At 42.6% G+C, this 120,941-nt stretch overlaps 1 protein-coding gene across 2 annotated transcripts; it reads left to right on the forward strand.

The window, feature by feature from the left end:
* The first annotated feature begins 11,309 nt into the window (after window positions 1–11,309).
* Window positions 11,310–113,761, forward strand: Mark1 (microtubule affinity regulating kinase 1). Of its 2 annotated transcripts, none has more exons than XM_087906051.1 (18): window positions 11,310–11,728; window positions 55,909–56,112; window positions 56,692–56,745; window positions 70,882–70,930; window positions 72,485–72,550; window positions 76,539–76,609; window positions 81,708–81,764; window positions 86,441–86,677; window positions 86,764–86,883; window positions 91,647–91,746; window positions 92,797–92,909; window positions 95,427–95,580; window positions 95,926–96,119; window positions 100,463–100,563; window positions 104,817–104,981; window positions 106,918–107,172; window positions 109,861–109,905; window positions 111,715–113,761. In XM_087906051.1, the coding sequence occupies exons 1-18, from the start codon at window positions 11,678–11,680 to the stop codon at window positions 112,067–112,069; spliced, it is 2,391 nt and encodes a 796-aa protein (XP_087762177.1). In that variant the 5' UTR covers window positions 11,310–11,677; the 3' UTR covers window positions 112,070–113,761. The 2 variants fall into 2 exon arrangements, with proteins under 2 accessions (XP_087762177.1, XP_087762178.1); XM_087906052.1 differs by having other exon boundaries at window positions 106,921–107,172.
* Window positions 113,762–120,941: the final 7,180 nt, after the last annotated feature.

Consider the following 120,941-nt stretch of genomic DNA (forward strand, 5'->3'; position numbering starts at 1 on the left):
TGGAGTCAGACCACCCTGCTCACAATTTTCCTCAATGCGCTGGCCTTCCCATTTTCTCAAACTACCACACATGTGAATTGCAAAGCAAGTCCAGGCAGGAGTTCAGACCTCATGCCTTTGCAGTGACAGCTGGCCATTCCTAAGCATCCACTTGGTTGTATACACACTAGTGTCATTTCCAAAATGACAATTGCTCCTCAGAAAATTAGACCTCTCTCCATTAAAAAAGAAGAAAAAAAGAGAGAAAGAAAGAAAGAAAGAAAACAATAAAGAAGAAAGCACCCTAATGCCTCTTGCAGTATGATGGATCCACAAGCCGCATCTCAGCCATCAATTAGGAATGTTATTTCCGTTCCTCCGTGTAACTACCCTCCTCTCTCACCCTCCGTTTTGACATATACCCTCTAGGCTGTAAATTACGTATTTTGCTATTTCTTTTCTAGTTATTGTTTGCTATTGGTTTTGATTCTAATCTGATTTCATCCACATAAAAATATCAGGCAAACTACATAATGTAGTTTGGCTTAGATCCTGCCTCTAGGGCCGGATTTGGTTTTATTTCATTTATAGCAGAATAAGTTCAGTCATTCACAAGGTTTTTCCATGCCTTTAGTGTTCTCTGTTACACTTCTATTTACATATGAAGAGAGAAGACCAGAAATAAGAGGAGAGAGAGAGAAGGAAAGAGAGGGAGAGAGAGAGAGAGAGAGAGAGAGAGAGAGAGAGAGAGAACACTTTGGGGAGGGATGAAAACTGAGAATCAGCCATCATTAAGCAGGTACCTGTATGAACACAGGAAGTGAATGGGAAGAGACCTGGGATCATGCCCTTGTCCTGGTATCTGTGGTACTAGACAAACCACTTCACCTTTGCACCTTTGTTTCTTCTTTGAGGAAGGAACTAAGAATATTTCTTTGAGGTGTGCGGAGTGGCTGGCACACGCCTTTAATCCCAGCACAAGGAAGCCAAAGGTAGTCGGATCTATGAGTTGGAAGCATATTTATTTGTAAGATTTTTTTCCTGGATCAGTGAAGCTACCATACCAAAAGGCTTTACAGAACCCACATAAACATTACTCTCAATGAAGAAATGAAGGTGCGTTTTGCTGCTGTTGCATGAAGCTCACCCCCATCCCCCACAGATACTTAGCATTTAACACTGGTGCTTGTCCTTTCGTTGGTGTGGGAAGTCCTTATGTATATGTGTTGCTTTTATTGGTTAATGAATAAAGCTGTTTCAGCCAGTGGCTTAGCAGTATAGAGAAAGGTGGGAATTCCAAGAAGGTAGAGGAGGAAAGAAGGCAGAGTCAGAGAGACGTTATAAAGCCACTGGAGGAGAAAAATGCTAGCCACCAACCAGAACATTGCATAAAATAATAAAAATGGGTTAATTTAAGATATAAGAGCTAGCTAGTGATATACCTAAGTGATTGGACAAACAGTGTGTTAATTAATAAAGTTTCTGGGTGGTTATTTCAGGTCTGGGCAGGTAAACAACGAACAAGCAGCCTCCGACAACATTTCATTTTAGTATCCATGAGCTGGATGAACTGTAAAGCAGCTTGCAGAACTGTCTATAGAGAAATGAGTGTCTTTCTCTAAGTAGTCACTTTTGAAGGTGCCCGGCTTGAAAGGAGCCTGTCTTTCAGTATTTTGTTTTAATTAATTGAGATGATGTAGCCCACTCTGCAGCCCAGGCTGACCTGGGATTCACAGGCATCCTCCTGCCTCTGCTTGATATGAGCCACCATGTCCAACTTTCTGCAGAGTTTTAAATTCTTCTTTAAGAAAATCACCCAGCTTTGGGAATACAAGAAAATAGTATTTGTATCCTCTGTTTTTGTTAGAACAACTGCGGAAGTATCCAGTTTAAGCATTCATGTTGCTCATCACAGAATGTATCTGAATGATTATCTCTCTTCTAAGGAAACCATCAAAAGATGAAGCTTTTTCTACCACATAGAAAACAAAGCAGACTGTGCTACCAGCCACAAGGTACTTACAAAAAGAAGGTTCCCAAGGCACCCCCTCACTGGACTAAATACACATTTTCTTAGAGGGATCACTTTAAAGGCCCAGCCCAATCTGTGTTATGTCTTCTGAAATTTATGAAAAATTTAATTGCGGCTCGTTAGCATCACATATCGTATCTAACCCCTCTTAGTGTTGACCAGAGCACATTGTAGGTGTTCACTGGGAGGCAATTGTCGCTTAGTATTAAGCTTTTGGTAGGTTAAATAGACAAAGAGTGGCTAAAATAACATGGAGGAGATACTTTACCCCCACATTTGAACCTGGACTCTAGCATGGCAACCTTATGAAACGCACATTTTACTATTCTAATGTTTTCAACAAAGAGACCTTTATAGTTTCAGTATTTCAGACACTCATTTTTTAAACTAGAAAAGAAAGACATTGGCAAATAGAGGACAAGTGAATCTGGCTGTCTTGACCAATGAGCTCTTGAGCACTGGATACCCAATAAATGACTACGGAGGGCTAGTTTGTAAAGTTTAAGGGTTCTTCACATGCAAGCGGCTAGATCCTAAAGTCCTTGGACAGAAACACAGGATCTGAAAATGTATGTTCAACTTCAGATAACCAATTAAATTGGCTAGTCTTTCCTCTAGCCAAGGGACCAAGGATCTCCCGTGTGGCAAACACTGTGCTAAACACTGGACTAGTGCTCACCATGCCTCTAGGATGGTCATCGTCACAAGAACTCTGGGGAAAAGCAGAGTGTGTGTTTTATGGTCGAGTGCTATAATAAGCTATATACAATCATAGGAGACAACTTCCACAGGGAAGTCCTCTCTAGAACTTTTCCTTTGGGGAAAAATATAGTGCCGCTGTATGGTCAGAAATACCATTTCTTATTTAGCATATGGTTTGTGTTGAACTAATAATAAAATCTTACCAGTTTATCTAGAAATCAGGAGAGCACTAGCGACGGACGATAAAAGCAGTTCATAAGGAAGAAACGTGAGACTGCTGTCAGTATAGTACAGCCCAGGTAAGATTACAGGAGCCACCCGCTCAGCAAGGCATCTTTATTATGGCTTTAAAGTGCCCAGGCTACTGGTAGAACCAGTTAAAGCTGTTAAACAAATGCTTCTTGGAGAAAGGCCAGAATATTAGGAGAGAAAGCAATCGCAGGTATGTTTAGATTGGGGCAAAGACTTAGCTGATACAATTCACACACACACACACACACACACACACACATATATATATATATATATACTAGAACTGTCACCTGGGTACTGCGTTAGTTAAAAAAGGAAATGATCAGGGCATAGCAGGCAATGGCATTCCGCGAGCCTTAGAATTCAAACTGTCTGGACACAGAAAGTGCCTTCCAAATGTCATCTTGTATGTGGGCGGGGATTTTTGTCCGTCCTCCATTGCTTTGTCAGAGGTGCTCAGAATAGCACCTTGCCTTAGCAGGGCTCAGGATTTTTAAGTGAACGATTGACATAAAAGCAAAACGACAAACGGTGCTGATATTTTATATATAGGGAAGTAAGAAAACCACCTAAATGGAAGCGGTGAGACATTTGAAGTGGAAAAAAATAATTTGAATTAAGTTTATGGAAGGAAACTACAAAGCTGGTGTGTGTGTGTGTGTGTGTGTGTGTGTGTGCGCGTGTGCGTGTATGCGCATGCTCATGTGTGTCTGTGTGCTCATGCATGTGTGTGGGTGCATGTATATGTGGCTATAAATGCCTGTGTGTGAGCACAAGCCAGAACTAAAAGCCAGGCTGGCAGCCATCAAGCTCCAGCGATCCTCCTGTCTTCAGCTCCCACAGCACTGGGGTGGTAAGCATGGGCCTGTGTGTGTGTGTGTGTGTGTGTGTGTGTGTGTGTGTGTGTGGCTACTGGGGATTCGAACTCAGGTACTCACACCAGTCAAGCAAGTGTTCTTATCCACTTAGCCATCTCCACAATCCTCAAAGCTAATATTTTATAGTAACGAAATTAGTATAAAACACAGGGGAATAATTCACTTAGTATGTTGTCTGTAAAATCAAGTATTGAAATTGCAAGGCTATTAAAAAGGAAATTATGTTCCATTATGTTCCATTTGTAGTCACAGATGCCAAGTGAGAGATAACCAGTTTCTTACTTTAGGGTGGCTGCCATGAGGCCATCAGAGAGGTTTGGAAGCTGTCTGTCCTGTGGTGGGTGTCTCCACATCTGGACTTTGATGAATCTATATGCAATAGCTGTCCCTTTATTTAAAGATCATGCTACCCAGGTTGAGTTTTCACCTGCATTGTCCTACACTGCTGAAGACCAGTGCAGAACTCCCCACCAAATGCATGTCCATATGCCGCACCCTGTTTTTCTGTCCCAAGTTTTCACTGCCATGTGGCTCTGTGGTGCTCAGGATGTTGAATGAATTTTAAGTAGAGGACACATGAGCTCACTGTATTAATATTTATTTATTTAGGTTTTTCAAGACAGGGTTTCTCTGTAGCTATGGAGTCTGTCCTAAAACTAGCTCTTGTAGACCAGACTGGCCTTGAACTCCCAGAGATCCGTCTGCCTCTGCCTCCTGAGTGTGCCATCACCACTGCCTGGTCCTCACTGTGTTAATTTTACCTGCAGCACCGAGTAAAAAATTCAGGATCTTGTGCGTCTAGACCAGCACTTACCACTGAGCCACTCAGTTTTTGAAGACTGTTCTCTGAGGTTGATCTGTCAGCCCTCTGGCTTCTACTATACCTCATCATATAATTCCATTTTAACTCATACAGCCTCCTTTCCTGTCCAAGTGCTTGGTGTTAGTATATAGCTTGGTTTATGTAGGAACTCATGTGAAAGGGTGTTCTGTTGAAAAGCAGTTTCTCACTATGAATAGAATGATTGCAGAAAAACCTCAGACAGTAAGACTTCCAGCGTTATGTTAAAGCAACCCATCTATTGGAGATGGCAGAGTCAGTTTTAGAGCCAGTCAATAGCATTTATTGGGAGGATATTCTGTACAGTGTGTGAAGTCTTATCTATTCCTATGGTCCTGAGCGTAATCTTTAATAATTGCTTTAGAACATATTTACAATTCCTTTGTGATGCTTCCTCAAAACTCAAGAGAACCTGGAAGTGGAAGAGAGAATCTCCAAACATGGAGCCTTTAGGACACTGGCATATACTAAATTCTAGGCACCATACTAGACTTTGGGGGAGGGGGAAGAACTTTGAAGATGATATTGCTTAGCACCCAGCTAGGTAGGGACAGTGAGAGACCCAGAGCAAGGCAACAGCAGGGAAAGAATGTCCAGCGTGCAAAGCTAACACAGGTGTGGTGACCGATCAGCTGTGGGCATGAGGAGGAGTGTCCACCCCAAGACTGTCAGGTAGAGCGATGTGATGGACATTTCAGGAAGGGAAAACTGATGGCCCAGACTTGGAGGAGTCAAGCAGTCCAGAGTGGCCGGGGAATTCCAGACAGCCCAACTATGCTGATCCCAGAGCATTTGTGGGGAACGGAAGGAGAGCTCGTATCACTGAGATATTTTGAATGTGGAGGATGAGGATGGCAATACTGGGGTGACTCTTGGGCTGGTCCATGTTGGTGTGCACTGAGGCCATGAGGGCAAGAGCTGTCTAAATAGTCAAAGGACGTCACAGTCTTTCTGTGTCCGTATATGCACTTGTTTTTATGTGTATAAATGTTTTGCCAGCATGTATGTATACCACATGTGTGCAGTGTCCAGGGAGGTCAGAAGAGGGTGTTGGATCCCTATAGATGGTTGTGAGCCACCATGTGGGTGCTAGGAACGGAACCCAGGTCCTCCAGAGAAACAGACAGTGCTCTTAATTGCTGAGCCTTCTCCTGCTGAGTTTTTAATTTTGCTTTTATGTGCACATGCCTGTGGGTACACATGCAAGTGTGTGCATGTGATATATGTGTGTATAGGTCAGAGGTCAGCATGCAGTATCTTCTACAATTGCTTCTTTGGCCTATTTTTTGAGTCGGAGTCTGATTGAACCTGGAGTTCACTGATTGATTGGCCTGGTTGGTCGCCTACCCTGGAGATCCTGATGTCACCTCTTTAGCACCGGGAATGTGGGAGCACTCAGGTCTTTAGTTTTGTATAGCAAGCACTTTGCTGACTGAGTCACCTTCCCAATCTTAACATTAGAGGTTTTTAATGTTAATGTGGTGTGTGGGGGAATGTGTGTGTGTGGTGTGAGGGGTGTATATTTGTGTATGTGTGCATGAGATGTGTGTATATGTGTGTGGTGTGTGAGGTGTATGTGTATATGTGTGTGGTGTGTGTACATGTGGTGTGTGTGTTTGCTGTATGTGTGGTGTGTGTGTGTTTGCTGTATGTGGTGTGTGTGTGTGTTTGGTGTATGTGTGTGTGTGTGTGTATGTTTGGTGTGTGTGTTTGTGTGTGTTTGCTGTATGTGGGGTGTGTGTGTATATATGTCTGGTGTGTGTGTGTGTATGTCTGGTGTGTGTGTTTGTGTGTGTTTGCTGTATGTGGTGTGTGTGTGTGTGTGTGTGTGTGTGTGTGTGTGTGTGTTTGGTGTATGTGTGAAGGCCAGAGGTCATCTTCAGATGTTACTCCTCTGGAGCCATCCATTCTGTTCTCCAACATCCTTTTTAAAAAGCGATCTCTCACTAGGACCTGGAGCTAGCCAGCTAGGTTAGGCTGGCCAGCATGCCCAGTGACGGGGACTATAGATGCTCATCGTCATGCCCCAACTTTTGTCTGGGTTCTGGGAATTGAACTTGGACCCTCATGTTTGCAAGGCAAGTACTCTGACCAACTGAGTCACCTCCCCAAGTCAGCCTTATGGTTTTCTGTTTGGTTGGTTGGTTTTTTTGAGACAGAGTTTCTCTGTGTATCCCTGACTGTCCTGGAACTTGCTCTGTAGACCAAATTGGCCTCGAACTCACAGAGATCTGCCTGCCTCCGCTTCCCGAGTGCCGAGATTAAAGGTGTGCACCACCACCACCCTGCTGTCTTGTAGTTTTTAAAATGCAATATAACTTTTCTCTTGAAACCTTTATCCATCTCACAATTTGAGTGATGAATGTTGACACACAATGACAATATGACTTTCTAACCATTGGAATGTAATCAGGACCCAGATGATTTATGAAATGATGATTCTTTCTTGGTGGGCACTAGCTCACCCCACCCCCTTTTCGAAATTATTCTTTATCACCTTACAGAACTCTCTATCCTGTCATTTTCTTGAGTGGTTAGATGAAAAGGTGTAAGTTTCCCATAGAATCTTAAATGAAGCATTTGCTCCCAATAAATAATTATTGTCCAGCCATATCTGTTAAACATTAGTTATATTTAAATTTTAATTAACTTATTGTGTGAGAGGCTAGTTGGGAGGGGCCATGAGTGCCACAGTACATGAGTGGAGGCAGAGGTGACCCTGTGGAGCCAGTTCTCTCTTTGCACCTTGACTTGGGTCCTGGGAATAGAACTTAGGGTGCGTGCCTTGCACCGTAACAGTGTTTACACCGAGTCATTCTGCTGGCCTTGGGCGTTAGATGTTTTTAATGCACTTGCTATAATAAATCTGTAACTTTATGAATTTACTATTAGTGCTGCTGTCACATTTGATCGATAAAACGGCTATCGTCTGCTCATGCTTGCTTGTATGTTTTCAACACACTGCCAGCTAAATGCCTTAAAAAGATTACGATGTGTCCTGCTAGTAATCGTTGGGTGAAGAATTGCCTGCTTGAACAGTGTCTGCTGGGCACATGCTACTCGATAATGTGTGCTGGGCACCACTCTCCACAGAATAAATAATTAATAGCTTCGAATCAAGGCCTTTGACTTTTCTGCATTTAAACCTCTTTGCTTTCAATTTGAACTCATTGAGAGTGGTTGTGCAGTAGACATGTAATGTAAGCCCCTTATATAAGTGTGCAGTCCCCAGTATCGGCACTTGAAAAGTGAAAACAATGCTGAAGTTAATTCTAATAATATATCCTCATTAGCTTAATATGCCAAAATATTTGCATTTTAATATGCCATCCGTGTCCGTTGATGAGGTGCCTTACATCTTTTATTCGCCTACTCTTTAAAACATATGCACTTGATACTTATAGTGCAGCCTAATTCAGGGGCTACTTTGTGTGTGTGTGTGTGTGTGTGTGTGTGTGTGTGTGTGTGAGAGAGAGAGAGAGAGAGAGAGAGAGAGAGAGAGAGAGAGAGAATGTGTGTGGTATGTATATGGTACTTGTGTTATGTGTCTTATTCCTTTGATACAGTGTCTTTCAGTGAACTTGCCCCTAAGCCAGCCTTCTCCCCTTCCCCCCGCCCCCAGAGTAGGGGGTTACAGTCAGAGTGGCCATATCTGGCTTATTACATGATGCTTGGGCTTCAAACTCAAGTCTTTGTGTTTGCCTAGCAAGAGCTCTTATCTGCTGACTTTAGGTGACACATCTTCATGGGAAATTCTTGATCTATGTTTAGATCGCAGAAAATTGGGAGTTGAAAAAAGTAGATTCTAAAAGTTATATTCTTTCTAAGTAGCTTAAACATGTCCAAATACTGAATCGAATTGATTTCTGAATTTAAATTATTTATGATAAAAATCAATAAAGACTAAATTGACTTCCCAAGTGCTCAGGAGCCAAGTGCAGCTAGTGCCCATAGTGCTGGCCAGTGCGGTCATTAGAAAGCTTCTTCCCTGGGACCTGTGGTCAACAGCACCCTTTAGCCATCAGCCATGTGAGTTTAGAACCTTGTCTATCCTCGTGTCTCTTGTACTGGCAACTTTAACTTTCCTCTGAAGCTTTCACCCCTGCCGCAGACAGTCTAATCCGTGCATCCCCTCCACTCGCTGTCTGTCTAATGCGTGCATCCCTTCCACTCGCTGTCTGTCTAATCTGTGCATGCCACGTTTTGTGAATAGACTGGAAGAGAATCACTTAAGACATTCCTTTGCCATTTCTGTCTAGTTACAGCTGTAAGAAATTAGATAGAAAATTTTGCTGATGGGTATTTTCATTATTGAGGACTAAGGTTAAACAATTTTGTTCCTGTCCTAACCCTTTACGCCATTTGAGAGACAAGATCACACCAGGCATGTAAAACAGAGGTTTTATGTTTGTTAAAAAACGATTCCCTGCTGGGCGGTGGTGGCGCATGCCTTTAATCCCAGCACTCGGGAGGCAGAGGCAGGCGGATCTCTGTGAGTTCGAGGCCAGCCTGGTCTACAAGAGCTAGTTCCAGGATAGGCTCCAAAGCCACAGAGAAACTCTGTCTCGAAAAACCAACAAAACAAAACAAAACAAAACAAACAAAAAAAACTCCATTCCCTTTGAATGTAGTTCCACCACTACAAAAAAGGGTTGACATAAAAAAGCAAATGACCTTCAGTATTATTCAGTAAATAATAGCCACTTAAATTTCAATATTTGAGCAAAGAATAGCAGATGTAGCTAGATAAGTTTTCAGTACGAAAGCCACCAGGCCTGGATCCTGGGCTCTCCTTTGAGCTCAGTCTCTAATTAGCCTTATCCCTTACAGGGGTGAGCTCATAGGTCTTGTGATGGGTGCAAGATTGAACCTTCCTGTACTTCCCGGTTATCTCACTCTGGGTCTCACTAACCTGATGTGGCAATGATCACGAATAAGCCAATTCAGTGGAAGTCTGTAAAAGGGAAACACATGTGCCTGTGGGGGCCACCACAAGACTGAGGACACAGGCAGCGTGTGCATTCCATCCAACCAGCGAAACCCAAGCGCCCGATGGAAGAAGTGACTGATGCCCATCCCTGTGGGGCAGAGCATCTTCTCAGAGAGAGTCGGAACACAAGGGACTTCTGTGTTAGCCGTGTCCAGTGGGGCTGCTGTGTGAGTGGCCTTCAGCCGATCAGAAAGTACAAACTCACACCTCGGTACATCTTGGTGAACCCAGATTTTCAAAGTGCGGCATTTCCAGGGACACACCATGATCCAGGCTGTTGCAAGTCTGAGTGCTATTTGAGCAATCGAGACCACCAAAGAGGGCTTGTGATTTGCATTTGCTTTGTGGCACTGAGAAATGTTTACAACATAGGAAGCTAGAGAAATAAATACACAGCTGGTGTTCTACCAGTGACTACACTGATATATATATATATATGTATATATATATATTCCCTTGAGATATGTGTTTGCTATTTTTAGGTTCTTCTGGCCCATGTTTTAAGGGTCAAGTGTTAAGTTTTCAGAAACAACTTTTAATGAGTCAGGATAAAAACCATCTGGTGCAGGAATTCTTCCTTCAAACGGATGCATTCAAGAAAGAAGAATTTCCCATCACCCCACGATTCCCATTCGAGGTTGAAGAAAGCTGTTCAACAAAATCCATCAATCTTGTCCTGTCTCTCCTGTGTCTTCCTGCCCATCCACAAAGGAACTAAGGGGGGGAAAAGAAAAGACATTGGAAAGAAAAGGAATAGGAAGATGGCAAGGTTTGTATGTTTGTTTTTATCTTAGAGGCCAAGTGTGCAAAAACATCAGAATAAGGACACATTGCGTCGGGACAAAGTACAAGACACTCGATGTGCACAGGACCTAAAAAGAGGCAGGTGGATGGACGGGCAAGAAAGCCATCTAGAAGGAAGAGTTCCAGGCCACAGTCAGAGACAGCCTTCTACTCTCCCCAATAAACTGGCCTAAGTGACACTTCCTTGTATCCCAGGAAGTGACGATGAGCCAGTGTAGACATCGTGATTCCCAAGTCTCACCCACTCCGGGGATGCTGTGGGGTGCGGGGAGCCCTCTTCCCCAGCGCTTTCTGGGCCAGCTCCTTACGGGGGTCTGTTGTGCCTTTTGTCCAGTTCTGACCCTGAACACACCAGCTCAGGGCAGAAGGGGACTGAGAGAAGTCTCCAGGGACGCTAGGCATGAAAGGAGCAGAGAGTTTAAGGCTGGTACCCAAGACTCTCTCCAGTGACACAAACAAAATGCATAAAAAGGGTGTGTGTGTGGGGGGAGGGGATTCTGACTCAGTCGATTCCACACACCGTGCCCCCCGTGCTGCTTTCAAAGCCACACAAGAATCAAAATCAAATCGCGAGACTCCGGAGGTTCTGAGGGGACAGGCAGACCAGCGGGTGGGGCGAGGAGTCCCTAATGAAATCCGGCCCGGGCGGGCGGAGGCGGCCCCGCATCCCTAATGAGGGAATGAATGGAGAGGCCCCTCGGCTGGCGCCCGCCCACCCGGCGGCGGCGGCCAAGAGCCTCGGGGGCGCTGCGTGCCGCGCCCGCCGCTCCGCGCGCACCGGCTCGGGCCGCCGAGGGCTCCGGCTGAGCTCGGCGGGGACGGCGCGGATGCGGCGGCGGCGGCGGCGGCGGCGCTCACCTGAGGCGGCGCGCGGGTGGCGCTGTCAGGGCCGCGCTCGCCCGGCGCCGGCTCCGCACTGAGGCTGCTCCCGGGCGCCCGCCCGCTCTCCGGTCCGCCCGTCCGCCCGCCCGCCCGCCTGGCGTCCCCGCAGCCCGGCCCCCCGCGTCCTCGCCCGCCTTCCCGCTCCGCGGCCTGCGGGAGCCGCGCGCTCCCCGGTGAGGCCTGCTCGCTCTCTCGCTCGCTCGTTCGCTCGCTCGTTCCCTCGCTCTCTCGCGCGCGCCCGCCAGCCCGCCCTCGCCGAAGCCCTCCGCGGCCCGCCACCCGCCGGACCCCCGGCTCGACCCCGCCGCCCGCGCAAGATGTCGGCGCGGACGCCATTGCCCACGGTGAACGAGCGGGACACAGAGAACGTGAGTTCCCCCCACCCCACTCCGAACCTCCAGCGCAGCCACCTGGACGAGCCCGGCCTGACCCCTACCCCGTCCTTCCCATCCATCCCCACCACCGGGAGGCCGGGGCCGCCCTTTGCTCTGAGGTGGTCCTGCCGGAGGGAAGGGGGAGATGATGGAAGGGCAGAGGGTGGGCAGACAGGATGGATTCGTGACGACCCCAGCCTTCTGTACTCCCCCACACCCGAGTGAATGGATGCTTGGCGACAGCCCACGAGCCAGCCGGACCTCTTAGACCGTGGCTGTCCTGGGATCTTCCAGCCCTTGGCTTTTTCTGGATCTTTTGAGTCCTTTGCAAACAAACATACAACCCACCCCACCCCCAGCACTGCCCCATGACTTTGCTTTTTGGAAAATCAGGTCCACATGGGGGGGGGGGCATTGGACACCTTAGGGATAATGAAGGCAATGAAGTAGAGGGTGTGTGTGTGTGTGTGTGTGTGTGTGTCTTTCTATCACTGTAATACTCCCAGTAGTGAGGAGTGGAAGAATTTCACTTTGAGCTTCTCTAGCCCCAGGGTGAGAGAGAAAATGTTTTAAAGCCCCAGGAAGCCAACTGGCTTCTTTTCCTCAATCCACTGTTGATGAGTCAGGGACAGGTTTTAAGTACCTCTCCCTTGGAGTGTCACCAGATGCCTTTCTTTGAAGGGAGGATTTCCTCGTGTCTGATCAAATTGCCCTTAGGAGCTTCTTGTTGTTGTTTTTTAATTTTTTTTTTTAAATCAAGATTGAGATGCTCTTGGTATTTGAACTCTTAAAAACTCAGAGAACAAGGCGTTTTCACCTTCTGAAAAGTATGATGGTCTGTGCTCACGAGTGTGCAAGTTGCTTTGCAGGAAAGGTGTCTTTCTGTCAGGGTTTTAAAGTCCCCACGACATGTGAAGGGAACCCCCGAGGCTCCAGAGGGTCTGGTCTGATTGCCCAACAAGTTTTAAGGCGCCAGGGGGTTCTAGGTTTTGGTTGGCTGACCAGAGTTGTCTGGATGTCTGCTCACCTCATCAGTCCTCCAGTGCCTAATGTACCAGTGACTTCATAGGGGTGGCAAACTAAAAATCCTGAAGTGCTTTGGTGTTCTGAGACAAAAGGTAGGGGAGGAGAGAACAAGCCTACTTTCTGAAGTGCTGGATGAGACATAAACACGCTTAATGGAGAGTCGAGGATCACAGGAATTAATCTAATTATCTGAAGGGAAAAGAGTTAATTCTACGAGGAGCATTCATTGTGAGAAGAGCTAGGAAAACGTTGGGTGTGCTTTGTCCTCTCCTGTGCCATACATTTAAAGCGATAAAGACACCAAGGCTGTCACCACCATACATTATAGCTTAATTTGCATCAGAGCGGTTGCTTTAGAAATTAAATTGCATAATTTTCATTGGGAGGTTAAAGGAGGTTGAAGAAAAAAGGTAAAGAATTAGGTGGAATCGATTTTGAAAGCCAAAGAATTAATTTTTTTTTTTTTAAAAAGTCCTGTCATCCAAGAGTGAGGACGAGAAGTCAGACGATGACCTTTGTTTTTATGGACAGAATTCTCTGGGTGTTAAGCTGCAGTGAAAAGCACGTCGTTTGGTTTGGTCTTGGGCTTTTGACTGCTACACCTCGTTTTAGGCTTGTAGGGTAGTGTTCTTTATCCAGACATGAGATGGCATTATAGAAGCATGAAGCAAGGAGTCGTACTCCACACGGCTTCCCATGTAAGAACAAAAGAGCAGCGAGGGCACTCCAGAGCTAAGTGGTGATAGCGTGAATTGTGTGGCGCCTTCTGTGCATGGCTGTGCCCTGTAAACTCACCTGCTTTGTTCCTGAACCTATTTTCTCGGAGGCCCCGCAAATCTTGTTTCCACTCTGGTACATACCCGTCTCTCTGTGTAGCTTACTTTATTTACATCCTAATTATCTCTTGATTGCCGTGGAAAATATCTACTCTGCTGTGGCTGTTAATTAATCAGTGAGTGTGCACTTAACTCTGTTTGGAGCTGAAAGGGAATGCAGAAGGGCTCAAGGCAAGGCCTCTCCCCACTAAGAGCTGACAGAAGAGATAAATGCAATCCCAAACAGTGTACAGTAGAAGACTGTGTGTAGCCAGGGCTAAATTGGCTTGTAAGTGTTCTAGGTGTTTATCAAAGAGGTCACCGCTGGAGGCTGTTAAATGACCACTGAAATCATAAATGGCACTATCCATGTTCCTTCCCTCCCATCAGTGGAATACAGTGAAAAACTTGCTTGTCAGTGCGTGTATTAATGTCAGCATGGTGACCAAAATATACGTTCGCTTGTACTCATGCATACTCTTAAGTATATCCATATATGATATATTTTTAAAAAATCTATAAAAATGTTTATTTGCATGAATTATTAATGCCTTCTAGGTCTTTGGAATATTAAAGACAGTAGCCAAGACACTATTGCCCTTAGAAATTAAAATAAAAAATACAATAATTTTTTAAAAATCACTATTGCAGATAACAAACATTTCTTAAGCATGTGTATGTATATATATACATACATACATATCTATAGCTAGCATGCATATGACGTATTTTGTGTCTTTGGGTATATATACTATTTAATCTTTTCCAATGTCATGGATGCATAGTCAAGATTTAAAATTCCAAGAGGGAGTGTGTGACCCTGCTGTCTAGCTTCCTACCGTGTGCAGCAGAGAAAGAATTATTCTTGGGGAATATTCATGTGAACTTCTAGCGGTCTTCTTAGATGACAGTTTGTGTGCGCCTTGCTGTGGGCCTCTCCTGGCTAAATACCACAGGAAACAGTGAGTGGCTTTTAAGGCAGTAAACAGTCTGTAGTGAAGCAGGAAAGACGTGTTACAAAGTATAGGATCTCTGCAAAATGTGTTTGATTTTAGCTTGTAAAGAACAAGTCTAGAAAAATGGAAACATGTTTGAAAAACTTGTTTATCTTTTCTTCTTTTTTTTTTTTTTTACTGTCAGGTCATTCTTGCATAACTCCAGTGTGGATTTAGGAACTATATTAAAATATGTTAATAAATATGTTTCTCTCTTCAATGAAACAAATTTCTAAGTGTTCTGGAGAACCTCTGATGACATTCATGTTGGTGGGTCAGCAATGCCCTGGCTGATGTTCTGTGCTGAAAACAGTGCTGTGTTCCTTATTAGATATCAGTGTGAAGAGCGCCAATGTGATTATTTCTTGGAATGTCTTAAAATTATAAGTTTGGATAAGTTTAAAAGCCATGAATAAACCTTTTTTTCCCCTGGTGTATCTTTTGATGCCTGGAAATTCATGTGGCAACTGTAACTGGCTGTTTCGGTAACTACGGTGGCCAGCAGCAGGTTGGTCAGGGGCCATGGTTGTGCCTGGATGGAAAGACAAGTGGATTGTGCACATTTACAGCACCCTTGGCTCTGCTCGGGGCTCTCTGCATGAGTCCCAGACCTGTCCTGTCGCAGTGCACTTGCTGCCTGGCTTGTCTCCTCTGTGCTGTCCTTGCCTGGCTCAGTGACTAATGTGTGTACGAAATCAGTGCTGTAACATTCCCTTTTGAATCAGTTCGTTTATCATCAAAACGAAGGGTAGACATTACAATACACCGCCCAAGACCTTCAGAGAGGCAAGTGACCTGCCCAAGGTCATGATAGATCTCTGACCTCTTAAACTGTTGCTTGGCTCTGGCTATTGCTACTGGGAGGTGGCTTGTTTAGTTTTGGCTTAGAGATTTAAAAAGAGCACACATGTCCCATACGGGAGGAAGAACAGGATGTGCTTTTCTTAGCGACTTCTGGTCCTTTACTACTTATCACCTGCAGTGTCCTGCCCTGTCCCCCTTGTTACACACTTATAAATCCTTTGTGGCTTGGCACAGCATTCGGCAGGACTCCTGAGATCAATGCAGCCATGCTTGCTTGCTTTTGTAGCTCCCACTGGTGAACTGTACGAAGTCCAGGTTCGTTCTCCAGAGTGGGCGTCCAGACAGTTCACTGGGGAAGGAAAGACTGTCTTTTTCTCGATCTTGATGCTATTATTCAATCTCCTTATTTTGTTGCCTCTTTTTTTTTTTTTTTTTTTTTTTTTGGAGTGTTTGTAGGTGGGTACCATTGCATGAGGATGGAGGATGGAGGTCAGAGGATAACTTTGAGGAATTGCTTCTCTCCTTCCACTGTATGAGTTGCCAGGCTTACATTGTCATATTGGTGGCAAGCCTAGCCATCTCGTTAGCCTTCTTTGTTTCCTGGAAGCCTACAATGTGCACAATTAGCTATTTTGCTTTTTTTTTTTTCAGATAACAATCCTCATTACTTGTGTCTATCTGAGGCTTTCCTCTGGAGCTCGTTTTCCTTTTCCTGATGAACATTTGAAAGTTCTTTTGGTGAACCTGGGCATGGTGGCATATGCTTGTAAACTCAGCACTCAGTAGGCTGAGGCAGGAGGATCCCAAGTTTGAGATCAACCCGGGCTATAGAGTAAAACCCTGTCTCAAAGGAGAAAAAAAAAGTTGTTTTGGTTAATGGTAGCCATTTTTAATTTTGTTTGTCTGATCAAGACAAGGTCTCACTATGTAGCCCTAGCTGTCTTAGGACTCACTATGTAGACCAAAGTGGTCTCGAATTCCTGCCTCTGTCTCCCTAGTGCTGGTATTAAAGGCGTGTGCCACTATGCTCAGGTTGTAAATTATTTTTTAAAATCTGAAAATAGTTTGCCTTTTTAAAATTGAAAAACAGCTTTTCTTAGTCTATATCTCTGGATTATTGGTTTAATTTCTTTTAAGGGGTCAGAAAATATTTCCCATTGTCTATTCTTTACATTCTAGAAGTTGTCTCATAACTGACAAGCTGTCTTCTTTTCTTTTTTTAATCTTTATTTATTTTTATTTGATTTGTGTTGATGTTCTGCCTTGTCTGTCTGTCTGAAAGCATCAGATCCCCTGGAACTGGAGTTATAGACAGTTGTGAACTGTCATATGAATGCCGGGAATTGAACCTGGATCATTTGGAAGAGCAGTCAATATTCTTAACCACTGAGCCATCTCTCCAATTGCTTTCTTTCTTCTTTTAATTAACATATAATTAGATCATATCTCCTCTTCCCTTTCCTTCCTCGAACTCCCCCTCAAATTCATGGTGTCTTTTGTGTTATAGAAATATATATACATGTGCGTATTGTTACTTACACTTACATACACGTGTATGTATGCATGTATGTGTATGTGAGTGTGCCCAAATATAAATACAACATGTTCGGTCCATTTTGTGTTACTTGTATGTGTCTGATTTCTGTTCTGGCCTTTTACTACTGACTGCCAATTGGGGGACTCTTCCCTGGGGAAGACTACTTCCCCTCTCTCCCGGTGTTCCCTAGTTGCCTTCGACCTTTGTTTAGGGTTAGGGTCCTGTGAGATTTCTCTTCTTCCCTTTGGCATGTCTATTGGCGTCTGTCTCGTTAGGGTTCTCTGTTTTTGATGTTGGGGTTTTGCTGTAGTGTGTTTAGATGTAGGTTTGTTTTCATCCTGTTTGCATATTGTCATAATTTCTGGGTGCCTCTCAACTATAATTTTTTTCTCATCACTGTCTTTCTTCCCCTCACCCCGTGTCTTCCTTCTTTATACTCAGATTGGTTTCCCAGATGGCTTACCATCTTCATTTTTTTCTACTAGTTCGAACCTCTGCCTTCTGTAGATTTTTGACTTTCATCAGTTTAGAAATGTGTCCACCATGGTTGCTTTGTGCCTTGGCTTAGCTCTGTTCCCTCTTTCATCTCTGATACTCTGTTAGCTCTGCTGAACTTTCATTCTGTCCTCTTCTGTCTTAACCCTGATTCATGCTTTTTTCCTGTCTCATCACTTCTTTCTAGTACAATCTGTAGTGCAATCTGTAGTCATTTACTCCGTGCAGTGTTTAGATATGTCTGTTTTCAATTGTGTTTCGGTGTCTCCCAACCCGTCTGTTGATGTTTATTTTAACTGTGTTTAAAACATCTTTGACGGGAGAGACCTGCTTTTGTGAGTCTTTAGGTATGGAGTATAGTTCTTACTACTTGTAAACAGTGAGTTAGCCAAATATCTAGTAATTTTGTGTTGCAGGGCTGAAATTTTGCACCTCCTGGACCGTGATTCTCTCTCTCTCTTTCCTCCAGCCCCTGGCAAACACCAACATTGCTTTGATGATTTTCATTACTTTACTCGTAAAAATGGAGTCACGTAGTATTTATCTTTTTGTGATTGATCTGTTTCATTTTCCATAGTGTCCATAAGGTTCATGTGTGTTTATGACAAAATGTTTTTCTTTTTATGAATGAATAATATTCTGTAGTGAACATATAGTACAGTCTTCGGTGAATGGATATTTAGTTTGTTTCTACTTCTAGGGTAAATATTTCAAGAAACATTGGAATGAAAATATCTCTTGAAGATCCTGATTTCAGTTCTTTTGCATAATTACCAAGAAGTGGAGTTGATTGGTTACATGTTGTTATAGTCTTAATTTGCCAAGGAATTTCCACATTGTTTTTCATAGACACTCCTACTTTTTACATCTTCAACAATAGTGCATAAGTTCTGGTTTCTCTACTTCAACTCAAAATTCTGGCAACTCTTGCTATTTCAGTTTTGACCATAACAGTCCTGGATAGTGAGGCTGCTCAGTGCACTTGCTTAACATGTGCAGGGCCCTGGGTTCAGTTCTCAGAACCATAGACAAAGCAAAACCCTGCTTGATAGCAGACACCCTAACAAGTGGTACTTTTGTAACATGAGGGCCGTTTGTTGGGGTATCTGTTCCCGCCCGGTACCCCACAACCAGCAAGTCCCAGAGAAAATCAATCACACAGAGATCTCTATAAGTTATAAAGCTGATTGGCCCATTAGGTCAGGCTACTTATTAGTCCTTGTAACTTATGTTACCCCATTATCCTTATCTGCGTTAACCGCATGGCTCAGTACCTTTTCCAGCGGGTCAGCTTACATCTTTCCTCTCCGGTGGTCTGGGCAGAACTGGAGAGGGAGCTTCCTGCTTCCTAGAATACTCCCGTTCTCTTTGCTACACCTCTACTTCCAGTCTGGTTCACCCACCTATACTTCCTGCCGGCCAATCAGCGTTTTATTAAAATACATGATTGACAGAATACAGATAATTATCCCGCACCATACTTTGTTGTGTCTCTGGCGGTTCCTTCATGGTCAGCAACATTGAGCCTGTTTTCTTACACCTGTTGGTCGTTTGTTTGCTGCCTTTGGGAAATGTCTAGTCAAGTCCTGTGCTTATTCTAAAATTAGGTTATTTAACCTATTTGCTACTGAAGTGTAAGGGGTTCCTTGTATATTTTGGATAGTAGCTCCACATGAATGCACGGCTTGCAGATATTTTCTCCCTCTCTGTGGGGCCTCTCCCCTCCATTTTCCCTGTAGTCTTTGCTCCAGTCTTCCTCACCTAAGACTTACATTACGAAGCTTTTTTTTATGACATTTTCTTTTATCTCTTCTATAGCTCAAGCATTACAGTTAAATCCTTAATCTGTTTTGAGCCTATTTTATGTATTTTATAGGTTGAGGGTCCAATTTCATTCCTTTGTCGTTGATTGTTTGGGATATTTAGAGTCCTTTGTGTTTCTTTATGACTCCTAGGATGGTGTCTTAGTTCCTGTTGCTGTGAAAAGGCACCATGACCACAGCAACTCTTAGAAAAGAAGAACATTTCATTGGGGTGGCTCCCATTTTCAGGGGTTTAGTCCATAACCATCAGGCAGACATGGTCCTTATGTCTTAAGTCGCAGGCAGCAGTCTCACTGGGTGGGGCTTTAACAGAGATGAGACCTCAAAGCTGGCCTCCACAGTGACACACTTCCTCCAGTAAGACCATACTTTCTCCAGTAAGGTCACACCTCCTAACAGTGCAGCTCCCTATGAGATTATGGGGGCCAATTACCACAGATGTTTTTCTATTTCTCCAGAAACTTGCAATTGAATTTTGATAGGGATTATAATGAATCTATAGATTGGTTTAGGTAGTGTGGACATTCTGACAGTATTCATTTTTCTAATCTATGAACATGGGCTCTCTTTCCATTTTTCGTCTTTAATTTCTTTCAATAATATTTTGCTTCTTTGATTAAATTTATTCCAAAATATTTTATTCTTTTTTGGTATTTTCTTTTTCCAGATAGTTCCTTATTAGTGATAGACACACATCTAACTGCATGCGTGTGTGTGTGTGTGTGTGTGTGTGTGTTTATTTATTTTGGATCCCGAAAGGTTTTTGGATTTGTATATTATATTTAACAGGTTATGGTGGGATGTATGTGGGGGTTACTTATAAAACTGTCTCATCTACAAACGGATATTTTTACTCCTTCCTTCCTAATTTGAATACCTTTTCTATTTCTTATTGAATTGTTTGGGCTAAGTTCCGGAAGTAGGTTGAGTAGAAGTGGTGAGGATGGTCATTTGCCATTGTTTCTGATCTTAGAAGAAAATTGTTCTGTCCTTCCACTAAGTGTTATGTGAGCCGTGCGCTTTTCATGTGTGATCTTTATTGCCTTTCATCCCGTTTGTTGAGTATTGCACTGGATCTTGCCTAACGTAAATGCCTACATTTAAAATCTGTATCGTATGGAAATTGTTATAGAATTTTAATTTTCCTTGTGTTGATAAGATGTATATCACATTGATTTTGTATATTGAACCCTCTTTGTGTTTCAGGTGTCACTATGACATATGCTTCTTTTAACATGCTGTTGATTGTGTTTGCTCATTTTTGCTGCTTGAGAACTTTTGAGCCTGTTTATGGTCAGTAGTCATGTTGGCCCACGGCTTTCTTTCCTTATAATGTTTTCTTAGTCTTTGGTGTCAGCGTAATGGCGGATTCATAAATGAGTAGATAGTATTTTTTCCTCAGTTTTTGGGAGAGCTTGGAAAGATGGGTGTCAGTTCTTTAAATGTTTGCTGACTTCATCAGTGAAGGTGTCAGTTCTTTAAATGTTTGCTGACTTCATCAGTGAAGCCATCTGCTCTCAGCCTTTCTTTACTATTAGCTTTCTGATCGCTGATCCACTCTTTGCTAGTCACGGACCTGCTTGGGTTTTCTGTGGCCTCTGAATAGAGTATTTGTAGGTCTATTAGGATTCTCCAGAGGAATATATTTAATTTCAACAAATTTGTCTATTTTTCAGTTCTTCTGTCTTTTATATCTAGTTTTACACCATTAGAATTGAAAAAATAAATGGTATGATATCAACTTTAAATTCGTGCTTTGTTTTTTATTTTATTTGTGTGTGTGTAATGTTACTTATCATGGAGAATGTTGTGTATACTTGAAAACAATGTATACTGTGCTACTCTTGGGTATGTGGAATGTTTTCCCCTTTTTCTTATTGGTTTTTTGAAACTGTCTCACCAAGTAGCCCAGGCTGCTCTCAAACTTGAAAGCCTCTAGCTTTGCCTCCCAAGTGTTAGGATTATAGATGTGTCCCACCATGTCAGTGTGGACTGCTTTAGGTGTGTCCATTTTGTCTGTTTTGTTGTTCAAGGCCTCATTTTTTTATTGATCTTCTGTCTGGATGTTGTATCCATTACTGCATGTAGAATATTGGAATCCATTACTGTGTTGCTGTTTGTTTTTGCCTCTGGCTCTGCCAATGTTTGTTTTACACATTTTGGTCTTCTGATGTTGGCACATATCTTTTTATGATTGTTATATCTTCTTTATTTGATTGTTCTGTCATCATGTGATGTCCTTCTTTGTCTTTTATGGCAATTTCTTAAATTCTATTTTATTCTATTTATTTATATGGCCATCCCTACTCTCTTTCAGTTACTGTTTAAGTGGAGTATCTTTTTCTATCCTTTGGCTTTCGACCTACATGTGTCCTTAAATATAAAGCAGGGCTCATATCGACAGCATCTAGCTGGATTTTTTTCTTTTATGAAAGTGATCCTTTGCATAATGTAATAAAGACTAGTACTGTTTTAAGTATTCTGTCAGGCCTGTTTGGCTGTCTTGCTCTCTGATACTCTCTTCCTGTGTGTTTCTTTAGTTTTCACAGTGACATTTATAGTGTGCCACTGTTAGCCTCTAAGCCCAGGCCGTAGGCAGTCCCCTTGTTGGAGGGTTAACCTCCAGCCCAGTCTTCCCCTGCCATGTCTGTCTAACTTTAATTTCATTGGTTCTGTTTGTAATTTGGAAAGGTCTAAGATTTTCTTCGCAGCATCTCTGTCTTTGAAATAGTCTTCTAGTCCTTGTTAAACTTTTGTGATTTCATTTTCTTAAACATGTTCTTAAACACCCAAGAGCATCAGATGACAGAATGTTTGTACCCATGAATATCTGTCATGTGGTGTTTTTGTTTCTGGTTTGTTGTTGTTGTTTTTCCTTCTTTATTTTTGATAGCAAATTTCTGTTTACCTAATTTTATCTGTATGAAACTTGGGGTTCGAGAATGACTTACTACAGAGAGGGGCAGTTTTTGCTCCCGTGGGACCCTGTTGACCTGGGACACTCTTGGCAGTCAGGAAATTAGAATTCTGTGGCTTTAGCTCTTAACCTTGCAGTGTGTCCAAGACTTAGAATTTGACCACAGGGCAATTCTGTCTTTTGTGGTCACTTTCTACTGGTTTGTCTGTCTTTCTTTCTTTTTTAAATGTTTGTTTGTTTTTGTTTTGCCTTTGGATGTTTCTCTTTCTTCCGGTTTCACAATGCATTAAAAGAATGTGTTTCCTGTTCCCCCAGGAGCCATCACAGTGTCTTGCCTCTTCTACTGAGAAAGGAGCCTGAAATGAAGTTTTTGGAAAAGCTTCTTGTAATTTTGTGAACCTAAAAATGGGTCATTTGTGAGACTCTTCTACATGCACACTTAAAAATGTCTACAGTTTTTGTTTTCAAGTCTTTCATTTCAAAGTTTTAAATTAATTAAAATTGCTCTTTGACAATCTCATGCATGCATATAATGCATTCCCATTGCTCTCCCTTTTTGCCCTCTCTAGTCTGCCTCCCCCTGCTCAACTCCCCTTCTCCTTATAGAACCTTTGCCCATATTTATGTCCTTTTGTGTGGCAGCTCATTGAGGACTGCGTATCCATCAGCGCTTATGGGCTCATCTGTGGATGGATAGACAACTGAAGACAGTGACTTTCCCCTCCTCCAGAGTCTGCCAGTAGTTCAGCAGAGAAAGGTGGGGCCCGGCGAGCCCATCCTCTCCCCATAACTGACTGTTGAGAGGGTCAGCCTTGTATAGGCTCAGCACAGGTAACAGTTGAGGGGATTGCAATAGCTGTGTCTAGAACGTGGCATTTCACAGCCCTTCTCCCTATCTTCTGCTTCTTAAATTCTTTGTTTCTCCTTCCCCTATCCTCCTCAGACCTTAGAGGGAGTGGTGTGTCAGTTCCAAAATCGTAATTGATTTTTGAAAACCATTTGTTGTAGGTTTTAAATGACTGAATTTCAGAAATCACCACTTGTCGTCAAGGAGGGTAGAAGTTTGCTAGTAGAACATTCTTAGACATTTTCACAGATTCATAAATGGATTAAAGTCTGAATAGCATAATGAAATTAATGTTAATTAAACACACGTCTGTGAAATCAGGTTTCACTGTAAGATGTGCTTACAGCTCTCTGTCCTTCGGTTTCCGTATCGTGTGACTGCGCCTGGATTTCACGCTGAGAGCCGTCTTCACTGTGTGCTGTCACCAGTTGTTGGCTAACCGCAGAAAGGCTTGTGCTGTTAGATCAGTACATCCCGAGTTTTCCTCTTCATTTTATTCCTGTTTTCTGTGGGCATAACTGTAAGTCCTTCATATGTAGTTTGTAACTCGTTGTTAGATTAGGTCCTTGGGCTCTGTTTCGAAGTGATGCTGTGACCGTTAGCAGAGTTTAGCCTTGGTCTAGACTTGTCTGTGGTCAAAACTCTTTCTTTGTAATTAAAGTGGGGCTGTACACCAGTGTTGCTTCTGTATATTTCCCCAATCAGTGTTTCCTATATTCTTCTACTAATGGCTTAATGAACCAAAGTCTACTTTCGTTTATTGTCAATATAATGAGATTATAAGGGGCAGATTTTTCCCAGATCACATTTCCTAATCTCTCAGCACCATCATGTGTTCTCAGCTTTGTAGATGAAGGCCCGGGAATACTTTCCCCCAAACCTCCTGCTGCAGGAGTCTGCTGAACAGCACTGATTCAAGTGACGATGGTGGACACACACGTGCCTCTTTTCCGCAGAGGCTTATGGTTAGTGGCTTCAGAAAGTAGAGTGGCAAAAATGATGGCTCTGTCCTTTCTTCAGCAATAGAAAACCCCAGGATTGTCTGTGTGGAGGTAACACGGGAGATGCATGAGGCACCTGAAGCTCTGAGATCGCAGCGGTTAAGGAAGAAGCCATGTTCTTCCCTCCCGTTTCCCGGCTTTAAGTGCTGAGCCATTATGAGACTGGACGTGCCAGGGAAAGAGAAAAACAGAACCCCCTCCCCGCCAGACAATAGGAGAGGCCACACAGTGCCCTTGGTTTTGACTGATACCGTTCCAATCATCTTATCAATTGGTTTAAGGAGTAAACAAGCCTAGGCACTGTCCAGAATCTTCATGACCTGCTGCTAAGGGGTACGGTGACAGGGTTAGCATAGCTGTCTTCTTCCTGGGGTCAGAGGTACAGCTTTCACTGCCTGAAAGAGGTTTTCTGTTCTTTCCTTTTCTATGTGCCTCATAATTGAAAGCAGTTGGGAGACAAAAGCAATGAAACCTGAACCGAGCTCTGGAGGGACTGGGCCCAAAGGGAGCAGGACCCAGAGGCAAACAGGTGCAGTAGAAAGTTACAGTGCCCTGTCGTCCGACTGGGAATAGGAAACAAAGGCTGCTGGGATGCGCTGGCCTCTCTTGCCAAGCTGCTCTCTGTGGAGGTCACACTGGTGGGAAGCAGGGGACTGGGCAGGTGGGATGCAGAGCCCTATGTCCTCAGAGAGGGAGAGGACTAGGGGGAGAGTAGAGGGCCCCTTAGCAAGAGCTAGTCCAGGGTCAAATTGAAGGTTAGCTTGATTAGGCTTACAGACTTGTAGCCTCTGAGCTTTACAAACACTCCAGCCCAGCAGACTGCTTTGTCATGATCCATGGAGAGCTTTTACTATCCTGGTTACAGACACCCTTGACATACTAGGAAGTCTGACATACTAAGAAGCAGACTTGGGGAAGTGCCAGTGTCCGTGACAGAACCGTGGGCACTGTAGTTGGTCCTCTCCAAGCTGTCTCAGCTAGGCCTTCTGTGTCTGCCCTCTACCTGCTGACCAGTCCCAGCCAAGGGTCTCACTAGGACATTAGTGAGACCCTGTGCTCAGTATCTGATGGATTAGTGCTGTCTCCTCTTCGTCAGCTTCCATCCCCTCACCCCTCACGCTCCTGCTGAGCATGGCCTCTCTTCCCTATTTCAGTATTACATTAATCTTTGAGTAAAGTCTTCCTTGCTGTTTCTTTTTTTCTTTTTAAAAAATTATTTATTATTATAATAAAATTACACCATTTTCCCTTCCCTGTCCTCCCATATGCCCCTTGTTGCTCTCTTTCAAATTCATGGACTCTTTTTTATAAATTGTTATTATATGCATATATGTGTATACATATATATTCCTAAATATGGCCTGTATAAATGTGTGTTTTCAGGGTTGGCCATTTGATATTGGATAAGCGATTGGTGTGCTTTTCCCTGGGGAAATCTGTTTTGAGAAACATCAAAATAGAACAAGCTTTTCTTTGCCATCAGTTAAGAGAAGATTCCCATTTCATACTGAAATTCCAAATCGGTGTCACTGTGATGCTGTGTATTAGGAGTGAGGTTAGAGACACCCATAGCAACCGTCAGTTACTTAGTGCCCAGAAGTCAGTTTCTCTGGGCTTAAGGGCGAAGGGAAACTGATGCAGAGGAACGAGGAGAAGGGTTCACATGTGCAGAAGTTGGGGACACATTGTCAGTCTTTCTGGTTTTAGCCAGTGTTGAGTACAGTCAACCTACAGAGGAAGATTATTTGCCTACTGCTTTTTTTTTTTTTCCTGAGTTGGATTTGTGATTATAGCACCATCTCCTACCTTCAGGCACTCAAAGAGCAACATCATTGCTTTCAAGGAGAGTTTCCCAATCTGTTTGTAACCGAGTCTAGAGAAAGAAATCAGAAGCTGCAAATGAACTGCCGGCTAGTCTAAATCCAGTAAGTCACTTGCCCTTTCCTCTTTAGGCTTCTGCTGGCCCCTCATTTTGGAACATACTTAGGAGCTATCTTGCACGCTTCACAGAAACGCCACACAACTGAATAGCAGCCCTAATACATGCCGTTGGTCCAACTGGACTGCTTGAACATCACAAATGAGGAAGAAGCGTGTGTACTAGTGGCCACTTGTTTAAACTGAAGAATCTGTGTTGGCGATGGAACCCAGGGCCTCAGACGGCATCAGTACTCCTCTCTACTGAGCTACACCAGAGCCTTCTAATAGGTTCTGAACTACCAGTGCCCAAAATACATCCCAAGAAGGAATGTCAGGAATACAGGAAGCTGCTTCACCTTCCCACCTACCCTCCTCTCCAAGAGGAGAAAAAAAGAAAAGAAAAGAGAGAGAGAGAGATTGGGGAGGTTACTTACCTTGCTGATTCTGCCGTGGATGTAATCTGTGACAGACTTTCAAACCAAACTGTAATTTTTATAAGCCTGTTCCACATATATTGCTGTACTGTTTGAGGTCAAGATGTCAGGATTGCCACATCCATCAAGTAGTGTTGACCACAGTTTGCAGAACTGCCCTTGCTATCTTATAGATCCCAGCATACACCGGGAGAAACCTTCTCCTTTTCATACATGCATGTATGCTGTGTACAGCACAGCTGTGCTGGAAATGCGCACAGTTAATATATAACTATTTTCTAGAAATAACAAAGGATTTAAAAATCTGAGGTCGTGTTGGATAGATAATTTTTTTAAAAAATTGTAATACAAGGGGGCATTGCAGCACTGCTCATGCTGCAGCACGTATATGGAGGTCAGAGGACAGTGTGGGCGTTGGGCCTTCCCACCATTGGGTCCTGGGTTACACTCAGGTTATCAGGTTTGGCAGGAGGTAGGTGCCTTCACTTGCTGAGCCATCTTCACAGCCCTAGACACAAGCCTTACTCTTCAAGTGGTGCCGGTCATGTTTTGTGAACTTCCAAGGCATGCTGGATAGAGACCTCACCCACTGTGTTCTTGTATGTAGTTAAAATCACCAACTAAAATTCCAGGTAATTAAAAATGATGTTCATATTTAAGTTGACATAACTTGTAACTTAGGGAATAACTGGATTTCCTAGATTTACTTAATGTAACTGAATTAAAGGTCAGAAAATCAAGTTTTGATTGCTGTAGTGTTAATCAGATGTAATAATTTAAAGAAAAAACACCTTGCAGTTTCTGACATGAATCTACTGTAACACTTTGGTGCTTGTGGGAATAAAAGCACTAGGAAGTTTGCAAAGGAATTTTACACCATATTTTTAGAATTAACTTAGGCAGATGTGTTCATTTATTCTCTGGAGACTCAGTTGTATAAACATCACTGTCTCCTGGCAGGCTGTGGTGAGTGAAGGCCTCCCAGAGTAATGATTGGTGAGAGGGGAATAACTGAGAGAGAAGAGTCTCCCAGAGGAATGATTGGTGAGAAGGGAGTAGCTGGGAGAGGAGAGCCTCTAACATGAAAACTCACCTTATATTCCTTTTGTTTCCTGGTGTCTGCCTGTAGGCTGTTGTGTGACAAGGACCAGGGCTAACATGTTTTGGTATTTGGTCTGTAAAAGCTGGTTCCCAGCTCTGCCTTTTGTGAGCTGTAACATGGTGAAGTACTTTCTTCTTCTTCTTCTTCTTCTTCTTCTTCTTCTTCTTCTTCTTCTTCTTCTTCTTCTTCTTCTTCTTCTTCTCCTTCTCCTTCTCCTTCTCCTTCTCCTCCTTCTCCTCCTCCTCCTCCTCCTCCTCCTCCTCCTCCTCCTCCTCCTCCTCCTCCTCCTCTTCTTCCTTTTTTTTGCCACAGGCTTACGGGGAATCAGAGGGCCTGCCTCCTGGAGTATTGTGAACTGTGACGACTGAGCACATACACTGTTCTTTGGACAGCGCTTGGCACCTTATAGAAACCCTACAAGCCGTTAGCTGCTGCCGATTGTGTTAGAGTTACCACCCTGAGAGAAAGGCTGGAAAGTGTGGCTGTTTCAGGATTTCACTGTCCTCTCTCCGGGTTACTAGATTATACATGATCTTCAATTTTTTCAATTCCTGTTTTGCATGCATCTTGAGTTAATATTACTTTTTATACCAAAAAAAGCATTAAATTTATAGTGTGAACTGTAACTTTCTGGTTTGCTGCTGCTTCAGTTTGAATATAAGAGAGCCAAAGTGGAAGTTCAGCTGCCTGCAGGTGGATGGAGCAGGGAATTCAAGCTCTGTACAGAGGGGGAGAGTTGTCAAGTGACAAGGACGTCGTGGGTGAGAATGTGTGTTTCTGTGGTATCATGTGACATTTAAAAGCCCACACTTCTGTCTATTGCCATCTGACCCAGTTCTAAGGAGTGTTACTTTGGGCATACATTTCTTTCTCTGAGGACAAGGCACATCTACCTGGATGCGGTTCAAGAGGTCCATATAACATACTTTTCAATAGTAAATACTCAGTCCAGGAACCAAAGGACCAGAGCCAAGGTGCAGAAATTCAGTTACTGGTCAGAATACCTTCCCTCTGCCCCCAAATCCGTGCTTTCTCCACACTTGTCATTCTCTACGTGTTCTTCATCCAGATCATGTTCTTGGGGCTGTGTGCAAATGTGTTTGTATTGATTACTGCTTTAAACATGCTTGTAGAGTCTCTCTTGGGACTTCATTGATCTCCCTGGACCTGGATATAAAGAAAGACAGGGAATTTACAGGCTAAAGTTAGTTTTCAGGGTGTCACATGTGTACTAGACACTGATGTTCTTCTCCTGCTACGCGTTCTGAGTCATCGTGTTTACATTTTTACCCCTTAGGAATTATTGGTAATAGCTTGGTGAGCTATTGGGGGCTGTTTTAAGAAACTGTTTATATTTCGTGTGTGTCTTGCTTCTTCTTAAGGCAAGATATTTCTCCTCTATTTTCTAAAAATAATGCTTGAAGAATTTTTTAAGTAGGAAAGATTTATCTCATCTTAGTTAAGCTTATATAATAGCATAATAGTGACTTAAATTAGAAGTATAACCCTACCTGATCGACATAGTGAGTTCCAGGATAGCCAGGGCTATGTAGAAAGACTCTGTCTCAAAAGTATAGTTACCTCCCATGTTTGGCTACCTCCTCAAAGTAAGCACATGGAAGTTTAACATATATTAATTTAGAATTTAGGGAAGTGGGGGTCCTACGAGCAATATAAAGTAAGTTTCTGCTGTGGGACTGTGCATACATGACTATGGCAGTTGATTAAGCATTCTCTGTATAGTTGCCGCTTCCCAGTCAGGAATTAGGTGGCTAAAGCCCACAGGGCCAGGAGTCAGAAAGGGAAGATGAACAATGTGAGGAGCAATTAGTACAGATGGGGCTCTGCAGGGACACAGTGCAGCCCAGGTCTGCCCATTGCTTTCTGTACCCTAACACTGAGACAAACGATGAGAAGGAGCTGGGCCGCCGTGCGACCTTGGTCACTGCTCCGTGCTTCTGACAAGCCTGCACATCAGCTGTGTCTGCCTCTGCAGTGACCTTCAGCATAGGCAGATGCCACTATTTTCATTTCTCCCTTCCAAATCTTGTGCAAGTCTCTCCTGTGGCCAATTCTAACCCAGGACCCAGGGAAGAGGGAATTCTAGGAAACAGAGTTCTAGCTTTGCTCTGCCAACACACTGGAAACCACAACAGCCTCTCCCTTATCCATTTGGCCATCCTTTGAAAGTATGGAATGTCTCTACATTTCTCTAAACCAGCTTTAACTTGCAAATAAAGACAACAGCAAGATTATCCTTTTGCCTGCCGTGATGCTGCTTCCTAAATAACAAATGATATTCTAATTCTTCCCTCAAAGAGTGATAAGAAATCCTTCACCAGTCTTCGGGTGATGTTTGGTTTGCTCTTCAGTCACTCTGTCTTTTTTGTACTGTTGTTAACACTTTAATTTGAGTGATAGGAAATGAGAAGGAGAATTTAGAAAAAAGAAGAAAAGAATTAGCTAATATATATCCAGATACATTCACAGAAGAATGAGGAAGAAATACTCTAAATCTTAGAGTCCTTGTTTCTTTTTCAGTCATGTGGTCATGGATAGATCTGAAAACCCTTCTCCTAAGTCTGTATTTCCTTTGGCCTCAGTAGGTAGTCAGCTGGTTAAAGCTGCATACCTGGGAAAGTGAGCAAACCCATTCCTCAGGGGGCTGCTGCCATCAGAAGTCTTGCTTGGCTTGGCTTGATATCATTTTCCATTCACTTGCTCAGGACTTGAGAGCAGGAAGAGGGCCCTGGAGAAGCTCCTTCATGTTGGATGTACTCCACCTCACAGGCCTTCCATAATAGCAGCTCAGTTTCCCCTTGACAGTCAGGAACAGTCACTCCAGCTAGTATGATAACCTTCTTGGCCTATGAATTCCCTTCACAGAAAGCTCAGCCTTAGGTCAATGGACCATTTCTATGACCCCTGATAGAAGCTTCCCTCCCTGTCCCAGCCGTAACAACCCATAGCTGCAGTGATCTGTGAGGGCAGTCTTTACAGGAGCAGCCCTGATACTATGCCTTAGTTCTTGCCTGTGGATGCTGGCTACAGCATACACGACATCCTGTTTGAGTTACAGATTTGGAGTACATTTTCATCCTGGAGATGTTATTGCAGCTCTGCAAGGTTTTGTCACCAAGCTGGCGTTGTAGCAGAATATTCATTCAGGAGGCCATTCCAGTATTCTATCAAGCCGCCTGCATCAGAGTTACAAGTTGGGGAATGCAGTGAGACTGGTGATTCTCCAAACATGAGCTCATTTTCATGCTTCATCTGCTGCAAAACACTTTTTATGCTTAACAGCAGGCTGTAGTAGTGAAAACTTACTTTATATGTCTTCCAGCCGAGGATTTGTAATAATACCGTGGAAAGAGAAGACAAGTCCTTATCAGTAGAAAATGTCTATTCCTTGAGAATGATGAGAACAGATAAAGTCTGTCGCAGCCCGATCATAAGTAGTGTGCTAACATGTAACCAACTAACTCTATGTCCCCAGCCCCAGCCCATGTATGGGGCTGGATGGGGAGCCCAGTATTGTTCTCTGCAGTCGACAGATCAGCTTTGGTGCATGTTCATCTGTGTTGCTAGGCCCTCACAACCTCCATCTCTGTTAACTGGGCTACTTTGTTTACGAACCGCTGATCAGGAATGGGTGGCTAGGGAAAGAGGGTGACTAACGCACTGGCTGTGAAGTTTTTGTGTGTGTTTTTGAAGACCAATGCAGATGGGACCCAATCATGTCCACATGCTGTGCTCATTCAGGGACACTTATTTGATTACTTGCTTTTCAAAAATTTAAAATCATTTTACTTCTAAGTCTGAGGTTGTTCAACAAAGCCATTAGAAACAGTATTTGAATTCCTATGGATTTGTACTTCACATTTTTTTTCTTTGTAGAACAAACAACAAGCAAGTGTAGCGCCCACTGGCAATTTTCCCTCTGTGATTCCTCCTTAGTATGTAGCTGCAGTCCCCCACCTGTATTTTTGAAGGGAGGTATCGTTATAGTGCGTGAAACCGACTAGAAACTGGGCTTGAGTTTCTTATGTTATCTCTTGGTCATAGAGAACTTCCCTGTGGAGCTATAGGTGTGGATTTTGACCCAATAAAGAACACTATAAAACAGCAGGAAGTCAGGGCATCTTGTGCCTTCAGAACCTGCTCAACCCCTAATACATACCATCTCCATTTGGCATGAAACATTGCTGTAGATGCCCAGCTGTTTGTCTGGATAGTCAGATGAGCCCAGGGGCTCAATGGGAAGCCTACAGTGAATCATACCTAGGTGGTCTGTGGTCAGCTGATCAGTCTCAACTGCTCCCTAGTAGCAAACCAGGAACTGCCCATTGTAATACCAAAAGACACATTCCAGAATGCCATCATCTAGATAATGACATCTCTACAGTCTATAAAACCCCCAAAGTATGGTCCTTGAAGATTAAAATGCTGAATGCTGAAAATATAAAAGCTGAAATCCTAAAACTGTATTTCCTATTGTGGAATGCTATCAACAAAACGAGTAGAAACAAAACTTCTAGAGAAGAGGTTTTGATTTTAGTATATGCAAGAAAGGCACAGTGTTGTGGGCAAAATGAACCTGGCTCAGTTTATATGCCTGCAAGAGCAAGAGCTCATAATGATTTAAATCTACCTTGAAGAGTCTACCACAGCTTTTTACTGATTAGAAAATAATTTCAGGCAGGTGGGATAAGAATACACACAGCATTACTTTTTGGTTACCAATATTGTTTCCACTAAATTTGTGGTCTGTACCCAACTGGGTCCAGGTGGAGTATGTTCTCCAGTGTTCAAGCTACAAGTGTGATGTAGAAGGTAGGCTGTTTTGTTACCAGTGCTGAGACGATCATATATAGAATTACAAAACTATTTCAGACGATCTGTGCCATGTCGGAAGGGCAAGATCCTACAAGGAGCTGCTGTCCATCAAATGCAGAACTTCAAGGTACAATTGATGATGGTGTGCATCGGCTGCTGCTTGGTTGTCATCTACACAGTAGTCAGTTGTCACATGCTCTGTGTGTCAGGGTTTCTTTGGCTTTGACTTTCTCACAGTAGCTTTTGCTCCACTGTCTTTAAGTGTTGGCACAGTGTTTTTACAGTTTGCAGTACTGTGTGTTTTATCTTCACATCATTGCCAGTACTGGACGTATAAATCTTGTGGAGTTATTTGTAGAATTCTAATTTGTCTTTTTTCTAATACTTTTCTTTTGAGAATTTAACATTTTGCAAGTTCATTTTCAGAATGTTGACTTTGTGCGCAAGTGTTGTGGGTACTAAAAGCTCGGAAACTTCCTTAGCAGATGAAAGGTGTCCTTTTTGTACATCTGCTTTTGTGTGAGAGAAATATCTTGAGATTTAGATGCCTTGGGCCCATTGCAGGTTTTATTGGATCTCAGCAATACAGTCTGTTTGTCACAGTGTTTCAAATAGACGTAGTTATAAAATTGGTCCACACAATTACCAGTGGTATGATATGTTTGCACACTAATCTATGAATCAGATTTAGCTACTCACAGCTATTACACTCATGTACCTGCCACTACTGTACTAGAGGGCTTATACACTCAAAAATAGGTATGCTAACATTGCCTTTTGATTGTGCAGAGTGGCTTATGTACGCTGTGTGTGTTCTTGCACACGTGTGCACTCACTGGTTTCCATGTGCTTGCATGAGTATGCATGTGGAGGTTGGAAGTTGAAGCTGCGCTCCTCCTCTGTTGTTTCCCACTGTATCTTTTGAGATAGGGTTTCTCACTGATGAGTTAGAGTGACTGGCCAGCCAGCCCTTGGGATCTGCCTGTCTGCACTTCCCAGTGCCCGAATTCCAGGTGCTTGACTGGGGATCCGAACTCAAGGCCTCAGCACTTGACTGCTAACACTTGAGGCACTGAGCTCTCTCCCCAGCCCAGTGTGGTCTTTTAAAAAAGATAAATTGTTTCTCAGATAAATCACCTTTTATTATAAATAAATGTCTTTTAAAGAAAAAAAATTGCTTTTTTCCAGAATTATATTTCTAGGATTTTGATATTTTGAGAGTTTAGACTTTAGGAATATTGATCTTTTAGGATTCCAACATTCTGGATTGTAGCATTTGGGATTGCGTTGGAAGGGTTATGGCCCAGACCTCAGTGCTTGCTTGCCATCAGAGAACAAAAGACAGTGGACCTTTGCTCTAAAAGCCTGCAGGTCTGTGCGCTCATCCCCTGAAGGAGCTGGCAAAGGCTTCCAGAGGCCTCAGTCTGTTACCAGAATTTGCTTGAAGCCCCATCCAGCCTTCAAGTCCAGAACCAGAGTGTGTTCATGACTGCCCAGACCTGTCACAGAGTGCTACCGTTCTGGCCTCCTTTCGAGACTGGCAGGCTTCAGGTTTCCTGTGCATCGTCTTAGCACAGCACGTATGATGTCTGCTGGGGGCAGACAGCCCAAGTGCATGTACAGAGCTTCATTCTTTATCCTGTGCAGAATGATCTACATGTGCCGACTGCCAGACTCTAGGGTTTTCCTGAAGTCATGCTCCTGGGTTTCTATGGGGGGATGTTTCTTACCAGTGTATCTAGAACTGTGTTGTGTTTCCCAGACCCAGTCAGCATACTGGCCTGGCTAATGGCCTGGGGGGATGTCTTCTGAAAAGGAATCAGTGGATCTAGGTTGAAGGAATATTTGCTAATGTTTGGAGACATTTTTGGTTATTACAGGTAGGAGTGGGGAACTACTGGCATCTAGTGGGTAGAAGCCTGGTGTCCTGAACAACATCCTATCCTGAAAGGCACAGGCTTTTCCTGTAAGATTAATCTGCTTTGACCCTTCTGCAGTGCTGAGGTTGAGTGACCCTGGACTTGATGGTGGTGGCATAAAGGCTGGAGGTGTGCAATAGTGTGAGAGAGGCACTGAGAGAGCTTCACATATTCCTTACAAACACGCCCAGAGGAGGAAGCAGGCATAGGTCAGCTGTTGCATGCAGAGTACCAGGGGTGCTGATTTGATCCAGGAGGAAAACCACACACAGAAAAGCAGCTGTGAGCAGAATTAACAACAGCTTAAGTTTTGTTAACATATTATCTCAGATTCATCTTTCTTCTACACAGGCCAGATAGGAGACTGGATGGAGATGGGGTGGATTTGCTATTTTTCTATACCCCCAGCCTCCACCCCCAATGCTGAGGACTGCACCCAGGACCTTGAGCTTGCTAGAGAATTATTTTTCCACTGAGATAATCTCCAAATGTAAATTCTTTATGGTAACACTAATCTACAACCCTGCCTACAGAGCAGTGTTTGTTTAGCTTTCCTGTTTGAGAACTACACTTGTTCTGGTCGCTTCTACCTGTTCTTTCCAAGTATAACAACCCTTAATTCATAAGCTAGACAATGGTTATTTGGGTCTGGCAGACTCTGAGTCTATGTAGTCAAGAACTGGAGAAGTAGCCAGCTGATCACTGTGACCTAGACCTGGCTATGATCCTTCCAAGCATCTGACGTCCAGAAACTTCCAATCCAACTGGGAGAATACAGTGCAGTTTAGGTTCTCCAGGAGTTGTTAATTTGGAGACCATTTGCATTTCCCACTGTTTCCATATGCACAATTCTCCCACTAAATTGTTGCCCTTCTTTCCATGGAAAGCGAGTTCATGTCTTGGTGTGTGTAGCAGTGGCCTTCTTGGATTCCCCTTATTTGAAGGATTTGGAAGTAATTCAAATTCAAGAGTTGTTTGACTGTGGCTATGTTTTTATTTCCCTACTCATACTCAAAGTTATATCGTACATCTTTATTGTTTAGAAAGCATGTTTAGACCAGGTGTGGTGGGAGGCCGAGGCAGATGGGTTTCTATGAGTTCGAGGTCAGCCTTGTCTACAGAGCAAGTTCTAGGGCAACCAAGTGTCTGTTACACAGAGAAGCCCCATCTTACCCCTCCCTAAATCACATAGCAATTTATTCTCTGTAACATTATACAGTGTTCAGAATATTTTGTGCAAATGAAATGCATCTGAACATAGTATTACTCCTCCTCCTGAAAACATATCAGACTGGGGCCGGAGAGGACTCAGCAGTGAATAGCACTGCCTGTTTTTCCAGGGGACCCAGGTTTGTTCCCCGTACCCACATAGTTGATAACAACCATCTATAATCCAGTCCTGGGAGATCTGACACCCACTTCTGGCACCAGGCAGACACACTTGCGATGCACAGACGTGAGTACAGGCAAAACTCACATACACATGAAACTTTAAAAACAAACAAGAAATTCAGACTGATCTTTATATTCTACACACAGCAAGAATCACTGATGTACTTTTCCAGTGTCTGCGTTATTAGCACATTCCATGCTGCAGAACCCATTCAGTCCCAACTGCACCCATCGTCAGCCGGACCCTCCCAGGGCTTCATCCAATAAGGTCCTCGTGGTTGCTGTCGTTTTTGCTGGGTGACAAAATGGCCTGGCAAAAGCCACCTACGGGATAAAGGGTTCATTTTGGCATATGATTGGAGAGGGATTCAGTGCATCATGGCAAGGAAAACATGGCCACACACAGGGAAGGAATGCTGGCAAGGGAAGGAGGCTGACTGCTCACATAGTATCCTTAGTCAGGAAACGGAATGGGCCAGAAGCCCCAGGCTCACTTTTGATGACCCACTTCCTCTGACAAGGCTTTGCCTCCTCAAGATCTCACAACCGTCCCAAACAGCTAGCAGCTAGGGGTTCACATACATGAACATGTGGAGAACTTTTCTAATTCAGGAAGTATGAGCACATGCTACTGTATCTAGTGTTAAAGAGATAGCTATCCCAAGACTGCCTGTTCCCTTCCAGCTGTGGCCCTAGTTCTCAGCTTACCTATATTTACAGTGGTTTTAAAAGAAGTTCTTGTAGCTGCTAGTAAGTTCTTATTGTCTTTGATTCAGCCTACACCAAACAAGTTCATCTGCACGCTTACACTGACTTCAGGTCTGTCAACATCACCAGCTCAAAATGCCACCAGATCCAACAGTTCTGTCTTACGTGGGTAACTTTCTCTTTGTTCTTTTGTTTCTGTAGCCCCCATCGTACTCTCTAGACTTTGATAGCAGCAGGGTCACTTCGTGGTGGCAGAGACTCTAGGAGTTATGAGTAGGGCGTTGATCCTGTGCTGCAGATTGGCGACCAAGTGGTTCTGATATTTTCTGTATTGTTAGTGAGCTGTGTAAAGCAAAGGCAGCAGCTGGCAAGTGGGGAGGCGTGAGAGAGCACGGGACAGAAGCTTTAGAGACGGGTGAAGTGAGCATATTCCAAGTACAGAGGGTTGTGATGATAGTAAGGCCTCATTTGGGATTTGCAGTCAAAAAGCACCACAGAGGCACCCAGTCTGTGGTGCATCTGTGTGGAGCAGTAGTGGGAAGGCTTCAGGGTGGCGGGGATGGCCAAACAAATATGGACGAGAGAGCCCAGATCAAGGGCTAGAGGGGTGCTCATGGGGAACGGTTTGGAGGCGTTGGATCCTAGTGTGCATCTAACTTTGGTAAGGAGGCACACAAGCAGTGCCATGACAGGGGCGAATGTTGTGAGAAGGGGAGGACTCAGGGCATTAGAGGTTTGGGGACTGAAGACAGCTTTGACGACCCCAGTGTGAAATGCTGTGGGCAAGATTTAAACACATCAAATGCCTGTTCTGGATGTGCTCAGTTTATCTATGACAGGGGAAGCTAAAGAAGTCCCAACAGCCAAGTGCAGTTTCACAGTCGTGAATGTGACAAGATTTAAGTGCTTCCTGAAGAATTCCTGTCTCATTTTCAAACACACAGAAACTTTTATTAATATTGTTTGCTTTATAACTGTTTGTCCAATGGTTTAAAGAAAATTGGGCTTTATTAAATGAAGAGACAGTTATTAATAAAAAAAAACAACTCCTCTGCATGTGGAGTTTGGCCAGGTGGCCACTATGTCAATAAATGTCTGTGTGTCCTAGATTTCAGAATCTCAGGGACAGATATGACTTGCAAAAAATAAGAGCAAAAGCCTTCTGGCTACGGAACAGCAGCACTGCCAATGGTTTCTCAAATATTGATAAGCGGGGGAAACTCAGCATGAACTATCACTGTACTTTCCTAAGAGCAAACTGATAGGAGGCCATCCGGGATCTCAAAATAAAGAGAAATCCCTTTAAGAGAGAGCATTCTGGCATCTTGTACTAGCATTGTGTATGTGTGTATGTGTGTGGACATGTGCATGTGTGTGTTTATGTGCACACATAGCTGTCTTCCCTGTTTTGCTGAGGATCTGTGTAAACTTCCACTGCACTGGGACTGTATTGGATACATCTGACTTGCTTTCGTGAGAACTTCCATAGTAGTCTGGTTTGCCTGTGGGATATTATTATTACCAGTAAAAATCGTAGTTAAGGTAAAACTTCAGTCATAGTTAATTAAGGAATTTAAAGGTCCCCTAATGAACTGTGTAATTACTGAGGTTTCCAGTAAACACTCAAGATCCTCCTTCACAACCCTTTTACATTCTGCCCCTCAGGCCTTCCCCATACTGTATGGAGAGGTGACTTGCCAGACACAGTGCTGAGATGAGACAGTCCCTGGCTGGTGAAGACTGCCTCTTGCCACATCGGCAGAATGTGGTCCCTAGCACATCCTTCAGTAAACAGCTGTGGGGTGGCACACTCCTGGAATCCCAGCGCTTATGAGACTGAGGCAGATTGCTGTGTGTTTGAGGCTAGCCTGGTGTACATGAGGAAGTCAGGCCAGCCTGGTGTACATGAGGAGGTCAGGCCAGCCTGGACAACATGAGATCCCGTCTCAAAAAGGAAAAATGAAATGTCTGTGGTGGCCTTTTCAATGAAATCATCCATCTCAGTGGCAGCTCCTAACACAGACAAAGGGACCCGCCAAGCAGTAGTGAATCAGTGCAGCACTGAGTGACATAAAAAAGACCTGCAAGGACAGAGAAGGGAATTAGAAATAACAGAGAAGCTGTGGACACTGACGCCTGGACAACGATGCCCACCGCTATCAGATATTTGCAGTCACCCCGTACTGCATTGCCTCTGTGCGCAGCAGACATTTGAGTTCCCACTTATACATCCTGGACATAGTTCCTAGGCTTCAGGAGTACATAATAGATCAATGAAGGTTCCTGTCCCTACAGGGGAAGTCTGATAAAAGCAAGTATACATAGCAGCACACACAGGTAAGTAGGTAGTGGTATGTTATGAGAATAGTCGAAAGACACATGGAAGCTGGTGGGGAGGCTCCTAGAAATGAGGGTCAGAGAAGACGTTTGCAGTTGGGTGACAGCTTACCATAAGCTCTGAAATCTGAGCGTACTTGATTTAGAGTGTGTGCGCATGTCATAGCTAACCCTGGTTTTCCTGGAACTTACCATGTAAAATAGGCCGGCCTTGAATCCCTGCCTCTGCCTGGCAGGTGACGTTTGTATTACTTAATGCTCATTTCCCCACTGTTGTTACCTAGCTTAAAGGACACACTGGACCATTGAAGTTCCAAAATCCAAACCAGGCAGCCAAGCTTAGACCCCTTTCTCCTACGCACTGTGTAATTGTGTGTGGAAGCGAACAATCAAAACTTATTTTTATAGGAATGATTTATTTGGAGCTGGCCCCCGCCCCATTTTTCCTCAGAAAAACCAGTGACTTTATTTACATCCTAAGTGTGCCTCCTCTGCACATGTTTTCTCCATTTGTTGTTTTTTATTGTAATTCAACGCTTCTGTTAGAGAGAGCAGTGGAAAATCAGATGCTTGCCAAGCTAAAGTGTGTGTGCTTGTTCATTGAAACATTAGTTGATAAGAGTTGAAATATAAACCATTGCATTAAATGGCTTTTAAATAGCCCATGGATTTAATTTTTCTCTGTTCTCTGGGCTGTCACTTAATACAAATTATGGAGAGTGTTTTAAGTTGGTTTGCTGTGTGGTGTGAACAAAGGCTTGCCTCCCCCCCCCCCCCCCCCCCCCCGCCGCCTTCTCCTTCAACTAGGTCCTGCCTCCTAGTTTCTCTACCTCCAACCTCCCAGTGGTGCCATCTGCTGTCACATTCTGAAGAACTCTGCTCCTGTCTGTGGTCTCTTCCTCTTACTATGTTGTATCGGTTACTGGCAAGGCCTCTGACCAGCCCTATGAAACTTACCAAATAGGTGAGGGCTGGTAAGGTGTGCTCTGTGCAGACGCTCAGCTCTGAAGGAGTCCCGAGACTACCTTCGCATGCGTAGAGACTGCTAAGGCTGAGGCAGGAGCAAGGTTTGAGGAGTAGCATAGTCTGTTAGTGAAGGGCTTTGTGGTAAGACATCTGAATTTGCCTGCCGAAACTGCCGTCTGTCAGCCATGAGCCTCTTGGTGATCTGTTTTATTTGCTAAGCTTTTGCTGTCTCCTGTTTGAATTGGATAATGTTATCAGTTTCTCAAGTTTACAGGTTGAAATAAAGTTATGTTTACACGGGCACTCAACACAGAGGACACTGTCAGCTTTTGTAAGGGACCATTCTTACTGTTGTTCTTGGACTAGCGGTAGCATTTCTGTTCTGAGGGATTATGCCTAGTTGCAAGCATACTCTGCTTGTAGTGGGGATTCAGAGGGAATGGAGGAGAAGCAGCCAGATGAAGGAACCGCTGTTGAACACATGAATTTGTGTTTGATCTCTAGTGGTCCAGCAATGGCAGATATGGAGCCACACTGCTTCCTTGTACCTCTAACCACAAAATTTCTCCATGTTACTGGTCAAGCAGGTGAAAGAAACCATTGCTGGGGGAGGGGGTAAAGGGGTGTTTTTTAAAGGAAGGAATGTGAGAAATGCCAGGCCCACTGAATGTGGTTTAAATGGATTTGTAGTTCCCCAACAAATCATGAAACAGAAGGTGACAAATGTTAGCACATAGAAGTGTCCCATTAACATTTGGTGAATGGATTCAGGCATAATTTGCTGATTTGCCAAGAAATCAGTACTTAGTAGATAGAGACCAGCTGCTTGTAATATTTGAAGTATTTTTGATGACGGGCGATAGATTCAAATAGATAGGCAGTTTTAATGTCCAGAAGGGTTCCAATAACAACTCTTCTTTTCCTTCTGGAGTTGTTGAAGATCCTGGACACACACAGCTGGCCATCTGGATCTGTGGGTCCTGTATCCTTGAACTAAACCAAGAGTGTTCTAAAAATAATCTTTAAAATCAGTGACTGCATCTGTACTGAATGCCTATAGAGTTTCTCTTTCTTCCTGTTTCTTAAGCAGTGTAGTATGGGAACTGTTTACACAGCATTTACGTTGTTAGGAATTAGAAGCCACCTAAAAGTGATTGGAAGGATGTGGGTGAATGGGGGTAAGTTATGTGCAATCAGGACATCATTCTATATGGGTGTGTGTGTGTGTGTGTGTGTGTGTGTGTGTGTGTTCCTGATGGGTGGAAATGTCCTGGAGTCTTTCTCCATGGAAACCAAAGGGTGATGGTATACACAGATGCAGAGCTTCCTGAGACAAATGGTAGCGTATGATTCTTCATGTTCTGGTTTTTTCTTTTTTAAATTGCTTAGTACTCTACTTTCTAGGCCTAGTTAACAAAGCTTCTTCCTGATCACCATTTAAATTATACTCTACCTTCTGTAATTTTACTTATTTTTTCTTAAGGTTTATTTATTTATTGTTTTTTTTTTTGAGACAGGGTTTCTCTGTGTAGCCCTGGCTGTCCTGGAACTTACTCTGTAGACCAGGTTGGCCTTGAACTCAGAGATCTGCCTGCCTCTGCCTCCCTAGTGCTGGGATTAAAGGCGTGTGCCACCACCGCCTGGCAAGATTTCTTTATTTTATGTGAATAAATGTTTTTCCTGTGTGTATGTATGTGTGCCATATACCCATGGAAATCAAAAGAAGAACTGGAGTTGCAGGTGGTCGTGAGCCACCATGTGGGTACTGGGAATTGAACTCAGATCCTCTGCAAGAGCAGCTAAGCTCTTAACCACCGATCTGTCTCTCTCTTCTGCCCTGCCTTCTGGGATTTTAAATACTGTCTGGCAGTGAACAAGTCTGATTGTATGTAAGTCACTTCACAATTCTAGGTATGGGAGTTTTATTACACACAGAATTCTTAGGTGAGTCTCACAGAGCAAACACTTACAAAGCCTCTGCTGGGACACAGCATTTGTTTTGCCTCTGAGGGAAGGAAAAACATAGTGGACAGAGCTGTCAGCTATGTGGTGAGCCTGGGCACTGTAGGCCTCTGGTGTCCCTAGATGTCTGCTTATCTTCTGGAAGCTGGGACTGCTGCCTCACTTTGAAGCAACTCCGACCTCACTACTGGGGTAGCTCTTCTTCCACGATTTTCTCCCATCTTTCCTTCCCTTCACTCCAGCACCCAGTGTCCATCCGTGGAGCTGTTGTCATCATGCCCATATACACACCCTTCGAATGGGACATTTTCATGTAGATAGCATGTTTGCTCAGGAACAGTGTAAGAGGATTTGCCTCAGTTTACCTCACCATCAAGTGGCAGCTAAGTGGGAGTGTCAGAGTCCAGTCTCTGCTGTTCGTTGGCCACTTGTGAGAAGTGCTGAGTGGCGAGGAGCTAGAAACTGTCGTGGTGTTGAGAAGACTGCCTCAGGTGACCCTAGTTAACATTTGCATTCCTCTGTACTGGGCAGCATGGGGAATCATGGGAATGTGAGGTGATCTTCCATGTGTTCTCTCAGGACCCCAATAGTCTGCTCATCTTTCTTCCTATTCATGTTGTGTGTATGTCCTCTGAACTCTTCGCTTCCTGCTTCTAGTTAAGGTTGGGTGTCAGGAGGTGGGTGTAGCAGCATCTTTTATGGTGCCGTCGCTTATTCTCCTGACTGTTAATCTGGTGGGTCTTGAAGAAGAAATGCAAACGTGCTGTTGTGTTGCCTTCTGCTCCCACACTCTAGTTCCGGTTTAATTTGTGAAGGCATCTGTTTACTTCCGTCTAGTAGTACACACTGAGTATGCATTCAGTTAATGTAACCAGACTGATTTGGGTAAGTTGTTCAACCTGGCTTGTGCATGGCACATAGTGAGCCCTAGTGGATGCTGGCTCCATTTTTTTGCCCATTCTCTTACATTTTTATAACTACTTTTAATTATAAAGATTAATATATGTTCAGTTAGAATAACATTGTATATATTTTAAATGTACAACAGAAAAATATTCATGCACTGCAGCGTTTCTATGACTCCTAGCTTTCCTCCCTAGAGGGTATTACTCACATTTTTGTCTCTGTGGAACTGTCTGGAGGGAGCTCTGCTTACTGAGCATGCGCGATGATGTCTGCTCGTGCACACCTTTACAAGGACATGCTATCCACACAGAACTGGTTCCTCTTGATAGATGTTTATGCTGTATAGCAGGCTTTCTTGTCAGACTATCTTTGGATCTCCAGCCCCCAAATAATGGCATAGAGACTTATAATAAATTATTGCTTGGCCTTAGCTTAGACTTGTCCCACTAGCTCTTATAGCTTAAATTAACCTGCTTCTATTAATCTACATTTTGCCATGTGGCTTTTTTTCTGTCTTTCCTTCTGTACGTCCAACTGCCTCCATATCTCATTGGTGTCTCTCTGGTGCAGTTCACAAGCATAGATTCCCCCTCATCTTCATCTCTTCTGCTATAAAGAGAGTTTTTTGTTCTTTCTTAAATCAGTATTGGGCACTATGTTATGTTGCCTTTACTCCCAACAGGGCAGGAGTGGGGCAAAGCAGCATGCAGTAAGACTTTTCTATCCAGTGTTTTAAAGTTTTGTGGCATTAAATTTTTATGGCTTCTGCTTTCTGTCATACTTAGACATTTCAAAAATAAGGCAAAATACACAGACACACAAACAGAAAACACACAGGCACACAAACAGAAAATAGACACACAAACAGAAAATACATAGACATACAAGTAGAAAATGCACTAATACATAAACAGAAAAAAACACAGACACACAAACAGAAAAGCCATTATGTGCTTACTGCTTATTTTCTCAATTTCTCTCTCTCTGTATGTGTGTCTGTCTGTCTGTGTGTCTGTCCTCAGCCTGTTGAAGATTTGTCTACTGAAGATTTCTCTCTCTGTACAAAGAGATCTAAGTTTGTTTTTTCCTACTTATTATAACATTATTTCTCTATTGATATGAAGTACAAATTTTGACATTTCAGTGTCCTGAATTTTCCCTTGTGTCTGAGTCTGTTACTCAGACATATTTGATGTGGGATTCCTCTCTGTATGCTATGAATATGTTTTATTACCATTGGTTAATAAAGAAGCTCCTTTGGCCTATAGAAGGGGCAGAATATAGCCAGGCTGGAAGAGATAGAGAGAGAGAGTAGGTGGAGTCAGGGAGACGCCATGTAGCTGCCGAAGGAGAAAGACACCAGAGAACCTTACTGTTAAGCCACGAGCCTCGTGGAGATACATAGATGAATAGAAATTGGTTAATATAAGATGTAAGAGCTAGACAATTAGAAACCTGAGCTAATAGGCTAAGCAGTGATGTAGTTAATATAGTTTCTGTATGATTAGTTGGGTCTGGATAGCTGAGAAGGAATGAGCTGCCTCCGTTTACAAATGGCATCTGTAGTTCTCTCCCCCTTGAAACACCGTGGTGTTGCCTCTCTCCTGCTTTTTCATTATGAACACATTTAATTATGGTGATTTTCTGGTTTTAGGTAAAGTCACTGGGGCTGGAGAGATGACTCAGTGTTTAAGAATCTTTACTACTCTTGCAAAGGACCCGATTCCCAGCACCAATGTCAGACAGCTTGCAACCACTTGTAACTCCAGCTCCAGGGCATCTGATGCCCTGTTACAGGCTCTGTAAGCACTTACATAAATGCACATATTTGTGCATGTGTGTGTGTGTGCGCACACACACACACACACACACACACAAATATTTTTAAAAGCAAAGTTCTGACCGGGCAGTGGTGGTGCACACCTTTAATTCCAGCACTCAGGAGGCAGAGACAGGTGGATCTCTGTGATTTTGAGCACAGCCTGGTCTACAGAGCAAGTTCTAGGACAGGCTCCAAAGCTACATAGAGAAACCCTGTCTTAAAAATCAAAAGGCAATAACAAAAAGCAAAGTTCAGTGTTCTAAAATGAATCCAGGAAGAGGTTCCTTTGTATGTGGTCTATGTCCAACTGAATTGCTTACATTTGATATTAAGGTGAAGAAAATGAGCAGCTGCAGAGATTCAGGAAATATGTCATCTACCCACTGAGCTATCTGAAAAAGAATGAGAACTTGAATCTAAGAAAAGGAAGCAGAGACACAGGATTATACTCATAATAATATAACTGATGACAACTGGGCACACAAGAACAGTTCTAATAAAATTACTGTGAATTTTATTCAGCTCTTTCAAACAGTTGTAAAATGAAATGGCTTATGTTTTAAAAAATCTTCACAAGTCCAAAACAATTAATTCTTGGTGACATTAGTAGAATATTTTATATTTTATACTGACAGAATCCTTACCTGCCATACCTCCACTGTCACTAAGTCCATTCATGGACCACACCTGCCTCAGTCACTTGATCTTTTATCCGCTTTCTCAGCTAGTCTTGCTAGTCTTGTTAAAAGCATTCTTGGATCTTACTGGATTCTTCAGTGTCCTGGTCCTTATCTTTTTCTTTCTTATCTTCCTTTTCTGACCAGTTGATTGTATTTCTCTCTCTCTCTCTCTCTCTCTCTCTCTCTCTCTCTCTCTCTCTGTCTCTCTCTCTCTCTCTCTGTGTGTGTGTGTGTGTGTGTGCGCGCGCGCGCGCGCGCGTGTGTGCATGCTTGCACCATGGTGCACATGTGGAGATCAGAGAAGAGCTTCTAGCAGTTGGTTCTCACCATCCACCATGTGGGTCCTTAGTGATCAAACTTGGGTTGTCAGGGGTTGTGGCAGATAATCCCCTAACCAGTAAACTTTATTATTTGTCATTCTAATAAGTTTTTACCATATCTCCATTTTGAGATCAATATGCTTTCTTAATTGCTGGGAAAACTCCTTCAGCCAATGGCCTTTGAGAGGCTGGACCAGCAGGTTGGTCAGGGCCTTGGGTATCAAAAAAGCACACACTTGCGTGCCCGTGCTCTCTCTCTCTCTCTCCTCTCTCGCCTGGCTATTGGATTTAGTTCCTGTGCCTCGTTTGTGCAGAGGACTGTGATCTATGAGTCCCCCATAAATAAAACACCCTTATTATACTCAGTTCTGAGCTAGTGTGGGATTACTTCGTTCGTATTCACCAACACTTAATAACCTGCCTCTGGACATCTGAGCATGCTGACAGTATTAACATCATAGACCTATTATAGACACACTGAGTCTATAACTCAAAACTCAGCTGGACTGTCACCTTTAGTCTAACGAGGTTATTTCAAGAATTTCCCACTCCCTGAAATCCTTTCTGTCCCCTCTCTTCACTATTGACCTCCATCCAGGGAACTCGAAATCCGTGAGAATGGAACTCCTTCAGCTTCCCACTGTCCAGTGTCTGCTGCTTCTCCATCCTGGATTCTCTTCCTTCTGTTTGTCACAGGAGAAGGATTTCTTTCTCTTAGCTGCCAGACACTCTTTCCATGAGGGCTCTGGTGATTCTCACGCCCCACCTTCCTAGGACCGCACCTTCCTTCTCGCTTCTGTCCTCTTCTACTTCTTTCCCTACTTTATCCTTTCGTTGGCATTGAATGCAGTCAGTTCTCTCCCTTCTCGATGAATAAATAAATAAAGCAAGGGAGCAATTGCCATTCTCACCTAAGCACCTCTTTTCCCTCTTTTCCATGGCTACCTTGTCATTCATTGCCTCTGCAATGTCAACTGCTCAGATTTGTGTTCTGCTGTAGCTGCTTCATGTCTCCAGACATAACAGAGCACTCAGAGAACGTGCAAGACTGGTGAGCTGGTATGGAAACATTGTGTTTACAAGTATCCAAGGACATATTGCAAGAAAAACATAAATGGAAAAGTTTCTGGGGTCTGGGTTTGAAATTTGAAGGTGGATGATTCTGTTGTTGTAGAGTCTATAAGTAAGAGTTAATTTACAATTTTGACTGTGTGTGTACAGTTGCTACAAAGATGAGTTTAAGGTCTGGGGCAATACCTTGTTAAAAATGACAGTAGGACCAACATTTTTCCTGGAGCCTTGGTCTGGTTGAAGGCAGTGTAGGTGCCCTGGGGTTAGGCCTGCACTGAACATGAGGAATCTTAAGAGTTGACATGGTGATTTTCTCAGAATGTAATTGAAGATGTTTCTCCTCTCACAGCTTATTGAACTCAAGCAGTATTTCCATAAAATATATTGCTGATTTACATATATTTTTGTTTTTATAATTATATAGCTACACAAAGAATTTCCCCTATAGATATCCTTCCTTACTCAAAGTATTGCAGATCGTCAGTGCTCCTGCTATGTTGAATGGGATAGAGGATGGGACGTTCTTAGGAGTTTCACTCACTGTACCTCCTAGCTTTCACTCACTGTGGCTTCCTGACTTTCAAACAGCCATAATAAATTACAATGCTTTTCTTACATAGAGTTAACTTTACTTCTAAACGTTAACCCAATTATAATGACAACTCATTAATATGCTGCTAGGTTCATAAATGAGCCCAGGCTCATTGGATCTGTTAATAAACCATATTAGCCACTCTTTAAAATTCAGCATACCGATTAGGTTTTCAAGATAAGTCACTTCTGGTTTTTCCGAACAGATCCAGGAGAAGGTGGCCTCTAAGGTGAAAGATGTGGGAAGTTGTGCGACTCCTCCCCCAGGGCAGGCAGGCTCCACTTGTAGAGCTCCTTGGATTCTGCAGCGCTGAGCATTGGAGCTGTCCAAAGGTTTTATGGCAGCTTAAGAACCAGCTTTTTTAAATTGCTAAACTTAAGTTTTTATGTCTTATGCTTCTAGAGATGGGTATATGAATGCCATCAAAGCTATGAAGTATAAAATAAAATCATTTTTCCATTTGTTACAGTGTTAAAGATTTTGAGTTGTGTTGATTGGTTTGCAGGTTGTGTTGTTTTGTTCTGTGGTGCTGAGGATTGACTCTTGAGCCTTAGCCATGCTAGGCAAGTGCTATATCACTGAGCTACATGCCTAAAGAGGTTTTACTTATTTTAAAGAATTAAGTAAAATAATCATTGGTTAGTTTCCAAAAGGACTTGTATGATCCCTTTGTGTAACAAGGAAGTACACCAAAAATGAGGGAGAGTTTCTGGTGGGGAAGATTGATTGTTTTATCCTTATGCACTAGTCCTGAGTTGTTTGGGGAGGCTGCTTGTTTGTTTCCAGCCACCCAGACCAAAAATAATCACACAGAACTCTGTATCATTTGCAATACTGTTTGGCCGATAGCTTAAGCATATTTCTAGCTTACTCTTATATCCTAAACTAACCCGTCTCCATTAATCTGTGCATCACCATGAGGTCAGTGGACTCCAGCGGAGGCATCTGTTCTCAGCTGCAACTACATGGATTCTCCCTGACTCCGCCTGCTCTCTCTATATAAAATCTCTTTCAGCCTGGCTTTACTCTATTAAGCCATTGGCCAAAAGCAACTTCTTTATTAACCAATGGCAATAAAACATATTAATAGCATACCTCACCTCCCACATCACTGGGTCCCACAAGGAAGATCCTCAGCCATTCCCTGTAAAGGGCTGAGCTTCTGTGTCCATGACAACAAGCCAGAGTGGTGTGATGAGAAGAGTGAGCACGGTGTCATCTGGGGAAGGACCCTTGACACCGAGCCTCAGATGCATGTGTTCTGATAAGCTGTGGCCTCCCTTCCTCTCCGTGTGGTCAGCACTGCAGTGTCCTTTTAAGTAGATTCTCTTCAGCCATGGTTGTTGTGGGTTTGCTTTGGTTGAACTTCCGCTCTGTCAGTTATTAGGCATATGTTTAGGATCTTTATGCCTTCTTGATCGCCTTCGTCTGTTGTGAAATAACTCTTACCTTTGCATTATGCTATGTTGAAGTCTCTTTCGTCTGATGTGCTCATAGTGTTTACAGTTGTCCTATATGCACAGATTGTTTTGCCTGTCTTTTCCATCATTTTACTTTCAGCCCATCTATGTCCTGATACTAAAAGTGTATTCTAATATCCCATTGTAATTTCTCTTTGACTTCTTACTGCTGCGCTGTGTTTTCAGTTGTACTGAATGCATGCACAGTTTATTGCAGCCTACACAGACTCTTGACACTAGACCAGTCCCCAGCCTCTGCATGCATTGCCACACGTGCTTACTTCCATGTCTCTGTTCAGCATACAGCACGATAATATTCGACTTTAAGTGGCCATATAGCTATTGAAGAGCTTGAGAGGTGGGAAAGCATGTACTCACCATGTCTACACGCACATTCACTGTTTCTGGAGTGGGAAAGCGTGTACTCACCGTATCCATACGCACATTCACTGTTTCTGGAGTGGGAAAGCGTGTACTCACCGTATCCATACGCACATTCACTGTTTCTGGAGTGGGAAAGCGTGTACTCACCGTATCCATACGCACATTCACTGTTTCTGGAGCTCTTCACCCCACTCGCTCTCCCTGACCTTTAACAGTCCTGCAGTGTTGTGTCCATGTTAACAAGACCTTTCAGCTCTTATTCTTGCCTGCAGAGAACATTTTCATTGGATATAGACTTTGGAGTGTGTTTGTTTGTTTGTTTTCAAACTTTTTTCTCAAACTGCAAATTCTAGGCAGTCTGCACCACCCCCACCCCCAAAACTGCAGTACTTCCCATCGGCTTCTGCCCACAGCCTCAAATGTGCTTTTTGGAGATTCTTTTGCCATACTTAGAAAAGCTCTTGTAATTTATATAAGAATTCCACAATCCTCTGTGACTTCATTTTTCTCAAGATTTTCTCACACTTTCTAGCCATTTTTGTTATCCGTAGCTGCATCCACAGATCCCTTTAGCTGGTGCAAATTCAAGTGTTTCCTACTTGAATTTCAGTTGTCTAGAACTCAATGATGGAAACTGGGGGGTGGGGGGAGGCAACTTCCCCTGGCCTGGCGGCACACTCCTGCATTCCCAGTGCTCAGGAAGCTGAGGCAGGAAGGCTGTGAGGTCATCATTAGCCTCAGTTATATAGAGAATGTAGAGAGACTTGCAATTTTTTTTTTCTTTTTGGTTTTTCTCCTTCATCTCTATTATGTAGCTCTGGCTGTCCTGGAACTCACTATGCAGATCAGGCTGGCCTCAAACTCAGAGACAGAGCCATCTCTGTGTCTGGAGTGCTGGGATTAAAGGTGTGTGCTACCTACCATACCTGGTTCTGAGAGACCTCTTTAAGTGGGGAGGAGAGTTTTGCTTAGTGAAGATTCTTTTCTTACATCTTAGACTTCTTTCCCAATTTTACTTTAGCTCTTCTAAGCTGCCTAAGAATTGCCTTTAATGTTTTGTCTAGAAAACTATATGTTCTATTCTGCTGGCAGGTTGGTTCAGTACAAGTTCTTCCTGTTAGTGAAAGTATAATCTCCAGATTCTTTTACTAGGATGACTTGCTAAAGTGCAGTGTGGTTATTAGTTTGAAGTGGCCAGGGCCTGTTTGTGCTGCTGTAATTTATCTAGAAAGTAACACTGCCGAGCCCGAGGCAAAGCTGTTGCAGCCCTGCCTTGCAGCCTCATAGTCTGTGGGCTCCTTCGCAGGAAGTGTCGCCAAGCCAGGTGTGTATCTACAAGAAAACACGGTACCCATTTGATAGTGGTCTGGGTTTTAGTGCATTACCACAGCTTTAAGTGATACTAGGTATCACTGCAGCACAGCAGACAGTCTGAGTCTGCTGTCCACCTGGGTGGTTTGGAGGGTGTGGTCTCTATTGTTAGAGTGTCTCCTGGCTGCCTCCTTTCCTCAGCTACTGTGGGGATCTCGCGAAGGAGAAAGTCCCAGTCTCCTTGAAGAGTAGGTAGGCTCCTTGTCCTCTGAGATGTGTTTGGTCTTCTCTTTTGGTTAGGCATTGAGTGCCTTCAACTTGACTTGACTTGAGAAGGACCAGAAGATGTAGGTGTGGGCCTGTGTGACTACCCATGAGCAGAGGCCATGAGATGGGGCAGGGTAGGGGGGTTACTCTCACAGCTTCAGTGTTTGCAGAGGGAAATGTGAAGTGCTTGTTTTGTCAAGGAATGCTTCACGAGCCGACGTCTCCCCATCTCTCCTCTCTCACTCTAGGCCTTTACTTCCCTCTAGTCTCTTCTCAAATGCCAACCTTCTGTGATAGCCCTTGCCTTACAGTCCCTGACATGCTTCATTGTTTTGCATACCAGGAACTGCTCTTTGTTGGCTCACATACTTACTGTCTCTTTCTCTTTTCATTTCCCTCTGCTGAAGTAGAAATTGTTTAAGGACAGATATTTTGTCTGTTTAGCTTTCTCTTCCCCTCTCATATGGGACAACACTGTGTACATAATAGGTTAAAATAAAGTTTTACTGAGTGAGTAAATGAATCAGTGAAGAGTGAGGTGGGAGAGGTGGGGATTTAAGCTGAAGCTAGAAGCTCTGGAATGACTTAGAATGATTGCTATTAACTCAAGTCCTTTACTTCATTGTGGAAGCCAAGTGGAAGAGCTCTTCCCACTCAACTGTTTCCTTTTATGCATGCAGGAAGATAGGCACTTGTTCCTTTAATATCGGGCTTGACAACAGTTGAGTAATGAGGATAATGAAAAGAAATCATAGCCAGGCTAGTGAAGTGAGGCAGCATGCGGAAGAAAATACTCCTTGCTTGGAACGAAAACAAGCATGACATACCCTTGTGGGAGGATTCGAATTTAGCAATTGAAATTGGGGTCTAATTTTGAGATATGATTTTGAGATTACACTAAGCCAAATTGTGGAAATATAATTTTCTGTTGACTTTCAAGATTTCTGCTCTTTCCCTGATCTCTATAAACTGCACCTAGTTGTCCAGACTTACCAGGCTACCCAAGTCAAAAATAGTTCAAGCAATGGAATAACTCTTGCCCAAGTGAAACGGCCAATGCAGTTTTCCTTTCTTGTATCAACAGGGTAATTAATCCCACCTTTTAAAAAATTAGATATATTTACTTTATTTTATATGTATACTTTTCCTGTGCGCATGTATGTGCCTCACATGTGTGATTATGTCTGTGGAAGCCAGAAGAGGACATTGGATCTCCTGGAACTGGAGTTATGATTGGCTGTGAGCTACCATATGGGTGCTGGCAATCAAGCCTAGGTCCTCTGCAAGAACAATAACTGCTCTCAACTGCTGAGCTATCTCTGCATCCTCAGCTGATATTCACAAACTTCGATGAACCCAGAAGAGTTAGAGTTACATGTCCATAGTCTCTCCATTTCACATCCCGGCCTCTGTGAAATGTGGGGCGTGCCTTTCTGTCGAGTTATTGTGAAGAGCAGAAGAGGTAGTGCTCACTAAGCTTTCCCTGCAGCCTGAGCCGTTACCTGCAGTTTTGTTCTAACCGTAGGACAGAGATGTGTGCCTTATCTTTACTTTATCATGGTTTGCTGATTGCCTTGTTCACGACTCCACTTGCTTATTCTTTACCTATTTGTTAGAGAGTCTTGTGCCTTCCTTGCCTTTAACTGACTTAGTGTGGCAGTTGTGCCGGGATTCATATCCGTGACTAGAGACCACCTGGATGCTGTAGTAGAAATCTGCAGTTTAGAGACAGGCAGATGTCTGTAAGTTCAAGGCCGGCCTGGTCTACAAGGGCTAGTTCCAGGACAGGCTCTAAAGCTACACACAGAAACCCTGTCTTGAAAAACAAAACAAAGAAATAAACAAACAAAAAAAAACCAGGCGGTGGCGGTGCACATCTTTAATCCCAGCACTTGGGAGACTGAGGCATGCAGATCTCTGTGAGTTCGAGGCCAGCCTGGTCTACAGGAGCTAGTTCCAGAACAAGCCCTAAAGCTACAGAGAAGCCCTGTCTCAAAAAGAAAAAGAAAAAAAGAAAAGAAAAAAAACTGCAGTTTTTCCTTTGGGCAACTGAATTTTCAAGATGAGGGCCTTGGACAAAGATGCTTAGTTTTTGCTCTGTGCCTTCCTTCCATGACCTCATAAAACACACCTGACTGGAGATTGGGTTCTCATTTCACTGCCTGAGTGTTCTTCCACTGCTTCTGTCCTTTGCCATCTTCCAGGTGGTGCACAGCTGTCCGTCTGTTCTGTCCCTCCCGTCTAAGGTAGCGCTCACGGCATGCTTCTGCCTGCCTATTCGGCCCATCCCGTCTAAGGCAGCGCTTGCTGCACGCTTCTCCCACTCACCTTATTTTCTGTCATTTTCAGACATCAGTACCATCTATAATTACTTTATTTTGCCTGTTTGCCTGTTCATGTCTTCTTTCATTGAATACAAGCTTCATCTGTGGGGAACTTTTTCAGTTATTTGCAGACTTTAAAATGCCTTTTGCACTTGAGCTAGCCAGAACAGTTTCTACTTGAACTAGCCAGAACGGTTTTGGTCGCTCACAGAAAAGAAAGGTGAATCTTCCAGGAGCTTGTTGCAGATACCGAGTACTCAGGAAAATGGGTTGGTTATTTGGAAGATAGGCAGACTATTTTGGGTTATTTGGGGGATAGGTGGACTACTTTTGGTTATTTAGGGTATAGAATTTTGATTATTTTGGGTGTAGGTAGACTATTTTTGGTTATTTGGGGGATAGTATGATTGACTATTTTTGTCCCTTCATTTGTATCATTTTCTTTGACAAACATACAGTACTCAGTAAACGGTTTCTGAGTGTGCATGTTCTCTTTAGGGAACGGTCTACAATAGCTGTACTTTCAGTTTCAAATAAATAATTTTATTAAACAAAAGTAAAAGACCTAAGAGCAAGTAGCTGATAGCAAAACATCAAATTTGGGTCTTTCCAAACCTGGAAAGACAACTGGAGTAGCCCAGCTGAGAGGCCAAGGGAAAGGAGAGAGCAGGTCGCAAGCAACTGTCATAGCACCAGATTGGGTGTTCACAGCTTCTGGCAGAAAAGGCTGAGGATGCCCCATTGAGGCCGCTAGCTGGGGTTTCTGCCTCCGAGGCCCAGGCAGAGCAGAATATTGCCCTCTAGTGAGAGTGAGGCTTGAAAGGAGAACAACTAGCCAGCCACAAAGCAACCCAAGCCAGTCACTTACAAGCTCCCGCAGAAACAACTGGGAAACCCCATCGAGCAGTCATGCTGGCGTTTCCAATTAGGCGTCTCTCTATGGACGCACTTCTGGCTTCTTGTTCCCACCACAGGCATTTTTATACCGTGGGATAATGAGTACTAACCTCTCTTGGAAATGGTTCGCCTTCTAGCTGTTCTCAGGGCCACAGTGTTGGGGTTTTTTTTTAAGAGTATTTATTTCTGCTTACATAGTGTGTGTGTGTGTGTGTGTGTGTGTGTGTGTGTGTGTGTGTGTGTCTGTGTCTGTGTCTGTGTCTGTGTCTGTGTCTGTGTCTGTGTCTATGCATGCAAGTACAGTACCTGTGGAAGTCAAAAAGAGTGTCAGATCACCTGGAGCTAGAGTTACAGGCAGTTGTGAGCTACTGAGTGAGGGTCCTGGGAACCAAACTTGAGTCCTCTTAGGTAGTACATGCAGCCGGATAGTGGTGGTACTTGCCTTTAATCCCAGCACTTGAGTGGCAAAGGCAGGTGGATCTACAGAGCGAGTTCCATGACAGGCTCCAAAGCTACACAGAGAAACCCTGTCTTGAAAAACTAAAACCAAAACAAAACAAAAAAACAAACAAAAAAGGTACACACTCTCGAGCACTGAGTTCTCTCTTGCCTGCGCCTGACATTTTTTACCCCTTAGCTTTTTACTATCCCCCCCCCCCCGCCGCCATTAGAGGGTCAGGGTGCCATCCTGCCCCAGGACAGTGAGTCTCAGAGGACTCCTGAGATAAATTTGCTTGTGTCTGAGACAGAGATCAAGCCCACTGTCATCAAGTAAAAACAGTGTGTGATGATTTCCCGATAGAATTTGTATTTCAGTGCAATGCCTCAGTATTAGTTTACAGTCAAACACATAATGAATCTAAGGTGTCTCTGGCAGCACTCACATATTTTCCAATGTGTGATTTCAAAGCAGCTCTGGTTTTTGAACACACAACACCCACACTTTGCTGTGCACACCATCAGTTCACACAGAGCCAAAAATGCAGCCTGAAACACTGCGACTCAGAGTGGAGACTTCCGTGTTACAAATTAGGGTGTTTTACTGTACACATGAGGTTTTCTTGTAGAAATGTGGTTTATCTATGGGAAATAAAGACTTGGACATGTTTTCTACCCCCCTGTCTCAGCACACGTGCATATAGGTGTATCTTTGGAATAGCCTGGGTGAGAGTGTGTATTAGTTACTCTTCTCACTGCTGTGACAGATGCCTGACAGGAAGCCGCACAGAAGAGAAGGGTATGTTCTGGCTCACAGTTCAAGGGAATAGAGTCCATCATGGTGGGAAGGCATACTGGCAAGAGCATGAGGCAGTGGTCGTAATTGCATCCAGAGTCAGGAAGCAGAGCAGTGAATGCTATTGTCAACTCACTTCTTACTTTATATTCAGTTCAGATGGATTTTCCCACCCTTATTAATCCAATTCAGATAGTTCCTCAAAGGTATGCCAAGAGGCTTGTCTCCTAGATCCTGTCAAATTAACCCCCAGCACTGCATAAACCACATATGGTGAGACACTGCTGTGGTCTCAGGATTTAGGAGGTGGGGCCAAAGGGATCAAAAGTTCAAGATCATTTTTACCCCACATAGTTTGATACCGGTTTAGTATACATGGGAAAAAAAGGCAGAAAAGGAGAAGAAGCAAAGTCAAGAAGCCCTGGATCAGAGGAACAACCACATTTGGGAGAATATTTGTCATGGTAATAAAAATGCTGCCCTTCTAATGAGGTGATAATAGACCGTGTCACTCAACCTAAAATGGTAATAGCCTTTACAGGAAGTGTCTGTGAAGTGCCTGCTGTGGGAACACCTTCAGCCAAAGCCTTTAAGATACGGGCTCACTTTGGGCATGGTCTCATGTACTATAAGTGCAGACAAAAAGCAAAAAAGTGTGGCCCTTTTTTTCTGCTGGATTAGGTTCTAGTTCCCAGTGAACTGTAGAGGACTGTGGATCGCTACCCTTACTGTGAGTTTATCCCCAAATAAATAAGCCTTTGTTATACTCCATTTTGGGCTATTGTGGAACTCTTTGATATTACTACAGATACCCAGCAATCTATCTACTTATTGATTTTGAAATTCAAAATACAGCCTTAAAAATGTGTAGGAAAATTTATTTTAAATGTTGTACCCACTGGTAAGGGCCCTTAAGTCAGGGAGCAAATGATAAACAGCGTGTTAACGTTTTAAAATTGTGTAGTATGGTGTACTTTGATTGAAGATGAACTGTTAATGAACATTTGTAGTCTTTTAAGTATCCTTTTATAATAATCGAAGTGACCATGAGCTCTTGTGCTTTTTCTTAGCATACATCTGTGGATGGATATACTGAAGCACACGTCCAGCCTACCAAGTCAAGTAGCAGACAGAACATTCCCCGGTGTAGAAACTCCATTACGTCAGCAACAGATGAACAGCCTCACATCGGAAATTACCGCTTACAGAAAACAATAGGGAAGGGAAATTTTGCCAAAGTGAAATTGGCAAGACATGTTCTAACAGGTAGAGAGGTAAGTTTTCAGGCCTTTTGAGTTTACCTTGACCCAGAGTCTTGTCACAAGCTTTCTCAGAGTTGGTGTTGGGGAATGAATGGCCCCTGTGCCCTGGTGCACACTGGGATATATGCACATAGAGCATTGCAGACAGGTCGGTTTCATGGCAGAACTCCTGACCATTTAGCGCTAAGGAAAGACTCCTCTCTACTGTATCGCATCTCTTACAGACCAGGTGTGCTGCAGACTAGCTGAAGCTTATATACCGTGAGAACACTCCTGGTTACTGCTGCTGCCCTGCATTTGTAAGGAGGCTGGAATAAGTTTCTATGAATTACTACCTAGGCTAAGGTAGATGTAGATGTGTAGAAAATCACTCACTAATTTTTATCTGTTTGGAGATAACAACAAGCTAATATTACTATTATAGAGGTTAATGACAAGTCAATCATCTGTGTCCTAAGGCGGATAGACTGTGTGAGCATCCACATAGAAGCAAACGGTGCATAGTTAAGAGTAAAACAGAAATGTTTTCTTTACAGGGTTTTATTCTTAAATGACGTCTCTCAAATGGAGTTTAATGATTCTCTCTTTTAGGTAGCTGTGAAAATAATAGACAAAACTCAGCTAAACCCTACCAGTCTACAAAAGGTATTTAATTAACTTAATAAGTAGTGTAAATTTTTGTTAATATGTAATTCTGTAAAGTCAAGTATGAAATGTCTGGTTAGGTAAAATACTATTTTTTACCAGTAAATGATGAAAAAACAGGATCTAAGATGGGATGACTATGGCTGATCTAAAGAGGTTTCAGATGTGCCTAATGCAAGTTGAACATCATGTACTCAAAATACTTTGAGAGAAGTGTTTGGGACTTTATCGAATCTTGTATTTGAAACTATTTGCATAGACTTTAGCAAGATGTGTGTATCATATGAACTGCCCTTTAGTGATAGGATTAGATTCTGTATCTAATATTGTGGAATATACGTTGCACATGTGATGCAATGTATATGTGGGTTGCACATACCTGTGTGTGAGTATGGAGCCCTTCTGGGATGTCAGATTCCTCTGTGCTGGAGTTAGAACTGTTTGCAGGATGTCGTGTGTTTGTGTGTGTGTGCATGCCTGTGTGTGGGGTGTGTGTGTGTGCATGCATGTTTGGTGTGTGTGTGGTTGTGTGTGTGTGTGTGTGTGCACGCACGCACATGTTGAAAACCAGACTCTGACCATCATGATTGCTCTGTTAACAAGTGCTGCTAACCTCTGAGCCATCGCTCCCGTCCTAAGTATGTAGAATTACTCTAAGTCAAAGCCTGGTTCTGAGTAAGTTTCCGTAAGTGTGTCTTCTTTCATTCCTTCGTTTGACTTTTCTTTCCTGCAAATTCATCTTAGATATTAAGTTACAGTAAACAGAGATCCATCAAAGGATGGAAAGACAGCAGGAATGGGGAGGAGAAAGCAATTAGATGGGGATCATTTAGTAGCAAAGCTGTTTACTTCATTAAGTACTTCAGTGGGAAGCCTTCTCAGATACAAACCTTCAGTATTTTAAAGACAAAGCAGCTGTTTCAGTGTGTGAGCTGTATAATACCCCCTGTGATTTCAGTGGCCTGTAATACTATCATATTTATAAACGTAAAAGTCACATGAGTGACTTTGGATTCCTAAGAGAATCTTACAAGAAATTCTTAGTTTGCTCTGTTTACCAACATTTCCGTGACTCTAGTGAACTAGAGCCTTCTTCCCACTGGCCTCGGGGCTAAGTAGCTCTGCATCTTTACGCTTTTCTCCATAGAGATCTGTCTCTGTACTTTCATGGGCTCCTTTGATGATCGGTAAAACTCCAGATCACTGGCATACCTGCGTTGTGAGGATTCATGTCTGCTGTGCTCTTCTTCTCCTGGGAATGTGAGTTAGCACAGTGCTGATGTGGTGTCGTCCTGGGGACTATCTCTGCACGTAACTCCAGCACCCATCCTACCTGGATGCAGCTGTGCCAGTGATGGAAGGCTCCCTCTCTGTGCTGATGAACCTTAGGACACTCATGCTGTTCTGGGCTGAAGCCACTATGACATGGAAGTGTAACTCACCCTTGTGCCAAGGACCCTAAAACACACCAGTTGCTACACTGCCCACCTCCCACCCATATTTTGTACTTTTCCCAGATCACTCTGATAAGTGGAGTGATTTCAAGTGACATTTGAAACTTCTGCCAGGATACCCAGTAATGTGACAGTCCATTTGATCTTTCCCAGTTTTTTCAAGTCTTGAATCATTTCTTTCATCTGTTTGATTGCTTTTCCTTGATTTTTCTTTAAGGAATTTGTTGATTTCTTCCAATTTTTTGTTTGCCTTTTCCTCCATTTCTTTGAGGGGATTTTTCATTTCTTCTTTAAGGTCCTCAAACATTCTCCTAAAGTTATTTTTTAGGTCATTTTCTTCTTATTCATCTCTATTTGGATGTTTAGGTCTTGTTGTTGGGTCACTAGTTTTTGTGGTGTCATGTTGCTCTCTGTGGTGTTGGGTGTGTTCTTACCTTGTCTACCCATCTTTTCCTCTGACTGGTGTAGTTGGGGCTGTGACTCTGGTGATCAATCTTCCAGGTTCGAGTGGCTCCAAGGCTCAGATGGTTGCTCCTCGTGGTGCAGTCAGGGCCACAATTTCAGTCACCCCAGAGTTTACTCTGTGTTCCCGGAAGACTCTCAGTGCTCCTGGGGGTCCCTCTGCAATCCCAGAGGTCATTCAGCCCTGCTCCCAATGAGGTAGCTGCCTTGGGCCTGATCCATCAGAGGTCACTGGCTCAGGGCTGCTCCCTTGGAGGTTGCTGATTCACACCTGGTCCCACAGAGTTTGGCTGAGGTCATTACTTCAGGCCTGCTCTGGTAGAGGTTGCTGGCTCAGAACTGTTCCCACAAATGTCCCTGGCTTGGGCCTAGTCCTGCAAAGGTCTTTGGTTCAGACCTGCTTCCTCAGCGGTCGCTCCCTTGTATCCATTTTATTTTTTCATTGTACTATTTTATTTTATGGGTATGCATCTTTTGCCTGTATGTTATGTCTGTGCACCACATGCATGCAGTTTCCACAGAGGCCAGAAGAGGGCACTGGATCTCCTGGATCTGGAGTAACAGAGGGGCCATGTGGATGCCAGGAGTCTTCTAAAAGAGCAGCCAGTGCTTTCAACCATGAGCCATCTCTTTAGCCCCCTATTTTCATTGTATTTTTAATTTTATTACATATCACAAAACTGACTCTGTGTCAGAGTGATTTTCTGACTGGAAAAAATCTAAAGAAATAAAAAAGACAACACAAAACAAGAGTCGGGCATGGCAGCACGTGCCTGAAATCCCAGCTGCTAATGGGGCAGAGACAGAAAGGAGGCTTTGGAGTTTGGTCCCAGCCTAGGCAATCCATGCATGGGCTGAGTATTTGCCCATTTAGTCTTGCTACATGTGTATAGCCTGAAGAAAATGTGTTGTCCAATTCTGGTTTGGGTCAATGAAACCAAAATAATGAGAGTATTAGGGGTTTGGTTTTTGTCTTTGGTTTTTGTTATTTGTTGTTGTTTAGTTTTTCGAAACAGTTTCTGTGTGTAACAGTCCTGGCTGTCCTGTAACTTGCTGTACAGGCCAGGCTGACCTCGAACGCACAGAGAACCACCTGCCTCTGACTCCCAAGTGCTGGGATTAAAGGCGTGCGCCACTGCACAGCTAGAGAGTGGTTTTTTGTGAACTGGGCTGTAGACTGCAAAAGCTCTTTTTTAATCAGAATGATGGGCTATCTTTATGTCTCTCCCCTCTCCTCCTCCATATCTTTCCCTCTGTCCTCCCACCCCCACTCCCTCTTCTTCCTTTTGGCATTCTGCAAGAGTGATGCTGCCACGTCAGCCTAGTGAGATGATCCCTGGTGCTGATTTGCTCGCCCCTCTGTTCTCCATGGAACTAGCAATCAGCAGCACACCCTCACCTCGATTTGGCTTTGGAGAAAAGACTGAAAATAAGGATGATCATGAAGTGATAAGTGAGGCTTGTATCTGTCGCACACAGTATGAAGATTGGTAGGATGTGTGCGTGCTGGATTTGAGGGGAAAGGTGTCCAGGTGCTTTAGAAAGTGATACCAGCAAAATTACTGCATCTACCCCAAGTGTAAGCTGTGCATTCACAGTTAGGCCAGACTTCCTGCAGACAAACTGTGTTTCAGGTAGCATGCCCTCGTAGATGTCATGGAAGTGTGCAATGACATATTTTTAGTATATTTAACAGTATGCATGCTGCATCCAAATATAAAAGTATTTCCAGAGCAAATATGTCTAATGAGTGTATACTGAGAATCTGATTATTCATGTCCCCCAGATTAAGAATATGTCAGTCTCTCAGACAGGCATAATGGTGCACACCTTTAATCCCAGACTCAGAACGTAGAGGCAGGCGGATCTCTGAGTTCAAGGTCTGCCTGATATACATAGTGGGCTGCAGGATGGGCAGAGAGACTCTGTCTTAAGAAAACCAAAACAGGAAAATAAATTTGGGAATTTTTGTTTTGTTTTGTTTTTCTAAGACAGGGTTTCTCTGTGTAACCTTGGCTGTCCTGGAACCCATTCTGTAAATCAGGCTGGTCTTGGACTCAGAGATCCAGCTGCCTCTGCCTCCTGAGAGGTGGGATTAAAGGTGTATACACCACCGCCACCACCACCACCTGGCAGAATAAAATAAATTTTTAAAATAAAGGACTCCAGTCATTGCACGTCTGAATGTCTAAGTGTGATGAGCTCCGACAGCTAGAATTTGTCTGACGGCCGTCCACAGTCTTCAGGGAAAAATTGCTCCAGAAGACTAGCGTTGGCCCTGCACGTCTCCAGGGTTGTCAGGACTATCACTTGATGCTTATTCTCTCCCCTGGTGACCTGTGATTAGAAATTTCCATTTAGTAGAAATAAGAAGTAGAATACAGTGACGAAGAAAGGCAGTAATTAGAAGTGAAACTGTCCCACAGTTCAAACTAAATGTCACTCACTGAGCCAGATACACATGCTCACTAATTAATTCTTGATTTGAGAAATATTTATTCAAAGATTGTGTTTCTCCGTATGTTTTCTTCTGTCCTTTTCAGCTTCTCCCTTCCTGTTTCCTTTCAGTGAGGTCATTGTTCTGCTGTTAAATGAGAAGCTCTGCAAGGCTTAACTCTAGGACTTCTCCCTCTGTACTCTCTTCTCAGGCTGACCAAAGGTAGCTGGGTATAAATCTTTACCTATTGGTGAACTGGGAGTTTATCTCTTCACCTCAGACTACTCTTAGATATCCTTCTAACCTTCCCTCCGAGACTCCCAGCCACAGAATTGAACTCATGACCTTGCCATACCTACCAATGCCCCACTCACCTCATCACCCTGTGACCTCTTGTGAACAGCAACTTGCCTCCAAAATCACGTAAGCTACCTACCTCAAAGCACCCTGACTCCTCCTTTGTCTTCATGCTCACCTCAGAGTGGCTGCCCTTCCTCTACGTGACCTGAATGTGTTCTGTTCTGTCCTGCATGTCTTTCTGCAGACATGTATTTAATATACTGGTCTATTCTTACATTTTTAGGAGTTCCATTTCTGGTAGCCTAAAACCTAGACTCATTAACACGTGACCGAGGGCCTACCTTCCTCTCCACCTCGAGGACCATCGGCTCGCACAGCTCCTCCCCTCCTCGTGCCCCATTCCTCCACTTCAGTTTCCACCAGGTCCTCTTCACGCTCTTTGTTCTAGCCACCTGGCCTTTGCAGATTTTCATCCCTTCCTCTGCCTGACACTAACTCCCTCCCTCACTTCCTCCTTAGATGTTTCTCACTTTCTCAGAGAGATCTTTCCCGTTCTCCATGGCAGTTTTGAATCCCATTTGTACTAGGATCAGGCATTCAGAACTAAGGAGTTATTTGGTTTGGGGCAGTAGTTTCTTTGTATGCCAGCATTTTGTGAACCCTAAAACTCCTGATTTCTGGGCCGTGAGTAACTGTGGACTATGTGTCCACTGCTGCTGTGGAAGAATTCTCTTAGGGAAGCAGAAGAGGCTAGGAATACTGGCATCATCTGTCAACTTTAGCTTGGCTGTTTCAAAGGCTAGAGCCCATTTAGTTACTGGGAGAGTCTTCCACCCTCCCACATGTGACTAATTAGGTCTGCTGCTTCCTTCCCACCCAGAGGCCTGCTAAGATCATTAGGGACTTGCCTTCCCCATGCCTGCAGCTAGGTCCCCTTTTTCCATCCCATGGGCCTGCCTAGCATCTTGGGTCTTTCCTTCCTTGTATCCCCAAGTAGACTCTGCTGGATAGGTCTTACTTTCCTCCAGGCCCTCTGCCCTGCCCATAATCCAGGCTCTGCTTCTTCTCGCCCTGTAAGCAGTCCGTCTCCTTTGCAAACTGGCTTCTCTGAGCTGCTGGATAGCCTCTGCCTACAAGTACTAGCCTAGCCTGAGCTATACAGAGAGATGTAGGCTACTGTGGACTACATGAGACCCTTCCCTAAACAACCAAAGCAACGCAGAAAACAAGCTAACAGAAGTTAACTTAAATTTTATACTGCTACTAGTAGTTTTATAAAATATCTGACTAAATTGATGTCCCAGTAAGATGTCTGAAGGCTAAAAAAAGGAGATCATAATAATTCCATAAATGGTAAAGCTGAGCATTCAATCAGCAGGACTCCATTAACATATGCACAGCGATTATAATCTCTCAGTGAGTTAGGCTTCCGGTGAGTCTAGGAACCAAACCTGCAGGGAGACCCACACTTGAGTCCATTAATTGGCCAAAACTGCTGCCGACGATGCAGACACGGTGGCAGAGAAAGTTCCCTGTCCTCTTAAACTCACATCAGAATGAAGTACTTGAAAAACTAAGAAGGCTGTGCTGAAAGACAGCAGATGTACACAGCCCCTCCTCCCCCAGGCCCTGTTTATTGTAACTGAAGTCAGCCTGGCAAAGCGAGTTACCTGGGACTGTAGAGTCATCCTGTCTGCGAGACAAGCAAGCCATGGAGAGGTTCTCTGACATGAGGAGGCCACAGGCAGCACGGCAGAGGGTCTGATAGGAGCCAGACACAAGGCTTTTCATAGAATTAGGATGCCAAATGACGAGGCCATGTCCAATCTACTAGTTTAAATACAGCAAACTTTTTCCCACCACACATACAAAAGAATAATAGGCAGAAGAAATGGAAGAGATTGGAAGGAACAGAAATTAGTTGAGAAAAGAAAAAGAAAATTCTCCTAACTGAGGTGAGTACTGATTGACACCATGAAGCTTGCCTAGTCCTGACCTCAGGCCTAACCAGGAAGGACTGAGCAGAGCAGTTATCCTTCCACAAAACTGAAGATCGTTTGGTGACTTCAGCTACCTGGAGCAAAGCCAGGAACCTAGAAGGAAGCAATAAGGGCCCTGAACAATTAGAGTAACTGTCTGCATCTACAAAGTAAAGCTCCTCCTTTATAGATAGCCACGGTTTCCTTTAGTTCTCTTAACACCATTGTAACGAATATTGACTTTATCATCCAGTTCACAGCAGACCTGAAGGGACCTAGCATACTCAAGTGCTCTGGCTAATTCATGGATGCTGCACACAGCACAGCGTCGTGGCTTGAAAACAAGAAAGAGAGAGGTATAAATGAGAAACTCGCATGGTGTGGACCTGGAATCCTTGTGAACACGCTGCTTTCCTTTCTTGTCTTCAGACAAGTGATGCGTGGAGAAGGGATGGTGTTAGCGAAAACTGTCTGTTAAAGGCTCTGCTCCTCTTTCCACCTTCCTATGAAAGGCAAGCACTGATAGGATTGACGTCTTGCTGGTGAGACGCCCAGCTCCCTGCTCTCCTTCCTGCTCCCTCTGACTCAGAGGGTTTCTGCAGAAGACTCTGCCATTAACGCCTGCCTTCCTCATTCTCTATTCTCTCTCTCCTGGGCCCACCTAGGAAACGAAGAGGTTTAAGTAGTACTGAGGACAGTTTTAGACCTTTGCTGCTATCATGTGTTCATTTGACCAGAATTCTCTAGATCCAGGGTAGACTACTGGTCTGTTAGGGACACCATCATAGCAGCATGCCATGGAATAGGTGGCTTAAACAACAGAATCTTTTATCGCTGTTCTGAAGGCTAAAAATCTAAGAAGGTATGTGCAGGGTTGCTTTCTTCTGAGACTTTTTCCTTGGCATGCAGATAGCTGTCTTCTCAATATCCATGAATAGCAAGTTCTACACCCCAGCTCATCCTTGGTAAGCCTTCCATCTGTAAGGATACTGACCATGTTGGCCTAAGGTCCTACCCTTATGGCTTCATATAATCTGAACTCTCTTCTTAACAGTCCCTTCTCTAAGAACAGTCATGCTGGGAGCCAGGAACATGCTCTATCTCATATCAGATAATGGACCAGATGCATTTGGCGTGTGTTTCTTTGGATGGAGGAATGGTTGATGGTACAGGATTCTGGCAGTTCATTTTTCATAATTAACACACAATACAAAACATCACATGACTCTTAGCAACTGCTTCCTTGTATGATTGCCATCATTTTAACTTTTGTGGTTTGAATAAGAATGGTCTCCATAGGCTCATATATTTGAATGCTTAGTCACCAGGGAACCCTTTTAAAGAATTAGAAGGACTAGGAGGTGTGACTCTGTTGGAGGAACTGTGTCACTGGGGATAGGCTTTGAGGTTTCAAAAGCCCATACCATGCCCAATCTCTCTCCTTGTTGCCTGAGACCAGAATGTAGACCTCTTAGCTCCTTCAGCACCATGTCTGCCTGTGTGCTGCCCTGCTGCCCACCATGAACTAAGCCTCTGAACTGTAAGCAAGTCTCCCTACCAATTGGATGCTTTCTTTTATAAGGGTTACCTTGGTCATGGTGTCTCTTCACAGTAATAGGACAGTGACTAAGACATTAGCCAGCATGCTTCCAGCCTCTACACACTTCCATGTAATCGCTGTATATTATTGTTTTAATTTTTTAAAATTACTTTCTGATCAGAACATTGGCTCTGCCTGTAAATATCTTCTGTGCATCATCTCCAGGTGGAATGGGAGTGTCCCTTTAAAGTACTATTTTTGTTAAATGTCTTAGGTTTTACAGATTAATCTGTTTTTGATAGAACAGCTACATTCCAAGTTCCAACCAGAGACTAAAAACTCATGAACTGAAATTGTTATGCCAAAACTCAGCTTTTATTTATTTTTATTTTTTTTATTGATTTTTATTGAGCTCTACATTTTTCTCTGCTCTCCCCTCTCCTTCAACCCTCTCCCAAGGTCCCCATGCTTCCAATTTACTCAGGAGATCTTGTCTTTTTCTTCTTCCCATGTAGATTAAATCCATGTATGTCTCTCTTAGGGTTCTCATTGTTGTCTAGGTTCTCTGGGATTGTGATTTATAGGTTGGCTTTCTTTGCTTTACGTTTAAAAACCACTTATGAATGAGTACATATTATACTTGTCTTTCTGGGTCTGGGTTACCTTAATCAATATGATGTTTTCTAGCTCCATCCATTTGTCTGTAAATTTCAAGATGTTGTTATTTTTTTCTGCTGTATAGTACTCCATTTTGCAAATGTACCACATCTTTCTTACCATTCTTCAGTCGCGGCATTTGGGTTGTTTGGCTGTGACAAACAGTGCTGCTATGAGCATAGTTGAGCACATGTCCTCGTGGCATGATTGAGCATTCTTTGGATATATACCCAAAAGTGGTACTGCTGAGTCTGTTTCCTAATCTTCTGAGAAATAGCCATACTGATATCCAAAGGGACTGTACCAGCTTACACTCCCACCAGCAACGCAGGAGTGTTCCCTTTTCCCCACAACCTCTCCAGCATAAGTTGTCATCAGTGTTTTTGATCTTGGCCATTCTCATAGGTGTAAGATGTAATCTCAGAGTTGTTCAAGATTTGCATTTCTCTGATGGCTAAGGATGTTGAACGTTTCGTTAAGTTCAGCCATTTTAGATTCCTCTGGTGAGAGTTCTCTGTTTAGGTCTGTATCCCATTTTTTTATTGGATTATTTGTTCTTTTGATGACCAATGTCTTGAGTTCTTTGTATATTTTGGAGATCAGACTTCTGTCTGATGTGGGGTTGGTAAAGATCTTTTCCCATTCTGTAGGCTGCCATTTTGCCTTGTTGACTCAGCTTTTTAAAAAACGAAAACAGCTAAATAAAAACTCATTGGTGACTGTCTGGAAAGGCACACAGCTCATCTGTTAAGTTGTTAAGAACAACTTAAATAAGTTGTTCTCAGAGATGGAGACATCAGAGCTGGAAGGTGGCTGAGAGGACAGCACCTGCTGACCTTGCAGAGCAAGAGCATTTGGTTCCCAGCACCAGCTTTAGTGGGTGCCACAACCAAATGTAACTCCAGCTTCAAAGAGCCAGACACCCTCTTCTGGCTGCCCTGGGGACCTGCCCACACATGCTGCACATAGAAACATATTCAGACACATCAAATCAAATCAAATCAAATCAATCATATTTTAAGAAAATATATGTTCTGCTTCCATCACTTTGACTGAACATCTTATCCAGTTTACTTCTAAGGAAAAATAACTGGGCAGTGATTTTATTCAGAGTAATTAATGTTCCCTGTGTGGCAGTGTTGCCCTGTTTTGTAACTTGGCAAGAATGAAGAGTAGATAAAAATCAAGGAGCCCAGGGATCCTGCTTATGCCATGGCTCATGGACCTGTCCTTCAGAACCCGGGCAGGGCCTGTGCCAGTTAGGGCAGGGTAGCAACTACCCTTGGTGTAGGAAGACAGTGCTTGCTGGAAGCGTAGGTTAAAGAGAGGAGCAACTTTGAAATGATACAGAATTTATGATGAGCAGTGGCGTCACACACCTTTAATCCCAGCACTTGGGAGGCAAAGGGAGGTGGAGCTCTGAGTTCAAGGTCAGCTGTTGTACTGAATGAGTTCCAGGACAGCCAGGACTTATACAATGCTTGTCTCAAAAAAAGGAAAGAAAGAAAGAAGGAAGGAAGGAAGGAAACAAACATAGAATTTAAGGTTTAAACTAAATGCATAAATTGCATTCTTTGTCCAATATAGAATGAACATTTTTTCTGTAGCTTAACTTTTCTGGTTAGAACTATATTTTATCTACATGAATCACATTCATAAAGTCAGAATAGATTTGCTACTATTTCTAGTTGTGTTCTGTTTCATGAAAGGAGATTGTAATAACAACCAGGAAACAATCTGCCATTAAAATCCTATACCTGATTTTAGTCACCTGCACCTACTTAACCCTCACTTTGCAGTTTCATTAGCAACTTACATCTGGTATTTTCAAATTACCCATGTTATTTTATTACAAATACATGACTCATCGGTTTATGTAAAATGTAATTGTGTTGGACAGATTCCAAGGCCCTCTCCTGCAGTGTTTGCCTCTCAATATCCACTTCTATGATGATGGACAAGACCTAAGACTTTTCAGATAGTAGCATGCAAGGAGGTAAAAAGATCCTGGTCCCAAGATCATGTTGTTTGGCATGAACTGTCACACTAGTGGGTACTCTGAAGACAGTGAGTGCTGAGTTGAAAAAAATGAAACTTAAAATTTTACTTTAATAAGCCCTTCAGTAACAAAAAGGTGAGAGAAAGTGGATTCCATTCAGAAAGCTTGTTGTGGTGCTGATCGTGATGGAACCTGGCAGTTCAGGAGGCAGAGGAATGCTGGGCACCGAGGGAAGTCCAGCTTGAAGCAGGAGTGTCCTGCGATGAGGCTGTCCTGAGAGGTGGCCTGCCCTGCTCACACATGCTGAAGGCGTTGGAGATGTCTGTGATGTCTACTGCTGTGATGTCTACTGCTGTGTGTTGGGCTTGGATTCCTGTGCGACAACCAAGTGAAACTACTTAGCCTACACTTGGGGGTAAAACCATTGTTCTGAGTGAGTTAAGAGTCAGAGCAGACTGGTGATACGTGAAGCATAGTAAAGCACTCAGGAAGAGCACATCGAGTGCCAGGAGGAGGGGCTAAGAGCAGAAGACCCAGGAAGAGGGCTTGGCAGAAAACTGAGCAGCCAGAGAGACGGGAGCTGGGGGATCTTAAGTGTGTTGAAGGTCACAGAGAGGTCTGACTTCAAAAACATACTTCAGTCAGGCAAGGCAGTCTTGAACATAGAGAACTTGCCTTTTAGCCTATTTACTTACTTGTAATTTTTAATTATTAAATGTTAAGTTTATATTACAGACTTCTTAAGATGTGCTGAATGAAAGTGTGTATGTGTGCGCATATGCATGTGAGTACACATGCACACACAGCACCAAGGCTTACATACTTCCTTGACTTTGCGTAGAAATTATCCAAGATATCTAGGGAAAGCTTTTTTTTGTAGCATCTAAACATAAGTAGGTTTTTAGTTAGAATCTATTTTTAAATAATTTATTCACTTTTATTTCAGTTGCATTGGTATTTTGCCTGAATGTATGTCTGTGTGAGGTGTCAGATCTTAAGTTACAGGGGGTTGTGGGCTGCCATGTGGGTGCTTGGAATTGAACCCTGGGTCCTCTGGAAGAACAGAAGTCAGTGCACTTAACCTCTGAGCCATCTCTCCAGCCCTGGAATGTATTTTTATTGTATTTCATTTTGTTAATATATGATGTGACCACAAATTTACAGCCAGGTGTGGTGGCACATGCCTTTAATCCCAGCATTTGAGAGGATCTCAGTGAGTTCAAGGCCAAGCTGGTTCAGGACAGTGAGACCCCTGTCTCAAAAAAAAAAAAAAAAAAAAAAAAAGCTAACATTTACTATTTTGCTGCTGGGTATCACCAACTGTTGTTACATTGTTGTCCACCTCCAGAGCACTTTACAAATCCCTTAACTCTGCACACGCGCAGCCTCCCCACAGCCATTCTATTGCGCTCGTGAGTTGCGCTATCTGTTGGGAGGCGTAGTCGTGCAGCAGTTGGTCTTTGTAACCAGTTTGTTCCGTTTGCTGTAATCCGCTCAAGGTTCATCCGTGTTGTGTGCTGGACTTTCCCTCTGTTACCACATTTGTTTATCCACTCATTTGAACCCTCTCTCTCAGTACTTTCAGATGTGCAGTCTATAGATTATTTGGTGTTTCTTTTTAACTTCCTTTGGGAATATTGTTTCCCACGAGACTGTATCATTTTCCATGGTGTCTTCTCATCTGGCACAGCCATTAGCAATGCCACAGGGGCCTAAGCTCTCCCCATCTAATGCTGTCTTCAGGTTTGCTCTGTCTTGCCCTGGTCTCTACGACATCGGTCATCCTAATGAGCGTCAGGCGTCCTCACTGTAGATCTTATTCCCTCATGATCTTTCCGTGCTCTCTTAGGCTGTTAACAGATCAGTAGAGAAACATGGCTTGTGGTTTCACTGATTTTGGATTTTATTCTGACAAAGCATGTCTTCACAGATTTTTTTTTAATGTTGCCAGTTCTTGGTTCTCCTATTTTATTGAACAAATGCTTGATTTTGTTTTTGGATCTAACATTTATGCAGCCAATATAAAGAAGAAGATACCAAGTCATGCTCTTTTTTATATTTCATGATTTTTAAAAGCATTTTATTTATTTGTATGTGTATACATGTGTGCCATGGTGTGTATGTGGAAGTCAGAGGACAGTCTGTAGGAGTGTGTTCTCCCTTCTACCATGTGGGTTCTAAAGTTTAACCTCTGTCGTCAAGATTGACAAAGATTGACAGCAAGCCCTGTACAGCACCCCTGTAGCCATGCCACTGCTTGACAAGTCATACTTTTGAAAATTGGTCCAGATAGATTTTTAAAGTTAAGGGCAAGAAAATTTTAACATTCATATTATTTTTGTTTTATTTAACATGCTTAATAGTCCTCCTTTGGCAGCTAGAGAGATGGCTCAGTGGTTAAGAGCACTGACTGCTCTCCAGAGAATCTGGGTTCCCAGCACCCACATAGGGTTTACAGCCGTCTGTAACTCTAGCTCCAGAGGATCTGATGCCCTCTTATGGCCTTCATAAGCACTGTACAATGTGGTGCACATGCATGCATGCAGGCAAAACATATAAAATAAAAATAAATAAATCTTTTTTTTTTCTATACAGACAAGGTTTCTCTGTATAGCTCTGACTGTCCTGGAACTTGCTCTATAGACCAGGCTAGCCTTGAACTTAAAAATAAATGAATCTTAAAAAAGTCCTCCTTCATCTTCATCTTCATCCTTTCCCATATCTCAAGACAGACTCACTATGTAGCCAAGCGTACCTTGTCTTCTTGCCTCAACCTTTAAGTTCTTGGATTATGGACATGTGCACTGTGGCTGGCTATTTTACTATCACTTAATACTACTCTACAAGTCTACTTGAAAGTGCTTTTGAATCTTTCACAAAATGTTGGGTCAGCTGAAGGAGATAATGTTAAGAAATCAGACCCCCACCCAGAGAAGCTTGTTTCTGGTGACCAGACCTCATGGAGCGTCTCTAGTGTCACTTCCATAGTCTTTTCCTCTGCTTCTGGTCATTCAGAGTTGTTGAAGAAAATGTTTCATTTTGTATAACTTCATATACCAGAGACAGACCACTCCAGTTTGTCTCCTCAGAGTTCTGTGAAAAGTCAGGTCTCCATGAAATATGAGTACAGAGGGCTGAGTCGCATGGCTCATTATACGAGGGTGGAACTGAGAAGGTCTGTGCTTAGGGTCTCTGCCAGAGCCGGCAGTCTTGTAAGCAAGGAATTGTTTTAAAATGGAATTCCAGGTGACTTCTGCTTGAAGTTTTCTGTTCTTTAAACAGAAATATGTCTTGTCTTTTCTTAACAGTTGTTTCGGGAAGTACGAATAATGAAGATCCTGAACCATCCTAACATAGGTATGAAATCTGTACATACCATTAGTTCATGACAAAGCGTTTCCCTTCACGGACAGGCATCTGTGTACGATTTTACTGTTGATCTCCATAAGAAAGAAGAAGAGTGAAAACTCAGGGACGGTGACCCTTGGTGCAGTAGCACAGTCCTGAAGCCCTGGGCAGACGTCCTCTGTCGCTGTCACATCTCCTGCTTGACTCCACACTGTGGTACAATTGTGGTTAATGCACACAGATTCCTATCTCCTTGTTAAGTCAGAGATTGCATGTCATCAGCTATTAATAGAGAATTACATATATTTTACTCATAAACATTTGAGTTTAATGTAGTATTTTGTATTTTGAAGAAAATAAGGGATTAATTTCAATTTTATTAAATTGTTTCAGTAAGTTTTGATTTTGCCTCCATTACAGATAAACATATTGATCAGATATGTTATATAAAATCACTTGACTTTAAGTAGTAAAACAATTACTTTTAATCTCCTTTTTTTAAAAGATTGTATCTTGCATCTTTAAAGATTTTCTCTGTATGTAACTATCAGTGTGATCATTTGTGGTGAATAATCTCCGCTGTGAGTCTAGTTCTGTTCTTACCACAGCTTTTTTATTATCTCATAAATTTAGATTTGTTTTATACCAAACATTAACACTTTATGATAACCTAATGCTGCATCCTCTCTTTCTAAGCTTCGTGAAAACACTTTCTGATTTTAAGCTCTCTCTCCCTCTTCCTCTCTCCCTCCCTCTCCCTCTCCCCCTTTCTCTCTTCTGCCCGCCTCCTTCCCTCTCTCTCTGTTGTTGTTTAGATTTTTGAGACAAGCTCTTTGTAATCTTGGCTGGCCTGAAATTCACAGAACTTCACCTGCCTCTGCCTCCCAAGTACTGGGATTAAAAGCGTGCACCACCACCATCCCATAAGAGTTTTCTTTTTATTATCTTATTCTAACTAGAAAAGATTATGGCTTTTTCTTATCAAAAACTGTTTTAACTCCTAAGTTTGCTCCAGACCACTTTGTGGTGGGGTGTAAGTAGTTTCCTTGCACAGAAATAATAACTCTTGAGTAGCTTTTTTTATTTTAAAGTTAGAATTAATCCATTTAGCAACTATTCTGATATTCTTCTTAGAGTTGCCTAAGGTGTGCAGAAATAACAACCATTTTATGCTGTCAGCTATAGAGTTTTATGTAGTAAGTCTTTTTTTCTGTTGCATCAGTCAGATCCCAAGTAATGACATGAAGACTTCTTATTAATTATAAAGGTTTTACCTATAGCTTAGGCTTGTTCCTAACTAACTCTTATAACTTAAATTAACACGTTTATATTAATCTACATTCTATCTCATGTGGCATTACCTTTCTTCTGTCTTGTACCTCCTGTTTCTTCTCTGTGTTTTCTTCCCAGAATCCTCTCTGTTCCCCGCAAGTCCCACCTAACCTCTTTCTGCCTAACTATTGGCATTTAACTCTATTAAACCAATCAGAAGGCATCTTGGCACAACACATCTTGACAGTATAAACAAGTATTCCACAACAGTTACGTTTCTCCTTTTTTCAGTGAAACTGTTTGAAGTTATTGAAACAGAGAAGACGCTCTACCTAGTCATGGAATACGCGAGTGGGGGTAAGAGAGAGTGGGCTCTTGGTACATGAAATTGATGGTGCTTGGCGGCTCAGTATAACATTTGTGCCTTCATCGTTATTGTAATCTACAGTTTTATTAATAGATCTTTAATTACCTGTTAATGAAAGGTCAGTGCTTACTTTCTAGACCTGATGAGTCTACAGTATAAATAACTTTTGACTCATTTAAAAATTACTTAGGGACTTTTTAAAATTTGCTTTGTCATCTTTTGAATGTTTTAATTTGCTGATTTAAATATTAAAATAACATATTTGATTTGTAGCGCAGGAAATCCCAAGTGCAGAATGTATTTAATAAAATGTATAGTGAAAGCTTACTCTATATCAGATATTTACCTAACTGACTGCTCACATATGACAGCTCTTCAGTGTGTATGCCTCGCCAAGATATTCCCTGAGTGTTTGGATTTAAGTAACTGTTGATCTGTGTGTTCTGTAAACTAGGGTTGAGCTGATGGAAAGTGGCAGACCCCATGTGTAATAGAATACAGCGTATGCTTTGTCTCTGGGTCACAAGGGGACTGCTTTTTGTTTTTATTTTGTGTTGATTAAATAATAGAAAATCACTTTTATCTCCTGCACTTTCTCTTAAATAAGAGACACTTGATTCAAAATAACGATTTCATTAGGACTTCTTAGATTACATCTTATGGTGTTACATCATTGAAAAAGTAAAAGCAATACTTAAAGGATGTGCTTTAAAAGCACAGATAACTTAAGCAATTGAAAAATAAAGGGATTGGAATTATTTTATGGACTTATTAGGTATTTACTAATTGATAGGAAAGCATTACATTGAACGTAGTATAAAGCCTCTTCATTAGTGAAGGCCACGGTGTTTACTGCAGTGCAGGTCTTATGTGAAACGGAATGAGGACTTGTTTTATCTATGGCATCTAGCAACACATTTTTACATGGCTTCTCAGATTTCTAAACTTTTTATTTTAAATACCAAACATGTATAATTGCTTTTAAGTTGTTTTTGCCAATTAAATGTTTCAGTAAATTTGCTTTCTTCAAAACGTTTTTTTGTTTTGTTTTGTTTTTCCCTGAAAATATTTCAGTGTAGGTTTTTATTTCTTGATTTTGTTCCCCTTTGTTTGTCTTTGGTGATGCTGGAGACTGAGCATGGGTCCTCATGCTGAGCAAATGCTCAGCCACAGAGCTACACCCCAGCCCATCAGTGTAGATTTCTGACATACTGGAAAACCATATGGATTTGCATAAAATGCAGATCTGTAATAAAACTTGTAAGTGCTCCATAATGACTTGTTTTTCTGTCCTTTAGTTAGATTTCCATACAAATCCATCCTGTCAGGGCAGGGGCCCTGATTGTTACTTTTAGTTCAGTAAAACTCGTTTATTTTGTTGGTTTGATTTTCTACATAGCAGTGATCTAAAATTTAGAGGAAGGACTGAGACATGCTTTGATAGAAGACATGATAGGCCTCTAAAGGCCAGTGGGGGCCTTTCTGCTTTTATAAAGGCCCACACCACAAGCTCTGCATGTATGAGCTGACTCAGTGGTTGATAACAAGTACAGTCAACTCTCTATTGGTGCTGAGGGAAGGGTGCGAAGTCCGGAGGGGCAGTGTGGACTAGTGTAGAAGAGATAGGTTCCATAGTTATGTGTTGGGGGTGGACAGAGACAGTGTCGTAGTTTGAGAGTGTCTATTGCTCTGAAGAGACACCATGACCACAGCAGCGCCTATAAAGGAAAATGTTTAGTTGGGGTGCCTTACAGTTTTAGAGGTTCAGTCCATTATCGTCATGGTGGGACATGGTGGCATGCAGGCTGTCATGGCCGGAGAAGGAGCTGAGTTCTACATCTTGATCTGCAGGCAACAGGAAGTGAAGACTGTCACACTAGACTTGGCTTGAGCATAGGAGCCCTCAGAGCCCACCCCCAGTAACACACTTCTTCCAGCAAGGCCACACCTCCTAATAATGCCACTTCCTATGGGTCAAGCATTTAAACACCTGAGTCATTGGGGGCCATACCTGTTCAAACCACCACACACAGAGAGAATGAAAACCAGCCCAAACCTGCTTTCTTTAAGTCATACAAAGCAATGCCTCTACTAATAACAATAGTCATGGTTCTTTGGCAGTGCTTCTAAAATCTATTTTTTTTTTTTTGACATTTTAAATCTATCACTGGCAAGGCAAGTCGGGTAAATAAAATGTTGAGTTTTCCCTCTGAAATCTCCGTATAGTTTCAGATTGACTGTGATATGCACACTGCTGAATATCTGAGTTGGATGCTGCCCCCTTGCCAGGGATCAGTCGGGGAGTCCGACTGACTAATGACAGTGGGGATTAGAAAGCCTCCTCTGTGGTTTTTTGAATTGAAAGTAACCTGTTAAAGTTGGCGTTGGGGCTCCTCTAACAGAATTTATTCTTCCTTTTGTTTATACAAATAATACTTATAAATGCTTATAGGGTGGTTTTCTAGGTCCTGAGGATATGCAGGTAAACGAAAATGGAGTCAACCCTCGAGCTTACATTGTAATTGATGGAGCACAGCAAAGGCCGTGCTAAGGGGAAGACTGAGACTTGTAGTATCTGGGTGTGAGCTTCCTGGGCACAATTTAGAGGAGAACCAGATATTTGACATTTGAACGCTTATGTTTAGCTTTCCCAGGCTAACCTCATGTGTCTAGAGTTAACGCTGTGATGGGTTAACTAGGATTAGCCGCTGTTGCCACATACCCAGAAGCACCTACTCTGATGAGCCAACTAGCACATCCATTCATCTCTTGTTCTCATCCCCCTTCCGGCTTTCTTCATTAAATACCCATGTTTGGCATTGTTGACGTGTTAGTTTCATCAGCATACATCCATTACATATTTGATTTTTAATATTTTACTTATATCCTGGGGATAATTTGCATATATGTCATACATCTGTGTACTTAAATACAAGTGTCCTTTATTGAGTACTGTGCGCCACTGTGCCAAGCACATGCATTGTTTCTGGTATCCCTCACAGCAACCTAGGTAGACTCTGGTAGAAGCAGAATCGCCACGGGGTTACAAAGTCCTGCTAATGTCTCCTAGCACTAATACCCACTAAGTACAGGCTCCGTAGGATACATACTCGTGGTCAGATTTTGAAGCCTGAGACTGTATTTGGCTTCAGTATAATGTAGTATTAGTGCTGTGTAAGCTCTTAAGCCATCCTGTGAGTTATTGCTCTACACGTATATCTGTATTGTGCAGCCAATAAGGACAAAGAAAAGTTTCTTTTTTACACTGAGGGAATAGTTCAAGATTTTAACTTAATGTTAGTTGTCTAAACTATTGCCAACTAGAAAAAAAATTTCAATCTTACGTAGAAATACAGATACATAGGTTCAGTAGAAAATGTCAGCACCGTCTACTTTGTTAATGAGTTCAGCACATATTTGCTGCGTGCCCACACTGTGTTCTGTCGTGGAGAGGAAGGTGCATATGGGGCAGCAGAGTGCAGACAAGGGTGACGGGATTCGGTGTGGCTTGTGGTTAGCTGCCAGGGTGTACGAGGACATGTGACTAGGCCTAATCGGCATATAGAACAGAGAAGAACGGTGGAGTGGGACCAGACTGTGGAGTGGAACTTAAGAGAAAGCATGTGAGTACTTTGTAGCTGAGGCCACAACGCCAGCGCCGAGTGTGACATTGGCCTGCCCTGTGGCTTCCCTTCACTAGAACGGGTAATAAAGAGTTGACTGTATTTCATGTAACTTGTGGAGAACACATTTTCTTGGTTAATTTTTTTAAGAGTTTTTTTAGATCATAAATTGCTATAGGTTCTCAGTTCCACACATGATTTCTTCCTATGCCTGTGTTAGTCTGTGACTTGTATAAACATAACAGAAAATGGTAGACCAAGTGGTTCTTGAAAACTGAGGCCAAAACTTGGCATTGTGTATATTGTTAACCAAAATCAATGTGTATTTACTGCCTGCTTTACCTTTCTGATTCAGGTGAAGTGTTTGATTACTTAGTTGCCCACGGAAGGATGAAAGAAAAAGAGGCACGTGCAAAATTTAGGCAGGTATGGAAGTGGTTTTCACCTTTGTTCTGCTGATGTTTTTAGTGGTGTGCAATGGGCAGTATCACTAACAGCTTTGAGAGTACATGGGATTTTTCAAAAGAAAATTCTGCTTTCTTATGCCTTTTAAGAATGGAAAATTTCTAGAAAAGAAACTCATTTTCCCTGAATTTTGCTTCAGAATAGTAGTTACAGATGGTTATTTTGAGATGGCCATGAAAGTTAACATTTCATAAGTTAGACTCAGTGTTTAAATCTGAAAACCTTAGGCCAGATGACTGAGACAAAGAAGTAAATACCCAATCCTTTGATGTGGCCAGAGATTGTTATCAAGTCCTGTTTGCTTTGTGTGTATATTACATATATGTAAAGAAGTTATTTTTTTCTTTTATAATTAAATATATATTGGTTTTAAAAATTCATTTCAAGCTTAAGGAGTGTGGTCAGTTTTACTAAGCTTTATATGTGATGAAAATGCAAGTGTGGTGGGAGGTGGTGGAGACACGGTTCCATCTTAGCATCAGTGTAGCTTCCTGGAGGAAAGACAGAGTGAGAGAAAGTGGTTTTTAAAAGAATAAAACATATTTAGAATTTTACTTTGAATTTTTGCAGCTGCATTATGTGTAGTTTTATTTTTTACACAATTTATTCAAAAACACTTGCATATTAAAAATGCATACGAAAATTAACTAGACCATAAGTTTATACATCTCAGTGAACTTCTATACAGTTAGAGGGACCATTCAGAGCAAAAGCTGTGGTGCTTCACATTGGATTTTTATACTTTTACTGTTGGATATATTTTATGTACTTACCCACCACCAAAAATGAAAATGCTGCTGAGCGTTACACACACACACACACACACACACACACTGGCTAGATCCCAAATATGAAGGAAGAACATGGGGGATTTTCTTACAGTGTGTGACCTCACCTAATTTTATACATTCTAAGTCCTTTCATTTTTACTGCAAATTTTGTCGGTTTTTTTTTTTACATTTTTTTTAAAGCTGAATAGTACTCCATTTTTATATATACCAGGCATTCATTAACTATTCATCTGTTGTTGGACAACTAGGCTGAAAAAATATACTTTATAAATTACTGTATAAATGAGTAGTGAGTTGTGAATAATCCATAAAGTGTACTGAAGTAGGGCTGCAGTGATGTGTTACATGCTAGACTTGCCCTTAGTGAAGTAAGAATTTTTATTTTAAGGTAATTTAGGTCCTCATTTGTGATCATTACACTGATTCTGCATTTAAAACCATTTTGTAAATTGGACAGTGGTGGCGCATGCCTTTAATACCAACACTCAGAAGGCAGAGGCAGGCAGATCTCTGTGAGTGCGAGGCCAGCCTGGTCTACAGAGCTAGTGCTAGGACAGCCAGGGCTGTTTAAAAAAACAAACAAACTGTGCCTTGAAAAACCAAAACCAAACCGTTCTGTAATCAGTCTGTTGAGCAATGAAAGTGTCCATGAGGTCTTCCTCTGGGAGAGCTTTCTGTGGAGGGCGGTTCTTTAACCAGAGAGGCCCTTGCCATGAGTGGTCCTGCTTCACTTTGTGGCCTGACCTTCCAAAATGATTGCGTGTTAGCTTTGTCCCCTAAGTCTCTATTATTCTGGTAGATTCCTATAGTTAGTTGGTCATAAGAGTGGTGGGAGGCTATGAGGTGGCTGAGGGAGCAAAGGCATTTGCCACCAAGCTGGACAGCCCGAGTTCAGTGCCCAGGAACCATATGGAGGGAGGGCAGGGCAGGACTGACTCCTGAAAGTTGTCCTCTCACCTCGGTGCACATGCCATGCTTGGGAGAGATGCACAGGAAGGGCAGTGGTCTAGAGCAGCTGCTGTGAAGCTCCTCCCTGCTGCAGGGAGCTGTTGCTCTACTCAGTAAGTTTTGCTTCCTTGCCTTTAAAAAGCAAAATAAACAGTGGCTATGGAAACAGCTGGTAATGGGGAATCAACATGAAGAGCCTGGGCTGTGCTGAGCCTCTTCCCATTGCATTCTTTCCTATCCTGGGGTTGGAATTTCTTGCTATCTGGTCGAGCATTCCAGTTATCTCCCTCCATGTCAGTCCTTGTCAGTAGCAGATGAGTAAGAAAATTCCAGTTGTTGCTGCGTGTTCCCCTTGAGATCCTCATGTCTATTTTAAAGATGATCCTCGTTTATCCTTTTTCTTTTTAGCCTGCTGGTTTTACTTGTTTTCTAAAACATGGCAAGTATAGAAAGTTGTACTTGGCGAAAAGACTTTGTGTTGTAAGAGCAGTCAACCATTGTGGTCAATGGGAGCAGGACAGAGTGTAGGTTTAGATCTTTAGCCCTAGCCCCCCCCCATGTGTATTTACTTTTATTTATGACTTTTTATATTAACATTTAAAGAATGAACTACATAACAAGGTTATATAGATTCATGCCCTTGATTCTGCTATTTGGTATGCTAAAAACAATACACAGTTTAAGACCATTTTAGCCACCATTACCAGCACAATGCGTCTGCATTCCATAAGCTGTGAGGGTGTGCAAACACATGCATGCACACACATGCACGTGCACACACACACACACACACACACACACACCATAGTATTGGGGATGGGGAAGTGTGCGTTCTGCTCTTGCAGAGGACCTGGTTCAATTCCCAGCACCCACATGGTAGCTCACAACCATCTTAATCTCCAGTTCCAGGGGTCACATGGCTTTTTCTGGCCTCTGTGAGCATTGCACACATGTGTCATGCTGACATAAATGTAGCAAAACACCTATTTACATACAATGAAAATAAGTTTTATTTTCAAAATTACAGTATTGATCCCAAGGTCAAGGCTACTACTGAGAGAACAGGAATTCCTGGCCCATGTATGTCATTGCAAAGCTACCACCAGCAACACATGCGGAGCCTGAAGGTCAGCACAGGCCTGCTTATCAATCCTGTTCTCAAGGTCCACATGGAAGGCTCCTAGAGAAGTCTCTGCATCCTGCTCCTGGGATGTTCTCAGGTGGCAGTCTGCTGTAGGCCAGCGTGATGAAACGTGGGCTTCTGGGTGGAGGCTCACGTGGTGAGTCAGAAGCCCAAACATCTTTCATGTCAGACATGGTGCCTTGCTGGGGGAGTGTGGTGGCACCTTAAGTGCCCCTCTTGAACACCAGCTCAGAGGTCATTTTCTGTGGAGAATATGTACTTCGTGCAGCATTCTCTTATGTTAGCTTCTGCTGTTAAAGCTTTGCGCTGAGGACAATTCTTATTGCAGAAATGTCTATGAACTGCTTGCATGAAGAACGTCCTATCACATGTGAGCCCATGGCCTCTGGTCACACTTGGTAACCAAGTCACTGTAGCACACTTTCACTGTGTCATACAGGGTGTGACCTGTAAGGACAGCAGTGTTACCGGCATAGAGAAATAGCCTGATACCCTGAACACTGTTAGCTCTGTAGTGTATCCAGTAAAACAGACTTGCAAATCGATTCTGTGACCAACAGGAATAACTGAGTGAAAATCGAGTCTTAGAACTTTGAAGCGGGGTGCTTCAGAATCTTACAGATGTTTATTGTTGTTCTACTGTGCATGGGGACTCATACTGAAGATGCTCAAGGCATTGTCATCCTGCCCCAGACATTTAGTGACCGCAGTATTTGCTCAGTATGGAATCCAGGGACTTTCACCAATCTGTCTCTCAAAGCTTGATTCCATCAGCATTATGAATATATCATATTCCTCACCATAAACCTCTCTCACCCCTTTACCCCCACTCTCTCTTACCAAAAATCTCAACTGTTCCTGTCCTTCAAGGATGCCCTCCACCAAAGGCATGTCCTCCAAGAAACATTTCTGGTGAACATCATTTGTTCTCATGATCCCTCACGTCTTTGTCCCCCTGCTTCTGAGAGTCTACCTTGAATTATATTACTTGCTTTCAGCCCCGTAAGCGTGGTGCTCATGTAATGTTCATGTCTGTACTCCCCCTAGGAAAAGGCACATAGCAGGTACTCAATAAACTGACTTGAATCAAATTAATTTAATTGAATTATTTACTCATGTGTGTTGGTGGTTTTGTTTTTTTTCAAATTCATGTCTTGTCTCTGAACCATTTTAACATACATTCGGATGATTTTCTAGCACTGAAATGCCACTTTCCCTCTGCGTGGAATTCCTTTTCCCTCATTTCTGTTAACACAGCCATACTCCCTACTGCATCAGACTTTCGGGAGTCTCGTTTCTGTCTGCATTTGTGAACAGCTGACTCACATCCAGTCACATCCATACTGGAAGCACCTTTAACCGACCCCACCGCTCTGCATTAAAATGACCAGCCTTTTAGGTTCCAGATAGAATTACACATACAAGCTAGCTCTTTACCAGCTGCGAGTTCTCTCTTTTAAAGACTTGTCACAGAAAAGCTTATAATCTGTTTCTTTTTTTGTAGTCAAGGCATTTACACTGTCAGACATTTCCCTCTCTGGCCCTTATCCCAGAGCCCTACACACTGGCTCTGGCTGCAGAATGTATTTGCGGTGCACAGTAATTTGTCCAGCTGAATTAAGGGCAAATGTAAGATTAACTTGTATCTTGTTTATTATTTGTTTTCTTTTGAGGGTTAGTTTTTTTCCTATTTCTTTATATTTGAGCAGAAGATATGAGATATTGTTGAATACTTCACTAATTAGTTCTTGATAAATTAAGGAAATATGCCTTGAACAAATGTGATATATTTCCCAAATACACTTTGCGTTAACTCCAACCAGCTATCCTGAATGCTAGTTTACATGTGCCAAAGCCTTCTTTCAACACTGAAGTAAACCCTTGTTCTAAATTACAAATTACATACTTTGGCCCATTTAAACAGAAAAATTTGATGAGTATAGAGAATTTCCATGGACGTTGACCAAAAGAAATTAGAGTATGTTTCCACACGAGAATATTACTTCCCACATTTAAAACATTCACATCTTTAATAAGCATAGTTTTCTAAACTAATCATGAAATTGCTATTATTTTTAAATTAAAGTTAGTATTTTATCAAATTGAAGTAATAATTTTGAAAATAAGATATTTAACCATAAAATAATTTGACTTTTTATCCAAATATTTATTTCAGATTGTATCTGCTGTACAGTACTGCCATCAAAAATGCATTGTTCATCGTGATCTTAAGGTAAGCTGCTGCTTTTAAAATTAAAATCTTAATTATGAAAGTATGTAATAATAAGAGGGCTGGGGACTGGGGAGATGGCTCTATAAATAAGACCACTTGCTTTGCAAACATGAGGACCTGTTTTCAAATCCCCAGCACTTAATAAAAACCTGGTAGGGCTGTGCATGCCTATAACTCCAGCATTTGGAGTCAGAGCATGGCAGGTCCTGGGATCTCACTGGCCAGCCTCCGTGAAACCGCCAGTGTCAGATGCAGTGAGTAGTTCTGTCTTCAGGGAGTAAAGCAGAGGTGATACTGCAGGACACTGGGGTCTTCCTCTGGACTCCATCCATATCGCTACACACACTTAAAATTTGTTATAGTAAATTAGGGCCACCTCAGTTTCCCAGCATTTCAGGCACAGAATGAGGTGGTTTTATAGACATGACACCGTAGCTTATGAAGGACACTGTGTTCACCAAACACATGAAAACATGGGCATGACTTTGTCTAATGTCAAAGTTAGAGGACTTGATTGATTATTAACTAGCATATTTTAAATAGATAAATACAGAATTCTATCTGCCGGGGTCTAGCCTTGGCTCAGGTTCGAGTACTGAGGCAGGGAAGGGATGTCAGTGCAAGGAAAACTTGACCACCAAGTAGATTGCATTCAGGTGGCGCTGAATAGCGCGGGCCATCTTTATTTATACTTAAACGGAGTTTTTCATACCAGCCTTACATGAACAGCTTTATTATTGGCTTTTACTTTTGACTTTAAGAAATATATCACATTTTAAGGACTAATTGGAATCATTATGAAAGCCTCCATTGTTCCTCTTTACGCTTCCCCAATACACCTTCCCATCCCCTGCATAGCCTTATTCTAGACATAGTGTTCAGCATTTTTGCAGGCTTAGCTAAATATCGAGTGCAGCACTGATGTCAGCTGGCAGCTACCTGAAGTTACAAAGTTAAAAGTAATAGACATGGGCACAATGCATTAAGGACAACAATATTCAAACCCAGACAATTCTTTCATGTCTGCAAGATATATTTTTATGCAATTTCCTTTCCTACAAGAGGGTCCCATGTCTCTATCTCTCTGTAAGAGGCAGACTTTGACAAAGCATTCTTTCCCATTTCTTGATACCATACTTCTCTCACCAATATGAGCTCCTTTGTATGGTAAAGATGGATCTACCCATCCTATATTTTACATTGCGTTATTCCCATAAGAATATACTTGATCTTATCATTGATTCTATATTATTACTTTCCACGGAACTTTATCTCAAACAGTTGACAGTATGTGTATTTCTGAGGCTTTTCCCTGTTCTGTGTCTACACACCTTACTCTCCTTTCCCGAACTGTGAGACATGGCTAATGTTCCAAGTGTTGTTTTCTCATGTGTACCTAACTGTCTCTATTGAGTCAGAAAAGTTCCCAGGATTAGGAGTTGGAGTTATTAAGTCCAAATAAGAGATTTCAGAGACATTAACCCCCTGTTGAATCTTAGAGGAAAATATTCGAGAAAGACCAGAATTTCCAGGGAAAATTACAGCTGTTGCATGTGTATCTGATAAAGTAAAACTGCAACCCTGCCCAAAGGATCACCAATATAATGAGAGAGAAGGGGCCTGCAAGCTGCACAAACTTTACATATTCCTTAGCTGTCCCTTGAGAGTCCATTTCCACAGATGCCTTGCCCTGCAGAAGCCCATTGGACAGGTAGTCCTATGCTAATCTGAGACTAGGAGCTCCTGACATCTGTCCTTACCTGAAAATTGTTGTAAGAGGCTGTTAGGGTGTTCCCAGCTGCCCTCTGCTTGTTTGCTTCCTGGCTGCCCAGACTCCCGAAATAATCACACAGAAACTGTATTAATTAAATCACTACTTGGCCAGTTTACTTAAGTGTATTGCTAGCTAGCTTTTACATCTAGAATTAACCCATCGCCAGTATTTTATATTTTACCACAAGGCTCATGGCCAACAGTCAAGGTTCCAGCATGTCTGTCTCCTGCAGTGGCTCCATGACTTCTCCTTGACTCTGCCTCCTTTCTCCCAGCATTCAGTTTAGTTTAATTCGCCTAGCTTTACTCTACCCTATCACAGGTTTAAGACAGTTTCTTTATTAACCAGTGATTTTCACAGCATACAGAGGGGAATCCCATATCAGAAAATGTTCAGAGTCTCATCTAGACGGGAGTAATGTCAAAGCTCAAGGCACAAATACATATGTTCACCACATGGAAGGACTAGGGCTCTGTCTCAGCACCAAAGTTCAAAATGAGGTTTCTAATGCATTTATATGTTGGTTAGCTTTCAGTCAACATAACACAAACTATAGTCTTTTGGGAAGAGGGACCCTCAATTGAGACAGTATCTTCATCAGGATGGCCTGTATGCAAACCTCTGGGGCACTTTCTTGATGAATGATTGATGTGGAAGGTCCCAGCCTACTGTGGGCAGTGCTACTCCTGGCCAGGTGGTCCTGGGTTCTATAAGAAGAGCAGACAGAGAAAGCCAAGAGGAGCAGCTGGTGAGCAGCACCCTCCCTGCAGCACCCTCCCTGCAGCACCCTCCCTGCAGCACCCTCCCTGCAGCACCCTCCCTGCTCTCTGCTGCAGGTCCTGTCTCCAGGTCTCTGATGTGACTTCCCACAGTGGACTGTGACTGGGGACATGGAAGCTACATAAACCCATTCCTCTCACAGTTGTTCTTGTTGTGGTGTTTATCACAGCGATAGAAAGTAAATGTTGGAGATGCAAATAAACTAGTATAGTTTGGAATAAAGTGTGTGGTAGAAATGTATGGTCAAACAACCTTTAAAAGCTTGGGCTCAAGTAGTGTTTCTGCATTTCTTCCCCTCCTCTTCTTTGTCTTCTTCCTCTTCCTTTCCCCATCTTCCTCCTCCCCTGCTCTTCTCTTCTTCTTCCTAGTCATCCTCTACCTCCCATGTCTTCTTCATTCTCCACCTCTTATTTCTACTTTCCTTTTTAACATTTCCCAATGTCTTTATCCATTCCTGGCATCAAACCTGGATTCTGTTTAAATCCATTGCCTTATACAGTGATTTTTGGTTCTATTCTTCTGATCTGTTTACTGCTCCAAATGTTTCCGTATCAGTTCTTTTCTCCAGAGTTTTAGGGGAAAACATTTCTACAAAGAAAAAGGGTTTGTAGCCATGCTGTATTTTTTTTGATTCATAGTTTAAACTTTATTTTTATATTGAAAAAAAATCATGTTCAGCAGCCATGTGTCCAGTCCAATCCAGTGGAGAGAGGGTCCCGTATGTCCCAGGACTGCATCCTCAGCACTGTGCGCTGGTGTTTCCGGAGGCAGTGGGTTACTTGGATTTCCATCTAGACTATTGTGGAGAAAGTGTTCTGGAAAGTCTACCTTAGTACAGGTGGCCAAGAAAACTTAAACCCTTACAGCAGAAAGGCATGTTGTTGTTGTTGTTGCCCAGTCCATAAATGTTGATTTAATGTAACTCTTCCAGAGTCATTCGTTTTCATAATATCTGTGTCCACTTTTATTTATTAACAAGTTGGTTGGTTTTTGTTTTATTTTCTTGTAGGGAATGAGGGGTTTGGGTTTTAATGTTTTGAAACAGGGTCCCACCACGTAGCTAGCCCAGGCTGACCTGCCTCAGTTTCCCCATGATGAGATTATAGGCTTATGCACAACCCTGGCCAGGGTCCCCACAGGTGTGACTCTAGACTATGAAGTTGACAATTAATACTAGCCACCATTGTTGTAGTTACACTTTTTACAACACTGAGATAAGCTAGAATACAACAAGCGGGGTGGGAAGGCTTTGGAGAAGGGAGAGAGACATGTGTTGGGCACCCCAGTGAAGCACCGGTCCTCTGATTTTCATCTTGGTCAAATTTTACTCCTTTTTGGATTTTGATCAAGCAACCTGCAAACCAGCCCATAACTTTACTAGTCTATTTATCCATCAATTAAAAATGGAACTTAAATGAAACATGCACAAAAAAGCAAGTCTTCATTAAATTGTTTGCATTTATAGAAGTTTCCATTTTTATCATTGGGTGGTTGTTTTAAAATTTTAGGAAAAGTCTCTCGAACATGGAAGCAGAGTCCTTGCTTCCTTCAGAACGTGACTCTCAACAGGAGTCTGCATTTAGAACAGCAAACGCTGCTGAAAATAAAGCCCGTGGAACCAAATTGTCCATTTGTTTCCTTTCACTAAGCACTGCTTTGTTGAGGAAGTGCTCTGTAGGAGAGGACAGGGACGGAGTAAGGGGTCACAGACCCGACAGACCCTGGAGCCTGCCATCAACTGCCTGTTCAGGTGGTGCTCCTCTGCTAGTCTTGGCTTAAGTCTGAGGCAAAGTGGGATTTCAGTGTGTATTCTTTAGAATAGGTAGGTCCTGTTAAGATATAGTGCCAAAATGCCTCTTACCATGAAAGTTGAAAACCTTTAAAATAAACCGTGGGGGTGGTGTTTAAAATAACCTTTCTGAAATAGTCCTATATGCTTTCTTTTTCAAGTGTTAAAATCCAGTCTTGCACAGATGTCACTTGGACAGCTGTGCACTGCAGAACTGGATGTCAGTCTTAGCTGAGAGGCAGGCAGTGGCAGACTAGCATCTGAGAGCAGTGCAGCGGACATCTTTATTTGTGTGCGCTTTTTACATTGTCCTTTTTATTATTTTCCTCTTAGGCTGAAAACCTTCTCCTTGATGCTGATATGAATATTAAAATTGCTGACTTTGGTTTTAGCAATGAATTCACAGTGGGAAACAAATTGGACACTTTCTGTGGAAGCCCGCCTTACGCTGCCCCCGAGCTTTTCCAAGGCAAGAAGTATGATGGGCCAGAAGTGGATGTGTGGAGTCTGGGCGTCATTCTCTACACGCTGGTCAGTGGCTCCCTGCCCTTTGATGGCCAGAACCTAAAGGTACCTGCTGTTTGGTGCTGATGTCCTTCTCCCCAGGAGCTGTAATGCCAACCACTACTTACAAATGCTTTCCTTCTTTGTCCAAGGAACTGCGTGAGCGAGTCCTCCGGGGGAAATACCGCATTCCCTTCTACATGTCCACAGACTGCGAGAATCTCCTGAAGAAACTGTTAGTGCTGAATCCCATAAAGAGGGGCAGCTTGGAGGTGAGTGTGCTGTGTGTTTCAGGTGCACGCTCAGCACGCAGCACAGACGCTGCAGGTGCGGTTCCCAGTATTTGCCCAGCATCTAATTTGCCTTTTCAGCATCAGGAAGTGATGGTTCTTTACTGAAAAACCACAGTAGGTCTCTCCAAAGGCTTATTTCTTCTTCGTTCTTTGGTGGGTTATAAAAACAAACACAGTGGAGACAAAGTTGACTCCCCTCAGCCCCCAATACAGGGTTTCTCTGTATACTCCTGGCTGTGAACTCAAATTCAGAAATCCACCTGCCTCTGCCTCCTGAGTGCTGGGGTTAAAGGCGAGCACCATCACCAGCCTGTGTCAGAAACTACGTGGTCCAAAACAAAAACCTTTATGTTAAGACTGACCAGATCTTTGAAGGTTAAAAATGATTCTGAAAATTCTAAACCAGTTGACTCTTCATCTGGAATCACATGAAGCCAAAATCTGCAATAGGAACTTCTCGTCAGTACTGAGAATTTACAGACATGAGCAGAGTATATTGGAGCAGGTGCCTTTCCTTTAGACACTGCTGTTGCTCACACACATTCCATACACACTATCTTCATGTCCTAACTGTTACAGAACCAGCAGAGGTCCAAGTACCCAAGGTGACAAGTCTCTTTCCCTTCTTACGCTGTAACTGGGATAACTGATGAGCATTTTTCCCTTCTAGGTCTTCTTTGGTTTTTAAAGATTGATTGATTATGTGTTGAAAGTGTTTGCTTTCATGTATGTGAATTACATGCATGCAGTGCCCTGAGATGCCAGAAGATGGGGATAAATCCCCTAGAACTAGAGTCACAGATGATTGTGAGCTGCCATGTGGGTCTGGGAACCCAGCCTGGGAAAAATGCTTTTACTCTCCCGGCCACCCCTTTAGCCCCCTCACATCTGTTTTTAGGAATATTTTGGCCTAGAGTTTGAAAGACTCAGTACCCATTCCTCACTTGAACTTTTAAAGTCTTCCTTCCTGCGTGGGAAGGACAGGGATCACAGTGAAGCCCCTGCTCAGTGCTCTGTTTCACTGGGGGCTTTCTCCGCACACCATGAGGTGCAGTGGAGGTGCAGCCCTGGAATGCCAGCCCTGATCACAGTGCTCAGCTCAACTTGGGCATCCTCATTCTTTTTCCACACATACTTTTTCTAAAAGACATAGTATGTTTTGGTGGAAATTGAAGACTTGGGAAACTAAGTGCTTAGAAGAAGCGGATCAATTGGTATTTTTATTGCATTGTTTGTTCAGGTGTGATTAGCTCTTAGCTCAAATTTTTTGTGATTTTTTTTTCCTTTGGGGGGTGAAATGACATGTTAATACTGATGTCTGTAGTGAAAGCCCATTTCTGGTCTTACTGTTTTTCTCAGCTTACTTCCACCCATTCATAGAAAGTATGTGATGGCTCAGGATGGACAACCACTGACCTGTCAGTTCTGAGGGTCTAGAGCCAGCTCTGGGGTCCACTTTTTTCTTTCAAGATTTACTTAGATTGTATATATGTATGTGGTGTGTACATGAGTGCTAGTGTGGGGAGGCTGGAGGTGTCTGTGGGATCCACTTTTATCCAGAAACTCTCTTCACTTGCCTGTGAGTAACAGATTCCCAGGCTGAGACAGCAGTTCACATAAAGGCAGATTAGAGAGAGTGCAGACAGTCGCCTGAGGAGACAGTGCTTACAACCTTCTGTGGGCTGCCCATAAAAATGAATGTGCTTCCCTCAAAGACAACTATTTACTGATTTCAGATTTGGCCAGAATTATTATCCAAATGATTTACTCTTTGATCCTTAACATTAAGAGGCTGCAAGTTGTGCAGATCTCATGGTATAGGTGTATAAGCCCAGCTTCTGTGGAAGAGTTGAGGATCAAGACCAGTCTCAGCAGCTGAGCCCCTACAGCTCAATGGGAGAGCCTGTGCCTGGCACACACAGGGCCATAGTGCAAGCCCAATGAACTCCTGAGTGTTAAAACATGGAATGCATGGAATAGAATTTAAAAGCCAAATTATTATCTAAAATTTTGATCTTATGACAATGAGTCCCATTGTATTGTATAATTTATTATATACTTTTGCTAATGATAACGATTAGACTTTTTAAAGATTTTTTTTTAATTTTATATGTATGGGTATTTTGCCTGCATGCATATATATGTGCACCATGTATGTCTAGTCAATAGAACCCCCGGAACTAGAGTTACAGACAGCTGTGAGCTGACATGTGGGTGCTGAGAACTGAGCCTGTGTCCTCTAGAGGAGCAGTCAGTGCTCCCAGTTGCTGAGCCGTTTCTCCAGCCTGATGCTGACCCATGAGTTCATGTTAGAAATGAAATACTGCACACTTGACTACATACAGGCTGGTCACAGTTCCCTGAAATGACAAAGTCAAAATGAAAGCACTGAGACCAAAACAAAATAACAGCACACACAAAACCCAAACCACAGAGTTCATTTTATGTTGGCCAAGCAGTCCTGGGCATGGGGCCTGCCTTGGAGTGTGGCTGACATGCCCAGTGACAGTCCACTGGAGAAAACTATTTGTCTGTGTCCCAACGGCTACCAACTGCACATAACTTCTTGTCTAGGTGTGGGACCTTATGTCCACTCCCTTTTCTATGCTGGATTCTATGTGGTTTTACCTGTGCAGGTCTTGTGTAAGCTGTCACAGTCTCTGTGAGTTCGTATGTATCAACCCTGTTGTATCCTTGGAGTCATCCACCACCTCTGGCTCTTATGATCTTTCCACTTCCTTTTCTGAACAGATCCCTGAGCCTTGAGGGGAGGGGTTTGATAAAGATATCCCTTTTAGGGCTGAGTGCTCCTAAGTCACCCTGCACATTGTCTAGTTGTGTTAATTGCTATCTACTGCAAGAAGTGATGAGGGCTGAGTGATATACAGACCTTTAGCAATATATCATTAAGCGTCATTTTATTGCACTTTTTGTTTTGTTTTGTTTTTGTTTTTTCAAGACAGGGTTTCTCTATAGCTTTGGAGCCTGTCCCAGAACTCTCTCTGTAGACCAGGCTAGCCTTGAAGATCCAAGCCTCTGCCTCCTGAGTGCTGGTGTTAAAGGCCTCACCACCAGCACCTGGCTATTGCTATATTTCTTTAGCTGAATAAAGGTAGTAGGTTTTCACCTAGGCCCATGACTTATCCAGTCTCCGGTTCTTTGCCACTTTAGAAGTGTCAGATTTGGGTACCACCTCAAGGAATGAGCTTAAATCTAGTCAAAAGGTGGTTGGTTACTCCCATGACACTTGTGTCACTGTTGCACAATGTGTCTTATACTTTCTCTTTAGAGGAAGGATTTCTTACAGCAAACCTCAAGAAACCCTTGAAGTAGTAGTGACCTCAAGAATTGTCTTACATGATCTTCATTTTATTATTATTATTATTATTATTATTATTATTATTATTATTCACAAACATTTATTGGGAGAGGAGGTAGGGGAACATGAGTGCGTGGCCATGACCTTCCTCATGGTTATACCAGTAAGTTGCTCAGCTCCTCCCAGTCTTGTCACTTTGTGGCCCTTGTTGAGGTCCATGGCTATGGACAGCGGGGTTGGAGGGGACATGACACTGGCTGAGTCCTGTCCTGCCGTGTGTGCCCGTCTGCCCTCACGGGAGCCAAGTAGTGGAAAATATGACCACAGCTTCATTTGTATTTTTTATGTTTTTTTTAATTTTATTTATTTTTATGTGTGTGAATGTTTTGCCTGCATGGATGTCTGTGCATCATGTGTGCACATGAGGCCACAGAGGCCAGAACTGGATCCCCTGGAACTGGAGTTGCAGGTGGTTAAAAGTCATCTGTAGGTACTGGGAATCAAGCCAGTTCCTCTGGAAGAGCTGCTAGGACTCTTAGCCTCTGAGTCATCTCTCCAGTCCTTTGTACCAGTTACAGTTGTGTGTGTGTGTGTGTGTGTGTGTGTGTGTGTGTGTGTGTGTGTGTGTGTGTGTTGTGGGGTGTCTGTAAACTTGTAAAACAGTTATTTTCAAGGCATTCCTCTGTGTGTAAGCATAGCTTTTTAGCCAGTAGTAGAAGTTTGGGGCTGTAGCTTTACATATTCTGAATGCTCGCTCTCACCCAGCTGTAGCTGTCCCCTCCCACTCCTTGGTTAGACCCCACTATGTTGTCTCTAACAGCCCAGGGCTGACATTCACACCACAGGGTATTTGGTTCTGATAATTCACGCCAGTACCTGTTTTCACCTTGATTGTTATCTAATTTCTGATTCTGGGCTTTAATGATTACCATCATTCTTTCCCAAATTCTTTGACTCAACTGGACTGACTAGCCTAGATTTCTGTCTGCCAAGATATCCCCTTTCTGATGAGTGGAATTTTAAAATAAATGCATGAATTTGATAAAAGGCCAAAATGAATAAATCCTTTTATTAATCATGTGTATATATATATGTATATATATATGAAGCAAACATTAAAGTCAGATTCTCATGTTAAAATTTTGCAATTTAAAAATATTCATTTTAATTTGAAAATATTCCTTTTAAAGGAAGGAGGGTTGTTTGTGCATTGCTTTTTGTGAGTACTGGTTAACCTAGTTGCGATAACATTCTGGGTATCCAAGAGAGCCACACCTTCTGTTGGACCATTAATTAAAGTAGATAGGGTAACTTTATTTGAAATTGTTACATGACTCTTGTTGAGTGAACCAATACATTTCACATTTGAGGAGTGGGTTGAATGTTGTAATTCTCCAGACATGACTTAGAGTTTATTTCCTAGCAAATAATGAAAGACCGATGGATGAATGTTGGTCATGAAGAAGAAGAACTAAAACCATATTCTGAGCCTGAGCTTGATCTCAATGATGCAAAAAGAATAGGTAAGTGTTTAAATATTGTGAGAGTCGCTGCCATAGACACAAAAACAGGTCCACTGACCTAGCACAGTAGTGTTCATGTGGGGCTTTTTTTGTAAAATACTTTCATTATCACCTTAATGGCCAACACTAAAGTATTCACTTATATCATTGGTCCTGTTCAATTATTGGAAACTGTACCAAAAAAATAAAATAAAATAGACAAGCATACTTATTTCTTCCTGCACCCCTCACTGGAAGAATACCCACTAGAACGATTAGCACTGAGCAGACTAAAAAATATAGCAAAGTCCAGGACACAGAAATCTAAGCTGTGGGCATGTTGCCTCTCCCTTTCTGCTTAGCAGACCTTCCCTGACCCCAGTTCTCATTAAGAACCTAGTGAGAACATTGTGAAAGCCTTAATAGCAGAGCTGTGTACTGCGGATGGAAAAGGAAGCAGAGGGCTTGGATCGAGAGTTTTCTCCTCAGGAGCAGCCGAGAAGGTGCTGAGAGAGGGAGCAGAGAGAACGAAGAGTGAGCACGTGGGAGGCTCAGACAGTGCAGACCTTGCCTGGACACAGGAAGTCAGCTCAGAAATGCCCCCAGGAAATGAGAATTGGCTGAATATATAAATCCATAACATAAATAATTTTGCACACAAAAAAATAGAAATGCAGCTGGAGAGGTGGCTCACCAGTTAAGAACACTTGTAGCCCTTGTAGAAGACCCAAGCTCAATTCCCTGCACCCAGGTTGTGGCTCACAGCCATCTGTAGCTCCAGTCCCAGGAGAGCTGACGCCCTCTTCTGATGTCCACAGACACCAGGCAGGCCTGTAGTGCACACAGATACGTGTAGACAAAGCAATTGAATAAATGTTAAAATTATAAATGTATAGTATCTGAATATATACTACCTCTAAGTTAATAATCAAAAGATTTCATAGTTAAAACTCACTTTGAATATTTTAAGAACTAGTTTTTCCTAACATTATTGACAGACCTATATTTTTGCTGATTGTTTACTAAATAGATACATTTTCAGAAATTTTTCTCTTTTCTTTTTTTTTCTAGACATTATGGTCACCATGGGTTTTGCACGAGATGAAATCAATGATGCCTTAGTAAGTCAGAAATACGATGAAGTCATGGCTACTTATATTCTTCTAGGTAGAAAACCACCCGAAGTAAGTTTTTTGTCTTTTTAAATTAATACAGATTAATTCTTGAATTAAATGGATAAAAATATGTTAGTAAATATATTTGTTTCTTTGTGGAACCAAAAATCACAAGAAGATCCTAGCAGTCTTATTAGAGATCACAAACCAAGGTACTGAATTGTATGCTGATCTCATTAGGAATGAGCAGGCCCACTGCCCTGCTTGGCCCTAGCAGCTCTACCCACAGTTTTCACTCTGAGCATGGTGTCCCGAGAGTTAGTTGTGTAGTGCACACTGTGTAGCCAAAGGCAGTGTGATTATCGTGAGTGTACAATATGACAGGGTCTAAAGCAAAGAGAAGCATGTGTGTCTGCAGCAACATAGATACATGAGCCCCCAGGAGAAGGTGCCTCCTGGTGCTGGCCTTGTGTCAAGGGGCTCTTCTCGTCGGCAGCAGACAGTGCAGGAAATGACTGTGTGCAAGTGGTGGCCCACAGGAGTAAATGGTGCTTGGAAAAGCAGCTCTAGAAGGATGAACTGAAATAGGAACCGAGGCCAGGTCATTGAAAGTTGAAATCTAGACATCTGTGGGAGGCAAAGAAAAGGCTATATTAGTCATATTAAATACCAGCTATGAACAAAATCATACATTCCAACTGAAGTTGATTGAAGCTGTCTCTGTCAGAAACTATGCTTACACCATGAGGGGAAAGCCCGGAAGTTCTCCTGTCCAGGAGCCCTCAATGTAGAGCTCAGGGGCCAGCATCATTGTTCGCCATGGGGCGTGCTGCAGATACTCTGGGAGTGGAAGAGTGTGGCACCTGTAACGAGTTAGGGCGAAACCCACCATGGGGTCCATGTGACATGCCAGTGGGAAGACGGAATGAGCCCTGATTTCTCACGGGTGCCTGCTGTGTCAGGTGGCTTGTCAGAAAGGCACGTGGCTTGTGTAAAGTGGCATGTCAGAAGGGTGCATGGTTTGTGTAAGGTGGCATGTCAGGAGGGCTCATGGCTTGTATAAGGTGGCTTGGTGCGTGGCTTTATCAGGACAGGTGGACTGAGAAGCTAGCTCAGTGCAGGGCGGTAGGAGGACAGTCTTGTTGGGTGGCACTTATAGGAGAGATGGGATATAGAGATCTGGATTTGGAGCAAGGATTTGATTACAGTGTGGGAGTTGTTATCCATATATAGCACGCACGTGCTAGGAACCGTTATAACCATCACAAGCATTAACTTGTCTGACCCCTTGGTGAGCCGACTGAGCAGGAAGAGTAGCTGCTACAAGGAGAGGGGTCTCCAAGGGGCACCAGAACCAGGGCCGTGCGCAGTATCAGGAGAGCCAGGTGGGAATGGCCCAAATAGTTGTTTCTAGCCTCTTCCTACTGTTCCTACTTAGATTTCAAATGACCTCCGGGGACTTTAATTTTTTTTTAATTCAAGCACAAATTCCAGGCGTCTATTAAAATCAAATATGAATTATATTGGAAATAAACTATTGAAGCTACCATGAGTGGCAAGTCAGGCTCACTGCCTCCATCAGAGCCACCAACTATGTCCTTCATTTTCTGTAAAATATGGACAAAAGTACTCAGCTCTTAGGGCGGTTGAACAGGTTTAGTACAGTAATCCTTGTTAGGACAGTAATCATTGACATGCTTACAAGAGTTGCTGGTGGATCACTTCTCCACAGCCATGCTGCTGTAACCAGAGGCATTCTTACTGCTTGACACCAACAACCTGACTTCCCAGTGCAGTCCCGGGGTTGGCTCCGAACCTTACCAGCATCATACAGCTTTCAAATTACAGCAAGAGGCTGTGTGTCAGCCCCAGCTTATCATGGTCAGTGCTACGGGGAATCATCTCATCAGAGCCAATACAAATTTTATTTTGTAAATGTAGAACAACAAAGAAACAGTTTAATTTTAACTCATAGTGTGGAGTATAGTTATTTTACGTGTGTGTGTGTGTGTGTGTGTGTGTGTGTGTGTGTGTGTGTGTGTGTAAGATTTTAGATTGTCTAGCTGGACAGTGGTGGCATACCCCTTTAATCCCAGAACTTGGGAGGCAGAGGCAGGTGAATCTCTGTGAGTTCAAGACCAGCCTGGTCTACAAGAGCTAGTTCCAGGACAGGCTCCAAAGCTACGGAGAAACAAACAAACAAACAAAAATAGATTTTAGATTGTCTCCTGTTTGAAACCCAGTGATGTCCTCAACCTTGGTTTTTTTTTCATCTGGAGAGTGCAGGTTAATATGTCACGGGTTTGTAGCAATGATTAAACAAAGTAACATGTGAAACACCTAAGGACTGTGTCTGCTGCACAGCTGCCATGCAGTGCTTTGTGGCTGCTTGTTTTAGCCGAACTGAGGAGTCGTGCACAATAACAGATTACATTAGAGTGAGCGTTCTAATACCTAGCTCCCTCCCTTCTTTCTTGCCAGTTTAAAGTCTGTTTTTTAGTTTTGATTGCTCCTTACAGAGCTTCAAATCATTCTATATATGCAAACACTTTGCTGTTTTAAAATCTGGGTGGTCGCTCTTCTCAGTTTGAAGGAGGTGAGTCACTGTCCAGTGGAAACCTGTGTCAGCGATCCCGGCCGAGCAGTGACCTGAACAACAGCACTCTTCAGTCCCCGGCTCACCTGAAGGTCCAGCGAAGCATCTCAGCCAACCAGAAGCAGCGTCGCTTCAGTGACCATGGTGGGAGAGCAAGTCTAAGAATGAGAGACAGACTAGCTGTGTGTGTGTGTGTGTGTGTGTGTGTGTGTGTGTGTGTGGTGTGTGTGTGTGTGTGTGGTGTGTGTGTGGTGTGTCTTACCCAACACACTTCTCTTTCCTTCCATTCTTAGCCCTTCTCACAGACTTTCACCATTAGACAATCAGTAGGATCTCTATTGTGGAGACCCAAACTGATTTGTGTAATCAATCTCATCTTAGTTGAGGGTGTAAAGCACACAAACAGAGATTTTTAACATAGAGGGTCCTTGTTTGTGGGAAGTCTATCCGTGGCTTCCCAGCTAATGTTGCTATTCCTACACATTGCAGCTGGTCCCTCCATTCCCCCCGCTGTGTCATACACCAAAAGGCCTCAGGCCAACAGTGTGGAAAGTGAGCAGAAGGAGGACTGGGACAAAGACACAGCCCGAAGACTTGGCAGCACGATGGTGGGGTCAAAGAGCGAAGTGACAGCCAGCCCCCTGGTGGGCCCGGACAGGAAAAAGTCTTCAGCTGGCCCAAGTGTGAGTGAGAGCTCTCCTGTATCTCAGCGCGATCTTATGTGACACGGGGATTTTGTAAAAAGATTTTGTCTTTTGTCCTTTTAAATGTTTCAAAATGAATCATAATTTAAAGACCATGAAAAAGGGCCTAAGCTTCTCATGAATGTAACTGAACAAGATAGTACAGAGAAATCTTTGTTGTTGTTGTTGTTGTTTTAAGACATTTTCCTCAGTAGCCCAAGCTAACCTGGAGCTCACAGCAACAGTAGTCCTCTGACCTCAGCCTCTTGATGGTGGGATTCTAAGCACGAGGCCCTGCAACCAGCTGAAATTCTGAAATCCGTAGCCTCACTTCAGAATGGAACATTAAGGCCCTGCTGCTTGTCCTGCTTTTGTGATATTTGGTGCATTTAATCTTACATTTACACATAAACTGCTCTTTGAGGGCAGACTCAATAATAATTTGTCCACTTATGTGCCATGAAGTCTCTTAAAATGCCACCCTCTAGAAATTATGTCGGGAGCTAGAAGAGAGGCCGCAGTACTGTCCTTGAAGGAGCAGGACATAGAGATAGAATGAAAACAGAGATGGAAAAGTGAGAATAGAGTGGGCAACATCTAGATAATAGTGTTCTGAGGCCATAAGGGGAGTAGATATTTGAAGGATAACAGTAAAAGAGAAGGCCCAGGATGGCAAACAGAAGCCAGAAGAAAATGTGCTCCTGGGCTTGCTAAAGCAGATTGTGTAGCTGCCCAGTAAACAAGGTGAGACATCTTTAAAGATTTTAGAGGGAGAACTGGTGACCATAAAAGGAGCAAAGTTAGATTGCTTTTAGATTGTTCATCAGTAATGTTGATGCCAGAAGATGCAATGGTGTTTTTAAACTTTCAGGGGTAGAAGGGAAGCATTTTATATCTAGCCAAACTGTCACTCAAATATAAAATACAATAATATTCTTAGGCATAAAATGTGTCAACTATTTGACTGTACAGTGATGATTTAAAAACACTGTACTACTTAAGAAAGTATTTTTACAGAGAGAAAGAACATAACATGTTGATGTAAAATATACAAGAGTTAAACATACTCAAATAACTTAGTAAGGGCCAATGAGATGGCTCTTTGGGTAAGGAGCTTGTCACTATGTTTGACAAGCTTGAGCTTCATTCAGGACCCCAGAGTGGGAGGAGAGAAAAGTTTCCTCTGACTTCCACATGTAAGTGCACAGATACACATGCACACATGTTCACATACTGAAAATTCTGAGTAATATCCAGGGAGTAAGGACAGGGCAGAGATTAGAACAGAAACAAGGGAGTAAGGACGGGCAGAGATTAGAACAGAAACAAGGGAGTAAGGACGGGCAGAGATTAGAACATAAATATATACCTTGCTGGGCAGATGATGACAGTAAGGTTAAGAAATTGATATTGGTGAGCAGACATGATTCAGGAACATAAAGAAGAAGGGTGAACAACATGAATAAAATAGAATCATAACTTTAATCAATAGAGGGAGAAGAACTCTTTTTCTAGTATATTGTGGGTCACTTTAGGTAGAAAATCTGCAGGGATATAACAAAAGCAAAGCCAGCACACCGACATCACAAGTAGGCTGTCTGATGCCATTGTTCTGTGTTATTATTGAGACCATGCTTTTTTCAAATATGTCATTATCTCAGCACTTGCTAGTCTAAGAAGTGAATGTACATGCCTTTGAGAATGGGTGGTATATTAAATCTGGAGGGATGGCTCAGTGATCAAGAGCACTTGCTCTTACAGAGGGCCAGGCTTGGTTCCCAGGACCCACATGGTAGCTCACAACCATGGTAGCTCACAACTCCAGCTCCAGGTGATCCAACACCTTCCTCTGGCCTCCATGTGATGCACTTACATAACATGCAGGCAAAACAGTCACACATAAAAGTAAAGAATGGTGGTATAGCTGCTTCCTGTCCTCTACCTGATCTACTTGGAAAGGATAAAAAGGCATAATTTTTTTCAGTATTTCCTTGTGAGCTGAAGGTCTGTTTCAAAAGTCAGCATTCCATATAGCAGTAAAAGCTCACTGTTCCTGTGTCTTCCACCACTCTCCACATTGGCCTTTGGTCCACTCAGATTGGACCTTCTCTGCATGGCCAACTTAGCTTTATCACTCTGTGCCTGCCTTAATGCGCTACTGCATCCTAATCCCATTACTACAAATTGTGCAAGTCCTGTGTTCCCTGTGGTAGCTACTCCACCTCTCCCCAGCCTGCCCATAGCTGTGTCCCACTCAGTTCTGAGCCAGGTGCTGCCGTGTTTGCACACTGTCTCCCCATGCTCATAGTCCTCTGTGTATTGACACAGGGGCTTCCTCAGAATCCGTAATGCTGAGGTGAATGGTGAGTGCGCAGGCTTTATTGATTTACTTCTAAAAGGCATTAACTTAGATTAATTATACTATATTATTTAACATTTTAAACAATCATAAACCAAAAGATTCTGTCAAAATTTATAGTCTCCCCTTTGCTTTCCATTCTGAAATTATATAATAACTCATTCTAATTACTTGGGGTGGGTTCTTCTGTAGATTCTTCTTTTGCTAAAGAAAACAAAAATGGACATGACATAGCTGTCTCATCTTTTCATGATTGTTAGGACAGTACTGCATGTAGCAAGCTTCTTCGTTGGCCACCAACTCACAAATAACAACATGGAAATTTATTATTAATTATTAAACCTTGGCCTTTAGCTTAGGCTGTTCTCTACTAGCTCTTGTAGTTTAAATTAACTCATTTATATTAACCTGCATTCTGCCACGTGGCCTTACCTTGCTTGGCACTGCCCATCCTACTTCCTTCATGTCTCGCTAGCAACTCTGACTTTCTTCTTCCCAGAGTCCTCTCTATTCCTGGAAGTCTGGCCTAACCTCTACCTGCCTAGCTATTGGCCATTCAGCTCTTTATTACACCAATCACAGCAATACATATTCACACAGTATACAAGTATCCCACAACTGTATTTGGTTTTTAAGGTTGTGCAGGTTCCTTCTAGATGGGAGCATGCAAATCTTTGTAAAAGCTACATGGTTTTAATTGCTACCGATCGACACATATGTCATGATCTACTCAGCCTTTCTTTTTGGGTGATGTGCATTCTTCTATCATTCTGTTCCTTTTTTAAGATTTATTATCGTTATTCGTGTGTGTGTGTGTGTGGTTGCTGCATGTATGCAGCCATCCTCAGAGGCCAGAAGAGGTCATTGGATTCCCCAGAGCTGGAGTTACAGGAAGTTGTGAGCTTCTGAGATGGAGGCTAGGAATCAGACTCAGGTCCTCTGCAGGGCACTGCTGAGATATCTCTCCAGCATACTGAAAGGTCTTTAAAACTGCACTTATACGAAGTTGCTTGTATGATTTTCCCCTTCTGCATCTGAGTTTGAGGAAATATCTGTTAAATTTCTAGTGATCATACTAAACAAATGTTAGATTAACTGTGTATTTTAAAGAATTATAAAAGCTAGATTAGGAAGGAAGATATTTTCCACGGGAGCAGAGATGAAAGAGTGTTTTATCCCTTTTGAGGTCACTCCTCCTGGACTTGGGTAGCCCAGTGATAAAGTGCTTGCTTAGCATGTTCAAGACCCAGGGTTGGAATCCCAGTACTACAAACAACAACAAAATGAAAACGCAAGACACAGAAAATCTCCCCTGTCCTTTTTATTACTGGTAACAAATAGTGTTTGGCAGGCATGATGGGATAGGGTCTTCTGTGTGATTAGGAGACTAGCTTATCTGTCTACCCCTTTTTGGCTATTCTTTCTCTTGTTTACATGTGGCCTGTCTCCTAACTCAAACAGGGGACCATGGGCAGGGGAGCTAGGGGCAGTGTCTTCGATTGCACTGCTCAGCCCCACATAAACACTCAGCAGGCAGGCACTGACCTGGAGCGAGGTGAAGTTGATGAGTAAGCAAAGAAGACCACAGGCTTCTGGAGGAAATGCCACCTTCATTGCCCTGTCCATACTGAGATTGAGGGCAGATCTACTCACTTCTCTGCCCCTCCCCAGTCAGGCACTCGCTGAGGGAATGAAACCTGCTTCCTGTTGCTTCCCAATGCCCTTGGCTGCCTCTGTGGAACAATAAACTAAAACAGTAGTGGGTGTGGTCTGGTGGGGTTTGTTTTGTTTTGTCTTTTGCTGTTTTGTTTTTCTTTTGATTCACTTTTTATTTCTAAAATCTAAATATGAGAAAGAAGAAAAATGGATCTTGCTTATGTGAGTCTACTCAATTAAAATTAAGCTTTGAAATTTTTCTGATAAATTTTGATTTCACACTAATATAGTTGAGATTTTTAAATTGATTTTCTTCTTCTTTGTAAAGAACAACGTATATTCTGGAGGGAGCATGGCAAGAAGGAACACGTATGTGTGTGAAAGGACCACGGACAGGTACACGGCGCTGCAGAATGGAAGAGACAGCAGGTGAGGTCACTGAGCCCAAAGGCCGTGTCTGTCATTGCTGCACATAGCCTTGCTGAAATGTCTGTCGGTGTGTGGGTCACAGGGAAGGAATGCAGAGTGGTACGGCCATGCCTGTTCCCAATGGAGTGTCCCTTGGTACCAGGACGGAAGGATGGAAGTGTATTTAGGGAGTAAGAAGTAACTTCCAAGTTTCTGAACGAAATATGGAACGGAATGTATCTCAGTACTAAAGTGTGTGTACAATCCCAGTCTGACAAGACTGGGTCTTCTCTCCATGTGTACCCTGCTCCGTCTTCCCTCTGCCTCTTACCCTTCAACCAATTCTTCTTATTTTTTATATAATCACATTTTTCCTTTTTTATTGTTTTTACTGAACTATATATTTTTCTCCACTCCCCTCCCTTTCTCCCCCTGCCCTTCTACCCTCTCCCATGATCCCCACCCTCCCAGTTTACTCAGGAGATCTTGTTTTTTTCTACTTCCCATGTAGATTAGAACCATATTTGTCTCTCTTAGGGTCCTCTTTGTTGTCTAGGTTCTCTGGGGTTGTGAACTGTAGGCTAGTTTTTCTTTACTTTATATCTAAAAGCCACTTATGAGTGAGCACATATTATATTTGACTTTCTGGGACTGGGTTACCTCACTCAATATGATGTTTTCTAGATCCATCCATTTACCTGCAAATTTCAAGATGTCATTTATTATTCTGCTCCATTGTGTAAAAGTACCATAGCTTCTTTATCCATTCTTTGGTCAAGGTTCATTTAGGTTGTTTCCAGGTTCTGACTATGTCTAATCTGCTATGAACATAGTTGAGCACATGCCCTTGTGGCACGATTGAGCCTCCTTTGGGTGTATACCCAAAAGTGGTATTGCTGGTTCTTGAGGAAGATTATTTCCTAATTTGCTGTGGGAGTTCCTTTAGCTCCTTTAGCCAATTGCCGCTGAGTTACCAGCCCATTGGGGCGTGGTCTCTCTCCCTTTAAAAAAAGCAGCGGCTGTCCTCCATTTTGTCTTTGTCTTCCGGCTCCGTTTTCGGCCCCTGGACTCCTTTCCTGTTCGCGCGGAGGGGCTGTTGTCTGGGACGGTAATCTGTAAGTTTTTTCCCCTTTGAATAAATAACCATTCTATTAATCATAATTCCAAACTGGTGTGGGATTGTCTGTGACTTACGCCTTCATCAATTTTCTGAGAAATGGCCACACTAATATCCAAAGGGGCTATACCAGTTTTCTTTCACTCCCACCAGCAGTGCAAATGCAGGAGTGTTCCCTTTACCCCATATCCTCTCCAGCATAAGAAGTCATCAGTATTTTTGATGTTGGCTTGCTTTTTTTTTTTTTTTTTTTTTGGTTTTTTGAGACAGGAAAACACTATAGCTATTGAGCCTGTCCTGTAACTAGCTTTTATAGATCAGGCTGGCCTCGAACTCACACACAGAGATCCGCCTGCCTCTGCCTGCCAAGTGCTAGGATTAAAGGCATGCGTCACCACCGCCCAGCGATGTTAGCCATTCTTACAGGTGTAAGATGGAATCTCAGAGTTGTTTTGATTTGCATTTCTCTGATGGCTAAGGATGTTGAGTATTTCCTTAAGTGTCTTTCAGCCATTTTAGATTCCTCTGTTGAGAGTTCTCTGTTTAGGTCTGTACCCCATTTTTTATTAGATTATTTGTACTTTTGATGACCAATTTTTTGATTATTAGTCTTATGTCTAATGTGGAGTTGGTGAAGATCTTTTTCCATTCTGTAGAAAGCCTTTTCATCTTGTTGACTGTGTTCTTTGCTTTATAGAAGCTTTTCAGTTTCAGGAGGTCCCATTTATTAATTGTTTCCCTCAGTGTCTGTGCTACTGGGATTATATTCAGGAAGTGGTCTCCTGTGTCAATGCATTCAAGTGTACTTCCCACTTCTTCGTCTATGAGGTTCAGTGTGGTTGGTTTTATGTTGAGGTCTTTGATCCTTTTGGACTTGAGTTTTGTGCATGGTGATAGATGTGGGTCTATTTTCATTCTTCTACATGTTGATATCCAGTTACGCAAGCACCATTTGTTGAATATACTGTCTTTTTTCTATTTTCTATTTTTTTGCTTCTTCGTCAAATATCAGGTGTTCTTAGGTGTTTGAATTAATATCCGGGTCTTCAATTCAGGTTTCATTGGTCCTCCTGTCTGTTTTTATGCCAACACCAGGCTGTTTTCAGTACTGTAGCTCTGTAGTAGAGTTTGAAGTCAGGGATTGTGATGTCTCTAGAAGTTCCTTCAATTGTACAGGATTGTTTTGAATATCCTGGGTTTTTTGATTTTCCATATGAAATTGGGTATTGTTCTTTCAAGGTGCTGGGATTTTGATGGGCATTGCATTGAATCTGTAGATTGCTTTAGGTAAGGTTGCCATTTTTACTGTGTTAATTCTACCTGCCCAAGAGCATGGGAGATCTTTCCATTTTTTGATGTCTTCTTCAATTTCTTTCTTCAAATGTTTAAAGTTCTTCTCATACAAGTCTTCCACTTGTTTGGTTAGAGTTACTCCAAGATATTTGGAGTATGCTATTTGTGGTTGTTATAAAGAGTGATATTTCTCTGATTTCTTTCTCAGCCCATTTGTCATCTGTATAAAGAAGGGCTATTGATTTCTTTTTTGAGTTAATCTTGTATCCTGCTACATTGCTGAAGGTGTTTATGAGTTGTAGAAGTTCCTTGGTGAAATTTTTGGGGTCACATATAAACTATTATAATCCTCAGCAAATAGTGAGAGTTTGACTTCTTTTCCGATTTGTATCCCCTTGATCTCCTTTTGTTGTCTTATTGCTCTGGCTACAACCTCAAAAACTATATTGAATAGATATGGAGAGAATGGACAACCTTGTCTAGTTACTAATTTTAGTGGGATCACTTTGAGTTTCTCTCCATTTAGTTTAATCTTGGCTGTTGGTTTGCTGTAAATTGCCTTTATTATGTTTAGGTATGTTCCTTGTATCCCTGCTCTTTCCAAGACCTTTATCATGAAGGGATGTTGTATTTCATCAAAAGCTTTTTTGGCATCTAATGAGATGATCATGTGGTTTTTATTTTTCAGTTTGTTTATATCCCTGCATTTCTGGAATGAAGTTGACTTAATCATGGTGGATGATGGTCTGATGTGTTTTTGAATTTGATTTGCCGGTGTTTTATTGAGTATTTTTGCATCAATGTTCATGAGTGAGATTGGTCTGTAATTCTCGTTCTTAGTAATGCCTTTGTGTGGTATGGCTATCAGGGTAATTGTAGCTTCATAAAAAGAGTTTGGCAGTGTTCCTTCTGTTTCTATTGTGTGGAACAATTTGAGGAGTATTGGTATTAGTTCTTCTTTGAAAATCATGTAGAATTCTTTGCTGAAACCTGGGTCTTTTTTGGTTGGGAGACTTTTGATGACTGTTTGTATTTCTTTAGCAGTTATAGGTTTATTTAATTTGCTTATCTGATCTTGATTTAAAGTAACCAACTTTTATTATGCTCAAATAATAAAGGCTTCCTTTTCATCTTCTAAAGAGTGTAGAACCACAAACTTCTTATTGAGCTTTATTGTAGTTGGACAAACTACTCATGGGAGCTCCAAAGGTTGAAGCACCTGTGATGCTGATGTGAACAGAATTATGATGAAATTCTGTTCTCAGTTCAACCCATTCAGCAGAGGGACAATCCAATCTCACTTGGCTCTCTTTTCTGTTGTAGGCTATGAGAAAACACATAAGGAAACTGTGGCTTCCTGGCATTCTTTAGGCTTGGTGTTGAAGCTGATTTCCAATTAACTGTGTTTCCTGTACCAAATCCTAATCTGTAGCTGCTTGACACCCATAGTGGCCAGCCTGTTCTTCAGACAGTGAACTGATAGGAGCTAAAGGAGGTTTCGGCTACAGAAACAGCAGTTCTCATATAGCTATAAATTCTCAGTGCTTAAGTGATGTAGGAAGATTCACAGCAACACACTCACAGAATTAATCTTAAAATTGAATGGAAAATGTCTCCAGTAGTAATTGTCTTGTCTGTAGCTGTCACACATCCATACATATGCCTACCTTCTCAGACACATGTATGCAGAACACACGTCTGAGCGCTTTTCAATAGATGTACCTTAAATGGGGAATTGATTTGTTAATAAGTAAGAATGTGTTCATTTCTTTTAAGTGTTTCAGTCATGAAAGTGTCAATCAGTTGAGACCCAGGAAACCTCTTTCTTGGGTTTTAGTGACTGTACCTTTTCTTTTATGTCAAGCCTTACAGAAATGTCTGCCAGCAGCTTGTCATCTGCGGGTTCCACAGCAGCTTCTGCTGGCGCCTCAGCACGGCCCCGCCACCAGAAGTCCATGTCGACCTCTGGCCACCCTATTAAAGTCACACTGCCAACCATTAAAGATGGCTCTGAAGCGTACCGGCCTGGGTGAGTCCTGCTTGCTTCATGTTCTCTGTACTCACTGTCTCCTCCAGAGTGCTCGGAAAAGACACGGTGACAGGAAATGTTGGTTGGGGTATATATACACTGTATACACACTGTACACACACTGTACACACACTGTATACACACTGTATACACACTGTATACACACTGTACACACTGTATACACACTGTATATACACTGTATACACACTGTATACACACTGTACACACACTGTATATACACTGTATACACACTGTACACACACTGTACACACTGTATACACACTGTATACACACTGTATACACACTGTATACACACTGTATATACACTGTACACACACTGTATATACACTGTATACACACTGTACACACACTGTACACACTGTACACACACTGTACACACACTGTACACACACTGTATACACACTGTATACACACTTACTGTGTGCTGTAGCAGTTATCTGAAATTACTTGAAATCATTTTTGAGAAGAATATTCTTAACAGATTGTGTTTTTAATCCGCTGCCTGGTTTATCATTTAAGTAAGCTGAGTGGCTAGAGAAGCATCAGCAGACAGTAACAGTGCTTACCGCCAAGCCCAGTGACTTCGGTTCTATCTCTGGAATCCGCACGGTGAGCAGAGAGAACCAGCTGGAAATTGTCATCTGACCTCCACACATGTGCCGTGGCAGGAGCGCACATGTACACATGCACACAAATAAGCTTAAAAAAAAAAAGATCAGGCGGTGGTGGTGCACACCTTTAGCCCCAGCACTCGGGAGGCAGAGGCAGGTGTGAGTTTGAGGCCAACCTGGTTTACAGAGTGAATTCCAGAACAGCCAGGGCTACATGGGGAAACTCTGTCTGCGGTCGGGGGGAGGAGAGTAAAATGAGATGCACAGAAAGCCAGATGTGTTGGCATACACCTTTAATACCAGCACTTGGAAGGCAAAAGCACGTGGATCTTTGTGAGTTTGAAGCCAGCCTGGTCTCAAAAGCAAGCCAGGGCTACACAGAGAGATGCTATCTGGAAACCCTCGCCAAAGCAAAGACACGTAACAAACCCAGCTAGGTGCTGTGGCCTTGGGGCCTAGCAGCTGCTGCATCAGTCGAGCAACTGCTTGGGTATAAAATTCAGTTCACATTTGGAGTTTTGCCTCTTTTAGGACTGGAAACCAGAGTATCTGAGCATGCTGTCACTTCAGTAATTAGGTTTTGATAGCACCACGCAGCATTGATGCTCCAGAGTCTAAAGTGGGAACATGGGCCATGTTATAAGACAGCTTTTTGACAAACAGTAAAGTTTGTTCTACATGTTACTGCACAACCAATGTACACTAGTAATTTTCAAACTGAGGAACCCTTATCTGAAATTCCTAGGCCCAGGTACCTTTGGGTTTGGGACATTTTCCAGTTCTGCAATATTGACATGTTCATAATGAGATGGTTGGAATAGAACATGAATTTAGATATGGAATTCACTTAGATTCTTGGCATACCTTACATGTATAGCCTGAAGATATTTCTCAGTGTTTTCAGTGCACTTCACATGAGGTCACACAAGGAATTTTTATGTGTAGTGTCATAGAAGTGCTCAAAAACATTTTAAAGCATTTGGAACTTCAGACCTTACAGATTACATGTAAAAACACATATGCAGCATCCAGACTGTGCCATTCCGGATTTGACAGTATTTGTCTTCGTGTCAGTAATTTCTTAATCTTTAATCACCAAATTTTACAAGAAGTGTATTATTTTTAAACTTCCCTCCCCTCCTTGTATAATGATATAGAAAATTAATTGTCCCATGCTCCTCATTTCTAATGCAAACAGAAATCACTGGACCAACAGAAGGACTCACACTTTTCCCCTCTCCAGTTTTTAGCCCGAGTGAAGGCACCCGTCATTATTCTGAATAATACATCTTAACTTCTCCCAGCAGTGCCACCCAGAGAGCGCCTGCTGCTTCCCCATCTGCTCATAGTATTAGTGCCGCCACCCCAGACAGGACCCGCTTCCCCCGAGGGAGCTCCAGCCGAAGCACCTTCCATGGGGAACAGCTCCGGGAGCGGCGCACTGCGGCTTACAATGGGCCACCTGCCTCCCCATCCCATGAAGCTGGTGCCCTTGCACACGCCAGAAGGGGAACGTCGACCGGGATAATAAGCAAGATCACTTCCAAGTTCGTCCGCAGGTCAGTACCATACAGTTGGGTTTCAAACCTTAAATCCTCAAATCCAAGTATCTTAGCAGACAGACCATCGGTGATCTTATGCAGTCTGGGCAGGGATGCGGAGTGACACCTTGTGAGAGAAAGTCCCACAGCCCGCCCAGTGTGTGCCAGGAGTCCGAGGATGTGTGGGTAGCTGTTCACAGAGTGTTGGGGGATTGCCAGTCTCCAGGGCAGGGGATGGAGCGGTGAGATGGCTGTGGGACCCGGGTTCTTACGGTGCCTTTCAAGGTTGGGCCTCTTTCCTCTCTAGGCTGGTCTTTCCTGCCTCACAAACCAGCTTCTCCTTCCAAGGTCTCCTTGCCTTTCCTCATTCCTCTATCATGCGCGTGCACGGGACAGACTTGGGACTGCTCTCTGCCAGTTCTGACTTCCCTTGGTTATCTCCTTGTCTTGTGGCCATAGATGGCCTCTCAGTTTGACAGCCTCGGTCTTGGCCCCAAATCTCCCAGAGCCTCATCCCCATGGATCCAGTTGCCCGAAGCTCCACATCTCTACATCCTGTTTCAGCCTCCAACCCCCACTCTCCCGTTCTTTCTATTTTAGAAGTGGTAGCTCCATTCTCCAGTTGCCTCAAAGTTGTCTTTGATTCCTTTCCATATTTGCAAATGGCCCTTCTCAGTACAGTCTTTCCTGCCACTGCCTCAAAGTCAAAACCACTGTCAATCTTCACCTCCTACCAGGTCTCCTTCATCAGTATAATTCTGATAAGTTACTCCTTGATTTAAAACACCCATTAGGACTAAGTGTATAGCTCACCTAGCATGCACAAGACCTTCAGTTTGACCCACAGACTGAAAAAAAAAGAAAAAAAATAGGAAAGGGGGGGTTAATTAGCTTTTGTCTTGCTGAGACTATAGGTACAAGCCTGCATAGTATGCCTGCTCCTCTTGTCTGACCTCCTGCTTCCATTTTCCCACCTCAGAGGTATCTTTACACACTGCTAGGAGTTTGTCCTTACATTCTCCTTGCAATCCTGCCTTGCTTGCTGCTGCTTCTACACCAGGCTTGAGGCCTTCCCAAGTGGAAGGGAATGACCTGTGTGCTCAGTTAAATGTAAATTGCTGTATATACAGTATTTGCTTTTATATTGCAGAACCATGCTAAGCTGCATGAACCGTTGCAGCCAGCTGTGCTTTTGTGTCCCATCCACCTCCCATGAGGTCACTTAGAACCAATACCTTGGGCTGTTTGACACGACTGCCCCATCCCAGGAAGGCTAGACCGATATGTGATTGGATTGAGTAAGGAAGATCCCATTCTGGATGCTTAGAGCACCCTGTGAACAGAACAGAAAAATCAGAGACTTGTCCCCTTTTTGTACAGGTGTTTCATCTTCAGTGGGATCAACACTGTAACTCTGTTGCTGCGGTAGAGAGAGGACTGCCCATCTGTGCAGCGGATCAGAGCAAGTGAACTGGCTCAGACGTGTCTACTTCAGCTTGTTATAGTGAAATAACTTTTACAGATGGCACTGAGTGTTTAATATCCTGCCTAGTGAAAATAGCAATTATTATAAAAACAGAAATTTAAGAAACCCCATTTGAGAATGCAAATAAATTTTATTATTCTTTTCAGTTCTGAAAAAACAATGTTCTTTGCACAGTATGTCTATGGAAAGGGGCTTGTGGCTAGAGCCCTGCAGACTTGGGAGGCCTGTGACGTTTAGTGCTGGATTGAGCTTGCCGTGCAGTGCAGCAGCTCGGTACAGAGGGGCAGGGGAGGAGGGCAGGGCTGACTTTAACCCTGCTGTGCACATTTTATATAAAAATATAAATGTGGAAAGGCTAAAACATTAAAAAAAAAACCTAAGCATTCCAGATGGTAATTTTCCTAGCTTCTCAAAGGTTTTGTTCTATCATAAGCTACCTCTTAGATTTGCATATTAGGTTATAATTTGACTCGGTTTCAATCACCTTTGAAGTATCAGTAGAGTTAGAATCAGTAGAGTCACCTTCAATACAAAGACAGTTAGCAGTTTTTCTGGTTCTATTTCACAGATTTAGATCTAGATGAGATTATTGTTCAGTTCATTGTTCAGTCTGTTTTAGACTTACCCTTGTGGATAAGGCTGCTGAATACTGTGCGTGGGTTCTTAGCATAACTTCTGAAATAAATTCATGGTCTACTTGGGCTAGCATAACTGGCCACCAGGCCCTCAGGACGCCGCCAGAAGACGTGCTCTGAGTCAGGTCCTCATGCTCGCTCAGAAAGGATTTAACCCACTGGTCTGTCTTCTTAGCTCAGTCTCCTAACCACAGCCTTAGGTGCTCAGCCTCCAAACCATGTTTAATGCAACAGCCTCTATAAGTGCACATAATAATATGAAGTCTAGTACTGCTATTCAGAGTTATTAAAACTTACTTAACCTTACATTATGCTAAACTAAACCGAAAGATAAATTATTAAGTTACAGACGTGACTTTGGGTTGGAAGATTGTGTTTAAAGAACAGCTTAAGTTTCCATCTAAGACCCCTGTCAACTGCATCTAGCAGACACTCGTCTGCTACCACGTGCTGTGGTAAAGTGTGAAGAAGGGTTCACACCAGGACTAATGAGGAAGCTGACTTCAGTATCTTTTATTTACGGGTTTTCTTAATCTCCTATTGCTTTTAAAATTGTTAAATCTCCACCTTCTCTTTATTTTTGAGGGATCCAAGTGAAGGCGAAGCCAGCGGCAGAACCGACACAGCCAGGTGAGCTACAGATGCTGGGTGCTCCCACACCTGGTGACCACGGCAGGGTGATAATTTGATAGTGTCTGCACTTTGACTCTCTATATTCAAAGAATACTAGGCTTTCCTAATGTCATCTAGCTCATCAACTTCAAGTTCAACTAACTTTGAACTGCACACTTGGTGAAGAGTTGGGCTCCCTGTTCTGTGAGAGGAGTGCTTCACCTGTGAGGCAGGGGCTTCTAGAGAGTACGCACTGTTCTCCCTCTGTAATGTGGGGTCACTAAGGGGAGCACCGAGCTCACTAAATGTGTGGAGGATTTCATCATAGTGATATATTTAGGTAAGTATTCGATCTTGGACCACATTGTAAAACTCTACACTGACATGCTTTCTGAGTTTTTCCCAGAGAAAAGTAGAGAAGACAATGAAGTAAATACTTCCCTGTCCATTGGTAGTCTTTGGCATTTATTTCCGTGTCTGTTTAGTAGTCTTTGGTGTCCTTTTCCACATCTGTTTAGTAGTCTTTGGCATTTATTTCCATGTCTGTTTCGTGGTCTTTGGCATGTATCTCTGTAACTTACTCTTTGTTTTCTCAAGATTACAGTGTTTAGCACTTTGGAGGTTCAGGTATCTGGGAGGAAAGGAATTGCCTTTTTATATTCCTTTTTATATTTTATAATATTTTATATCTTACATATATAAATGTATATGTATGTATTTATAGGAAAGACATAAATGTCTTTCAAAGATAGAATTTCACAAATGAGGGAGGGATGTTTATAGGCAAAACTGAAATGTATCTATATTTGGATAATTGTTTAATATATTTAATACAAGGCACTTTGAGTCATGGAAGTCCATTAAGTCTACCCTCATATGGTTACTTGAGATGGTTTTCTGGTTCTATTTGTGCAATACCTACACATCAAAACTCAATAGCGGTCATCTCTTGTGCTCAGCATAGTTCTGGGTGCCTAGGGTTTGTCAGAAATGAAGCAGGCAGATGGCCTGGATCTTATGATACAGGAGTGGTCAAGAGATGGTGTATTCGAACGGCTTGAATAGGACAGAAAGTAGAATAAGAAGGGGTGGCCATGCAAGGGCAGGAGTCTGGGTGATCAGGGACTCTGTGAAGAAAACAAAGAATGGGGGGAAGAAAGGAAGTTGTCCGTGTAGAAAGAGGGTAGCCTTGCCTGTGCAGGAGCTTGGAGAGGAGCGCACAGGCCTGTGGTCAGGGACAGCAGAGAAGCCAGCAAGTCCCCATGGGACAGAGCGGAGCCAGCATGCTGTGAGAGGTCCTGACAGTGGCGGTCTCCCTCCTGACTGTCGGGTTGGAAACCGCTTTCCCTCCTGAGTCATTGCATTGTACCTACACAAGAAAGGAAGGAAAGGGGGAAACTGTTTATATTCTAATACTGTGTTTTATCAGGAGAATCCTAGTGGTGGCTGCTGTGTGTCTGTGTGTATCTTTGTACAGGGGTGTGTATGCATGTGTGTGTGTGCATATGGGGAGGACATGTCTGTGTTTGTGATATGTGTATGTACAGAAAATGAAGAATATAGAAAAAACTATTAAGTTTTCACTTTCGACTGCAAATTCCTTCCCAGGAACAAATGCACCTGAGAAAATTTGCTGCTTTAGACTGAAGATGCTAAATGCCAAAGTGCATGGTGCCCTGGGCCTGCTTGTGAGCAGTGCGGTAGTGCGCAGCTCTGGTCCCTCTGAGGGCAGGCTGCAGACTGGAAAGTTCAACATTTTATGCTTGCAATTTCTTTGCCTAGAAGAACTTTTTTTTTAAACTTTTCTCCTTTGCCCTCTTCTTCTAGAAGTACATCCGGGGATCCAAAAGAAAGAGACAAGGAAGAGGGCAAAGACTCCAAGCCGCGTTCTTTGCGGTTCACATGGAGCATGAAGACCACGAGCTCAATGGACCCCAATGACATGATGAGAGAGATCCGGAAGGTGTTAGATGTCAACAACTGTGACTACGAACAGAAAGAACGGTTCTTGCTTTTCTGTGTCCACGGCGACGCGAGGCAGGACAGCCTCGTGCAGTGGGAGATGGAAGTCTGCAAGTTACCTCGGCTCTCGCTGAACGGGGTCCGCTTCAAGCGGATATCTGGGACCTCTATTGCCTTTAAGAACATTGCATCCAAGATAGCAAATGAGCTTAAGCTGTAAAGCTGTGTGAGCTTGAGGAGCAGGGCAGACGCACCCCAGCTGAGTACAGCTGTGAGTTACAGGTGGCAGCCTGACGTGTTCCACCTGTGCGTCTCCCGTGTAGCATCTGTCCTTAACGCAATAAGGTTATACATAGTCATGAACTGTAAAATTAAAGTCAGTAGGAGCTATAATAAGACTCTGTAGCTTAAAAAGTAGGTTCACATGTACAGGTAAGTATATTGTGTATTTCTGTTCATTCTCTGTTCATAGAGTTGTATAATAAAATATGATTGCTTTAAAACCTGTATACTTGTCTGGATCTCCAGAAATGTATGTTTAATGCTTTGAGTTGAAAGTGGTTTCCCCTGTTATTTACATTCTGGTGGGTTTTTTAAATTCTTACCTCTATCATGCTATTTTGAAAATTGTGTCCAGAATTAAAAGCGCACAGAAATAGTCTTTAAAACTGTAGCATGGACATTATCATATTTAATTTAAACCAGAAGCTGACAGTGGTCGGTGTCATTCTGTTTCTCCTGCGTTTCTTGCTCACAGCCTGTGTCAAACAAGGTGTGGCCAGGGCACACAAAATGTTCTCAGTGTCCGCACCTAGACTTCTAAACACTGGGAAAAGAAAGCCACAGCTTTGCCTCGAGCTAACTCAGAAGCACCGGAGGTGAGAAATCAAATCTTTACCAAGTTTGTTTTGCCCTTTGTTTTCTGACCTGCTAATCAGCAGCAGAGAGTGAAAGAATCCATGGTTTGCCCGGCTGCTGTAAAATAAACCAGCACTTGGGTTTGCTGCCTTCGGTACGCGCAGGGTAACTGGGCAACCAGAGTGTTGGGGCGTCTCATAGCACAAGCTCATCTGGACAGTGTTGATGAAGGCGTTGGCTAAGATATGATGCCGCCTCAGGAACTGACTGGCGTTGGGAGCATTTGCCCCAGTGTCTTCCCAGCCTCCGTCCCTTCGTGCCACTGTAGTGTCTGCAAGTGCTCAGACCCGAGAGCTAGGCGTGCTCTCCACATTCATGTATGAGTTTATGCCTGCCCGGGGTTCACTTTGCTCCCTCAGAACCCATTTGTTCTCAATATTTTGCCCAGGTTACCAAGTTTTTTCCACATCACTCTACCCTTATTGTGCAGCTTTGTAACTGGCCGTTTACCTTCTCTCCTTTCATAATTAGTGCTGTGCGTGGCGTAAAGCCACTAGTAACGGTACCTTTTTAACACTCACTTTTGTACTGAAAAGCCTTGGAGGTTGACTGTGCAATGTTATTTAATGTTGTGATTTACTGTAATATCAGCATATGGGTCCCACCCGCACACTCCTGAGAAACAGAGGATGTTCCCAAAGCTCACCAGTGGAAAGCAAGCCAGTGCCATGGTCAGCACTGTCATCGGAAACTGAGTGGGAGCTGCCGGTGTAGACGATAGGCTGTTCCGCCTGGCTTCCGAAGAAGGTGGTGTTCTCTTCTGTACCGAATTGTGATGTAGCTTTCTTCTTGACATTCTGTTCTAAATGGTGTTTTCTTGCCTTAGTGGGGGACGATGTTTGGGAGGGAAAAAGCAACAAAAGAGAAACTGTGTAGCCCCTTTTTAATCTGGTGTTCATTCGAAACCTTCGATGCAGATCCGCATTCACTCACTGGTGCACACGGAAACCTTACTTGAACAGATCTCATAATAAAGCGTTTGTCTTTTGCTCTTTGTCGGGATCACCTGTGTTCTGCTTGGAGCGCCCTCTGAGCGTATTCTTTCCCGTGCCGGTTCACTCGGCAAGCAAGGGGGGCAACTGTAGGCTCGCAAGAGCTCATTCTGGCAAGAAAGGGTCATCGTTCTCCAGGAGTTCTGGTCACTGAAATACATTTCAGAACAGTCGCCCCAGGCCTCTTCCAAGGCAGAGGCCAGGGTGCTTATGGTTTCTCGCTCCAGCCAACCCCTGTGCTTTATGGAAGGGAAGTTTATTTCCATATTTTTCATGAACTAAAAATTAAATTTTGACACTCACTTTATAGTATGTGTTTCATGTGTTCATGATAACATATCATTTTGAAGACTGGGGAATTTTAATATGTTTGCATAAATAAACACCTTGCTATATGATAGCAGGATTTCCTTGACTCCGACGTACTATTTGATATGATATGCCTTGTATTGCTTTTTAGAAAATAGAACATGCTATTTTGTTTAACAGCAAAAGGTAAAAAATAGCAAGATAAAAATGAAATCTACTTTAGAACCATGACCCACTAATATTCTGTGGGATAAAATTTGATTTTAAACACAAAGATGTTATGATGGGTGATTGTCACTGAAAGTGCCATTCCATACCCAGCTTCCTGTGAGCAAAAGATGCGCTTGACCTGTTGAAATGAACAAGATGTTCTCTGCCTTGTTTTTACAATACCTGTGGAGAGAAGAATACATCTGAAGCCATGTAAAGAGACTGGCTGTAGAGATGGTTCCCACCGCTCCATCGCTGTGGTCCATTTGGGGAGCTGACAGAAACACACACACAATCAAAAGAACATAAATGGGTATCATTGAAAGTGTCCCTCTGCCCCCAAAAGACAGTAAATGATCTGATTTGGAAATACAGGGACACTTGTGTTCTGGGTAATCCTAGCAAGGAAAGTCGGAATGAGGAGAGGTGAAGTTAGGCGCAGCTGTCTGGAAACAGGCAGGAGGATTGCTGCAAGTCCCAGGCCAGCCAGGGTCTCATGGAGTAGTCGGTCCCAGCAAACAAACAAAACGAAACACAATGTACTGGGAACCTCAACTCACATTTAATCATTAACTCAACAAATTTATTGAGTGCGAATATACATCAGGTTCTGGGTTCTAGGGAAACAGCAATAAAAAACTTACAATAGAAACATACAGATAGAACACATACAGGCCCAAAGGACGGAGCTGGGAAGTCTTTTCTGGAGGATAAGGAGGGCATAGGCCACGGACATTGCAACAAAGGTAGCGAGATAGAGGGGTGTGTCCGGCATTAGCATAAACACAAACTGGCTTTGCAGAGTTGGTATGGCCCAGCCATAGGAAAGTTTGTCCCCCATAGCACTGGATTTGATGCTGCTTTGCCCCCCCCTGCAAAATAAAATAAAAGATAAAAAAAAATAAGAAAAAGTGGATCAGTACTAACTCAGAAATGTCAAGAGTTTATCAGAGTGTTAGATGAGGGCATTGAAGCAATTCTGTGTTCCAGAGAGGAAAGAGAAGGTGATGTGGATCAATGGCTAAACAGAAACTTAGCGCTCACACCTGGAAGTGTTACATGGTTTGTAATTCCTCAGGAAGAACATGCCGGAAGGATTTGGTAGAGGAGACGCTAGAGAAGTCAGTGGAGTTGAGGATGGCAGTAGACACTCCTCCAAATGAACCAAAACAACTGAGACAGAAGAAATACAGTGCCATTCGGTCTAACCCAGGAGGAGCCCCTGGGGAAAGACAGCAGGGAGTAAAAGCCATTTGAAGATAGAATGGCAAAAGGTTTCTAAGTATTTGCTCAAAATCATAAGATCATGGACCCATGGTTAACAAATAACCAAAGAAAACTACATCTGATTTTCATACCACAAATTACTTCTAACTAGAATTTAAAGTCAGCCATAAGAGGGAAAAGGCATAGAAATAGAAGGAAGTTAATAGCCAGTTTCTTGTAAGAAATACTGGGGGGAAAAAACTGTCAAACAGGATTTTTTTTTTAATTTTAGTTTTGTTATTTTTAGACAGGGTTTCTCTGTATAGCCCTGGCTGCCCTGGAACTCACTCTGTAGACCAGCTGACCTTGAACTCAGAGATTCTCTTGCCTTTGCCTCCCAACTGCTGGGATTAAAGGTGTGTGCCACCACTGCCTGGCATCAAACACAGATTTTATACCCAGATATAATAGCTTTCCAAAACAAAGATGATTGACACAGAGATGCTGAAGAGCATGGGTATGACATAGAACCACAAGAAATGTACAAGGAAACCCTTGGAGTAAACAGGAGCAAGTACAAGATGGAACTCTGCATCTACCCAAAGGAATTAAGAGAGCAAAAAGAAGATAAAACCATGTTTGGAGTAAAGTCACTAAGAACTGAGTGAAGAGTGTGCTCTAGTTTGCTCTGTTGCTATGACAAAACATGACAAAAAGCAGCCTGGGGAGGGAACGGGTTTATTTGGCTTACAGATTACAGTCCATCGTGGAAGAGAAACTGAGACAAAGACCATAGAGGAACACCGCTAACTGGCTTGTCTCCAGCTTTCTGTTACCCTTCTTAAACAGCCAAACCCTCCTGCCTAGGGATGGCACCACCCACAGTTGTCTGGCCCCTCCTACATCAATTAACAATGGGAAAACAATGCCCAGTAGACACGGTCATGGGCTAACCTGATGGAAGCAATTCCTCAGTTGAGGTTTCTGCTTTCCAACCATGTCAAGCCGACAACCAAGATTACCCAGCCATCACAACCTACGACATGTGAAAGCAAAATTTAATGGTGAAGCACAGCACATAAGCCCAGGATTCTTCGCAGAGTGTTTACTCTGTGTGTGTGGCTTGCTGTCACTTCAAGATGGATTATGGTAAGTTAAAGGTATAGTATACACTTTAACACAGCTGCTGAACACAGCAGTTACAGCTAGTGAGCCAGCTAAGGGTAGAATGGAATGTTCTACAAATAATACTCCGGGTATTGTATTAACGTAGGAAGCTCATGGGCATCCCACACTAGTGAATTAACAGAACATTAGAAAACTTAGAACAAAAAGAAACAAACTCACCCAAGAGAACTAGATGGCAGGAAATAGTCAAATTGAGAGCTAAAATCAACAAAAATAGAAACAAAGAATACAAAGAATCAATGAGACAAAGAGTTGGTTCTTCGAGAAAATCAACAAAATAGACAAACCTTTATCCGAACTAACCAAAAAGCAGAGAGAGAGAATATCCAAATTAACAAAATCAGAAATGAAAAAGGAATATAACAGACACAGAGAAAATACAGAGAATCATCAGGTTATATTTTGAAAACCTGTATTCCACAAAATTGGAAAACTTAAAGGAAATAGACAACTTTCTGGATAAATATCATTTACTAAAATTAAATCAAGACCAGATAAGAAAATTAAACTGACCTATAACTGCTGAAGAAATAGAAACAGTCATCAAAAGTCTCCCAAGCAAAAAAAAAAAAATCCCAGGACCAGATGATTTCAGCTAAGAATTCAAGATTTTCAAAGAACTAATACCAATACTCCTCAAATTGTTCCACACATTAGGAGCAGAAAGAACATTGCCAAACTCTTTTTATGAAGCTACAATTACCCTAATATTCATACCACATAAAGACATTGCTAAGAAAGAGAATTACAGAACAATATCACTCATGAACATTGATGCAAACATACTAAATAAAATACTAGCAAGGTAAATCCAAGAACACATCAGAACCATCATCCACCATGATCAAGTCAGCTTCAACCCAGAAATGCAACGATGGTTAAACATACAAAAATCTGTCAATATAATCCACCATATAAACTAACTGAAAAATAAAAACATGATCATCTCATTAGATGCCAAAAAAAGCTTTTGATGAAATACAACATCCCTTCATGGTAAAGGTCTTGGAAAGAGCAGGGATACAAGGAACATACCTAAACATAATAAAGGCAATTTATAGCAAACCAACAGCCAAGATTAAACTAAATGGAGAGAAACTCAAAGTGATTCCACTAAAATTAGTAACTAGACAAGGTTGTCCATTCTCTCCATATCTATTCAATATAGTTTTTGAGGTTCTAGCCAGAGCAATAAGACAAAAGGAGATCAAAGGGGATACAAATCAAAAAAGAAGTCAAACTCTCACTATTTGCTGAGGATTATAATAGTTTATATGTGACCACAAAATTCCACCAAGGAACTTCTACAACTCATAAACACCTTCAGCAATGTAGCAGGATACAAGATTAACTCAAAAAAAAAAATCAATAGCCCTTCTTTATACAGATGACAAATGGGCTGAGAAAGAAAACAGAGAAACATCACTCTTTATAATAGCCACAAATAGCATAAAATATCTTGGAGTAACTCTAACCAAACAAGTGGAAGACTTGTATGAGAAGAACTTTAAACATCTGAAGAAAGAAATAGAAGAAGACACCAGACAGTGGAAAGATTTCCCATGCTCTTGGGCAGGTAGAATTAACATAGTAAAAATGTCAATCTTACCAAAAGCAATCTACAGATTCAATGCAATGTCCATCAAAATCCCAGAAAAATTCTTCACAGACCTTGAAAAAAACAATACTCAACTTCATATGGATAGCCAAAAACAATCCTGTACAATAAAAGAACTTCTGGAGGCATCACAATCCCTGACTTCAAACTCTACTACAGAGCTACAATAATGAAAACAGCCTGGTATTGGCATAAAAACAGACAGGAGGACCAATGGAATTGAATCGAAGACCCAGATATTAATCCATAAATGTTCAAACACCTGATTTTTGACAAAGAAGCAAAAAATATCAAATGGAAAAATGAAAACATATTCAACAAATGGTGCTGGCATAACTGGATAACAACATGTAGAATGAAAATAAACCCATATCTATCACCATGCACAAAACTCAAGTCCAAATGGATCAAAGATCTCAACATAAAGCCAGCCACACTGAACCTCATAGAATAGAAAGTGGGAAGTACACTTGAACGCATTGACACAGGAGACCACTTCCTAAATATAACCCCAAAAGCACAGACACGGAGAGAAACAATTAATAAATGGGACCTCCTGAAACTGAAAAGCTTCTGTTAAGCAAAGGGCATGGTCAACAAGACAAAACAATGGCCTACAGAATGGGAAAAGATGTTCACCAACCCCACGTCAGACAGAGTTCTGATCTCCAAAATATACAAAGAACTCAAAAAAATTGGTCATCAAAAAGACAAATAATCCAATAAAAAATGGAGTACAGACCTAAACAGAGAACTCTTAACAGAGGAATCTAAAATGGTTGGAAGACACTTAAGAAAATGCTCAACATCCTTAGTCATCAGAGAAATGCAAATCAAAACAACTCTGAGATTCCATCTTACACCTGTAAGAATGGCCAAGGTCAAAAACACTGATATGCTGGAGAAGTTGTGGGGAAAAGGGAACACTCCTGCATTGCTAGTGGGAATGCAAGCTGGTCCGGCCCCTTCGGATGTCAGTGTGGTGATTTCTCAGAAAATTAGGAAATAATCTTCCTTTGGGGTATATATCCAAAGGATGTTCAATCATGCCACAAGGGCATGTGCTCAACTATGTTCATAGCAGCATTGTTTGTCATAGCCAGAACCTGGAAACAACCTAAATGCCCCTTGACCGAGGAATGGATAAGGAGGATGTGGTACATTTACACAGTGGAGTACTATAAAGCAGAAAAAAATGACATCTTGAAATTTGCAGGCAAATGGATGTATCTAGAAAACATCATATTGAGTGAGGTGTAACAGGAATGAGTGGGTTGCTTGTCATTACATCCTGGCTGCCGGCTTGCTTAGCCCCAAAATAACCACACAGGAACTGTATTTATTAAATTACTGCCTGGCTCATTAGCTCTAGCCTCTTATTGGCTAACTCTTACATCTCGATTAACCCATTTTTATTAAATCTGTGTATCACCACGTGACTGTGGCTTACTGGCAAGATTCTAACTTACGTCTGTCTCAGGCAGGAGATTCATAGCATCTGCCACTCTGCCCTTCTTCCCAGCATTCTGTTGTGTCTATTCCACCTACCTAAGTGCTGCCTTATCAACAGGCCAAGGCAGTTTCTTTATTCAACCAATGAAAACAACACATAGACAGAAAAACCTTCTACACCAGTGAGGTAAGTCATACCCAGAAATACAAATATCATATATATTCACTCATAAGTGGCTTTTAGACATAAAGCAAAAGAAAACCAGCCTATAAATCACAATCCCAAAGAACCTAGACAACAATGAGGACCCTAAGAGAGACATACATAGATCTAATCTATATGGGAAGTAGAAAAAGACAAGATCTCCTGAGTAAATTGGGAGCATGGGGACCTTGGGAGAGGGTTGAAGGGGAGGGGAGAGGCAAGTAAAGGTGCAGAGAAAAATGTAGAGCTCAATAAAAATCAATTAAATAAATAAAAGAAGCTCATGGGCAGATAAGCAGCAATTAATGAATAGAATGGAGAGATAGAAGACTTCCAATATGAGGAAAAACATTTGCAAATTATTTATTTATCCAGTAGAGTTAATATCCAAAATATACAAGAACGTTGACAACTTGATAGCAAAAAATAGCTTATGAATGTGCAATGAACCTAAGCAAATAATTCTCAAAAGATATCCAAATGGCCAATGAATGTAAGGGGAAAAATGCTCAAAATTGCCAGTCAGTAATGTACTTTATTATTTTTTTTTTACTTTTTTAAAAAAAAGATTTATTAATTATGTATACAGTATTCTGTCTGCATGTATGCGGCAGGCCAGAAGAGGGCACCAGATCTCATTATAGATGGTTGTGAGCTACCATGTGGTTACTGGGAACTGAACTCAGGACCTCTGGAAGAGGTCAGTGTTCTTAACCTCTGAGCCATCTCTCCAGCCCTAGTAATGTGTACTTTAAAACCTCAGTATCGGACAGGAGTGGTGGAGCATCCCTGTAATCCCAGTATCAGGGAAGAGACAGCATAACTAAGCACTTCCAAAAAGACAAAAGAGAGTGAGTGTGGACAAGGATGTAGAGAAATAGCTCTTGCTCACTGTTAGTGTGGTCTGTAAAGTGGTGAAGCTATTACGGGAAACTGTGACCGGCCTTTAGACATTAAAAGAACTGCCATGATCCAATGATGCCGCTACTCGGTG

Source organism: Myodes glareolus, chromosome 5 (assembly GCF_982192425.1).
Source record: "Myodes glareolus chromosome 5, mMyoGla1.1, whole genome shotgun sequence".
NCBI lineage: Eukaryota > Metazoa > Chordata > Mammalia > Rodentia > Cricetidae > Myodes > Myodes glareolus.

What these genes read in the sequence shown, in the direction of transcription:
- Mark1 (XM_087906051.1), top strand. Translation starts at nt 11,678, where the DNA reads ATGTCGGCGCGGACGCCATTGCCCACGGTGAACGAGCGGGACACAGAG. An exon ending in TTGTTCATCGTGATCTTAAG is followed by an intron (nt 81,765 to 86,440) that starts GTAAGCTGCTGC and finishes TTTTCCTCTTAG; the next exon opens with GCTGAAAACCTTCTCCTTGA. An exon ending in GGCAGAACCGACACAGCCAG is followed by an intron (nt 109,906 to 111,714) that starts GTGAGCTACAGA and finishes CTCTTCTTCTAG; the next exon opens with AAGTACATCCGGGGATCCAA.